The 130,623-nt window shown below is 39.8% G+C and overlaps 7 protein-coding genes across 7 annotated transcripts; 6 read left to right on the top strand and 1 right to left on the bottom strand.

The window, feature by feature from the left end:
• The first annotated feature begins 13,163 nt into the window (after nt 1-13,163).
• cntn3a.2 (contactin 3a, tandem duplicate 2) lies at nt 13,164-35,993 on the top strand. The gene is made up of 22 exons (XM_028409778.1): nt 13,164-13,218; nt 13,807-13,942; nt 16,715-16,890; nt 18,085-18,180; nt 18,362-18,565; nt 19,416-19,518; nt 19,871-20,055; nt 21,055-21,191; nt 22,472-22,601; nt 23,020-23,170; nt 23,329-23,456; nt 24,671-24,840; nt 26,061-26,178; nt 29,841-29,999; nt 31,080-31,229; nt 31,327-31,397; nt 31,947-32,181; nt 32,674-32,783; nt 33,802-33,988; nt 34,220-34,332; nt 34,472-34,640; nt 35,896-35,993. Exons 1-22 carry the CDS (start codon nt 13,164-13,166, stop codon nt 35,991-35,993), a joined length of 3,081 nt encoding a protein of 1,026 aa, XP_028265579.1.
• A 5,126-nt stretch (nt 35,994-41,119) lies between these two features.
• On the top strand, nt 41,120-49,739 carry exosc10 (exosome component 10). Its single transcript, XM_028410980.1, has 25 exons — nt 41,120-41,305; nt 41,756-41,892; nt 42,072-42,195; nt 42,278-42,382; nt 42,522-42,681; nt 42,780-42,888; nt 42,963-43,038; nt 43,127-43,237; nt 43,315-43,458; nt 44,080-44,270; nt 44,579-44,735; nt 44,867-45,015; nt 45,146-45,196; nt 45,324-45,435; nt 45,976-46,023; nt 46,108-46,183; nt 46,263-46,372; nt 46,675-46,767; nt 46,851-46,919; nt 47,020-47,125; nt 47,209-47,282; nt 48,919-49,090; nt 49,198-49,262; nt 49,344-49,416; nt 49,502-49,739. The coding sequence occupies exons 1-25, from the start codon at nt 41,183-41,185 to the stop codon at nt 49,555-49,557; spliced, it is 2,691 nt and encodes an 896-aa protein (XP_028266781.1). The 5' UTR covers nt 41,120-41,182; the 3' UTR covers nt 49,558-49,739.
• A 602-nt stretch (nt 49,740-50,341) lies between these two features.
• Nucleotides 50,342-53,795, top strand: srm (spermidine synthase). The gene is made up of 8 exons (XM_028410147.1): nt 50,342-50,543; nt 50,875-50,995; nt 51,100-51,192; nt 51,302-51,455; nt 51,547-51,630; nt 52,343-52,488; nt 52,607-52,729; nt 52,820-53,795. Exons 1-8 carry the CDS (start codon nt 50,413-50,415, stop codon nt 52,835-52,837), a joined length of 870 nt encoding a protein of 289 aa, XP_028265948.1. The 5' UTR covers nt 50,342-50,412; the 3' UTR covers nt 52,838-53,795.
• Nucleotides 53,796-56,336: 2,541 nt separating this feature from the next.
• sst6.1 (somatostatin family member 6.1) lies at nt 56,337-57,064 on the top strand. The gene is made up of 2 exons (XM_028410456.1): nt 56,337-56,581; nt 56,804-57,064. Exons 1-2 carry the CDS (start codon nt 56,477-56,479, stop codon nt 57,029-57,031), a joined length of 333 nt encoding a protein of 110 aa, XP_028266257.1. The 5' UTR covers nt 56,337-56,476; the 3' UTR covers nt 57,032-57,064.
• Nucleotides 57,065-68,492: 11,428 nt separating this feature from the next.
• Nucleotides 68,493-71,374, top strand: masp2 (MBL associated serine protease 2). The gene is made up of 6 exons (XM_028410651.1): nt 68,493-68,629; nt 68,700-68,922; nt 69,010-69,187; nt 69,434-69,565; nt 70,628-70,824; nt 71,023-71,374. Exons 1-6 carry the CDS (start codon nt 68,622-68,624, stop codon nt 71,200-71,202), a joined length of 918 nt encoding a protein of 305 aa, XP_028266452.1. The 5' UTR covers nt 68,493-68,621; the 3' UTR covers nt 71,203-71,374.
• Nucleotides 71,375-73,312: 1,938 nt separating this feature from the next.
• dffa (DNA fragmentation factor, alpha polypeptide) lies at nt 73,313-78,410 on the bottom strand. Its single transcript, XM_028410650.1, has 6 exons — nt 78,209-78,410; nt 77,073-77,231; nt 76,816-76,970; nt 76,421-76,625; nt 75,116-75,243; nt 73,313-74,560 (listed from the first exon to the last, which is right to left on the bottom strand). Exons 1-6 carry the CDS (start codon nt 78,300-78,302, stop codon nt 74,336-74,338), a joined length of 966 nt encoding a protein of 321 aa, XP_028266451.1. The 5' UTR covers nt 78,303-78,410; the 3' UTR covers nt 73,313-74,335.
• Nucleotides 78,411-78,460: 50 nt separating this feature from the next.
• pex14 (peroxisomal biogenesis factor 14) lies at nt 78,461-118,778 on the top strand. The gene is made up of 10 exons (XM_028410645.1): nt 78,461-78,514; nt 78,605-78,705; nt 79,773-79,823; nt 95,851-95,935; nt 101,808-101,933; nt 104,031-104,116; nt 105,825-105,927; nt 109,448-109,545; nt 114,480-114,571; nt 115,864-118,778. The coding sequence occupies exons 2-10, from the start codon at nt 78,670-78,672 to the stop codon at nt 116,342-116,344; spliced, it is 1,158 nt and encodes a 385-aa protein (XP_028266446.1). The 5' UTR covers nt 78,461-78,514; nt 78,605-78,669; the 3' UTR covers nt 116,345-118,778.
• Nucleotides 118,779-130,623: the final 11,845 nt, after the last annotated feature.

Below are 130,623 nucleotides of genomic sequence, written 5' to 3'. Positions count from 1 at the left end.
CTATGGTGTAACAATGCCCCCTAGTGATATCTCTGATGGTTGTGAACACCAGGGAAACAGCAATACAATCCAGAAATAGATATCACAGCATCACCAGTAAGATCAGAAAGCTTTGATATAATATAACCTCTTAGACTTCAGCTTCATCACTTTTTTGAAATCAGTACCTTTTTTTGCATTTTGTTGTATCCTTTGTTAAACATAAAATCTTCTGTTGTCTCTATTGAGCTCTTGTGTGAATATTTTATTTATTAGAGGCAAGCAGTGCATAGCCAGTCCTAAATATCTTTCCCTTTATTATTCCCCTGTACAAAATATTGCCAGTCTGTAAAAAAAAAAACTGTGTTGGCCTGCAGTTTAATTTGTCTTTGACCTCATGATAATTGCTATAGAGCATGAAGGTGAATTAGCCTCAATGCAACAAAGACTGTATTTTTAAAAGATAACTGTGAATGAAGATGAGACTAAAATGATAAATTCAACCTGAGAGGTTGAATTATAGATCACACAGTTTGAGTGCTTCAGTGTAGCCACCAGCATTTGGCAGTCCTTCTATTACTGCAAGGCCATCATTCAGCAGTGCATCAAGGATCATCCACAGCACAAACTCCATTTCATAAGTAATAAAACCATCCAATTATGAATTTCCTTTTATTGTTATTGTACATTAAATCGACCTGAAGATGTCAGGGATTATTCTGTGTTGTACCTCTCCATGCCTGCCTGAAAGAACCCACATATTTGTGGGTCCTCAGTTATGATTCAGCCAACATATTCAGGTGTCAGATTGATAAAAGAGTTCCACAATGGAAGACAAGGATGTGTAAAGAAAGGAGATGATGCTGTGCAGAGCAATGCTGTTTTTGATTAAGAATGCTTCAGAGAATACTACGTATCATGTAGGAGAAGAATGCTTATGCTCTGCGCGTGTATATTTTAATGACTTGTCCTATTATGTGGACGACACTGAGAACATCAAGCCTCATGTAAAAATCTCTGTTGTGCTGGCAGTGGATTATCTCATATTTGCTGCCCAACAAGATAAGAGCATAGCGTATGCCGCTAAATGGAGACGGACTGGGAATAAGTGTTGACTGATAAGTGCAATCAAAGCCAGCTGCCTTCATTTATTGACTCAAGACCCAGGGGTGTGAATGTGTCTGAGAATGTGTGTAATAGCAGAGTTGCAGTGGAATACGAGGAGTTACATCATCACCACTTAACAGTATTACAGACAGCTTGCTAGACTATTGGTACCCAGGGGAGACATTGAAAATGAAATGTTAAATGACTTTAATACAAGCACACATTGGAAATATTTGACTATGGGTTACATTTGTGCTTTGTTATGTGGATGTGTGAGGTCATATGTCATTTTGCAGTCTGTCCAACTAGGACATCATCATGCCATTCTTCTCTGTCAATAAATCAATATGATGTAATTGATCTCCGTAATAACAGCCATGCTAAGAATTGGTATTACCAATACATTTTAATCCACAATCCATATAATAGGAGCCAAATTAAAAAGCATTAAGATTAATTTACTTCAGTGAACTACGGTACATGTATACGTGTCTGTTTACTGTGATAAGTTTTATTCGCACGCACATGTAATATAGATTTTCTGTTTTATGTTTATTCATTGGTCAACATGCTGACCATTAAGGGATTCTTAATGGTAATCAAGATGTTTGATTAATTCATGAGTTTGACATCCTGATGCAAAAGGCTTTGGGGAACAGATGTGTTCATCCTTAACCAGCTAATGATCACCCATAAAAATCTGAGAGCAAAGCAGATCTGCTGCCGTTCATGGTGACCATGGTGACAACACAGCCTGCCTTTTTCACTCTGTTTCTGCATCATTTGTCACCTAAAAATGTGCAAGTTAACACTTGAGAACTGCAGAGTGGTCGCTTGCTGGCAGCTGTTTGAGGTTAATTGTATTTTCTTAAACTTGCTGAGGAGACCGTTTTACACGTTGTGTTGATGTTGGTGTCTAAACTAAAAATCAACTCAGGTCATTTTTGTTTTTATACTCTAGCTAATATGTTTGCAGATTTTATTGTATGCTAAGTGCCACAGATCGTTGTATCATTGACAAGTGGAGAGTGAAAACATTCATTAGGAAGAAACTATAGAAAATCCATAAAGCAGTCTGCACCTTGGACCAATACATATCTGAATCCCAATCACCTCAGATGGATCTTTTTTCATTGAACACGAGAGGAATGCGTCAAAGCAAATGCCAGTAGCATTGGGGGTGCTATGCTATCCGAACAATCCATGATGTGTGTGTTTATGTGCAGAAACCCTCTTTAGAGAGAGGAAAAAAAATGGAAGATAACCTACTTGGATGGCATCTCCAGTGTTTGTTCTATTATGCTGCAGGGTTCACACACACACATATAAGCTTCTAATACTCTGAAAATGAAAGCAAACACAACTCCCGACTGCCTCGTTTTCTCATGAAGGAAGCAAACATTTCATTTAACGAGGCGCTCTGCAGGGCCAGGCAACACTTGTTGAGTTAAGCAAGTTTGGTATAGCTACATTATTTTTTATACTTATTTCTGCTAATACTATTTGTGGATAGATTACTTCATACAAATAAACAATACTAAGTCCCTGTCATTATAATGCACTGTTATAATTACACAGATTTATGTTTACTGATTGTAAGCTGACATTGCTGTAGCTTTATGTCTTTAATATTATCTCTCTGCCCTGTTTTTAACTACAGAATCATGGAGAAGAGAATATGCAGCCTTTTATGAAAGAAAAAATGGCAATTTAATGTGAAGTAGGATGACCTTGTAGGTTCAATAGTTTCATTGATTGCAGATGCTTAGACTGCCTAATACTGAAGCAAAACTGAACACCGAAAACACCATACTCCAACACACACACACACACACACAAGATGACTTCATGGAAAGCCGGTGAAATGAAAGCTAAAATATTTATATGTAATGAATATTCAGCTGAGAGTACTCGTATCATCCCATCCCAACAGTTTTACACTGTTAAATATTTATAGTTGTTTAAATAAATGGAACAGAAACACAATCTAAACACTGGGCATGTATACATACTCATGTATACATTTGTATCATGTTCATGATGTCAAAGTATCTCATAACATGATGGGCGTACAGACTTCTGGTTACAACACATAACATGGCCTCCCTCCCCTCCCCTCCCCTCCACTCTCCCTCTTCTGACTGAAAAAAAACCATTAAAGTAATTTTGATTCTGCTATCGCTTTACCTGTCGCCACTGACAGAATTTATATCCAAATCAGCAGCACTGGAAATTAGGATGTGAGCAGTAATGTCGATTGCCACCTGCTCCTCTCACAATGTTTTCTGGTCAGCAGTGCATAGTGCTACAGGCATAAAGTCTAATTCTGTCTGCACTGCGAGTTTAGGGTTTAGGACCTTTCACCAAAGGCCGTAAAGGCATCAAGAGATGATGATGTCAGTGCAATTTAATCTTGTCAAAACTTCAAGGTTGGCCCAGAAGGTAAAGATGCAGACTGTCAACAAACTCTGCAGGGTGGAATCCTGGCGCTGGGTGAGGAGTTTACTGTAGGTCATTAAATTTGCACACTATCAAATGCAAGGTGTCTGTTGTTACAGACCACAAACACTGCTAAAGGGCCCTTGAGTAGGGCAGTAAACCCTCACTCCCAGTTACTGCAAGGGCAATGTACTGCTTAAGAGACTTTCTGGCCTCTTTAAACTGCCTTTGCTTAAAAACTCATTGTAAAAACTGTGATTTTCAGATTTGTGTCAGAGTACAGCTCACGCTGCTGGTTGCTATTCAACAAGTAATGACTCACTTGTGTGAAGCTGGCTTTTTTTGTTTCAACATTTGCCACTGTTGAAATCTCTGATGCATCAGTCATGCTGTGAAATTATATAATGCAGTAAAAGGAACCTTCTCAATAAACATATTCCACACACTAACACAGAAATGCTGCTTTAGTGAAGCACACCAGTGGTCACAAGTATACCCTCACCAACAAGACACTTGACAGAACATTTGCTTAATGACACTACAAACAATGGCCATCATGCTGAAACAATACCTCTGACAGTCTCTGGTGTCAGAGATATAATGTGAATGTGTATTTACTTTGTTAAGTTGTGTGTAAATGAAAAGGAAATTTCACTTAGAGTGCCTATTAATGAATGGTGTTCTAAATATAATTCAATATGTATAATTATTACACTGAATTAATGACTTTGATGCAAGCCAAGCAGCAACCTCCGAGGCAAAGAAACAAAGCCAATGCACAAGTGCCAAAACTGTACTTCTGTGTGGCCTCCTAAGGCTGGCTCCCAACAAGTCAATCACCATCACCTTGCCCATACTTGGATTAACCAAAAGTTAGGCAGGATTAGGTGGAGCCAAATGGCAACTGGCCTCCACACTAAGCTTCAAAACTGCTCTAAAGAATTTCTTTCGGAGGACATAGACGATGGTCCTTAGGCACTGTACATCCAGATATAAACAGAGACTGACAGACATACGGCATTTACTCCTCTTACCTGAGGCTGGACCTCACACGTTGGTTTAATTCCAGGCCTCTCTGTTGCCAAGAGAATTTCTTATTGACCTAAAAGGTGGATTTATCTCCAAAGTGAATCTTCCCCTTCAGTAGCCACCAGCTATTGGCCTCCTAATCAGCAGCAGAAGAGAGTAAATTCAAGATCCTCCACAGCCATGGAACTGGGGTTTGTAGTAAAAAGTATGCTGGCCCATTAGTCTTCTTTGCAAGGCTGTTCAAAGAAGCCTAGTTAATGAACTAAAGCTACCAGAAAGGTTCAGCACAAAACAAAAGGAAATTCACCGAGTTGCATATAAGAGAAGGAATAAAGAGAGAACCACCAAGCGTGAGTATAAGAGTGCAAAAAAAGGTGTTTTTAGATTGACAACTACATGAATGTGTTTTTATGTTCAAAAGTGTTTTACCCAGAACAAAAGGGTGTGAAAAAAAGGAAGAGGATTTATGGTTTTGGGAAAAATGATTAGAAGAAATGTGAAGTTGAGGTAGGTTTACATATTTGCAGCAATAGCTTTTAAATTTTTCATGAAATAATAAAGTAGGCTATATAGTGTTTCCTCCAGTCCTGACACAGTGACAAATTGTCAAATTACTTTCCATTTACAAGAGATAAATTGCCTTCCATTTCCACCTGTGTGTGTGTTTGTGGGTGTGTGTGTGTGTGTGTCCTTTCATACAAGAGCTTTTCCATGCACTTTTTCCCCCTCACTCAACCTGAAGATTTTTTATCAGGTGTGCAGTCAGGATTTGAACAATGTTCTGTGATCAAGAAACATCATAATTAACATCTTAAATCCCATTTGATGCATGTGCATTGGAGATTTCCTCCTCTACTTTGTGGGGGGAAATTGCTGTGTTTCGCTGTCTGTTAACCAACCTGCAGAGCGAGCAAATTAAGCAGTGATGTTTTCCTCTGCAAAACTGGGTTAAACATGGGGGTTGCTGCATTGTGTGATAAGCTCACATCTTGCAACCGTTTGCTCTTTTCTTTATGGTCTCCCAAAAATTAGGCAAGACAGAAGCAATGCAGGAGAATTTACAGAGTTCTCTGAATGGTTGAAAAGTAAGACCCTAATGACTTTCTGCAGCATAGCACGTGCATTAAGGACACAATGCTCATTTCCATTATGCACACACAGACACACACATACACTGAAGGAAGTAATACCTTTAGGGGTTTGCTATTAAGATTGCTAATCCGTGAGCCCTGAGAGGAGCAGGATAAAATATTCCTTCAGGAAGCTTTCCACAACAAGCGCCTAGGATCAAGTGCATGAATAAATTACAGGCATAATTAAAGGAAATGTCAAATGGCTCCTGCATGGAGCGTTATTAATGATGTTCATGGCCAAGTTAAGGAAACCTGGCCTAGAATGTGGATGATCAATGCCTGTTTAATGGGGTTCCTATTAGACTGAGGGACTAGTATGGCCTAACATAATACAGTTAAGTGTCGCAGAGGCCCAGCACAGATATTGAACCGTTAGGAGGGGGGGCGGGGGGTCCAAAGGGGAAAACATGATTGTGTACCTGAGCGACAGAGACCAACAGAAAGACAATTAAATGGCGAGAGAGAGACAGGGTAATGAAGGGCAGACTTTTAGTGTGACTTAGAAAGAAGTGGAAGAGAACTGGTAGAGAGAGCAGTTTCTTTTCAGTCTCGTCATGGGAAATACATCTTTTCACAATGAACCAAAGCTGTCAGCGGATGCTTATCAAAAACAGGAAACGTCAGCCTTCTGCAACTCACTACCTACAGCAACCCAATTTCTTTCAGATGGCAAGTGCAGTCTTGAATTATAGACAAGAAAGTTTTTCTTACACAGTCCAAAATCACAATTGTGTCTCAGAGGGTTTTATAATCTTTAGGATCACAATGACCTCCTTTTATCCTTCATTTTTTTGGTATTAGAAAAAATGTTTTGTTTTCTTTTTATGTACACACAGCATCAATGATCTACAAACATGTATCCCAGAGAGGATACTATGTAACACACTGTGAGGCTTCAGTTATAACAGTGTGGAGTGGAGTGTACGTTTAGGAAAAGATAATGCTTTGCATTGAATATTACCTTTCTACTGCACTATCTTCTTCACTTCTTCAAAAAGTAAAATAAATGCTGCGGATCAATGATTTCGGCTCCTGGGAAGTTTAGCCTCCAGTTTTGTCTTTTTCTCTCCCTTGCGATGTCCTTGATGCTCTCTATTGTGTGTTTGTCCAGTATGTGTGTACTGCTTTGCCTCCAGTGTGTTTGTGGAGTCTGTTTTCCCTCCAGGCCTTTAAAAAAGAGGAGGTTGTCTGTCTCAGGTCGTATTAGTCTGGCAGTACCTGTAAGCAATCTAGTGTTCTCAGCCATCATTGTTGATGTTGTGATGTTGACATAAGTTTACATTAGTGTTAGTAGCTTCTAACTGTAGGTTACCTGCTCCGTTAGATTTCCATGACAACCAGGTGCTTTTTCTGTGCTGAGAGTGGTAAAGTGTACCCACACCACTTCATCCAATCAGAGAAGTTTGAGAGATGTCACTCATGCATGCCCCAACTGCACACAAAGAAGAAGCCACATTCACATAGTTTGAGCAATTTTAACACCCCACTCTGCAGCTCCATGTTTTCACCCACTTGCAGCTCATTATATTGGTTTTCTGGTACATGTATACTTGAGTCCTAATGGCTCTCACCAACCCCACATATTACACCTGGCAGCCACTCCTACCTCTTAGGCCTGTGCATTTTTATGCTGCCTGTACTGTGTGAAATGAAGTAAACAAGTGAAGAAAGTTGAACCAAATGACTCCTGATTTGGTCTTATCTAATTTTCCCAGCTTTGTTTTACTAACTTTATGCCCCTTGTGGAAAGAAATCTCCTAATGCTGCTTTAAAATTGGCACAAAATAAATAAGTAGTTTACACAACTGATGACGAAATAGCCTAGGTATTATTTAGGTTTATGAATATTGCCTATCCTTAGACTCTCAAATTGGATCTGAACTCGAGTAAACAAAAAAATAACAAAACAAAACAAAAGAAAGATCTAGGCAGTGTTTATACACCAAAAAGGAAAATGACAGTTCAGCCAGAGTGTTTGTCACATATTCTCTGAGGTGTGATACTGTATGTTTATGAGATGGATTAATCAGTACTTTTTATATTAACACTTTAAATCAAATGGCAGGACAGGCACAGGTGGAACTAATAACATTAAGGGGTGTTAATGCAATAAATCACTCCAGTGAGCCATCATGCAAGGAACTCCCCCTGCACTTATTCTAACATAACATGGAAAAGGTTTTCATATACTCCTAGTGAGGACAAACACTTTGGTCCTTGTTAAAGAAATATTTCTCTCTTTTTTAGACCTCTTATCAGCCTCCTTGCTGAGAGTCAGATGAGGAGACCGATAGCTCTCTCATGTTCATTATATGAATATGAAGCTGGCGGCCTTTCAGCTTAGTTTAGCACAAAAACTCAACCGGCTTCTTTAAAACCTACTAATTAACACTTTGTTATCTCCTTGGCTAATCGCACACAAATGTGTAAAAATGACAGTTTCTGCCTGGCTTACAATAACAACACACCAATGATTTTAATAGGCTTCGGAAAAACTGGTGGAATTAGTTAGTTGTGAACAGAGACAGTGTCTTGTGGTTATAGCTTAATATTAATTGGGCAGATGCAGGATGTGATAGGTTATTGACCTACTAATCCCTATAGCTGGAAACCACATACTAAAAATGTCATTCTTTTCTTTTAACTGTTCTTTTCAGCTCACATACAATCATGGCCAATCAATTCCAGGAAAAAAATCAGGACTTACACCAAACCACAGACAGATTAATAAGACCATACTGTTTATTTTTACCCCTAGAGGTATATGTTTAGTATGCTGAGTGCCTCTGTATTGCCGCTGCAATAGCGAAATTTCCCAGCTTGGGATAAAGTAGTTCTATTCTATTCTAAGACATATTTATTGACTGAAATACAATCTATACATTTTATTATAGTGCACTTTCTTTTTCTGGCTTTAAATAAGGGAGAATAGCACAGATTAAAGAGCACAGAAAGAAGGAGTCACGGTTAGATTAAGACTGATAACTAAAAGTTAGCATTACACTTTTTCAACTTTGTAATGTGTTTTTTCTACCACTTCTAAAATATACAATACACAAGGGACTCAAAGGCACTGACAATTAAACGGATTTACCGTTTGTAAATTCTATTACCTTCTGCACTTTTTAAACACTTTGCAATTACACCTGGGAGTGAATTTGGTCTGTACAATTTATTTATTTTTTAATAAAAAGATGTATTTTTTTCTGACAATGCTGGCCAATTATTTTGTGCAGAAAAGTCAAGAGACATGAGGGTTTAGATGAAAATGCATTTTTAAATTCACTAATTTGATTTTCAGAGCAGAATGGAAACTAAAGTGGACAAAAAAGCAAAAAGTGTGTGAAGACACGCAACTTCAAATGTTGCTTTCTGTGGGATCTATAATGTCTTCACACTAATTATATAATAAATACATCAATATAAGTGATCAATGTAGTATCAAAGATTTACAGACTTCACCTGTATTTCGCTGCAGGAACTGATGGTTCTATTTTGACATTAAATATTAATACGAAATGCTGAAATGCTGCAAGGAAAAAAAATACACAATAGAGAAAATATGTCACATAACCATGGCAGTGGACCCTACAACATTCACAGCAAAGACCAGAAAAATCACTAAAGTACGGCTGTACGTCTCTTTAATAAAAGAGAGTAAATAAATAGTACGAAATTCAGAATGATTATTCCAGCTTGCCCTGCACACCAAGTGACTTCTCGCGAGATTTGAGAGATCACGAAAGACCAGGTGAAAAAAAAACAAGTTCGCCTTTTAGGCAAATATTATCTTTACACAGATAGTTCAATGGTGTTAACAGTTATAAAACTTTAACGACTTCTTACAACTTGTTTCACCTTTGGAAACTTACCGGTCTGACTCACCCTGTCGCTGGCACCGATTAGCTGGTAGGCTAATCTTCTGACACTGCTTCCGTCCGTTTACCCCGCATATTGTATTTATCAGTAATAATATTGGTAAAGACTCACTGTCAGTTAGAGCAGTGTTATTGCAGTAACAGCACATTATGTCGCACTGCCTTTGTTTTCGACCCGGCGGCCCGGCCTCTGAACTTTTAGCTCAAAATGCTAAGTAAAGTTAGCACCCTCTACCTGCACTGCTGCTGTTGTAGACATGCAGAGCAGCAGCGTACTCGTTTTAGAGTTTATTATTTTATATGTGAAGACATGTTTCTAGGGTTTTGACAATGAAATTGGTGTTATTATTATTATGTTCTCTAAATATTCATACCCCCCCCCCCCATTGATTGTAAGATAATGGCCTATTATTTAAATGCACAAAAGGACCCATGCTCCACTTCTTACAGTTCCGTGACCATGTTTTCGTCTGACGCAAGGGGGCGCAGTTCTCCGCCAGGTGCGTCCTCCTCCCTCCCCGCACGTTCCCATCCCAGCGCTGCTGGTTCTGGCTGCTCCGTCGCCTCCTCGCCGCCGTACAGCCCACTCCTTCCTCGCAGGGAGAGCTGACTTGATGCGCATAATAAATCACCGCTGCAAGATTCCCCCTGTTTTTTTTTCTTCTTCTTCTTTTTCCACCAAACCCCATTTCAGATCAACGCGTGTTGGATTTGGAAGCATAAAAACAGGGGCGAGAGTCTGGCTTCCTAAACTGAGGATGTTGCAAATGTGATTCAGCACAGCAAACAACGTGGGTGTTGTGTGTGTGTGTTTGTGTGTGTGTGTGTGTTGGGAGTGGAGGAGAAGAGGGAGAGCAGCGATATGAAACGCGCGTGTTTATACCTCCTATCTGTGACTGACCACAGGCTCAATTTCACCTGTATGAACGACCTTGCAATTGTGACCGAAATTTTTCCTAACGAGGTTTCCATGGAGGATCAGTCTGTCGTTTTTTCCGTGAGGTCTGAATTCTGTTGCTGCTGCTGCTCTCAAGATATTACAGGATAAGAGGTAAGACAACACATATGATCATAAATACCTTTGCATTTGTAAAAAAGATGCATTTACTGTGACAGGTATCACCTGAAATATTTGTTCACTCTAACAGGCTCACATGTCGGCCTGTCTGTTTCGAATTAGCCCATCACTTCCCAATGGCACATCTTTGATCATAATTGTTTGTTGTAAAAAAGGAGCACCGTGATCTGCCCTCCCAACTGCAGCCGGTTCCTCCACACTGAGCAGTCTGAGTATTGTGGGGAGGCTTGCATTGAGACATAGACACTACTTTTTTGTGTTTTTTTTTAAATAAGGAGTTGCCATTCTTTTCTTTGTTAAAGTGATGCAGTTAGTCACATACTGGTATTTTAGCCTCTGACTGCTTCCTGTATGTTTTTTTTTTTACCTGGTGTGATAGCACACTGCAGCCTGGCTTCACATCACACATCAGCGCTGACATTTGTAGCTTTGCCTACAGGCCAAGAAGACCAATTCATTTTATGGCTAAATCAGCTTTGAGTGTTTTTTTCATGCGTATTACTTGTATACACTCTCTGATGAAATGTAAATCGAACATGTATTCATGTGTCATCAAGGACTTTCCTCCAAAGATATTTGAATGCAAAAAAAAAAACTTAAGCAAACCTTGAAATGTAAGAGGGGGGCTTTATGTTTCCTGAGATAGATGCAGACGCACACACACACATGCACCACTTTATTCACCTGGTAATTGCATACTTGTATGCTACAATGTTATTTGTGATGAATGCAGCTCAGGCCTTCAAACTCAGTACACTCCCACTTTTCCAGCTGGGCTGTTTGTTCAACCAGCGTGTAATCTTCATTCAGGCAGAGTGGGAAGGAGATGGTAGATATTGTGTTTATGCTTTTTCTATTAACCCAGTAGTGTGTCAGTTCAGGTTGGCCCCCTCCTTGAGAGTGACAGTGATTCCCTGTCAACCTTCCTTCATCAGTCGTTATCCATGAGTGCAAGATGAGAATGTGTTTGAACACCTTTCTGTGTGTGTGTGGGCACTTGTGTGTCTGTGTAGAAAAAAATCCCTCACACATGTAACTCTTCAGTAATGATTTATTATAAATAACAGGAACACACAGTGTAAGCTGTTACAGTGTGCAACCCCGGACAAAACCCTATTAAAATGAAAACCATAACATGCAAAGTCGACAGTAGTGTAATACCCACTGTACCTTTCACACACCAATCCTCAGTGCTGAGGTGCCAGCAGTTTATAGCTATGCTGTGGGCCTATCACTGAGGTATGGCATGCAGGACTCTTCTTGAAAGGAAGCGTACCAATCCAATTTTGCCGACTTTGGGGGAAGAAAAAGGACCCAAGCAAACATGAAAGGTAGAGAAGAAAATCCTGGCTGAGACCCCACGTGTTTGATTTGACATCCAGGCAGCTGACAAACAATTAGACCCTCCATAAGTAGTGCTCTGAACCTGGCTCGCCTCGGGATTAGGCCACAAATGAGACGCACGTCACGGCTTATGTCTACTAAATGGAAAGTGAGTGTATACGTATGAGTTTGTGGAGGCTGGCTGGCTGTTATATGTGTTGTACATGGTGAGAAAGCAAGTGTGTTGTTGTGTAGGTGTGTGACATTCAGCGGATTCGTGTTATTATCTGTCCCTGCCCTTAAAATATCTTGAGCACCTCTTAGTGAAATTTGTGTTTTGTGTTTTATGTGCGTGAAGACCAGCTTATTCATATGTAGCTTACATGCTGCAGGTGCAAAATAAAGTACACAAATCTGCATATGCTCTGCACATGTGTGCGTGTGTGTGTGTATGAAAGTCTTCTTGCTTAACTGCCATGTCCGCCATTGTGTGTATGTTTGACATTTCATAATTGCATCATTACTCGCTCAGTCTCCTCCTGCAAGAAGCGGGTGCATCGCAATTTGCAACACATGCTACAAGCAGACAGACTCTTGCCCTTGATTATGGACCTGGGTGGAATGGCTTCCTCATCAGGCTGTCTTGATTCACCCCAGCATGTGGGAAGACACATACTGCTGTGGGTGAATCTAATTGATTGGATGGCACCCAATTCCCAGGTCCAAGTCTCCTCAGGCAGCCAGAGAGTGAATCCGTCCAAGTGAAGGATGAACTTAGGCGTTGGTCGCTCCCCTAATAGATTGGCATGGACTTCCTCCCATATGCCTCTGGTATCACCCTCAGACATCTCTGGGTACAAGTTGGCCACACCACAGGGCACACAGTGACATTGCCTGGATCTTCATGGATTAGAAATGTGAGAATGGTCAGAAGAAATAAGACACAATAATCTGCACTTTCACATTTATTTTTAATTATATTCCCACTACTTGTTCTGTCTTCTCCTGATACATTATTAAAAAGCACGAGGTTGAAAGTGGGATAAAAATGTCAAGATTTGCAGAGTTTGGTATTTTACAACAAATTTCTCATTTCAACAGGTCAAGCTCCCCTCTCTCTCTCTCCCTTTTCGGTGAACACAAGTGCCATTTCAAAGCTTATTGGATGAAAGTCTCATTTACCCTTGGCTGCCAAAGATGACGTTGCCATGGAAACAGCTTCTACTGTTATCAATCATAGACTGTCTGACAGGTAAACCACCTTTTTATGTGAGTAATGATTTTTTTTCACATTTGGACATTTACAGTTGCCAGATGATAGGTGACATGCCAAAAAAATCATGTCAGAGATGATAGGTTGGCCCAGGTTTAAAGGAACACTCCTCAGTATTGACTACCATTCACGAAACGGACACAATGCTCTCAATCTTCTTCTTCTTTCCACTGTGATTGTAACCTGATGGAGAGACATTTTCTTTTATACTCTTTTCTCTGCCGCTTTTAAGTAATTTCAGCTGCTTTCCATTCTGTTAAAATTGACCAAGAAGAAACATAAAAAAGCTCTCTTCTACAGTCACAGCAAATAGAAAAATACAAATTAAATTCGTGAGTAATTTGTAAGTGATGAAAAAAATTGTTGGGATCATGTTTACGTATAGTTGCGTTTTTTTTAATCCCTGGAACAATTTCAGCTTACAATGCCGTTGAAATGGCTGTTTATTTCCACTTTCCACCATCACCATGTGATTTGCCAAAGTACAACAGAGGATAATGGAAGTTTGACTCTTTGAAAATGGTCCTTTTTTCCTTTTCTACATGCTGTTATCTTTTTTGCAAACAGATTGTCTTGACAGTGGCTCATACCATGGTCCTCGATGGAGAATGGAGCCAGGTGACTTGTTTATTCCTGTTGACTCTATAGAAGAAGAAGCTACTTTGACCTGTGATGCTAAAGGAACACCTCCTCCTCAGTACAGGTAAGAACACTTTTACTTTAAGGAGTATGAAGAAAAATACAGTTCATTAATCCTGGTTTTCATAATGTTAAAGTTTGACTATGCAGCATCATAATTAGCAGTTAACTTGCACTTTCTCCCAGCTCCTCTCGCTGTCATCCCTGAAATTATTTTCAGAACTGTCATTGTCAAAGGAAGACCTTGTGTAATGTAAAATACTCTGATCAGTGGGTGAAACATAATAGCTGGGTGCATGGAGACATAATCAGCTACAGTTTATGAAAATAAGTTTGAAACGATGAGCAGTACTTTTATAAAAAACAGCATATTTTCATTGCAGTTTAAAAAAAAATAAAATGGACAAAACCAGGTATAGTATAAAAGCCAGTATAGTCTTCATGTGGGAAAGGAAGGGGGTTTTTCTTCTGTTCATTTTCGCCACATTAGACCAAAATGCATACAGACACTCTGAGCAGTGGTGTCATTATTCGCTAATTCCTATTGACTACTGCCAATCTGCCTCTTGTCTCACCAGATAGTATCCTAGTGACACACGTGTAGCATCTTAATGATCGTCTCTTTAAAAAAAATAACACCAGGAGACCAATGCAGGTTGCTAGACACCAGTTGGCGTCAACAGGCATTGATTACAAGTGTCTTTGCTGTTCAGCGTCGGAATTACTGCAGCACAGCGAGCACAGATGAGCCCAATGATAGTGGTGTGGAGTACGTTCGCTCATTATTTCAGGCGTTTCACAGTCCCCACCTCAGACCAGGTATTTCCATGTACTGATTAAAGGTGAGATGAGCATGTTTAACACTGTGTCTTGTCAGGCTAGCTGTGCGAGGCTCTGCATGCCCTCAGCACCTCTCTGGATCCTCTCTTGAAGTGTAAATGGGCTCACACGGCTCCCTCCCCCCTTCTTCTTTTTCCCTTTCCTCTGCCACTCCTGTCACTCACAGGGATATGAGACTTCCATAGTAAGCACACAGCAACCCACAGAAGAGACCCTGATCTTATATAGAAATGCATCTGCTTAATGGCAGGTGATAAAAGCGATGCTATATTAAACAGAAGGTGACTTGTCTAACCTTTACATGACCTGAGGTTTTAAATCCTGTGGTTCTGGAGTGCAGGACCTTACGGAAAACCAGAGTTTCTCTGTGGTCATATGTCCATACAGCATGTGTTCATAAAATGAGTTTCAAGCTGAGTAATTCAGTTTTTTTCAGTCGCTATTCAATCACCTGCGCTATGTTCATGGCACCCCTGAACAGCAGAGGCACTTCAGAACAGGTCAGAAAGAGGTGAAAACAGTGAACCAGGATAAAGAGCACGTGTCACTACTCTATCCAATTGTTGTATGTATTCATTGTGGAGCCGTAAGACATAGCAGGGTTAATCTCAATATACACTGTCACAAAGCTGTCAAGTGTAAGTATCTAGAATGTGGCAACAAACACTCATCAACATTCAGCGATGTGAATACATTCTTTAAGAAATTATTTTGAAGGTTAGACTTGAAAGCTTTTGGAAAGGTGGCTATTATTGCCCCTGCGTCTTTCATTTCCACTTAAGGAAAGCAAAACAGAAGAATAGGGCTGACTGAAAGAAATAGTTATTTTCTGTGCTCAGAGAAAAATGATGGAACATTCTTGAAAAGTGCTCTGTCCTTGAACCCATCCGTGCTCAGTTTTGAATAGCATGTAAAAAGAGATGGAGTGTTTCAGTGGCAGAGAATGAAACAGAAATATTTTCTTATATTAACAATTAATAGGACTTGTATGAATCAATAAATTAACCTTGTGTTGTTAAGAGTTCTTTGAGGTGCCTCATTTATTTGATGGTACAATCTGAACCTGCTGCGTAAAGTATTATTTTTTTTGAATTCCCATGCCTGTTAACTGTGGGAAGATGTAAGTGAGAACGAGTTTAAAAGGCATCCATTGTTACATCAGCTCAGTGTTACCTCTTGCCAAACGCTAATGTTTTGTGAAGTCTAATGAGAAGTCAAAGGTGGAGTAATGTCACATTATGTAAATATAATGTGACAGAGAAGAGGTGATTATGGTTAGACTGATGATAATATCTAGGATGGCTTCTAAAACCTTTATCTTCCGCTCGCCTTAAATAGCAGAGGACAGCTTTGTGTATGATACTCTAAGATTAAAATTTAATGATCCCTGTGGGGAAAAATGGGATAGCTGCAGCAGCAAGAAGTGCTGGAGCTAAATAAAGAAGAGAAGAATAAAAACAGAAAGAAAACATAAGTAAGAAATTTGCATACACATAACCAACATCTGTTAGCTAAACAATGGACTGCTGTATGGACATTGCAGTATTATGAATGTAAAAAAAAATGTAAGAAAAAAAAAAAATTTAAAGTGACAGTTCACCAGAAAATTGAATATATATTGAATATATTGAATATATTGAATATATATATATATATATATATATATATATATATATATATATATATATATATATATATATATATATATATATATATATATTCAATATATTCAATATATATTCAATTTTCTGGTGAACTGTCACTTTAAATTTGGCATGCACATGACTATATTCTGGTATTTACATGGCAGGACCAGAAAGCTGCTTATTTAGCCTGGAAAAAAAAATCACACTTTACACATTATATTTTTTACTCCGAGTGAGTTACCACAGTGAGCTGTGTTCTCCGCTCACCTCCTGTCAGACCACCTTGGTTTGTTAGAAAGAAATGGACAGCGCATTTTTGCCAGCGTCTGATGGTGTCTTTGCCCTCACAGATGGTCATTGAATGGGAGTCTCATAAATCTGGGCCTGGATCGTCGGCGGCGTCTGTCTGGGGGCAACCTCATTATAAGCAGTCTGGACCGCTACCAGGATGTAGGGATGTACCAGTGTATGGCCTACAACACTGTAGGAGCCATCCTCAGCAGGAGAGCGAGTCTGCTGTTTGCCTGTAAGTTGTACTTTTTACTAAGAAAAAGGCGTGGAATCGTAACCGCACTTTACTGCAAATATTGCTGATGCACACCAAGTGTGAGCATGGGGGTATTTGCAGTATTTATTAATGTGCTACAACTTTTTTTGTGAGGCTTCATTAAATGTTAATGGAACATAGGAATGGTGTGAGTGTGATGAGCGCGCATTTACATGCAAACACAGGTCTACTTCACTTCTGTGTGTTGTTTTCCTCTGTTGAAAAATGATTATATGTACTGTGGTAGTCAACCAAAGTGGTGTTTGAGGAATGTCTTAATAAGCACTGAAGCCTGAAGATAACACTATGTGTACAGCGTTAGTACTGTTACAACAAGAAAGCAGGAGTAATGCGAGCAAATAAAAGCTACAGTGCAGGCATAGCCCTGTATTTCACAGGCACTACCATAAGAACAAGCTTGCACATATGCACATACATATGAATTTCTTTCACATCACATATTTGTTTGTGGAAAAATTTCAAATAAATGTATTTATATACCGTTCATTAAGGTTTGCTATCGTGCAGCTCTCGAAAGAATATCTTTTCACACCTTCACTTGTGATTTCTGGCCATGGTTTTTTTAGACAAGCTTTATAGAAGTTCACTGCTGAAAGTTGTGGTGCCGAAAAAAACTCAGTAATGACATTAAAAAAAAGAATATTTTCACAACGAGTCAGAAATATTGCCTTGCTTACACCAGATAAGATAGAAGCCTGTTTGCACCTTCAAATGAAAATAGTCCCCCAGTGAAAACATGTTCAAGATAACTGCATGGCAAATAAGTGGGAAAGCATTATTATTATGTCTCAGAAATATTTGGATGGGGTGCTGCAGAATAATAATAAGTAGTGTCTACTTGTGTACCCACTTTTTCAACTATTTCCTGTGTTTTAAGTCCTTGCAGCTGCTCCCATCATGTCATTACAGTTTTCTTAAACAGCCTCATTCCCACATTAGAAAATTAATATCTAACATCTTATTTCTGTGTGAACTCTCTTTTCTCTCACCCAGTCCTCTTTCTTTCCCTCTCTTGGGCATTTGCCGTGCAATTCCCATTACAGTTTTCTTCAGGGGTTGTGTCAGTGTCTTGCTGAAAGCTTTTACTCAGCTCAGCTCCCTTGACATGTGAGTTCCTGTGGTGATCTTTTTTGTTTTATTTTTCCCCCTCAGACTTAGATCATTTCAAAGTTCACACCAGAAGCGCAGTGTCAGTCCGAGAGGGACAAGGAGTGGTGTTGCTTTGTGGAACGCCCACTTCCTCAGGAGGTAAACCCTCAGTCTTCTTCATCTTAACCCCAGACACTGTAGTGTAGAGTTTTGTTTTGACAAAGTATAAAACATTATCTCAGTGCTTAGCCGTCATATAATCACATCTAATTCTCTTAATCACGTTAATTATCATGCTGTGTCAGTGATCGGCTTACCTGCATCTTTGTTTGTCTTATAGACCTCACTTATGCATGGGTCTTCAATGAGTACCCGTACTTTGTTCAGCAAGACAATCGGCGTTTCGTCTCCCAGCAGACAGGAAACCTTTATATTGCCAAGGTGGAGCCCTCTGATGTCGGTAACTACACTTGTGTGGTGATGAACAGCATCACAAAGGGCAAGGTCCATAGCTCACCAACGTCTCTGATCCTCAGGACAGACGGTAAGACCCAGCTTATGGCTGACAAGTACGTCTGTCAGCCTTGTATTCGAGACCTCTCATTTTAAGGTAGCTTTAATCATCGTGCCAGCATGAGTGCTCTTTGTCCTGTTGTGCCTCACTGTGGTTGAGTCACCGAGTGCTAATGCTTGTAAGTAAATAGTTGTTCCTCAATGTAGGCCAGCAAACAAAGCACCCAAATCTCCTCTTTGCTGACTTTGCTGTCTTATAATTCGCATTCCCTTTAAAAGCTTTCCCTATGCTTTTACATGAATTCTTAGGCCTGTTCTCAGTGGCCCGTTGTTCTATTCTCTTTTATACTTTCATAGAAAGAGTGAATAAAGATTGCCTTCAGAATGAATTAAACATAAGTCATACGTCACTGGACCATTACATTGAGTGTTCTGGTGGCTCAACCAGTTAGTTTCCACTCAGTGTACTGTACATGTAGCTGCATAAATTTAAATCCCATTGCATCATGTTCTGAGCCTGATCTTGACTGTCTTCCCTGAATACTGATATAAACAATGAAACACCCTAGGTTGGGAAACTACCCACTCAAGCTTTGAAATAATAGATAAAAAAATCACTGGCTGAAAAAAGATTTCACATATTCTCCACCAAGAAGACTTTTAAATTATTCTTAGCTGCTATTTCACTACACTCCAGTGGCCGTACACTTAAGTGATGTACTACTTTGAGTTTACCCATGAGAGAATGTTTGCTCATGTGTCTTGTATTTCTCCTCTGTTGGTTTTACGGTGCTATTGTTTGGTCCATAATGCCAGCCATATTGCTTGTAAGTCATGAATAATGGAAGAACTGAGCAAGTTCTTTTGCTTGCTCTTCATAGGAGTGATGGGTGAATACGAGCCGAAAATAGAAGTTAATTTCCCAGACAATGTACCCGCCGCAAAAGGATCAACAGTTACGCTGGAGTGTTTCGCCCTTGGGAAGTAAGCTAGATTTCTTGAAGCCTGTTTTCAATCTTCTGCAGTCTTTCATTCCAAACAAGAAACCTCCGGGTTTCAGTATAGTAAAGTTAGTGTGGCAATTATATTTCTTAGAGTGTGGCATCACGCTGTGATTGGTCTGAAAGCCATGTGAGACTGTTTTTTGTGTTGTTGGATTAGGTTAGGGTTAGGGTTAAGTCTAAAATTGTTCATCTGCCACACACACACACAAAGTATGCTTTAACACCCCATCAAGCACCTTATTGCCTGATTGTTGTCTGCAACCTGGGTGACAACAAATATTTAAGTTTAAAGGAATCGCAATGAAGAGGTTGACTTCTTATATCTCTTCCAGTCCTGTCCCAGAAATCACCTGGAGGAGGGCTAATGGTGTCCCATTCCCTAGCAAAGTCAAAATGAAGTACTCCAATGCTGTGCTGGAGATCCCGAGTTTTCAACAGGATGACACAGGAGGATACGAGTGTGTGGCTGAGAACAAGATGGGAAAGAACACAGCTACTGGTCGGCTGGCTTTTTATGGTACTGTGGGCTCTTTTACTTCTTTAGACTTGTCATAATAGTTAATATTCAAGTCACAGAAAAGGTCAAGAGTCAAAAGAAGTATTTAAATTATTTACTATTGAATGCTCTTAATCAGATCAGAATCAGAATTCCCCATGTTTATCCCTGAGGGGAGGAATTCTTTTTTGTTACAGACATTTTTCCAACCAAGGGGTGAAAGATGGCATAGAAAAGCTAATAGCCATTGAAAGGTGTCTGTAAATTTGTCTGTGTGTTCATTTACGATACACAACTTGGGGTTGTTTTCATATAATTACAATTAAGGTAGATGTAAACATAAGGTCATTTAAGAAGTATTATATTTATCTACCCTGGGACAACTGATTAAAGAACAATGTCAATTTTTTTGTGTTTTTTTTTAAATGCTCTGATTTTAACAGGTCTTATAAACACAGTCTCTGCCTTCTTCCTGTTAATAAACACTGTTGGTTTTAATTTTGCTGTAGTTATTACATCTCGGATTCTCAGCTTGCTTCAGTTGCTGTGTTTCACTGTGAATTTGTGAAAGATGACACTTGTGAAATTGGAATTGACAGTATGTACAGTGCCTGCGAAGTGAGCTGTGCTTATTATGAGCATAGCACTCTAGCCATGAAATTTCCTGAAAAGCTGTAAATAAGGATGAGGTGCAGGGAGAGGTGTGCTGGAGAGGACACAGGCAGAGGTTAAATTTATTATATACAGAATTAAGGTGACAGGTTTGGTGGTGGGTGTTGAGGTCCACCACTCTTCACCAGTCATGACAGCTTCCAGCTTTGTTGTCTTGTTTGTTAATGTTAATCTTAGGTTGCCACAGGCTGCTGACATGTTTTTGTAATGAAACGATGTTTATTTGCTTAATTTCCACTGATTTGACCTGCCAACCAATGCATGCATTCCTTTGAACTATTTTGGGATGAGACACCACTTCTTTCTCAGAAACTGTCCTTTTCACTGAAGGATGTTTCTGTGTCCTAGCCAAGCCCCAGTGGATCCAGACCATGAAGGACACAGCCCTGGCCATAGAGGAGAGACTTTACTGGGAGTGTAGAGCAAATGGCAAGCCCAAACCCACTTACACGTGGCTGAAGAACGGCCAACAGCTCCTCTCAGAGGTAAATGACTGCCTGTCTTCTGCCACCTACAAAGGTTTTATTTTAAAGACTTAATCTTCAGCTTCAGTTCATCTGTTCATTCTAGAAAGCCCCAGCGTAAAAACACATTTTTTTTTCAAAATGCAATTTAGAGTGAGATGAGAAGAGAATGCAAACAAGGTGTGTCTGTGATGAGACATAGATGTAACTGTCTCTCATTCTACTTTACCTTAGCAGATTACACAGTCTTAGTGAGTGGATCAGTGTAGTGCCCATGAGACTGGTGGTTTTTCATTATTTATGTTGCACATTTAAGCCCCTTGAGATTTAGGGACTTGAAATGTATTGAATATATATATAGCAGCATACCTTAACCCAGATGATCCGAGAAGTACATACACATGGCCTGTGATTTAAAGCTAGCTGACTTCAACAATTTTTACTGCTTAGGGTGAGGCGTACTTCTTCTGAATTAAACTGCCTGTATTAAAATACATTTTTATTTTTAATAAGGAAACTGTTGCGATTTTATACTTGGTTTAGTTCTTTAACTTTTTACCATGAAAGATGAAATAATACGTTTTTAGCTTCATATGTACAATAAATGGCTATTGATGAAAAGTACTTCCCTGAACCCAAAGCATTTTCAGGGCATTTGTTTTGCTCCTGTCACATTTATAGTCACTGTGGGCTCATTTTTCACTGCAATATGAAGTCCTGCACAATCATGGCTAGAAGAAGAGAGAACTCAGGCTTGACACATTTTAACTTGTCACAGTTAAAATGCTGAATTTCTTTAATTATTAATCTTTAGAAGACTGTATGTAAGTGGAGATGCAGACACCAATAGTGTTAATTATGTACAGATATTTAGTTGTCATTTTGTCCTGCAGAGGCAACAGTCCTGAATGTAAAGTTTATCATGACAGCTGGTTACAAGTGCTGAGAAGTGCAGTGTTGTGTGTATTTTATGGAATGTTGTAGTTTACTGTTGGGAAATTTGTAATTGCAACATGTAAAGATGATGTTTCATGTTTCATCTAAAATGTTTGAGCCACATGATGCATTCAGGGACCACTGGAAAGAGGTAAGTCTGGTGGCTGTGACATATTTACTGGTATTTGGACACAGCTGACAGTGGGGAAAAAACAACTGCTAGCAGCGACAAGATAGTAAGAAAATAAACAGGGTCAGATTGGGAAAACAAAAACCTGATTTGATCACATCGACAGTGGCTCACAGTTTACTGGACACAACTTACCTCCCTCAATGATGGCTTTGTTTTATCCTGTTCCTCACAGGACAGAATCCATGTGGAGGATGGAGTCCTGTCAGTGTCAGTGTTGACATTATCTGATGCTGGCATGTACCAGTGTGTGGCTGAGAATAAACATGGCGTCATATATTTTGCTGCTGAACTAATGGTTTTAGGTAAGATGGCATTTATCATGTTCTTAAATCCTCAAATCATTGTTGCCAAAGAATCTTAAAGGTCATCTTACTGTCATTTTTAAAGGTTGTCTGGATTAGTGGATAATGGGGTCACAAAAGATGGTTTTGTGTGGTCAAACACATTTAAATATTTTTCTCCTTCATGATACCTTTAACTTTGTTGTTGTTGTGTGGGGGACACTATGATAGATAAGGAATGTTTTACTGCAAAACAAGCTTAAAACTATTATTTAATCCTCAGAAAACCTTTTTACACTAACATAATGGATTGAAGATCGCCATCTATTTGATTCTTTTACAAACATTTAAAACGTCTCTCTTCATCAAATGATTCTGTCAAACTGAAGCTGTGAGATTTGCTGCAGTCCTGCACTAAAGTTTATTGTTTCCCCACCAGCCTCTCCTCCAGACTTCACAGGGAACGTCCTCAGAGCTTTGCTCAAAGCCAAGGCAGGAACTACAGTGACTCTGGAATGTAAACCCCAGGCCTATCCCATCGCCAGCATTTTATGGAAGAAAGGAAACCTGCCCATCCACACCAATGACAGGTTGGAACTGCCAGTCACTGTGCAAATTTTCAAAGGATTGGCTCTGTCTAAACCTAATTTAGTCTAATCAACGTTGTGCTCACTCATGTCCATGGTTATGGTTCAAATCAAGAAACAGGTGATTACATGCTACCCTTTGTGTTTGTACACCCCTATAGGATCACACTTTCCCCAGATGGAACACTGAGGCTTGCCAACGTGAGCAAGTCTGATGCAGGCAGCTATACATGCTTCGCTAGGAATAGATTTGGCATGTCAAGTACAACTGGAAGGCTCCTTGTTACTGGTAAGCTGTGCTGTTAAATTGCAGACTGTTGTGCACTCCACTTAGTAAGCAGAATTTATTGCTCAGTATGGATTAACACAAGAGAGAGAGAGCTACTGTACCGCAAGCACTCGGGTCAATAACTGGTGGGTAGAAAACATAAACACACTTTAAGTTTTGCTCTGCGGTTTGTCAGAACTTCGTGAAGTTTCTATTCAGGAGGGACTGAGCACAGAATTGTTTGTAGGGTGGTAACGTTTACTCAGTTCAGTGGAACTTCAGCTTTCAGTTTAGTTTGATTGAGCTGTTTTATCTGGCTGCTTTCTGCAACAACTGCAATAATGCACTGAGAAGGTGTTTGACAAAATGCTTAATCATTTCCCTCAAAGCAGTTGAAACAACAAATTTACTGCAGCAAATGAAAGTACTCTGCATGTTGGCTATGACACCCTTAGTGAGGTGGTATTATAGATGAGTTGTGTTTACGATGGAGTGATAGTTGAGTGTTCTCTGAGTTTCTTATTGGTTTTATTAATGTGCTGAATGATATTGTCTGCCACTGTAACTGCCCAAGGCCAGTGATTTTTTTTTTATATTACTAGATTATTTTTCACAGCCATAATGCAGTCAGCGACAAAGCCCTGACCCAGACATTGATTAGCACTAGCTTAGGAAGTGTGGCCACACTTTTTTTTACGTGTGATGTTTTATCCCTCTATGTAAGGTAAGATGTAAGAGTGAAAATCCTCTTCCTTTGTGTTCTTTATTGTATTCCTGAAGATTCATTATCTTGACTTTTGAAGCACAGAAGGCTTAGCCGAATGATTGCTATAGTAGACTTTAAAGCAGCGCCCCTTGTTTTTTTCTACTTGATGCAAAGACCGGCCCATTACATAAAGTTACCCTGATCCCCAGCGTATTGTAATTGCTATCAGGATTTCAGAAGATTATGCAAGCAGTGTCACGCTGAAGTATTACGCCACTTTAGTGATGGCAGGCTTCATGTTATCGCAGATTATTTGACTTTCATGACTTCCTATAATATCAGAAACACTGCTGTCTAGGTGTGACTCAGTGTATTACGGTGCGTGTTGTTGTGCACAAGTATTGCATCCAGTGTGTGCTTCTGTTTCAGAACAGCAACAAAGGACGGCTCATCTCCTTGCAATAAAATACCTCATGCTCCATGTCAGATTGACAACCTCTCCTTTGCACAATGCTTTTTTCTTGGGCAGATCCAACCAGAATCATCCAGGGGCCAGTGGACATGGAGATCATTGTGGGCGAGAGCATTGTGTTACCCTGCCAGGTCACCAGTGACCCCGTCCTTGATGTTTCCTTCTCCTGGGCCTTCAATGGACAGCTCATCGCCAAGGGAGACGGTCACTTTGAGCTAGTGGGCGGGGTGAGTGACCCTCAGTCGTACGTTTTTAGAATGTGCGAATGGGCAGTTGGCACCTCTTCCTATCTTGCTTCCCTCCATCCCTGCCATTAGTTAAAAGGGACAGCTTGTGGTCAGACTCCATGTTTTTTCTTGGAGAGATTTACTGTGGCTAGTTTTGCTGCAGTTGGTGTGAGACCATCCCTTTTTGCAAGTCTCCTTGGAGCCAGAATAAGCTGTGGGAATGTAAAAAAAAAGTCCTATTAGATCATCCAGAACCCCGAAGATTGCAATTGTGTTTTTTGTGAATGGAAACATGACAGTCACTGTGTCAAAATAGACATCCTACATTAAAATCCTCTTGTAGGTAATGCACAGGTTTCTCAGATGTTTTGACAGGTTGTCATCGTTTTGAGTACACTGCCTTTACTGTAGCTCAGCCTTCTGATGTAATCTATTTTTTAATACTCTGGTTGGCCTAGAATTCTCCTCAAATTCTTGCTTTGACATGGCCTGCCGCTCAGCCTCTTGTAACAGGAAGGGAATACACATTATTAGAGGCGTCTTTTTGAGTAATCAAAGCATGGCACAGACCCAAATAACAAAACACTTCCTTCACACCCTTCAAGATTAACCATTCTTCTTGTGTGTGTGTGTGTGTGTGTGTGTGTGTGTGTGTGTGTGTGTGTTTGACTGACAATATTCTTATCTGCAAAGAGACTCCTCTCCCAGAAATGCTAGGATGTCCCCAGTCCAAAGAGATTATCAACTTAACTTTGCTGCTTCAGGGAATTTAATTTCCATAATTAAACCACATTGGCTCTGCTGCCACGTTTTCCTGCCAATGCCAAGAGAATGATTTCAACACTAATTTACTATTTGCTGCTTACGGGTGTCCTCTCAGATGAGGGCCTTTTTCTTTCTCTCCAATCAAACAAAAAAAAATTCCTGCCGAACTCAGTAGTAATAGCCTAGTCTTTGAAGGTCAGAGTGATGACCTCTGAAAAAAAACATGTGTAAGAGCCAAGACCTTGTCGGACACAAAAAACTGCTTACAATTTCATACACATTTTATGAATCCACACATTCTTCTCAGCTGATTTTCCCCCTGTAAAGTCCCAGCTAAATAAATACAGGATCTGCTATTTACTGCACCTTATATATGCTTCGCTTCATTCTTTAATAAGCCATCACAAGGTCTGTTATCTTTCATGCTACATAAAGCTTTCTTTCCTCTTTGGTAGAGAACAGCAGGCGATCTGATGATCAGGAACATTCAGCTTTACCACGCGGGCAAATATATCTGTGTGGTGGACACGGATGTGGAGAGCCTGTCAGCCGTGGCTGTATTGATTGTGAAAGGTAAGAAAACCTCCTCTCTGCTCTGCAGTCACTAATTAAACCAAAGCTTACAGCCATGGTTGTTTAATGAGTTGGTTTTGTAAAAAAAACACCAGGATAAATTAGAAATTAACTGTAAAGGGGGAGTAAAATACAAATCAAGCTGTGCTGAAGTCATTACATAGAAAATGCAGACCTTTAGGTTGTGTAATATTTACTTACATTTTCTTTAATTCTTTTTTTGCTATTTTTTTCTATCAAATGTATACTATATGTTGACTTTCTGGATGTTTGTGGAAGCAAAAAATGTCACAAAAATGAATACATTTTAATGACTGACCAATTTTCAATATTGTAGCTTGACAGTGCAGTGTTTAGATGTCTGTCTGTGCTCAGTTGTCGAGATCTACATTTGGGGAGAACAGAGCAACTTGCGTTGCATTGCATGTGGTGTGAGGAGGGCTGTTTCTGGTTCAGATCGATACGCCAAATAACCCAGCAAATTGACGCTACACGAATATGTTAAATGTCAGATGTGGTGAGGGATGATTTTGGTGTCAAGATTTGAAAAGGTTGGATCCATATCTTTATCTTGTAAGGGATACCCACCAATGATTCAGCTTGGCACGTTGAAAATCTGGAGCACTCCTTTCCAAATGGCTGAGGACTAAGTGGAAACAAGCCGAAGCAGCATGAAGGCCAGGGAAATGGATGAGGCCGATACTGACTGCAGTCAAACTTACAGACTGTGCATTATTTACACTTCCTGCTCATGGCAGCTGTCATGGATGTCTCATTGTTTGGATCAAATGGCTTCGATGTTGTGCTGTAAAGAATGAGGCTGGATGAAAAAAAACAGTAAGGGAGGATAACAATTCTTTATCACTATAAACATGTCAATTGGAGTATTATGATCTAAGTAGGGCAGGCATTGTGCTGTATGGATACCCCTTTGCTCTCTTTATACCTGCAGCACCAAAAACAGAATATGAATCACCAAAAAATGATTGTGCTTCAAAATTAATGTTTACGTAGTGAGATGGAGTGGGGTTTTTTTTTCCTCCGGTTGTTCATGGGCCTCCTCAAATATTGTCAGTAAAATGTAGACTTGCAGAAAATTGGCATTGTAGCTGATATTGAAGACATTACTACAAAGCCAGTTCAGCTGCATCAGTGTGGCAGCTTTGCTGTAGCTGGTGAAGATGCAACTGTTTTACCAGCTTTACCCCATAGTTTGCACCTCAAAGTTATCAGTTGTAACATATTCAGTTGATTTCAATTTGTTATGATTAATCAACGAAACAACAACAATACTACTAACATTTAAAAGAAGTGTAATCATTTTACATTTTCGTGTAGGTGGCTCATACATGCTGCTCTGCTGTTTGTGGCTTATGCAGAAATTGTGAAGTCAATACATTTTGTACTGTATCTGTTGTGGGTAATTAAAAATTTCAAAGTCAGCACTGTCTGTGGAAAAAGGACAGAATGTTTAGCAGTCTTTTCTTTGCCTCCTTGGGGCCCAGGTTATGGATGATCACACTAAAGGCATTTTGTCAGACCTTGCTGACTTGCAATATTTAATTACCCGAAACGCAGATACCAGAAAAATTATTGAACGTTTAAAGAGTTGAACTGCATGTAATAAGAGCTGTATAACTTGTATACTCCTCGCTTTGGACACAAACTTATCAATCATCAATTTCATCTGCTATTATGTTAGCAGTTAGCTATTCATTTTTTTCCTTCTCCATTAAAGGTTTCAGTATTTGCCCATTTACAGGAAGCATACATTTTTACATTTTTTAATCTACAAGAAATAGAAATTTTCAGTTTTTCTTGAATTATATTATTTCCTGGACATGTAGGTTAAGATATTTACCAGTTTTTCTAAAGGCTTTTATTTTTGTAGTTGCATGTAACCTGTAAGAGACTCAGAATCTAGTTTCCCTCAGTGACTACATATACATGTTAAAAAGTATTATTTTATTGTCAAGACAATGGGATTAATGCCGTCAACACCATGAGATTATGTCATTGCGAGTGCAGGAGCACAATTATGATCATACTCTGCTGCTCTGATTGTTGTTTTTATGTGCAATAGACATGCTATTGCAATCATGTATATTAGCCTGCTCAATAGTTTTGCAGGCAATCCTGTTGTGCTCTTTTCCTCTCGCAGCCCTGAAGGTCAATGATAATCACTCCTGACACAAAGACTCTTGAGTGATGATCCTGGTTCTTGTTTCTTTTTACAATGGCAGTGAAAAAAATGTTGCAGATGCCACTTCATGATGCCTCACAAACACTCCACTGGGTGGTGATGGTGGTTATGGAGAAGGTCATTGTATAGGGATAACATCATGGTCATTAACATTCAAACCACTTGGTGCGCACTCATGGTTGTTTGACAGTTGTGCCATCATCATTATCCTGGGAGGTGTAGAGATCCACCTTGCCACAGACAGTACAACACGGCACAGGTATAATCACTATGGTTTCATCACGGTTGGTTAGTTTCACTTCTAACATGTGTCACGGCACATTTTACAAATGTGGCTAGTATTTCATTCAGATCAAAATAACATTAATGTGCCTGTAAATACAGACAGATATTAATTTTCTCTGTGCCAAGTTCATAATAAAAGCTCAGATAGACTGTCCATATTAATAACAGATTCTTTGAACACCCTGGAGATGCTGACAGCACCCTCCTTCCTCAAGCCAGTGAAATATAATTAAGAGGATAAGGAATTGATCCTTGATCGTGTGTCCCATTAATATGTATTAATGAGACCAGTGTATTAAATTTTTTTTTTAATCAAGACTTGCTAATGGGTTTTACACAGATCAATATCTCTTAAGCCAGGGTTTTAATGCCATGGCCAAATGTATGAGTTCAGAGCTTTTGTAAACAAATAGTCCAGTGGTTCATTAGTGTATATTCCTATACATATACCACAGACATACTACACAAACAATACTCACAAAACCATTTGTTTTTGTTTCCAGAACATTGATTGATCACTGAAATAATAATTTAATGTTTAAATAATTAGAATATTTTACCTCAGATTAGAAAACACTTCAGAACTGTGAGTAGTGTGAGCAGAGCTAGAGGCGTTATTATTCTGTTCTCTGTCTCACAGCTCTCTAGTGGTCTATTATTTCTGATGAGCCGACACGTTCATTAGAACAGGAAACAGTAGATGAGGCCAAACTAAAACATCACACCGCTTAATTGGTGGGATAATGAAAATAAATGATAAAACTTTAGTTCTTGGGGGCAGCAAGTCCTTTTTCATCTTTTACCTTTTAATTTGACTCTTTGCATCTACTTATGTCTGCTGTTTCATCGATCAATTACCAGGAGGACTATGAAAGGGAAGGATTACAAGTTGGGTGAACATTGGAGGATAAATCTTGAATTAACTTTTAATTCCTTTTGAAGGGCATTACTCCCTCCCAACTGAAAGCTTTTCTCTGGAATTTAAGATCGAATAAAGGCAATATAGCGATATCCTTTCAGTGGATGTGTGTCTTTTATGCAAATATATGTGCCGCTCATGATTTCCTTGCAGAATGTGTGAGCATACACATTCCCATCCGTGTTCTGTTGCATCGTCTGTGCCTCTGCATGTGTGAATGCCTCACAGTGTCCTATGTTCCTGTGATTGAGCCAGGCCCCCCCAGCCCTCCAGACTCTGTGACGGTGGAGGAGGTGACAGACAGTACAGCGCAACTGGCATGGAGCCCCGGCAGGGACAACGGCAGCCCCATCACCAATTACCTCATTCAGACCAGAACTCCCTTCACTGTGGGCTGGCAGAGGGTTAACACAGGTACACAGCACTTGAAGAAGTTTTCCCCTTATTGCACATGTGATGATATTTTAAATAAGTCACTGATCCCCACAAGGAAGTTCTGATATTTCTCCTCCCCGCTGGGCAGAGAGGTCAGAGTGTAGGGTCAGCTGCAGAATGAGGACTCTGAAGATAGAAGAGACTCAGGGGGTAACTCAAGAGGCCTAGAGGTCATTGCTGCTGCCTTTATGTTGTTTCATTTAAACCACTTTCTGACCTTCTAAAAAAACAGTGTCTTTTTCATCTGCTTCTGGTTCTAAAGGTTGAATATATACATACATACAGTATATTTCTTTGGCAAAATCACTCTGCAAAGAGGAAGTCAATTTTCTTTGACACTTAACCATAGTTAGCTCATTAAGGCTCATTTTTTTAGTTCACTCTGCTGTAGTGCACATTTTACACAATGATCCAAAATACATTTAGCTTCCAAAGACAGATGTGGATATTTTACTTAGAAATTAGCAGAGAATAAAACCAAAGTCTCATCTGAGAGAAAACAATGAACACCACCAGAGGGTAACACAATTTTAAATGATTTCCAAGGCAATACAAGACTGTATATAAATATAAATTAATTCTTCTGGTATCACCTATATGTGCTGTATTGAAGCTCAGAGTGTTGGTCATGGCCATTAGCATCTAGGTAGTTCCTGACTGTAACTAATAATAATCTCTCTATTAATTTTGCTTTCAGTTACACCCTTAATACGCATAATTTAAGACCTGTAACTGAGTTTTTGTAGCATGCTTTAAGCATGTTTATTTCTGCTGTAAAGTTGAGGTCTAGGAAGATTGACTCATCCCTCACTCTCAGTCTCAAGTGGCCTAACAAGGATCTTTTGGCCATATTTCTCAGCCCTGGAGATTATGGCTTGCTTCAAACATGTGCTGCTGCTGCCCCAAAGTCTCAATAAAATGTTGATCATATTTTAAGCTAACGTTGTACACAGCAGTGCAATAACAGTCATGCCTTACCTCACAATCAAAGCTCACCTAATATTAGTATCATTTATTTAACTTTATAACCTTTGTGTGTATAATGTTTTCTGTTTCCAGTCCCTGAAGTCATCGATGGGAGCACACTGACAGCCACTGTTGTAGACCTCAATGCCTGGGTCGAGTATGAGTTTCGCGTACTGGCTAAAAACAGTGTTGGGGTGGGAGAACCCAGCCCTGTGTCTGTCAAGACCAGGACAGAGGATGCAGGTACAGTGGATTTATTACAGTTTTTTCTGCAGTTTCTTTTTGCTCCGTTTAATAAGTGGTTTTATGTGGAGGTGTAAACTGGGTCTGTGTTTTGTAGTCCCGGATGCAGCACCAGGTGATGTGGGTGGAGGCGGTGGAAGCAGATCTGAACTGGTCATCACGTGGGAGGTAAGTCATCGGTCTTATGTTCCCGTCTGCTTTTCACAGTATAGTCTAGGCTGTTTTTTTCCTTGATTTGAGGTGCTTAATATTACTTACCGAATCAAAGCACCTGTGCTGTTGGGCTTGTGGGTGCCATAAATTTGGGGTCAATTGAAGTCTGGCACCCCTGTCACTCTTAATTCATCGTAAAGAGCCTGCTTGTAAGTAGCAGTATCGATGTAAACAACACAACACAGATTTTGTTATTATTTCTTTTGAGGCTTGGATCTGTGATAAATTGTTGTTAAGCCAGAAAAGTGAAGAATAATGTCATTAGGTGCTGAGCTATTGACTTTTTCATTTCATTAAATGCAGAAAAACTTTTCGTTTCAAAAGCTGCACAGATGTCCTATAATGAGTGTAGATATTTTAATGGCATTTTACTGCTCGTTTCTTTCTGCCAGGTGGGTAAAAGCAATGTGCTTCTTTTGGCACTGTGATGAGCCCGGCGGTGGCGTGAACGAGAGTGGTTTGTATATGTTTTAATATCACTATAGTTTTGTGTTTCACTCTCAGCCTGTTCCTGAAGAACTACAGAATGGTGAGAGCTTTGGTTACATCATTGCTTTCCGCGCCTTTGGAGAAGTTAGCTGGACTCATGTGGCCACCTCTGCCCCTGGTGCATCGCGCTATGTATACCGCAACGACAGCATCGCGCCCTTTTCTCCATTTCATGTTAAGGTTGGCACTTACAACAGCAAAGGACAGGGTCCCTTCAGCCCCGTGGTCACCATCTACTCTGCAGAGATAGGTAAGGGATTGAATGCGAGTGGGGTCTTTGCAAAGCTGCAAAGCTTTTTCTGCTTTTGAAAAGGACAGAGATCAGGAAAGTGGTTTCTTTGCATCCTGTAAGTGCCTGATATATTGAGGAAATTTAAGGAAACACACAAGAAATTTTCCCCCCAAAAAAAGTACAGAAAAGGTAGGAAAAGGGTCACTATGCAACACATTTATGTAAGAATTGTCAGTTTGCCTAATGTCACTACTCTTTTCAATAGCTGTGCCAAAGAAAAAACCTGTTGGCATTTAGATCCATGCTGCCTCTTAGCATGCTGAGAGGGGGTCACTGTGGTGTAGTGTTAGTCTATTTACCAGCAGCACCTGTGTGTGATGATTAATCTGAGTCGAGATCACCGAGAATGCTGTGCAGTTATAAATGTAAAAATTGAAGAGATTTGCCGTGCTCCTCTCTGTGCTGTTGGAAGATGGCAGCAGTGCTCAGTCTCCTATTGTCTGTTTTCAGAGCCAAGTGGGATGCCAGTGGGAGTTTGGGCCAGAAGTGTCTCAGCCTCTGAGATTGAGGTGAATTGGCAGGCTCTTTCCTTCACCCCTGAAAGGGTTCTGGGCTATGAGGTACATTTTACTCTTGTAAATGGAAATAGAAATCACACACAACACAATTCAAATGCTTGTCATCACCCGTGTTGTTCCTCAGAGCCATCACTTCCAAACTCTGCGTCACCATGGAAATGGCTGTTTCAGTTGGGCGACTGGTATCGCCAAAATTATACAGTTCTTTGTACCAACACGACAGGAAAACATGTCATAGCTTTCTCAAGTGAACAAAAGAAAATTGCCTGTCCACATGCCTTTTCATGTAGCTGTTATTTACGGGATATCATAATACAGACTTCCATGATAGCAATACTAAATCAGACCTCATGTCAAAACCCCAAGAAAAGCCTCACTAGAAATGAAAAGCTTGTAGCAGTATCATTAGGGTTCAAGTAGTTGTAGTTTCTTTTTATTCTCTAAATAAAAAAGAAAATATTGCATTAAATTTATAAAAACCCCAAAACAGTTAATTATGTTCCATCTTACCTTCAAAAACTAGGACAGCATGATTGCTTTGTCTGTTTGTGCCTGGCTGAATGATCAGGGTGATCAAAGCACTTTAATCTGAGATGTTGTTGTTATTCTTTTATGCAATAAAACCAAACTTGTTTCAGTATTTCCCTCTGGGAAAGTATCTTTTGTGCCACTTCATATCTGAATTATCTCAGTAATGTCAACATCAGACACAGGAAGGAAGAATGACACAGAAGTGAAGAAGTGCAAGATGGATTCTATTTGGCTGATGGTTAGGAAGATTAGCGACATGTTTATCACCTTCATAACATTGACTTATTTCCACCCTAATTTTTTTGCCATTCTTTCACAGTCCGAGGATTTGTTTTGCCAGATCAGCTATCTAGGAAGAAAACTATGCTCTCTCTTCAGAGTATGCATCCCGAGGCCATTATTTAAAAAACACTTTTCTCACGAGACATGAGAAACAACACATGCTTATACTGTGCCATGTGTGTTAAAAAATATATCAACCACAGCCATATTTCACAAAGAACTTAATAATGCTGCCTGTCCCATATAGGTGGTGTACTGGGAAGACGACACTAAACCAGAGACCATGGGGAAGGTGCGAGTGCCTTGGAACCAAACCTCAGTCACAGTGAGTGGTTTGGCAGGAAATACACAGTATTTCCTAACAGTCAGCGCCTTCAACACAGCAGGCACCGGCCCATTCCTCCCTGCAATCAATGTCACCACAAAAAAGCCTCGTAAGTGTCAGCACACAATACTGCAGCACAGGCGTTTGATTCTGTAACCTCACTGATTATAAAAGGTGTAAACTGAAGGGTTTCAATTAAGGTTATTCTTAGCTGCAATGTCGAAGAATGTTAATATGTGTCAGGAACACACTCAAGAATTGAAAGTGTGATAATTCTATTGATGTAATAGTATTAATAAATGTACGGTATATAAAAATAAATTGTCTTTATATCATGCAGCGCCAGCCCAACCACCGCTGAATGTTGAATGGACCCTAATTGGTTCTCACCTGTCTCTTTACTGGGAACCTGTGGTGGCGATGGAGTCAGAGTCAGAAGTTACAGGCTATCAAGTGAGTTCTACTTTCTCAGTGTGCCTCGCAGTAACGTGTTTGTTCCTGAGTGAAAATGTGGACCTTTCTTTTCAGCTGTCAGGCTGTATGAATGCATATTTACAACATGTCACCCAACTTGTGTCTGTCCTCTGCCCAGCTGTCATACAGACGACAAAGACACAAAGAGGTAAACACAATCACAACTACAAACTCCACAGCGGAGCTGATCCTCCCCGAGGACGACGATGACTACATTATCCGCGTTCAGACGCTAAGTGAAGGAGGACTGGGCCCGGCATCAGACCCCATACGAATCCACCAACTAAGTAAGCTCGGCATTTTAAAGTGATAGTGGTTAAAAATAGAAAGCACCAGAAATAAATCTGGCTTGCTGCTCTGCTGTTGAAATATGCTGATGCTCCTGTTTTCTGGAGACACTCGGGAAAATGTCAAAATTTGACAACTGAATTCAGAGAGACCCCAACCTCTCAGATCTTCTATTTTTTTATTATTTACCTCTTTCTGCAAATAAAGTCACTTAACACTTTTTAAATTTGACAGGGACATTTTGTCCTCTGTTGACTCACCATTACTCATGTCCCCAGCCACCCCCATCGAGCTCTTCTGGGCTTATAGTTTGCTGAAATATGCAGCGCCATCCATCTCTGTCGCAGACTCGCTCTTTTACTAGATGCTATTACTTGTCCTGTGGGACTCCAGGGGGGCTCCTTTACTGCTATAAATGCTGCTTTGCATTGTTAAAGTTCTTTGTTGAATCCCTGAAAACAGCAGTTAAGAGAGATAGAATTCAACGCTGGCTTTTTCTTTTACATTTCAAAAATTGAAAATAGGCTACCCCCCCCCCAGAGAGCTTATGGATAACTGAAATTAAAGACATTAGCAGGGAAAACAGAACACTTTGTTTATACCACCTGTTATATTTGATATTTTCCTCCTGGAGATTATGAGAAGAGCTAATCTACTCACTTATCAGAATCTGGTGAGAACATTATTATGTTTTAAGTATCCCTCATATTTCATTTTATTATTAACCCCTTTTATTCTGAACAGGAATCCCATCTAGACACACTCAGATCTGACAGTTGTCTTCAGTGGATAGGGATATAATCTGTATTCACTCCTGGGTCAAATGACTCCACTGGTTGCAGCTCCAGTCAGCTGCAGTGCCAACATGACACATGTGTAAACGTCATTATCTTAGCCACAAATATCTCAGCACACACATGTCATTCACAAGTAAAAGAGATCACTAGTTAACATTGTCACTGGTCTCCATGTTACCTTGTTTACTTTCTGGCACCACAATCTTAACCCCCCAATAACAGGAAGACAGTTGTCTCCTACCATTGTAGAAGGAGTCACTTTTTTTACCCACTTCTGAAAAAACACATCTTCAATCTAATTGTAATATAAAAATGGGTTTCCAGCTAGAATGTCTAGAACTCGCCTTATTTTGACTGCCTATGTTACAAAGAATATGTGAGAGCTAAAACTTCAGCTGAAGTGTTGGTGCTGCAGCAAATTTTTTTATAATTATTTTTTTTAAATTTTGTGTTCCAGGTATGAGTGCCCGCGGCTCCAGAGCCTGGAGTGTGGACATCTCCCCCCTCTCCCTGCTCCTCACCATCGCAATATCTACATTCAGGTCAACATTGTGACACAATGACAGACTCGGATCTGTTTTTTAACATTAAGTATTGGTATCTCTTTTTTTTTCTTTAATTTGTGAAGTGGCCAAGTTTTTTGTCTATTTTCTGGAACATGTTATTTTGCAAGTATAAAGCAGCGCGAGAGCGGAGCGTGCTGTCAGACACTCAACAGTAAAAGCTTGCTTATTTTCTACATAGGTCTGTTTTGACATTTTTGCCGGTTGGTAACAATGCTTCATATCAGCTTTTTTTTTAACTCAGTGATACTCAATGATACAGATGCCTTACTTCCATTCATGTGCCAAAGTAGTTTACGCCTTCTTGTTTTCTTGCTAAAATAACTACATGCTTTCCTCAACATTTTACTCCTCTTATTATTAAGGTCTTGATGCAGATGGTCCTGATGAAACATTTTTTTTTTGTATTTCTGAATTTTCCTCTTCACAAGTAAATCAGAGTAGGATCACGTTCATTCACCTGTGCCCGTGCCTTTGGAGATTCTAGTAACAGCGTCACTCACAGACACTGCTCCGTAGTGCTTCTGAACATACACAGCCATTTTGATCTTTACTTGCGCTGGTTGTCTCCCACGTGAAACTCATAAAGCAACTCATAGTGTTAGTGTTCTAAACTGAATGTACCAGAAGAGCTCCTTACAGTTTTAATGCCTCACGCCTTGTTATAGGCTACTGAATGATGGATTGGATTTTACTCTGCATTTGCTTGTATACAGCGGAGGAGCACAACTTTCAGAGTATTTCCTTTTCCCAATGCAGCCAACATGTCTCATTCAACAAGGCTGGTCACACCTGCACATGATGCAGACCCTGAACTGAGACAAGGCTGAAATAAATATATGCTACATGAGACAAAATTGTATACAGTAAGTTCACATCCCTACTAATTGGAAATTTATGACAATTCTATTGACAATTTTTGTAATGTTAATTAATTGATTAATTGCATTACTTTCATGTCAGCATGTTAGGCGTTAATTTGAGTTCCAAAATTTATAAATGCGTGAGGCTCACTCTGTATATCCTTTCTTTACTTGCGGAGTTCTTGTCAGATACTTATGCAGTGTTTGGAAAACCCTTTAGGAAAAAGGGAGATGCTCACATCAGTTTCTCCAACTACCCAAAACTGAGCCCAACATTGACTTCACACCTACTTCACACACTTGTTTTGCGGGCATGTGGAGGTGAGACCCAGCTTGGGTTTTGTTACACATTACCACTGAAGGAAACAAATGAAAGACTTATCCCAGTGTTCAAACAGTTTTTGCGTCTCCCTCACACTTCGTTGACTAGCTGACGAGAGCACTTCAAACATTTTTGCCTTCCAGCATGTTGTACAAAATTGTTCTTTTCTCACATAAGCTGGAATGTGATCTGTCGTTAATGCCCCAACAAGGGTGGTATTCATTCACTGATTAGTAGCCTAAGAAAGCTAGTAAGTAGATTTCTCAATCCCAAAAGTCCCTTAAAGCAATTATTTCACAGACTCTGAAAATGTAAAATACCATAGTTGAAAGGAAATAACTGAAGATCAGTTTAAGAACTTTCAGTCTTCACTCTTTTGTATCAATGAGGACAGTGATTTGCATTTGAAAGCTAGAGTAGGTCGACCTTGAGTCTTTATTTATTTCATTATTTTGTCAAACCAGTTTCATACTTGTGTGCTAATTTATAAAAGGAAATGGGAATGCATCTGGTTATGCTGCCTGTGCGGTTACCAGACACAAAGGGACACCTGCTAGCCTATCAGAAACTCTTGTCTCTGTGGTATACGGTTAAATGGCAAATTCAATATGTTCGGGGTGTAGGTTGTCAATCAGACAAAGAAAGCAATCTGAAAACATCACCTTTAGCTTTATGCATTTTTCATTGTGCATTGACATTTTAGAGATTAAAAGGAAATACGACCGATTCATCAATAGTGAAAATAATCATTAGTTGCTGCCCTAGTCTACATCCATCTGGGCAGCATGCAGCCAGTGCCAGTCAATGCGCATCATCAGCCATTGCAGTCAGGACAAGAGGTTTAAAGTGCTGCCAATTGTGCCAGTCTGATAATTGAAACCTAGCCACACCAGCTTAGACATTGTTTGGCTAAATGTATGATCAGCTGTGTTTTAATACTATGTGAATCTGTCCTTTGTTGTCAGTTGTATTGGCTTTTTTAAATGTGGTACGTGTTGTCACTGTTTATTTGTGTATTTCAGCAAACCCCCCTGCTGCTCAGGTATTCAGACCTGCTTCCCTCTATCTTTCAACAGTTCTCAAATGACAGGAGATCAGAAATCAGTGTCGGCACTGAACACAAGGTTCTGTTTAACAGTGCGACGTGATGAATGGAAAGCTTGATATGTGCCATGATTTAGCAGACATTAAAACATCTTAATAAATTAGAGCGGGCCTGAGGGGTCTCATAGGGAAAGGGCATAGGAGTAATGGTACTAATGACACCCACACAAGGCTAATAAATCAGGATTTAGGGAAGACTAAATCAGGACAATCCCATCAAGATGACACCAGGAGCGGTGTGTGTGTGTATGAGAAGGATTCTGTATTGTTATTATTACAGCCTGTGGTGTCATGTCTGCTATTTGGAGAAAACATTGTTTAGATCTACTTCTTGTGGGCTTCAAATACAAGGTCAATATAGAAAGTAGGTAAAAAAATTTTGATCCAAAGCAGTGAAAATGTCTGTTTTTCTATCAAATTATCATCGGCTGCCAGAACAAGTGAGAATAAGCTCTAAAATCCAAGGTTACGTCAGGTGCATCCTGCTGGATAAAGTTTGTATCTGATGTGAAGATGAAAGGTTTTCTTTTTTCCTATGAGTGTGGATAAGTGAAGGCTGTCTTTGAGTCCTATTCTGTTGTTTCCGTGGCTTTACATGTGGTTACTGTATACATACTTTCTACACAGAATGTCATTGTTAAGCTAACAGATGTTTACACAGGAAATGCATCTCTCTGGCTGATTTATTGATTTACATGAACTGAAAATAGACAGCATCACACAGTTCATGGACTCGTGTCTTGGGTACATAGAAGCATTGCCAACCTCTTTAGTTTTTGTAACGTATCAGTACTGTGGAGATGAATTTTGATTTTCTCTTTTTTAATGTTTGATATGGTTCCTGATCGTTTCTGTTTTCTCTTCCAAACATTCTGCACAAAGGTCAAGTGTTGTTTTCAACTAGCAACTAGAGCCGATGTTTGCTATTCAAACCTCCGTACAGTATACTGTACATACTGTATGTATTTTGTTGTGATTTGAAGCAACCCTCCCACCCCCAACCCCCCACCCCCCTGCTGGGAGACTAAACTATGGTGTCCTACTTCCAATTGTAATTCTCAGTCAAGCCCAGCATACCTGAAAAATACATGAGCAGAGAGTAACATTTCATAGCAGCTGCTATCACACTCAGCCTTTTGGTGCAGTGACATAAACACTACCTGTTACAAGGTAGTCAGTAGGCCAATGCACATCAAGTAATACAAGCACTACTAGTACTTTTGCCTTTTTATACCAATACAGCTTTTCAATTGTAAGAAAAATTGATCAGAAAAAAAAATCCTTAAATTTTTAATTCCATAACGATTTGACAATTGGAGCTCTGGGTGACAACGCTTGGCCTTTCTGTTGTGACTCCTCAGTATTTGAATGTCCAGGTGATCTCTGTGAGATCGTGGCAGTAATGTTTTCACATTGAAAAGTCATCAGCTGATCTTGATATGCGGAAGCTGTGCATGTATGATATTGTTTGGTGCATTTGTGTTTTCTAAATGAGGGAATTAATAAAAACAATTCACTGATGATGAGGATTTTTTTGTCTTTTTTTTTGAATTACATGTGGGGTGGTGTCATTTTCAGCATCAGCAGTTTTAGTGCCTTTTACTGCAGGAGGAATTTGAGTGGTGCCTTGGGGCTCCATCAAAGCTATAAAATGCATAATATTATGAGAAAGCAGATAAATGGGAGTAAATGGCAGCAGTATTAGTCTATTCAGTGGCTACAGAGCAGACTCACAAAGGTTTTTGGTGCATAGTGTAATTGTATTTCTTATGCAATAACAAGGACAATCATAACAGATAATAAAATGCTTTTGAACGTCTAACACGTCAAGCAGCTGGTTTTCTGATGTAGTTTCTGCAAAGAATAGAATGTCATTTCTTTGGATTACTGGAGCATGCATCTGCTGAAGTTCAGATACCTTCCACTGGAAACAACAGAGTGACATGGAGAGATACTGTGAAATATTGATTGAGCCAGTGTTGCAGGGATGCTTTTAAGATAATAAGGAGGAGAGGACCCTGTGAAGAGATCAATATGAAGGGGAAGTGAAGAAAAGAGAGGTTTCTCCCTGCACACCACAGATCATCCATAATGAGGTGGTGTGTCAATACTCTGGCCATGGCTCTTCACATGTTATTGACCACTGAATCACCACGCTGGGATATAGGATATAGGAACTTATCTTTGCAATGGATGCCAAGGAGGAAATATATATTTATTTTGATCAGCACACCCACAGATATCACATCTTCAGCTCTTGTGCTTTGGATTCAGATACGGTTCAGATGGCTATAAAAGATATTGGCCAAGACATGATTGGTGTGTATTACTTTTCTCAATGCAGCAGAAGCTGTAGCGTAGTTGCTGCAGATTGAAAATGTCAATACTGCCCCCTCATGGTATCAGCACCCTGGTGCATCACCCTGGTCTGACTGCATGGGTGAGGCGTTTTATGGGAAATAAGGCTGTTTGTCTGCAGTGTCTCTGCATTGAATGGGCATGTGACGACCAGAGCCTCATTATGCAGTGTAAAATGACAGGGGTTTACGGACAGTGTTAACTGGGATCTTCATCTGAGTGTAGAGCAATAGCCAAAACATTAAGACATAGACAAACAACAACAAAAATATTACAGGTATTTTAAATAAAATATATAAATTTCAGGAACAAACTATGTAAAATTTGATCTAATTCGTCGCATGAGCATTTAGTAAAATGGCCAATAAATGAACCGTAACTCAATAAAAAAACAGCTTGTCCATTTGTGGCTTCGCTACTCCGCAGAGTTAGGGGGCGCTGTTTCCCCTTCAGTTTTCCTGTCAGCAGCGGAGAAGAAGAAGTGTCGCAGGCTGTTTCCTGTGGCACACATGTACACAGCACCGAAATAACATCATGAAATCTTTCAAGAGTAACGACACAAAGAGCAGTGGCCTTCAAGACAGCAATACAGACACTAACGACGAAGAAAAACATGAGCTGTGTCCCGGTTTTAAAGACGCGGACGCCTTCGTTAAGGTAAGTAAACAAACCAAACTAGACACAACAGTTTAGGAATTCAAGCTAGCATTCAGGTAGACAACGTGGATGGGCTTGCTGGCTACAGTTGCCACATTTAACATTAGGTGTTACTAAAACATATACTCAGCAAACTTACAAACTCTGGCTCACAGTGTGTTTGTCTAGTTAGAAAAGAAATGGTGTGTAAGCTTCTTTGCTAATTAGGCTAATTGCTATTTGACTTATTCAAAACAATGCGTCAGTAGAAGCAAATTAAGTACATTTCTCATGAAGTAGAGGTTAATAAAAGGGAAAAAAATCAAGCTAATATTTAAACTTCATGGGCAAATAACTGCGTATTCATATTATAGTTTTTAAAAGACACACAACCACTAAATATTAGCTGACCATTAAAATAGTACATTCACACTCAACAAACACAGCAATAATTAACTCTTTCCTTTGCAGTATGGATTGGGAGCTGTATTATCTGCCACCAAAGCATCTGCTGGCTTACCTCAATCTGGAGATGATTATGACTTCTATCGCAGTTTCCCAGGTTTCCAGGAGTTCTGTGAAAGTCAGGGAGATAAGCTCCTGCACTGGTGAGTAAACATAGTAAACATAATCAGTTAAAGCATTCCTCATTACTCCAATATTTACAGCAGCATGCTACAGACTGCACACTGATGTTTCTTTTCACTCTGATTGTAAAGCCAAGGCAAACAGAGTTAATTTGCTCACTTACTTTGTCTCAATTAGACACTGTGTCACTGTGTTTTAGCATGAGTCAGATAATGCAGCACCATGGCTGTCGATCCCACATGAGGGACCGGAACAAACTGACAGGGCTGGAAGAGAGGTTCGACTTGGTTGTTGACTCAAATGATGTCATCCTGGAAAGAGCGGTATGATCTGTAGCTTTAATGTTAAACTAGTCCCTTCATTAAAATCTGTTTTTCAAATTGAAATCTTGTAACTAAATTCCAGGGGATTCTTCTTGATGAAGCTGATGGAGTGAACAGGAGCCAGCAGCCCATCATGCCTGCAGGGTTTCAAACTCCAAAAATTGTCATTTCAAGCTGGAATCGCAAGGTTAGCTTTCTTTCTCTGCGCATGCCAGTTTCTGTATGGAGTGCATTTAACACTGTAAATTTAATTTAAATTAATTCTGATATTGAGTTATACAAAACACTACAAAAAAAAACAATAAAAACATGCTTTTGTTCATTAGGGTCCCAGTTCTGGTGGTCGTTCTCAGACATTTCACCTGCTCCAAGCCAAGAATGTTGCAAGGCCTCAGCTGAAATTCAAGGAGAAAGTTGACAACAGCAACACACCTTTTATTCCCAAAATATTTATCAAGCCCAATGCAATAAAGCCGCTTTCATCTTGTAAGACTGAATGTATATTCATTTATTAATTTGCTAACTTGCAGTCTAGGTGCTTTCAGCATGCCCAATGTATCTTCTCTCTTCTTGTTCACTTGTAGATTTTACAGACAAACAAGTACGTAAAGAGAGGCCTGAGGATCTTGATGTCCCTGCTGCTCTGGCAGACTTCATTCATCAACAAAGAACTCAAGAACATGTTGAAGACATGTAAGGCTTGTGGCTTCAATAATGCTGAATCTTTTTGTGTATATGTTGTTCATCTAAACTTTTGATCCATTTAGGTTTGCACACCCATACCAATATGAACTGGATCATCTTTCAGTATCAGAAAGCCTTCTGTCTAAGCCAGAGCCTCAGGTATTATATATAATCATATGTATTGATTCTGTGATATGACTTCTGTCACTGTTCTTTATGTGAGCTGTCCTCTCTGGATTCTCTGTAGATGTACAAACCAATGGCTGAGACAACTTTATCCTACATTGACACACTGGAGGATTTGGTGGCTCTGAATGAGAAGCTGTGCAAACTGAGTGAATTCGCAGTGGACCTTGAGGTACGATCATATATTATGTAAATTGATTCAATTTGAAACGGGTGTTGTTTTGGTAACACTTTTTTCCTTCGTTGCAGCATCATTCCTATCGGAGTTTCCTCGGCCTCACCTGTCTGATGCAGATCTCCACCAGAGAGGAGGATTTCATCATCGACACCTTGGAGCTACGCAGCGAGATGTACATCCTGAATGAGGCATTCACTGACCCCTCTATTGTAAAGGCATGTAACACATTGTAACAGCAACCAAGCCACGTAAAGACTGTATTTAAGATTCAAGTGCGTGATTTTACACATGGAGAGTGTTTGATCAGGTCCATTCATTTTGTATGTTGCTTTGATGTAAGTGGCGTAGTACTGTATAAACTGAATGTGTCTGGTTATCCGACCACCTGTGTAGGAAAGCCAGGTCCAGCTGTACTACCCCATTTCAAAGTCTCAGTAATGAAAAGGGAGTTGGAATAGCCTGAAGCATCTCTGTGTGTGTTTAATTATTCATCTAAATGTCTCATAGTGAAGGAAAATCTCACCTAATGTAGAAAATTGCAAGTTTACAAAGATTCCAACCTCTGTGCCTGACTTTGTCTCAGAGTATTTCGCTCAAGTTGGCAGGTGGTGTGTGGGAGCCACAGTGACTCACACCTGTGAAAAAATGTGTTGTGTGGGCTTGAACAATCAAAAGATTTTTTAATATTATCCAAATGTGAAGATGTCACATATAGTGTGTCCCCAACTTTTAATATTGAGGTCAAAAGAAGCAAACGTGACTCTTTTTTTGACTTTGTCTCTTTATTGTCTCTGAACAGAGCGTACAGCTGAATGTGCTGTGTTTCTTTATCTCAGGTGTTTCATGGGGCTGATTCTGACATCGAGTGGCTCCAGAGGGACCTCGGCTTGTACGTTGTCAACCTTTTTGACACGCATCAGGCAAGCCGAGCTCTCAACCTGGCCAGACATTCCCTCGACCACCTACTCAAACACTTCTGCAATGTAGACTCAGATAAACGTTACCAGCTGGCTGACTGGAGGATTCGGTATGTTAATTACTTTTTTGAGGTTGTTTGGATTGTTATTGACTGTGAGGAACTGAAACATGTGGAGTGATTGATAAGTCGCACCTCATATTTCAGCCCCCCCGAGTCTGTTTACACCGCTATGTTTACACCCTCTCTACAGAGTTTGTTGAGAAATACCACATTACTTTCTACACATAGCCGTTTTCTCAATCTGGACTTGCAACTTAAAATTACCCAAGTATCAAAAAAGTTAGTCATTTTGAGTGAGTGGAACTCCCTGTCAACAAGAGATAAAATGAAAATTGTCCCATTGTGTGACTTTGCAGTCCGTTGCCTGATGTGATGGTGCAGTACGCTCGCACAGACACCCACTACCTCCTGTATATCTATGACTGTGTGAGGGCGCAGCTGTTGGACTTTAACCATGGGCAGCCTGGCCTACTGCAGAGTGTCTGGAACAAGAGTAAAGAGGTTTCCCTGAAGGTGAAGATTATAATGACATTCATCCAATGCTATGGCTTCCACTGATTCTTTATAGCGTTCCTATTTTTGAGTTTTACTCCATTACGCCCTAACATTTGTCACGATTCACTGTGTGCCTCCCTCCCAAACAGAAATATGTGAAGCCTATACACACAGAGGAGTCGTATTTGGAGCTGCTGAGGAAGCAGAAAAAGTCTTTTAACACCCAGCAGCTTACTGCCTTCAGAATGCTGTTTGCCTGGAGGGACAAGCTGGCCAGGCAGGAAGATGAAAGCACTGGGTAGGCTGCTTAAAACTGAACTGAATTGCTGTTCTGGAAAACAGCTATAGACATTTTCACATTTTGTGCCTCATGATTTAGTGACAGTCTTCAATGTACATGTTTTAAGTGAATGTTTTTTTTTTTTTAGATATGTCATGCCCACTCACATGATGAACAAAATATCAGAGGAGCTGCCCAAGTAAGTTAATTTGATTCTCCACTTATCTTTTCATTCATTTTCTTAGTAGCTGTACTCATGGGTGCGAATACATTTATTGTTTTATTCATTAACCTCAATCAAACTTCTTTCTCTTCAACCCTGTCAGAGAGACTCAGGGCATCATCGCCTGCTGTAACCCTGTGCCCCCGCTGGTGAGACAGCAGGTCAATGAGCTTCATTTGTTAGTGCAAGAAGCCAGAGAAATGCCCCTCCTTAAGGTGAGTTTTTTCCTTTAGTCATCTTTTATATTATTATTAATATATTCTTCTTCTTCTTCTTCTTTTGTTATTCTTCCGTATGTTTTTTTGGCACAGCGTATCTTCAGCATACATTGACCGATTTCAGCCATTCAACTATCAAAATGTTCATCTCACAGAGGACAAGTTTTTTTTCCAAAAATTATAATTTTTCAAATATTAAGCAATTTCTGTGTCATTTTTAACATGGGTGTCTATGAGCTAGCTAGTCTATGAACTAGAATTTTCTAATTCCGAATCGTTTCCATGCGCCAGGCTCCCAAAGTTGGAGTGGTTTTTGAGATCTCCTCTGGTGACAGGCTGACACACAGAGGCAGACACAGAGGCATACAAAGCTCTGAATTGCTCTGATTCTCCAGCAATTCAGAGCAATACTTCACATCAGCATTCAAAGCAATGCTTCAGCTGCAGCAATCAAACTTGCATTTTCTTCAGGAAATGCCCTTTTCTAGTTGTTTGTGTTGTCATGTGTCAAATTCTGTTTTTTACACTTTGACACAGGCTGAGATTGCAGCACAACAGAAAAAAGGACTCACACCTATAAAAAAGGTTTGTCAAAATGTGATTTAAAAAATGCATTTTCAGTTGTATATTTTGGTAAAATAATGAATGTGATTGTGTATATTTTTCCAGCCAGGGGTCATGATTTTCGGACCTCACGATACCTCCCGGAGCTCTGAGAGTGATCTCCCTCTGTTTTCTCCTAATGGTGAGTTTGATACTATGTGTGTATTCTATGTTGTGCACATAAGACTTTAGGCGCCATGTAATGATGTATTTGTCTTCAGAACTGCCAGTTAAACAAGGAGTGCTCTTCTCAGAAGATGAACACAAAATGGACGTTGATGTGCAGAGAACAAGTGGCCTTGTGGCATCAGCAAAAATCACACTGTTTCAGGTAAAAATCCACTTTAAGTGGCATAAAGCCACATGTGACCTTATGCGTCTGTGAGCAGTTGTGCTCCTGTTTTGGGTCCATATTCTGTAATTACACCCACAAAATGGAGTTGCTGTTTATATATGTCAAACTGAGCAGATGGTTGTTACAATTGTTTTACTTTGCATAGTGACAACATGTACAGCAGACATTCTAGACAGGTACAGGTCAGGCTACACTTTGGGGAACCCAGATTTGACTTGGAAGCATGAATAAAGATCAACAGCATATAAATACAGTGAGAACTCTGCTTCCTTTTAAAGGAAGTAGAAACAAAGGAGGACCCAACAGCATCCTCTGTGGCTCAGATGAAGGCCAGGCGTATCATGGAGTCCTTTGAAAACCCTTTCAGAATGGTAAGAGATGTCCTGTGAATAAGCCTGCATGTTGTTGTGTTTATCAATGGACAGTATTCATTTATCTTTCTTTGGGATTACAGTATTTACCCTCTACTGATGTGCACATCAACGAGAACGCCAAGTTTGACCCGTCTTCAAAAATATATGAGGTGATTGTGATTGGGCACCGTTTAATTGATCAATATATCTCTTTGTGTTAGCCTCCTTTTCAGTTTCAACATCTATGCCTATGCCATTTTACCTTGACAGATTAGTAAAAGATGGAAACTGCAGAGTATTGAACAGCAACAGAAGGAGCTGGAGGCCAAGAAGAAAGAAAAGCAGGAAGCAAAGGAACAGGCCAAAAAAGTGTCAGGTAATGGAGTTCACATTCATCTGCTCTAAATGGATGCTTTTAAGGTTATGTCCCTCATTGCATTTTAATGTTTTTTTGCACAGAGGAAAGAATCAAGGCTAAACAGACATATCAGGAGTCTCTTCAGAACGTTGCCACTGTGCGCCAGCAAGCAGCGGTGAGTCATTTGATACCATGTCCTTCCATCTCCTTTTCATCCCCCCCCACTTCACATGCGCTTTTTTTCACTGTCAGCGTTGCTACAGATGTCCCTTGTTGGATTTTTGTGGAAAAACATGAGTAATATTCACCCAAGAGCCTGGCAGAGCCTATTAAAGATGGTACATTAATAGCTAGTTTAACCCTCTACAGTGCCCCCCATTTTCTTAAGTTGCAGCTAGTTTTTCTGAGCATAAATAGGGTGACTCACAAGTGTGTGAACCCCTGCTGCCAGTCTGGAGCACCCGCATTGTAGAAGCCTTTTAATATTTATATCTGTCACATGATGTGCCTGGGGAAGAAGAATGCACAGTGTGGGTCTGGAGCATAAGAGACACGTCCTCCACTCATCTAACGCTTCTCTTTCCTCCTGGGGAGCAGCAATTGCTCCAGTTGCCCAAAAGCCCTCTTCCTGTTGGATCAATTCTCTCAGGAGATGGCACCCGCTTACTTATCTAAGCCCTTGTATGATGGTACCTCGCTGCTTTAGTACCCATACAAAACTCACAGTATGGTGCAGGAGAACAGAAAGAGTGGTCACCACACTTTCTCGCTTTTGATCCTCTAAGTGGCACCACTTCCTCTTCAATGCCTCAGGCTCAAGCCATCATAATGGCGTGCACCACAGTAATCCATTGTGTGATGATTTTTGGGAAAACCTGATTTAAAACAATCCAAACTGAAAAGACGCATTTAAATACGCATGTTGGCATCATCTAGTGGCATGCATCACAGTTACAATTGTTGGCAGTAGCGCTTGCCAGCTTGCCAATTGCAGACAGTATTGCCTGTGCTGTCAGTTTCAGCCGACTCTTTGGCAGCGAAGTTTTCTTCTAATTACAGTTTGAAAGAAAGCTTTGTGGGTTTCCAGGCTCCTGCTGCACAGATTGTATGATTGGGTGTGTCATTGGTTTTATCTGAACTTGATTTGTTTATTTAGTTGAATAAAAAAAAAATTCCCATCAGGTTAAAATATCCTAGACACTGTGGGGTGTTAGCATAAAGCTGTCATAGCCACTAACCTGTTGACTAATTAATGAACACTAACTACAAAGCAAAGATGTAGCAGACTCTGATGTGGCAGGCTGCAGTGCTATTCGCTGTATCCATGGCAACATTATGTATCCTGTTTCTTGTCATTTACATTGGTTCACACATGTTAAGACTTTTTACACACAAGCTCTATTCATTACATCAAATCCAATAATGCCATTGTCCCTCTCCTCTCAATTACAGCATCACAATACAGGGATGTTTAAATGAGATGCATATCTTCTAATCATGAAAAATATTTCCTCCCAATCAGTTAGATAGTAAGTCGTAATTATTATTTTCGTAATTATTAGTCTCCTTATTGTCCATTAAATACAGGTCTCTGTATGTTTCATTACACCAAACCGTAAGGAGTGTTGAATTCAGGCAAAGTTCCGGTTCTGCAGTGATAAAATTCCAATCTTGTTTTTTGTTATTTCAAATTAATGGGATAAAAAATAATTTGACTTCTAGATCTTTAAAGATATATACTGCAGTTTGTTCATTAAACTGGTAGTGCTTTCTGCCATACTGAATATAATGTCACTGATCAATGTTATTAGGAATCTGCAAAGGGTGGGGGCAAGAAAAGAGAGAGAGAACCCAGTGAGGCTGGAGAGTCAACTCCCAAACCAAGTAAGAAGACGATGAAATCTGCAGAGAAGCCCCAAACGGCCCCCAAAGAGACCTTCACACCCTTCGACTACAGCCAGTCAGACCTCAAAGTGTTTGCTGGTATGCATATATTTTATTACATTGGACAAGTCATCTTTTATTTTACCTCAGCAATAGAGAGTAAATTAATCAATTATCCTAAATCTCTGCACTTTTTTCTGTTACAGGTAACAAAGCGCAGGACAACACACAGTTTGATCCTAACCGGCAAACCCATGATTTTAAGAAAAGGGTACGGGTTAAACTGATTAATGTTTCCTAAATAGTTTGTGTGTAATATTTTTTGAAAGACTTCTAATATTTTGCTCAACAGAAAAATCCCAAGGGACAAAAGAATGACTGTGGAGCAGGGAATCGGAGTATGTCGTACCTGGCTAATCAGATAGGTGAATATTTTCGGTACAAGTGTCTTTGCTGGTGAGAATTAAAATCTCACAGTATGGTAACCATTGTGTCTTTTATTTCTTACAGAGGATTCCGGCATAACTGGCCCAAAAGATAGACTCTTCATTGATGCTTTGTATTAAAGCTTGTCTTTGTATTAAAGCGTTGTCATCCTGCAAAAAACAATATTCCTTTATTTTTTTTTGCAACTTGCAGGAAAGATCTATTTTTCTTCAGAACTGTTTTTTTTTTTAAATCTGTGTAACAGTTTACCCTGTTATTATATGAGAGCACAGACCTCTTTATTAAAGATGTTTTAACAACACCAAAAGGTTTCATGCAGTACATTGGCACTATCTTCACAGAGATGGATGAATATATGTTCCTGTATTTCAGATTGATCTTCCTGCACTGTCTTTATAAGATTGTCCCACATTGAATAATTAATTGTATATTTGTTTTTTTCTCAAATGATCAAAACATGTTTTAGTTTTGTTTTAGTAAGTAAGCTGTGTCCTCTGCTAAAGACTGACCACAGTCAAATTTAAGTTTTATTATATTCATTCCCTACTGAGTCGTTCTAAATTAATGCAGTGGTGCAATCTTGTAAATATGCTTTATACTTATTTATGTTTATGTGTAATTCAAGTGAACGAATACATAAAAATATTTATCGCCTCCAAAAAGAAACATAAATAGGCACTTTGGACCGCGCATGCGCAGTGTTGACCAGCGTGGTCTTCACGTGGGCTTCTCTGCTGTATCAGGGCGGTGCCAGTGTGGCTGTACTGCTGTCGGGTCAAACAAACTATACAGGAGCTTGCCTCTCCTGCCACGCCATTGGCTCGCTTGCAGCAAAATCGCCTACGTCACTAGCATCCCGTTCGCTCTAATAGGAGGTAGCAAGTTTAGCTGTCGGCGCACCGCTTTGTCGTAACTTACTCACATTGCCACACTTACAAACACGTTAGTGTTGCTTGTGGCTGTAGGCAGCTGTCATGGACCACATAAAGGATGGATGGTTTACGGAATCATGCGCGCTATGGCCGGGTCAAGCAATGAGCCTCCAGGTGGAAGAGGTCCTCTACCATCAGAAATCCAAATTTCAAGATGTTATGGTATTCAAGAGGTGAGTGCTCTCACCTCATTCAGTTGGCTGCTGTGCTAGCTACAGTCTACTAGCACTGAATGAGCGACCACTGCTCGTTTCCTCAGCTGGTAAGGTACATGTGAGTCTTCACATGACGCATGTAGGTTCTAATGTTAATGTTAGTAAGGATAATTCAGACTAACGTGCCCTAAATTATAACAAGAGGTAGTCCTTTATTAATAATATTTCAATAAAAGTAGAAAACATCTGCTAAATTTCTGCATCCTAATCGTGTTATGTAAACATAATTCAGCTTTAGGGTTTAAGATTTTAAATGTACGTCATAGTTTGCTGTAACATTACTTTTCAGTAAAACCTACGGGAATGTTTTGATCCTGGATGGAGTGATCCAGTGCACAGAGAGGGATGAGTTTGCCTATCAAGAAATGATTGCCAACCTTCCTCTGTGCAGCCATCCCTCTCCAAAAAAGGTAACACTCACACGTTTTTGGAAATTCAGGAATGCTGTATGCTTGTGTGACAACATTCCAGGTGTTTCTGTGTCATTGCAGTCAACATGTTTCCTGTTTTGTAGGTTCTGATTATTGGAGGTGGAGATGGTGGTGTGTTAAGGGAAGTGGTGAAGCATCCTCTGGTGGAATCTGTGATTCTTTGTGAGATAGATGAGGTGTGAACAACAACAAAATCATTGAGAATGTCCTCTGTCTAAGATGCTTAAGATGTCTATGCTTAAATATTGTTTGCTGCTCATATTAATGTTGTTGTCTTCCCATTAGGATGTCATTAATGTATCAAAGAAGTTCCTCCCGGGGATGGCCAAAGGGTTCTTTAGTCCTAAGCTCACCCTCCATATTGGAGATGGCTTTGAGTTTATGAAGCAGAATCAAGATGCCTTTGACATCATTATCACCGATTCCTCAGACCCAGTTGGTAGGTAGCATGTTCAAGATGTTGTGGCATCTTTTTGTACCAACAAGTAACAAGTGTCCCCACTATGAGTTCTGTTGTTGTTTTGTTTCAGGACCTGCTGAGAGTTTGTTTAAGGAGTCCTACTATCAGCTGATGAAGGCAGCATTGACAAGTGGCGGAATTCTTTGTTCCCAGGGTAAGATAAGATTTCGCTAGTTTTCTGAAAGTTGACGAGTTCTTTTCTTATAGTACAGACCAATGCACAATTTTATAAGAGAGTAGTGTGTGTAGCCTTTCATGTTAAATGTCCCACAACAGTATTAAAGGTAGGGTAGGGGATTTTGAAAACTCAGTGAGAGTCAGCCAGATTTTGAAAGTAAACACACGCCCCTTTCTCTCGGAGCTCACCCCGAAGCCACGCCTCCCAACCAGTCTGTGACTTCGGCCATCATGCAGGTACCTCTTTTTGTGCGTGCAGAGCAGGAAGAGAGTGACAACCAGCCAACTATATGCGCAGGTGTGCCTCATAGGATTGGCTGATGTTTTTAGCGTTTTATAGCTTCCACAGATGATTAATATTCTTCATATTAATGCGAAACTGCCAAACTAATCGGTTGCTATCGAATTGTAAAGAGAAGTTACACTTATTTAACAAAAAGTGCATCAGAATAAAATCTCCTACCCTACCTTTAAATAAAAAACAATAACATATTGTCTCTTTCATAATGTGCCACTAGTAGCTCCTGCCTCCTTAAACCCCTTTTGCTTTGTGGATGTTTTACTGTAGTTACATACAATATAAACATAAGCTGTATTCCTATTCATATGGTCAATTTTCCAGCAGCTTCGAGAAAGAACAATGCTGAAAAAAGTAAAGGTAAAAATCAATCTGTCTTTTCTTGTGACAGGAGAGTGCCAGTGGCTCCATTTAGAGCTGATAAAGGAGATGCAAACCTTCTGTAAGACCCTATTCCCTGTGGTGGACTATGCCTACAGCACCATCCCAACTTATCCAAGTGGCCAAATTGGATTCATGCTGTGCAGTAAAAATCCTGTAAGTGTTCTCACATTCTCAGTTTGTCCTCCACCACAGTACCACTACAGTATCTGTATTACTTATTGAAGACGCTAGGTTATCGTTAAAAACAATTACAATACGTTTTCTGTTTAAGGAAACAAATTTCAAGGAACCGGTGAAAGCACTGTCAAAAGAAGAAATGGAAAACTTGAACCTTAAATATTACAACCCTGAAATTCACAAAGCGTCATTCGTCCTGCCTGAGTTTGCAAGAAAGGTAAGTTGTTCAAATTGCAGTGTGTAGGTTTAAACTGCTGACACATAGTTGCTTCATTTTTTTTTTTTTTTGCTCTTCTTTACAATACAGGTACTCAGCGAAGCATGACCAACAACAACACACCTTCCTCCTTAAACCAGAGACAACCTGTCTTGTTCTTCAGCTTCTCCACCTGGTCAGCATAGTTCAATATTACCTGAAGGAATCATCAGTAGATGCTAAGTTATTCAGAGAAAATGTTTCCTTCTGTCAGTCCTGCACACTCTTGATGTTGATTTTTCCATCACTACTGTAGTTGTCTTATCAGCATTACGTCACATTATGGGCTGAGTGAGAATAGCATTGTCAGCACTGTCATCCAACCATGACTTTCTCTGATATAGTGTCCACACATCATACAATATGTTGCATAATGTTTTGGGTATATTATTGCTGTGTAAATGTGATGTATTGTAGTGCATTTATTCATAATGTCTCATAGGAGTTCATAATCATCAACTTATGCAGTTGCCATTTGTCATGATTGCACATTGTCACTGCTACACATGAACCCTATAGTGCCTGAACTTGTTCTGTGTCACAGTGTACCAGGCTGGTAGAGACCTCAGTGGAGCTGAGAGCACAGTACTTTTAAAATATTAACAACGAATAATGATGAAATTGATTTAATTTGCTTTGATAAATATTATGTGGTTAAATGCAAATTCAGTAAAGATGTGTGGTAGGTGAAGTGTGGTATTGAAGTTTTTTGTAATGCAGTAATTGACTTAATGTAAGTTCATTATGCAATCATAACTGTCAGCGTTGTGTATTGGTAGTAATGTGGTACTGTAGTCACACTTACTTTCTGAGTCTTACTGCAGGATGCTGTAAATGTTTCTCCCAATGGAATTCTAATGTCTCAGTGATTTTTACTTTATCGACCTAATATCAAACGTTTGAAGTTTCTGTTTGTTAGCTGCATTGGATTTTTGTTGAGACAGAGCGTCACACCCAAGCAATGGATTTGTGTTTTTATAAATAAAATAAAAATAAAAAATGAACTGTAATAAATTGGTACTGCAAAATGGAACTGTGGGTAGTCTGTGCAGCAGAAAAGCTCAAAATGATAACACAAATAGGTATTTAACACAATTTGGAGGCCAGAAAATCATCTCCTGCTTGTTTTTCTTTTCTAGTTAGGTCTCACCTCACTGTAAGTTCAAACCAGTCTTGTGCAAATCTTTAACTTTTGTTGCATCACTTTCTAATCGAATCCAGATTAATATAGGATATGTTTTAGTTTCTGTCCACTGCGAATGAATTAGCACAAACATGCAAGTTGTGTGATGCTTTACAAAAGTGTTTGAAAAATAAAAACAAAGACAAGGCAAACATTATTATAAATACGCCTGCACAACTGAAAATGAAACAGAAGTCTCCTCTGTGTCCAGCGTATAGCCACAAGGTGGCATCCTTGAATCTGTAATGTTTTAGTCTCTCAGCAGCTGTGTTTTATTTTTAACGGACCGTGTTGAAATAATGCAGTCCAGACTCTTCAGATTTCAGTGAAAAGCCCCTTGGCAACATTAAATTGTTTTGCAGCGTGAGACTGTAATGATGTTGCTGTTCAGTTGCATCAACCCTGGTTATTATTGTGTAAGAACTCGGCTCTCACTGTTTACTTATTATTATTATTATTAATAATAATATATATATATAATATAATATGACCAACCTGCACCTTTTTGTTGTCATATTTATCTTCATGCTGTGGTACAGTGGCTGCACTTTTTTTATATTCACATGTTGTAATGTAACAATGAAACTTATTTTTTACCAGCTTTCTTTAGGAACTTTTAACCCATGAATATTTTATATGATTTAATGATATCTTTATACAGTAACAAGACGGAACATGACAGAAAATATATTTATAATCTCATGTGAGTCATAAGTAAATATTTGCAGTTTCATAAAACAGACCGATCCACCTGTAAAAATCCTTAATGATCTGTGAGCCGGTGATCTCTTGTTGAAGTGGTGCTGAACCATGCTGAAGTAAATGGAGGCTTCCACGCACTTTAATACAATTCCCAGTCATCATGCTGACGTTTTTTTTTCACTGTTTGAAGTCTCTTGCGGGCTTGACTGCAGATGCCTTTAAGGCCGTCAGTTGTTGTACATTCTTCAGTGAATTGCCAATATAGCCTTTTCAGCAGTCAGCTAATCTGCGGATTTGCTTCAGGTCTTTTTTCAGATCAGAAGAAAACACACCAGAACGTATGACAAATCCATTTGAACATATCAAACAAGGCAAGTTGGAATAAAAGTACTCTCCTGCTGCAACAACCCCAGTAAACTCTGGTAATTGTGCAGTTTGGGGCAGATGTCTTAAAGGGTGCCAGCAGCTTCACAAAACACTTTCAAAAATCTAAGTCTCAGACCTCAGAATGTAGTTTATTTGTAAAGCCCTAAGGCTGTTATTCAGCTACACATATCTCTATATAAGAAATCTCTGTAGTTTTTTTTATTAATAGTGCCAGTTGCTGTAATAAGTTTAGTGTGTTATATAACTCTCTATAAATGTGTTATATAAATCATATAACACTGTTCACAGCAAGCCTCCATAGGGAAAGAAAGTAATTTAATCATTTCAAATGTGCACTGGTACAGTAGCTGGAAATGGTTTCTCACTCTCTGAGTCCAAACAGCTTACTTTATATGTTGAGGCATCTACAGCCTGCAGTGTGTGTAAGAGGACTGTTATTATTATACAGGCTGGTCAGAAAACAGTCCTATTTTGAAATGGATGAATGGATGAAATGAAATTTAATCTGTCAAATAGCAAATCTGTCAAAATGTTAATGTAAGACAAAGTTATCTCTCCTTTTCATCTCGCAACAAGTGTTGAACTGGTGAAGAATAACTGCTTCTTATTTTTTTTACTTCACAAGATTGGTGATGTGCATTTCCTGGAAGACACTTCCTCCAGTCAACAGGAGTGTCAGACTGTTCAATTGTAATCTGCAGGTGTCAAAGAACCACATAGGAGCTCTGTGACAGGAATCAGATATTACAGCGCCAAACTCTGACCTGTGCAGAGGCAGCAAAAAAAAGATAAGCCTGTTCCGTTTTTTCTTTTTGATGCTGCAGGTAAATGTGCTCATTTTACTTTAAGTGTAAGGGATGGGTAGGGTACATCTGGCTATATCACACACTTGATGAGTTGTGGAATTGTCAATACACCTGGCTGGAAGGTGGTGTTTGAGGTAGCCCATCACGCAACCATCACAACCTGGTTATATACCCCGATGACGTGGTTGTTCTCTCCTGGTGAATCACATGAAAGCAACCATCTCACAATCTGCCAAAAAGGTTAACTTTTAAATGGTTTCATTTGTTGTACCCTGGCCCATTCATCTCCCCTCCCATTCTGTGCTCACGTACACACACGTACACACATGCACACACCTCTGACAACATGCACACATACACCCTCCACCCTCCGTCATACACCCACCACCCCCTACGTCAGTGGCAGGCAGGGGGAGAGGGCTATAAATGAGTGAGGGGCTTTAGAGGTAGAGCAGAAGAAACATCTGCCACCAACAGCTGCCACCATCTGCACTGCACTTTCTTCAGCACTCTCCTCTGGATCTCTGAGCTGCTCAGACTCTCCTCCTCTCGCTCAGACCCACACACACACACACCATCAGACTGAGTGTGACTGTAGCTCTGGTCGGTCACCTGCACTCTTATCACAGCATGCAGCTTCTGTTGGTGTTAGCAGCTATCATGGGGGTTCTGTTCAGCGTTAGAGCAGCTGCCGTGCTTCCTGTGGAGGACAGAAGCCCCATCCATGTGAACAGGGTGAGGAAATTATTATTGTTCATCTGTAGATCTTTTTTTTCATGTATAAAAAGATTGTTAAAAATGTAAAAGGAGTGACCAGAAATAGTTTGTGTGATTGATAAGTGCAATAATATTGATAGTTTATTTAATCAAAAAAAGTGTTTTTTTTTGTTGTTGTTTTTTTAGTTTTGTCATGATGCAGCCTCTTTAATAACATGTTTCTACTTCATTTTTGGTCAGGAGCTGAGTAAAGAGCGTAAGGAGCTGATTCTGAAGCTGGTGTCAGGCTTGCTGGATGGAGCTCTGGACACCAACATGTTGCCGGCGGAAGCGGCGCCTGTGGATCTGGAGGAGCCGTTAGAATCCCGTCTGGAGGAGAGGGCTGTGTATAACAGGCTATCACTGCCTCAGCGCGACCGCAAAGCCCCCTGTAAAAACTTCTTTTGGAAAACTTTCACCTCCTGCTAACAGTGCCCGAAAAAAGCGTGAGCCCTAGTTCTGCCTGCCCTCCTTTCTCTCCCTGCTCTACATGAACTGTGGTAGACCTCAGCTGTACATATCATCCACACCTGTCAGACATGCAGCATCGATGGACTTCACTGAGACAGTGTGTCTGTTTGAATATTAATTGTATTTATTTATTTATGTATACTAATGTATGTATTTATGTATGTAACCGTTTCTTTCAGGGTCAACAATAAAGCATGGATATAATGTTTCATGATGGTAATAACAGTTAATTGTTTTTTGCACATTGTTAAATTATTTTCCACCTGCTTCTATAATATAAAGGCAAAGTAAGATTTCTTGTATATTTTTTTTGTGACTGAGTACATTTACTTCACAGAAATTGTGAAAATATATTTCTGTCCAGCCAAAAACAGAGTTAGAGTGAATGAATGGCACACAGCAGACATGCAGATTTTCCCTCAAATGTTATATTTAATAACTTATGTTCACAAATGGAGACAAAATATTTTAAAACCGACAGTTTTATTCCCACATTAAGAGCTTATTACTGAATATATAGTATTTTAACTCAGTCAATTTATCACAATAATAGCCTTATGCCTACTTTACAAGCATTTACTTCAACCAGATTGATGGTGAAATGGTCCAATGTGATGTTACTACTGGCCAGACTCTCTTCCTGATTAATTCCTAGTCACAAGTTAAGGAAGATGCTTTAGTGACTTATCACAGGTCGTTAAACCTGTCAGTGAGACGGGGAAGTAAATACATCAGAAGCTCAGTTCACTCAGATGGACGGCAACACACGAGTAGCCTGGGTTAATGAACAAAACACACACACACATATATATATATATATATATATATATATATATATATATATGTTAATATTAATCTGATGTCACTGTTTGAAAGCAGAGACCAGGCATCTATTGAGATGAAGAAATGTTTTTTTGTGTGTGACCCCATCAAACGACTTCATGATTCTTGCATCAAACCAGACTCCTCAGTTCTCAATCAGTCACACTACAATTACCACACACTCTCACAGCCCTTGTGGCATGTTTAACCATTGTTGATATGTATATTTTTTTTAACCACTTTCTGAGGGGGAGAACGCTGAGTGGGTGCTGGTCACAATCAAATATTGACTTCCAACCTGAGCCCAGACTCCTTAGAGGGCTGATAGATTTCCTGTGTTAAATTACATGCAGGTGAAATGTCCTGCTGTTTGTACCAGTTCAGATAAATGGTGTTTTTATAGCGGGGAATAAATGACCAATCATAGAAATAAGGAAAAGAAAGAAAGAAGAAGAAAAAAAGAACACAATTTGCATCTGACATAAAGTGGCTGAACAATAGCAGTGAATGTCTATATGTGAGAGCACATTTTTAAAGTCTGTGCGTCAAAAAGAATTAAACTGCACACTGTATTAAAATACAAAGGTTTTTTTTTTTGCTGTTTATCCAGATATATTTTGAACAATTTAACGCATGTTAGTGCTCTTGTCAGCACTGGGTTACGGTCTCATCCTCTTCCTGCACAGGAAGAATAGAGGCTAATGATTCATAGTGGAACTCGTTTCACGAGACACAAGTTAACATTGACGGCTCAGATTCAGTCACAGGTGTAACATTAAAGGCCACGCTGATGACATTTTTTTACCTCTTATTATCATTGTGGGGGAAAAAAAGCAATTTAATTCTCATATCCTGATTGTTATTGAACAAGACAATATAAAATCCCCTGAAAACAGCATGGTGAGTTATAGTACCGTGAATTTCAAAGCCATGTAATTACATGGTTCTGACAACCTCTGGGAACTCTGCTCTGTCGCTCCCTTTCACGATACTGAGCAGACAAAGGCTCCTGTGGGCTCACTTGATTACAGTACAGATTCATCACGCAGCATCTCTCGTTCTTACGCACACTCAAAACAGAAAAGAAAATGATGCATTTAGAGGTTTATATGGAATGAGAAAACAACTACACCGTGATATCCTGAAAAAAAAGTAATTCCAAAAAGCATCTGACACTAATCAGTATCTCTGGAGTTATAAACACAATACAATTCGATGTCAGTCGAGGCGCTGTCCACTCCTGACTTTATGCCCCTGGGCTTAAATGAGCATGCAGAGGAGCAACATCAAAGCTGATGCCTGCAAGCAAAGCATTTTATTGGCTTTCCTTTTGATCTGAAGGAGGAGGGAAAAGAGTGCTCAGGCCTAACTGTGTAATTCAAATTTAAATGTGACTTTATATGTTTAAAAATAACAAAGACTTAGGTATTGTTGGTGCACCTCATAAGAAGAAAAACAACTTCAAAGCAGTAGCAGTCAATAGTTAGAAACTTTACAGGACGTGACTATAGAAAGATTTAGGCCGGTGGTGCATCATGATATATAGTTATGGCTATTTCATGATAGATAATGTTTTTTTTTTCATTTCTCATTGCAGAAATAGTGACCATTGGTTATGTTTGATGAATAAAATGTGTGAATACATATGCTTACATTTCATTATAGCATCATCTATCATCACAGAATGCAACATTTATGCATATAATGTATCATTCAGCCTTTTTTATCAGCTTAAAGAGCAATATTTTATTTTACACTTTGTTTTATTTTAAAAAGAATCTTCAATTTAAGTGAACTAAATGATGTCATCTTTGTAATGTCACTTTTTTTTCAGCCTCACTGATAGCTGATCAGTATTTGCGTCTGTATTTCATAGATGTGTCAGAGCTAGTTTTGATCTTGCACTTGTGAAAATCTAGAAACGGTTAACATCAAACGGTTCTCTAACCTGGCCTCCATCAGTCAAGACAGGCCAAATTAACACCCACTGCTCGGCCGAATGCTGCTGAGAAAAGGTGTGAACAGGCAGGTTGTGGCAATTCCCCATTAACAGGAAGGCTGTGACCTCTCCTGTGTACAATACAATACAGCCACAGACAATATCATGCTGAAAAAAATGATTAACATAAAAAGAGAGTGGAATAACAAGAGATTCATATTACTACAATAATAATAAATAGAGTGTTGTTTATTCAAAGCCTTTATGGATTCAGCGTGTACCAGAGGAAATTGGAAATTAAAAGAAAAAACAGGAAACCATATTAATGTTACATCAAACAGTGGGCGTGCATGTTTTGTTAAATAGTAAAAAAAAAAAGTCATACATGTGTGACTTGTACTTTATTAACCCCGCAACTCTGAGCTCTGTCCCTGCAGCAGCCTTATTCATCTCCGTCAGGCAGGCTCCATTTGTTTAGTTGTGACATTTTAGATATAGGTTGTATCCAGAGCACTGAACATATGCAGTATGGTTGACTAGCTGAGACATTCTGAAGTAAATATATAAAAACCCATTTAAAAAAACCTTGTCTGGGGAACAGGATATACCCAATAATGGAGCTGTCTCTCTGTGCATGTGGCAGGTTTGCATCAGTCTGTTGAGAGATCATTAGTGCCTTTTTGTGAGGGACTGCTCTCCTTTCAGCTCGTCTTACTACCGTTATTCAGTCACAGCTTCATTTTTTTTGTTGTCAAGAATTTATCATAGTAAAGATCTGTAGGCGTTAAAAGTAGATCCATGGATTTTTTGTTGATTTTGCTTTTCAAAAGCATCATAGCTACATCTTTAGAAATATATATAAAGTCTCTGACTTCAGAGCGATATTATTACGAGTGAGGAAACCATTCTGGCACACACGACACACGCACTAAAGTGTCTCTGATGTATTTCTCCCAAAGAGTTCCCCTGTTTGGGAGCACCAATGGGAATGAAGAGATTGTTTTCCCCAGCAGGGCCTAATGATGCCTGATGGCTTATTCAGCCGCCCAGTGCCAGCACTAAAAGCTGATCATTACAGGGCCCTCTGCTCTTTCAGTGCTAAAGCCATGGCTCAGAAAATGAGCTGTCACCAGCTAGAGGAAGGAATGCAACACGCATTTTCACTATAGTGACCTTGTTAATTCTGGATGTCAGTGCTTTGGAAAGCTGGGCATGCCTTTGGTTGGAAAGTTTAACACAGGGTTTCATCTGACGAGATGTTTAAATGTTGTGTTTAAAGAAGTCATAAATAAAAAATAAAAGATGAAAACGTTTTGACTGGATTTTTTCAAATGACTATGCTGAAACAGAACAAGGCGCTGATGGCCCAAGGTAATTTTTTTTCATCTTCATCACATATGGATTAGGAGCCCTATAGCATCATATAATCACTACTGACAGTAGCAGTCATCAGTCTTTACCACAAGTGGTAGCCCCAAAATGAATGAAAGGGCTTTGGCATCAGGAAATAATAATAATAATAATAATGCCACTGAAAAATTATACAACCAAACTCAGTGGCAATTCTTAGAGTCTGCACTGGCCTCTGGCAACGATTCAGACGGGGGCCCCTCCAACCACTGTCCATCTATAATAAAAACATATAACACAAAATATATAACAAACCTAACTTAGAATACGGAGATTCCTGTCATTGCAATCTTTTTCACTGCTAAAGTTTAAAGTTGGTCAGTCCTCAGGGGCCTCCAACTGATTTTGGGGCCCCAAGCAGGTGCCTGCATTTTCTGCAAATGGTGAAACAAAGCCCTGGACAAAGTCAACAGTGAGTGAAGACACAACACGGCCCTGCTGGGGTTGAGTCCATATGTGGTAAACTGAAGGTGGACACCAATCAGCCACAATCAGACATTAAAGTGGATAATATTGATTATCTATATCTTTTACTGGCTTTTACCTGTCAATAGTTTGGATACATTCCATAGCATGTGTACAGTCTCTTCCTGGAAGGTTTGTGTTGGAAGCAGAAGAAAAGGGCCAGCCATGGTTCTCGGTTACATAATTACTTCTCTCCATCTTCAGAATCAGAATTACTTTATTTATCCCCGAGGGGAAATTCTTGAAATCCAAGCACGATGTTCAAACTGTCACACGGCACTGCTGATTATCTGCCTCTTCCCATCCCTACAGTGACGCATGGCGGTAGTATCATCATGGCACGGGGCCATCAACGACAGGGGCAGGAAGATTGGTCAGAAATGAAGGAAGGACGAGCACTGCCAATTACAATGAGGTATAAGCACAATGACCTAAAACCAAGACAAGTCTGTCTGTGTAGTCAAAGCTAAGTTTGAAACCCACTGAACATCTGTGAAGAGAGCCGAAGATCGCAGATGCTTCCTTTTAATGTCCTCATAAGAGTGTCTAAGTAGGACCAAAGCTTCTATGTTTACCGAGAAGACTCTAACAGTCTAATGTATGTGTTCACTTGTTATCCACATCATAAATATCATTTTTCTGACTCTTTCTTCAAAAAATGTTATACTAAAACTAACTCTCATTTCAGCAGCAAAGCAGAGGGACTTCTGTAGAAGCAGCGTAGCTGAGGCGTTGAGGTGCGGAGGTGGGGTTGTGATTGGGTGACAGTGCAAAACATGTAAAGATTAATTGTTTTGTGCTTCATTGACCAACTCAACCATCCCCACACTGACAAGTAATCTCATCATTTTAGCTGATCAGACTCCTTCCGTAGGAAAAGCAAATCATTGTTGTCCATGCTTTTCTAGCACTCTAGAATAAATGTGATCCAACATGATTGCATCACAGTCAATTAGTTTGGCTTCAATACAGTTGAATGACCACCAGCCAATCACGATGATGGTGTCATTAGAGGAATCAGAGGAAAGAACATATCACAAGATGATACAGAAATGTTTAAGCACTGAAATTTCTACAAAATAGCTCTGTAATCACAGGGGTGACACTCCTGTGATTAGCTGCTAGAACCGTCCTGGTTCGGCTTAGCTTTTGCACCTGTAATACATTTGTTGCCACAGCAGCGGCTGAGTGTCTCAAGTAATGTTATTTTCTCCCAGTGTGTAGTGCTGCTTTTGACTATTTTCAGGACAATTGGGCCCTTACAGGATGGCAATACACCTGATTGCAGTCGCTCTAAGAACATGAAATCCCCTTATGTCAAATGGTCAGGCCACGATACAGAGGGGTGTGGGGTGACGTGACATGAGCCATTGAGAACCTAAATGTCACCACAGCATTATGGTTGACAGTGATGGTTTTTGGTTATTAATGTATGCGAAGTCCTCACTGCTGCTTATGGGAGAGTCATGCCCATTACTCTTATTGGAAATCCATGTTTAATGTTCAGGCTGACCGTCATTTTTCTCAAGCCTAACAGAGCTGAAAATGTTTAATCAATTATACAAGAAATAACCCCTCATTAATATCACTACTCGAGTTTTTGAATCATGGCCTGTCAGCACTGTTTTATAATTTCATACCACCGGTATACTTCATCATGACTCTATTATGTCATTTAGATGCCTATTTTTTGACGTTTCAGAACTGTGAAAGTGAGATTTAACATCTTCTCTTCATCTTCAGGTGCAGTTTTGTAAAAAATAAATAAATAAATGCAAATAAAAGCCTGTTTGAAACATAATGAAAGAAAGAGCATGCTGGCGGTGAGACTTCATAATGAAGGAAAAGATTCAGGGCTGAGAGCAGCACCTGTGTGCCATTTCTCATCATTGCTTTCTCAAACCAACGTCACTGACTGCTTTAGCGCCTTATGGCAGTCGGCTGCATCGCTGAAGCTGGAGCCTGTTTGAATTAGCAAGGAAATGACCATATTTGTTATCTGTGAAAAAGAGCCACGCCAGGCCAAATTGAAAGGATAATGAGCCTGATGTCAGGAATGAAATCCAGCACAAAAGGATCAGCATCAATTCATCAAGAGACATTCTTGGTGATTCACATCTGGGGATGCTGGGAATTAAGTTGAACGATAAATTGCACACTGAACACATGGGTTTAGCATTTGTGGCACTTAGCAGTAAACACGCCAAGGCACAGACACACACATACGCCTTTGAAGAAGTTTGAAGAAGCAGCCTCATAGGAGCTTTTACCACAGTTATACTGCATTGCTCTGATACTGCTTTTAACTCTATTTTGTCAAGTGAATTCACGATATTCTAATTAAAGAAAATGTATTGAAATTTACAAGTCACACTATCCATCTTGTCACACACACACCAAGACAAACTTAAGCATATTAGGCCAAGGACACTATAGTACAATAAACCCATTCTTTCCCTTAAACTCCTGTAACTGTAAACTTGAAAACGAGAATAAATATTATTTTTCTTCGCTTCACAGGAAACGGGCAGAGTTAGATCTGTACAAGATTTATATTTGTAGAATTTTTATACTTTTCAAAGAGTTATCATTTTTGTCAGATGACTGAGCCCTTTATTTCCTTCATGTCCTGATTTGACTTAGTAACAGTGTCAGGAAAGTGTAAGGACTTGTACCACTTCCCATCAATTTACCCCAAAAGAAAAAGACATACAGAAAAAAAAATCAAGTGAGTCCTTAACAGCTGTGACAGGTCTATTTTAGTTGTATACCTTTTACTGTATTCTCTGCACCCACACACAATGAACCAGAACAATAGCATCACTAATGGAAACATTAAAGTGAACCTGCAGCTCTCCTCAGAACAAAGAAAAATGTTAATAAGTAATGACAACATTAATTCAGTTCTGTCTTTTTACTTTGTGAACATCTGGCCTGGAGGTTGAAGTCAAGGTGGTTGTTTGGGATATGAACACAGAGAGAGTCAGATGTCTGGATGTGCCTGCAGACATTTGGAACCCCCCCCCTCTTTTCTCTGAATTGAATGAGCAACATTTTACATCTCTGCACTGAAAGTGATTAACTTTTCTCAAAATGCAGCTCTGACGCATGGATGAATGAGTATTTGACACTCAGAGGCATCTTAGACACGTGTTATTTGCATCAGGTAGTGTGCTGGCAGCCTAAGCTCTATCGTTTCTGCATAACTACAGTGGACGAGCAAATTACAGTGGATTAACTCTACATTGTTCCTCAGTGTTCAGCTCAACTGACACATCCCCACTTATTCAAGTCTCTAATTACGGTTTGCAGCCTGTGGGTGGCTGGGGCTGCTGTGATTGCAGCTGCTGAAGAAGAGGAAAAAAAAAGATGAGGCTGAAGATGGCATAAAAAGGGTAAATACGTTCACATCTAGCATGTCTGCTTTAGTGGAGGGATACTGTAGCAGGAATAATGTGCTGGCAGGGTCACGGAAGGACCAAAGAGAGAGAGAGCGATAGTGAGACTGTAGTATACAAAATCTCTCTCTCTATCTCCAACATCTAATGCACCGACTGAAGCCCTTACCCCACATCTCCATCCCTACCTTTTGTTGACTCTCAAACAGTCACTATCCCTTTGTCGTTTCAGTTGATCTCAAGTAGCCTATTCTTTATTTTATTACTGACTGACTTCCTATGAGGAAGCACTTCATTACAGCATGGCACAGCAGGCAGGTACAGCAGCACAGTGAGGTCTGTCTTGCGCACATGGACATTGAAGATTTGATCATGCTGAAATCATCCTGGACCTCATGTCCCTGCACGTTTTGAGTGCATGCTCAGCTTTCTGTGTGTGTGTGAGCTAATTAGCTATGGTACATGCACAAACAAGAGCACCGAATTCAGTCAGTGTTGGGCAAATGTTGTGACGCACATGCACAATACTTACCCCAGTATTGACATGATGTTTTTATAATGAATGCTTTTAGAATGGGAGTGTTCATCAGACAAGCTACATGTAAGACTTTTAACAGAAAAATGCTCATTTTGAAAACAAAAGACCACAAACAGAACATTTACATTCCCTTGAATTTGGAAGTTTTAATTTTAAAACTGAGAGCGTCATCATTTGATGATGAGGTTAAGTCTATTACATCTGGCCCCGTGAGTTTCCTTTGAATGACAGGCTTCCAGCTGCGAATCACAAAATGACATAGATGGCTGCTGTCACTGTGTGAGCTGCTCTATTATTCACAGCAATGCTCCGGTTTTTGTCCTATGGTGACATCATCACTTCAGTCAGACTGTCTCATTGTTCCTTGACCTAAGTTTGGTACAATTGTTCAGCCACTACCGAGAATTACTTGAATTTTTTTATTCTTGATTAAATGTCTGTTTGTCACTTTTTTTTCATTATAGCAAAAAAATAAAATGTATAGAGCTTTAATCACCTCCAACATTTTACTGTCAAGTATTCACAATTCAGTTTGAAGTTTAAATGTGTTCTCTTCTTTTATTTCATGTGTATTAAATGTATTGTGCTGTCCCCCAGTTCAAAGTCGGACACAACAATTTTTTTTTCACACTTTAAGGTGTGGCCTGATAATGTGAAAGGCACGACCTCAGGGTGTGAGAAAGTTATAAATCTGAGAAGCTACAAATAGCATGCAATGGGTGTCAGTTGCTGCAGGCATATTGTACAGTTTATGTTACATTTTATATTTTAACATATTGCACATAAGCACTGTGTACCTGCTAAGTACACACACACACACACACACACACACACACACACACACACACACACACACATATATATATATATATATATATATATATATATATATATATATATATATATATATATATATATATATATATATATATATAAAATTAAACAACAACAACAACAAAAAAAGACAAACATCATGAACAATTGTGTGTTTTGTAACTTCTAATTATCACAGCTCTGGCCTTTCAATGTCAATCACTACAGTGACATTTAAAACCAGACTTCAGCCATGGACCTCAGGAAGGACAAAAAAAAAGAATGCTTCAAGCAATAAATAAATGAATAAACCCAACAACATTTAATAGAGTAGATACATATTTATAACCATTTTTCACATTGTCTCCACACAAAAATCAATGTCTTAACAAACAGTATTTTAGTAGTGTTTGTAACTAAAGGTTTAAAAGTAGAACGATTAAATAGTTACAAATAAAAAAGTGTGTATGTGTTATTAGAGTTTTGTGATATGTACATTTTAATAACAACTGGATAGAAGTGGTACCGATATTTATTATGTGGTCCAATTGTGATTATTCTTAAGTAAATTAATAATTTTGTGCTTTTGTAAGTGTGAATCGTGTGTAGTGTTTAATTAGAATGATTTAAAAATAATAATAAAAAAAGAAATTGTCTATGCAAATAAGTACAGAGCAAGTGTTTCAAATGGAAAGCTATAGTTCTCATTAAAACCAAAAGAAAAGATCTGAGAGTCTAAAGATCCACCAGCAGCCCCTAGAGGCTGCAGTGTTAACCCCACAGTACTGTCCTTCTCCTCATGTGTGTTTGAAATTTCAAAGGGTCATCTGAGCAAAAAGTTTAGTTCTGTTTTAAAACGGCACATATTCTTTCATGAGGGCGTCTGAAGAAGCTCCCTCTGTACCAAAAAATAAAATATCTTTAAACCTACAGTGTAAGATGCACCTGGGACCAAGAATAAGAATGTTGCCAGGATGTTTACAGACAGGTGATGTAGCTCCTCGAAAGCTAAGTGTAAAAAAAAGGCACAGGATCTTTTTTCACCTCTACAGAAGAAAAGCAGGAAATAATTAAAAAAAAAACACCCACTAAGATCAAGACTGAGGGTCTGGAGGACACAGTGGGCATAAACGCCACAATAATTTCCTTATATTTAAGGTACATTCTGATGGATGTTGGGGATTCATTCTCAATCACGAAAACCTATGTGGCAGCTGGATAATATCCAAAAGGAGAACATCTGCTATCAGAACAGACTCCCCCATGGTTTAACATCCCACCAGCTCGCAGTCGAGAAAACAAAAAGGTCACGATTGAAAAAGAGCACCATCACACAAAGGTCATTTGTAAAACCACATTGCTGATAATTATTGTAATTCACTTCAAATATGTGGCATTAGCACTGGGAAAACAGGGGTTTGCTTATTATAAGCTACTTAAGTTGCCACTCTGCTGTTTAAAAGGCTCCAGTCAGCTCTGAATAACATCAAAATGTGTATTCTATCAAAACAGACAGCATGAATAGTCTAAAAGTATAATAGGTTTACAATGAAGTCTAAAGCATTTGGCACAGTGCAGATGCAGGCATGTGAAAAAAAAGACTCAATCTGGTTTCATTCACTGGGTAACTGTTGATGATACCACTGATTGTTTTCATCCCTCCCAATACAGTAATTAGGTGCAGACAAAAGAGATGGGCCGGTCAATGTTGTGGGTATAGTGTATGTATTGTTTTCAGAGGCTCTTATTTAACAGCCTCGCCGCTCGGCCATCGCCGGATCAGGGTCTGAAATAATTAACGGCCTGAGTCTGGTTTGATCAGCATCACTGTCTAAACAAGATTCACAGGGCAGTGATGTGTGATGCAGGTGAGGGGTGCTTTCCCCTTTTAGAAATATATTTGCATTTTATATGTGGAAGAATGTTCCATTTCAAACAAGAAATCAATCATTTCCTCAAGGGACTGTAAATGATGAGTGAGTGAGATAATACTGTAATAGTCATCAAAGCTAGGATTCTTCTGAAGAAAGAAGGTGGAGATTAATGACAAACTGATCATGTGATTGTCTCTTTTTGTTTACCTAAGTGTCAGCCAGTGAGGGCAGCTGAGTTCATTCACCTTCGGACCAAACACAGAAAATATCCAGGCACTGCACAGCCAGCATGACCGGGTGAGTGTCAGTTATTCACATGTGCTAAATAATCCTTGAAACTGCTGCCATCACACCTAATCTTTCCCAGTGGCTTTTGTGTATTTGTCCTATTTTCTCTCCTCCACGTCTCACTGAGTGTGGAACTGACAGGGTTATATGGCAGCTTCACCTCCCCCGACTTCCCCCAGCCATACCCCGACAACCAGCGCATAGTGTGGAACATCACCGTCCCAGACGGCCACAGGGTCAAACTCTACTTCACCCACTTCAGCATGGAACCCTCCGACCAGTGTGAATATGATTACATCCAGGTACACAAAACAAAACAAACAAAAAAAACACTATTGTCTTGTCACAAGCCTGCTCACAAAAAAGTCGTCTGACCTTGTCATAACCAGGTTTTGGCAGAGGGGAATGAAACATTGCGGTTCTGTGGTGAGGAAGAGAAAAACTCTGAAAGCACCCCCAGGAACACCATCATCCTGTCAGCCGGCAACATCATGTCAGTGGTCTTTAGGAGTGACTACTCTAATGAGGGCAGATTCACCGGCTTTCAAGCGTTTTACACCTCAGAAGGTGATGCAAAATAGTGACATTCATTACCGGAGGGTGGATATACTTTTGTAATTAAACTGAACAAAGTGGAGTTTCTACTGAAATAGCTAGTATTATGTCACAGGTACATACAGTAAAGCTTTAAAATATGATTTAGAAGTAATATATAGAACTTGTGTGGTAGTTATTTTGTATGTTTTATATAATATACTAATATGCCTCCACTGTGTGTTGTTTCACTCTCCTGTGTCTGTCTGTCTGTCGCAGACATCAATGAGTGTCTGTCCAAGGTAGATGGGGAGAGAGTGTGTGATCATTTTTGCCACAATTACATCGGGGGCTATTATTGCACGTGCAGACAAGGATACTTTCTCCATGACAACAAAAGGTCCTGCACAGGTAAGAGTGATGCAGACTGAGGCTTGAGAGGCAGGATCATTTGAGCTCTATCAAAGTGAGTCAAAAGCTACATAGTGAGGGTCAGTGTTAAGAGCTTGGCATACAGCGTTTGACTGTGTATTGATCTCACTAAATAGGGTTATTTCTCAAGATAAATACACTGCTGCTCGCCGCCTCGCTCCCAGGCTTCCCGAGGTATTGATGGCAGTTTTCATTAGTGTGCATTAACCCGTTTGCAGAGAACACACTTAATTCTGCAGCTTTTGTTGACAACATATATCTAACCAGCTGGCACAATTTGTAGATGTGGCATTGATATGTTTGTAGACAAATAAATGTTCATTTCAACATATTTGAGAAACATAGAAGAAAATGACCTTACCCTGCTGTGATGTAAACTGGCCACCATACACAATAATTTTAAGAAAAGCCATTTGTCTTTTGTGTCACAGTGCCATGGAACAACTCTGCACACTGTTAATATTGTTATATATTGGATTTCAGTCTGGCCTGTGCTAACTAATTTCAGTCTTAAAAGGCATACTGATGCATAAAGTAGTTGATCTCTGCCAGTCAGTGCAAGGCGAGGTTAATTACTGTCGATTCCTAAGGGAAAAGCAACTTCAAAATGGCATTAAAAATTGATACCTGTGTGCAGCGCTAATAGTGTACCGACACTTGGTAATTAATCATAATTACCAGCTGATGTGCATTAAATTATTATTCTTTGCCACAGGAAAAAAAGGGTGACAAAACAAATCATGCAATGAATAGGCAAAAATGATTATCTGCCTACAGATTGTACTAATTATATGAATTACCACAACTCTGCCTCTTTGCCATGCTCATTTGTTTTTGTCTGTAACAACATCTGCACACTTACCGGGGCAATAATGCAAAACCTAAATGAATCCCATCATTTATGAAGCCAGCAAATGTTCCAATTCATATGAAACAATTATTTGCTTCCAATCCAAAAACTTTTTGAAGTCATTTTTTTCATCACTTTCAGTTACTCTCCAAAAGTGACCACAGTTTGAGTCAGACTTTGCGTCTCTGCAGTGCCATGTCTGAGCCAGGTGTTGACAAAACCATCAGGTGTTCTGACCAGTCCAGGCTACCCGAGCCCCTACCCACCCATGAGTCAGTGTGACCACACCATCAGTCTGCCTGAGGGGTCCAGAATAATCCTGGACTTCCTGGAACCCTTTGACATAGAGAAGCACCTAAACTCCCCGTGTCCGTACGACATGCTCAAGGTCAGTGATGTGACTTTATTCCAACACACAATAAGCAATTAATAAGCAATGTATTCGTCCTCATGCTTGTGGAGGTCGTTTTTCACTCACTTGTCTTTCTTTGGTGATATACTATAGCCATACGGTTTCCTGCATATTTATCTTTGACTCTGAATCAATCAATCAGCAAGTAATAGATAAACATTTCCCCCCTGCAAGATTTCAACAGCTGGACAAGAGTATGGGCCTTTTTGCGGTTCAACACCTCCAGGCCGCATTGACACAGGAAGTTACCAAGTGCATGTTGCATTCAGATCTGATGCTAGTGGGAAAAACCAGGGATGGAAGATCATGTACACTAGTAGCAAGGCTGAATCCACCACTTTAACTGAAGACTAATGTTAGCATGTTTTCAACTGTCTTATTTCTTTTTGTGACATGTTGCTGTAATCTCACCAACATAATCCCCCCTCTCATCACTTCTGCACTGTGCTTTATTCTTACTTGTGCAAATAAAGACATGTATTAATTTACATAGGAATTGCCTGTTGATTAAATTTACTATAATTAATATGTGGTGAGTAAAGTGTTTGGATATTTCTCAGATCAAACTATTGCTCTGATTTATTTTAGATGAAGGCTCCTTTTAATGTAGAAATAATGAATTATTTCAGTCTGTCTGAATGTCACCATTCAGTCTGGTTTAAAAAGCAATAAATGCCAACCATTTAACCTTCATACATTATGCAGCTTGTTTTCTGCAATCCCACCTATGTCCCTAATCATAACAGTTATTAGAGGGTTCTTCAGTCCAGTGAAATTGCCTCTCATTTTGACACTTTTGCCTTCATTCACTAACATTTTTCCATCTGACCACCCCACAAGTGGCGCCAGAGTGGATGGCAAGTGTAAATGTATGGAGGAAAAAAACAACATTAATCATACTGTTTGAGATTAGTGTTTGATTTGTTCTCTTGTCATGTGGATTGATGCCTGTGAACCTCTAAGTATAGACCATGGTATCTTAACTTCGACTGAACTGATGCATAGTCTGTAGTGTGGAGGCCACCACAGCTTAGCACTGACCCATATATCACCTTGGCATTTGCAACCCAGCAGAATCATAAGGTCTTAGGTGGATCCGGGCCCTCTAGTAGTCATCTGACCAGATGGAATAAGGTTTGTTTCCAGCATGAAATGCCCACACAGTCCTCGGGGCACCTGGGTGCTTACAGAGCAAACCTCCAATTCTTACCTGAGTGCTGTTAGGTCATGATATAATCCACATAGACAGTGTGACACATGATAGCACAACTGGCTGCTCCTGCGCTGCATCTCACTCACTCCAAACTGTTCAGCCTAGCTGGAGCCAATTCCACAGGAATTACGCACACCATGAAACTCATTAACCAGCTGTTGGAAAATATCTAGGAGCAGCACGCTGCCAATAGGCTAATAGCTAATATGCCCATCTCGATTTCATTAGGAAAAACAAACATAAAGAAAATTTACAATGATAAATTTGTTTGTTATGTTAATAAATGTTCTATTGGAGTTAGTATTCTATTGATTTAGATGTCGGGTTCAAGTGTTGGCATCCCATTATGGCCATTATGAGGCATTACTCTTATATAATGCCTTACTCTACCTAACATTCCATTAAATAGCCTTTATCACTTCCCTCTATCAGACTATTAAATGTCAGCACTTCTCTACCTAGCAGTGGTAGGCAGGTGCGTCATCACACATTCACACATACATAATGGAAGGAAGAGCTTTGTATGGCTGATAGCAGATATTTCTAGCTTGTTGGAGGTAGGGAGGATGAATAGTTTTAAAACTTCAACACAGGACACTGAGGATGGACTCCCAAAGTGGGACCACTGTCATTCTTTTGCTGGACAGCTAGGTTAGGTTAAAGCACCAAAAAATACTCAACTGGTCAAAAATGTTTATATTCATTATAAATATATGGGACAAGATACAATTAAGATTTATTTATTTATTTTAAAAACCCTCTTTCACCATTTAAAATGTAAAAAAAAGGTAGCTTGAGTCACTGTACGGTTACATACAACATCCCTTAGTAACATTTTCAATCTGTGTTTATATTAAATACAAACTGTGAAACGTTCACCCCTTATTTCCTGTGAGGTTCAGTAGAAAACCGACTGGCTTTGGTGAACATGATCGATGTGCTGATTCTCAACTATTTTGACTAAGACACAATACTAAGTAATTAAGACATCCTGATGAACATATCTAATATTAAAGTACAAGCTTTCAGTGACATCTTAATCTCAGCACAACACAAAAAGAAGATCTTCCTGCAAATCCAAACCCATCATTTGTGATCATTGTTCAAGAGACAGATAAGACGACAGGGACTAAAAAAGCTTGTATCTTGTACATGAGTCACACAGACCTCCACTCATTGTCCGCACCGTCTTACATCACACAGCCACCAGCATGACACATAACTGTCATAATACTCTCAAAATATATCTGGAATTATGAATGCATCTATATACAGCTTTATGCATTTACTTAGAAGAGCAATAAATTTGTTCCTTAATTCTTCCATGTTAGTATTGCCTAACTGGTTGTGACATTTTCACTTTTTATTTACAAAAACAAATCAAGAGGAAGAAGTAACACTTTTGAATATGTCCACAATAGGGTAAACTCTGTTTTTCCAAGAATTTTAACATTATAACTGGCTGTAAATCTGCTAAATAGCAGCATTTCAGGGTGTATTTCTGACTTATATTTAACTATAAAACAAAACAGCAACACTGGTAAGGCTGATTAAAAAGCAACTAGTTTATACACATCATAGGTTTTACATTTAAAAAAAAAATGCTGAGCGTAAGATAAGAGGATTGATGTCACTTATGTAGGTGTGATAAATATAAAGCTTGGGCACAGACTGCCATCTTGTCTTTTTAAAAGGGGTAAAGTAAACATTAGAGTCTGCAGTTATGAGGTATGTGCCTTTTTCTTTGGGGTGCAGACTATTTAAGAAAAAAAATCATTTATTAAATTATCAGCCTGTAAGTTATGGTAGGCAGCTTTCATTACTTGTAGACACAGCGGGTCAGCAGTTTTAGTTAACAAGCTAAGCTACTGCTGCTGCTTTCAGCTTTAGATTCCAGGATAAATTAAATAACGAGTGGTCTCCATCTTTGACTAAACTGTGGCTTTAAGTTTCACATGGATATGTTTATCTGCAGTTATTTTCACAGCGTGACACACATCAAAAGGAGGAGCCGTTAGAAAGTAGACGAGAGCGCCTAATGTCATCATGCCTTTGGTAAACATGACATGTTAATCAACCTGTTTCCTCTTGAGGCGAAAGCATTCAAGAGGTTTGCAAGTTTTACAAAAATAATGCAAATGTCAACATCCTTAAAATTCATGTATTCCAACAGTATATTGTCAGGGTAAATACACACAGGGTAAATCCCATTGCACAGACCCTGAGGCAGGTAGTGCAAACTCTTATCAGTCTCTGCTCAGGTAAAACCTCAGTCTAGTTGCTGCCTTGGGCTGGTGTTTCTACACCCTCCCCTGTGCTCTTTTTACTGGACTGCCGGTTGCTGTCCAGCTGTGAGTTGCTCTTGATGGACTGCATGGCCTGAATCTGTTGGAGACGTGTGTTTAACTCTGCCTCGCAGGCCTGCAGCAGCTCCGACGTCCTTGCTGTGTCCCAGCCCAGCACTTTTCCCATAGCTTCCACCCCTCTGGCCACTACCAGCTGAAGACACATAGAAGAGAGCTTCATTTCATATACTGGAAATCTTAACAGTGACTATTTTTGACACACTTGTACACAGTCTGTGTGAAACCTATGTTAGAGCAAGGTGGATGCGTAGTTAAATATCTTATGATTACTTTTATTTTGGTATATCACAGGTAGTGTTGCTGTTAGTTGCTGTTGTCAAGTTTTTGGTTCATCGTAATTATAGTTTCTGTGCTTTAATCATTTCAAGTATCACTCCCTCTAAATGGTTCTGCATCCAACCAGAAAAGATGACACTGACCATGAAGCCACTCTCTAGGCTGCAATTTAGCTCTAATGCAAACCAGTGTGTAACGTCATCGCTTGCTTTCTAATGTAACTGCAGCAACAGCCTTGCGTCAACAGGAATGATGTAAGGACATAAGTGTGGGGTAGTTGACAGGGCATTAGAGTCACCCCACATTGTTGTATAAACAAAAAAACAACCAGTCCTTTAAGACATTTTCAGTTAAATCCTGTGTATAAAAATCCACTTTCCATTTGATAGAAAAAATGATGTGAGCGGGCTACCTGTAGGTCCTCAGTGGAAAGCCGAGTTTCTGGGGACGTTTTGCCTTTCAGGACCATTAGTGTCCTGGACATGAATCCAGATGTGGAGTCCACTTCTCCTCCATCTACCATGTCTACATCTCTAGCACCTGACAAATTGAAACAGGTTTTCTATCAGTATCATACGGTTTGATGGTTGGTAGTCACTGCAAAGGTGTGCTCATTAGGCAACAACAATGGTTCCACCTAGTGACAAAAAGATGCAAGTGCAGCTATATCCCACAAAAAGAGAGATTAATAACATGTTAAGATATACATAGTTTCACTTTGAATGGATGTGTAAACACACTGAGCTTCAAATGTTGGTAAAAAATAAACACATCAACACCTGCATGGCATCATGTTCTAAAACACATGAATACTCAGTCAGTGCTTATACTGAACAACTTTTTAACTATGTTAAGTGTTGTAACTCTATCCTGCATGCTTGTGATGCCATTAAAAACCTGTCTGCAGACAAACAGAGAACTCAAAACAACCTCTGTGGCAGTTCCAAGTGTTTCCAGGAGCAGATTTTTACATGATGACGCACACATACACTACTGATCAAAGGTTTTAGAACACGCCAGTGTTTCGAGTTTTTTTTAATTGAAATTCAAGCAGGTCAAGTCCAATATATAGCTTGAACTGTTACAAAGGTGAATGGTTTCCCTCGTGAGAATTATTTGAACAGTATTGTACTGGAGAAAGTAGTGTGTTGCTATAAAAATGGTGGAAAAAAGGCAATTAACAATGGAGGAGAGACAGACCATCATAACATGTAGGTCTTTCCTAAAGAGAAATTGTGAAGAAAGTCAAGGTGTCAGTGAGTACGGTTTCCTTCACAATCAGAAGGCTCTCTGAAGCTGGGGGAAACTCTGACAGGAAGAGGTCTGGCAGGCCCAAAGCTGCAACAGAATCTGAAGACAAGTTTCTGAGACAACAGCTTGCGTGATAGGCAGCTCAGGACAACAGCTTCCAGCAAAGCTCAGTAGTGGTCGTAGTAAGTTAGTCTTAGTTTCAACTGTGGAGAGAAGACTTCGAGCTGCATGTTTGACTGATGGAGCTGAAGCTAGATAGTCATTGCTAAGATATCACATTAGGTAACCAGACGCTTGCCTGGACCATGAAACACCACCAGTGGACTACTGAACACTGGAAGAAGGTGTTATGGAGGATAAATCAAAATTGAAATTTAAGACATAATGAACTGCTCCATATCTTCTTTTTAGAGTAATTATCTTTAAATGGTAGAAAAAACACCACTTAATAACATGTGACATGTACCTTCCTGGCCAGGCTGGCTTGGTTGGTCCTGCTGTCTGTTCTCTTTCTCCACAGCTTTGAGATAGAGCTGCAGCAGTTCCTTGGACTGCCTCTCCTCCTCTCTTCGATCCAAAACCCTCTGTAGAGTCTCCTGGAGGTCCTCGGCTTTCTTTTCTCGGAAGCCGAGGGCAGAGGCTAGCTCGGCACATGGGGCATCCACTAATGTCTGGAAGAGAAGAAGGCATGACTTATGCTGAAATAATGACATACCATACACTTTTAAGTCAGAAACACCCTTTATCAAAGGATTTCAAAAGTCGGTGACACATGATACATCTGTGCTTTTCATCATATGTATTGTTTTGTATGTAAGTACAGTATATACACATTTTTATGTATATGTATGCTCTTGGTACCTGCAGATCTGCTTCAGACATGAGAACGATGCTGGTCAGGTCCTGCTTCAGTTGCTGAGCCAGGTCCCTCCAGGGTGCCACGGTACAGGAGCTGTCAACAGCATCTGTCTCCAACATCACAGAGTCCCTGGCCATCCAAGCGGTGCCACCATCCACTACACAGTAAGGTAAACAAGTATCAAAACATTGTTAAAATGACTGAAATCAGTGCAGGCTACAGACCAACCTCAAACTGAAAGAATAGGCTACATGCTTACTTCTGCGAACTGGAGACCATGTTTCCTTTTCATGCAGCAGCATGAACTTTGTGTTTACGGGTAAACACAAAAAGTAAGATTGATCCTCTACAATCGTCCCATCGTTCTCTAGGACCACCGTGACAGGGTCACTGGGGCTGAACCCAAAGAACTCAGACCCTAGAGGAAAGAAGAAATTATTTATACATTGCTATCATTTGTTTGTTTATTTCTCAAAAAGTGACATTGTCTTTGTAAAAAAAAGGCCATCTGAATCCGTGCACCAAGTTAACTTGTAAGTTAAGCCAATTAATATAAGTAAATGATATCAAAGAGAGATAACTGATGATTATTATTATTAGTTCATGCAAAGCAAGCCAAATATCCCTACATTATCAACCTAGATCCATCCATTCATACAGCCTGTTAACCCACTTTATTCTGTACAGGCTTGTCTGGAGCCATGTGTCAATGGGTGAGAGGCAGGATGCACCCTGGACAGATCGCCAGTCTAACGCTTATCATCAATCAATCATCAATCATCAGGCTCTGTCATTACAGCTGCTCCGTACTGTACACTGCTGCTGAATGGTCACACTGCAACAGCCTGTGTCATCCAACCTTTGAGTAGACATGACTTTTATATGTATGCCGTTAAATATCTGTGATAAATCATCATTTTAGCTTGCTGGTGATGAATTTATCTGTATTAGTGATTTGACTGAAATGTCTAAAACACTTGCTGTATGTACACTTTTGATTGTCTTAGATCAGTGACCTGGGCAACGCCTGGTGACTAGCATGCTAGGAATGAGCAGATAAGGACCGTGTTTAGCTCTTGCAAGTTTGAACACGATGAAAATGGAGATGTTGCCACACACAACTCAAAATTAGGCCTCGGAAACTATCGTCAAGGTTGTAATATTGCTCCAGTGCTGTTAGCTGACAACAAGATCATTGTTTACTAGTAAATGTTTGGATTTATTCAGACCCTTCAGTGTAGTACCAAATGTAACACGAGATGACAACTAGCCATCGTGAAGTGGGTTTTACGTTAATTATAAAAAAAATCCTAAATTCGACATATTTCAAATTGATCAAAACATCGTTACATTTCGCCTAAGATATGTTTAGAAGTTGAAGCTATGACAACTCACCTTTCTTCTTCAGCTCATCTAGAGAGGCGGGTACCACCCCGTATGATTTTTGTCGGGTGAAGTTGCACACTTTACACGGTTTCCTATCCGCCATTCTCTAGACTTTACCAAGAGAAGCTTATGTTTCTTTTTTATTTACTCCAAAAAATGACATACACTGACAACAGCACAACGCTACCTATGCGAACGCGGAACCGCCGATGTAGCGCTATGAACTCTGGGATATGTAGTTACATAATTGCAAAACTGAAACGAAAATAAGAAAGAAGTCTGAGTGCCACCTCACAACGTTATTGAAAGACAATAGTAAATATATATATATATTTTCTAATGAAAGTGTGGTTATAGAAAAAACAAATGAACAAAAAATTAACCTTTTAACTGTGTATTTAAAAGTGCTCAGGAAAAAGCAATCGAACGCCGTTCACTCGAGCAGCCTTTAGAAAATAGGGGATAGAAGGATGGCATCCGCCGACCAACCAGATCCACCAACACAGGTCTCTTCATGCAAAGAAATCATTTACACCTTGATTCCCTGATACAAGAACGAACTGTTCTATTGTACTACTATGTAGTCGCTTCTAAATGCCACTACTTTTGTTAGGTGCTTTAATGACCGCTCTGCTATCGAGGTTAGCACGCCAGTTAGCATGCTAGCTAGGTTACTGTAGATAGCAAAAGTTCTCTTTCAGACATGCTTGGGTTGAAAAGTGGAAACATTTGGTTCTTCGGCCGAACTATATGTTGACAAAAATATTGCGGCTTGCCTATGTATTCGACTAGCTGTTTACTATGGTCAGTGTAGCGGCGTATTTTCATGTGACCACGTAGCCTTGTGTCTGATTATATGCAGTTAATGATAATTGCAGTGGAAAGGTCACTGTTAGCCAAACATGTGTGTTGGTTGGGAACCTTTGCTAACACATCGCTGGTTTAATGTTCTAACAATTTCTGGTCACTGCAAGAAAACAGCTGTCACAGGAAATGGTAGCTCGTTAAAATTCACAACTGACTGATCCACGAGTTTATACTTTGCTCATACCATTACATTTGTCCAAATTTCAGTAGGAATAATCACATATGATCCCGAATAATTATGTGTAGTTGTGAAGTGAAACACCATAATATAGAGTGTATACGCTAATCCCACAGACTCATACAACTGTGATCGTCTTTTGTTGCATTAATAATATTTACGAACTATTACGTGTAAACTTGGAACTGTAACATCTATAAGTATCTGTGGACGAGCATCCAGGTTCTGTCCCCACAGCTCATTGTTATATATGGCTGAGGAAAGCTAGACAAATGTAACTCCAATAGTTAATCTTATTGTATTTATTAAATACTGCTTGATCAATGACTTGTTAATGGAACTCATGTGACAGGAATTATACTGTCTATTACTGTCCTGCTAGACATTTGGAAAGTTAGAGGGTGATTGAAGCTTTCAGATGTATTATAGTAAAAGTTTTTGTGCTTTTATGTTTAAGTAACCTTCAAGTCAACATCACTTTTCTCCAGTAGATGGCACTCTCATACCAGTGTTTGTTTATCTTTTCAGTCTGGCCTTCCACCTGGAGATGATGCAGCAGCTCGCCCCAGAGAAGCATTGGTAAGGATTCAGTATTTAAGATGGATTATTGATTCTTAATGCAGTAATGACTAGAATTACAAGCACATTTCAAATCCTGTGGGAAAAAATGGAACAATTTCACTTTATACAATTCGTTTTTATGTAGACAAAAGGAAAACTTTAAATACATTAATTTGAAAGGTTAAAATACATTGAACATGCTTTGGTTATACTAATGTTTTAGAGGGTGCAGGTTCATTAACACTGCTAATGTTCCTTCCCTGTGATCAATGTTAGGTCATTGGCTGTTATATTTCTAAAGAACAAATGCCTGCAAATTCTTGCAGGAACATTGAGATTGCTTTTACTGAAGATTTAAAGACTTTTATTTGGCTAATCAGGGAATATTACATGTTCCCCTGGGAAATCCAGTGTTAAAGGCTTCCAATTAGCAGACAGTCACTTTAGTTTCACACTGGTGTCCCCAAGCCATAATGAAAGTGTACTTTATGTTCCCTGCCTTTTGGAGAGGAAAAAGAATTGAAAAACATCCATAGTAACTGTGGCAGTTACTTTAATCTTGTATAGAATGAAACTTTGACAACATACCTTTTGTTGTCCTTTGTTTAGTGTACTGTTATTAATGTGTGTAAGGGCTCTCACTTGGGAACAGGGAGATTTTGAACTGGCCAATTAGTGTGAATAATGTTTTTGTCCTTAGAGAAGAGTGTTAAAAAATGGCTATGATGAAGTTGATTAAAAACTGTGGTATCTTACTAAAATAGCTTCCAATGCAATCAAAATAAGCACTTCAAGTTGATAATGCAAACAAAGGGTAACATTTAATTAGACTTCAGATCAGTTGTTTTTAAATAATGTGTAAAAGAGAGTGTTTATGAGACATAGCTGGCACAAGTGATGATTATAACCAGGAATGTTGTTATTGCTAAGTGAGATGGAATGCGTCCCAGGTACATTCACTGTCCTTGTATGGGCACAGCAGCCAGGTTAGAGAAGTGCTATATTGTTCAGCCTACATGTCTCAATGTCATTCACCACCATTCACTCTTCATCTTCCCCCCATCATCCCTTCATGCCAAGGCTAATTTAATCCTGGGGTTATTGATTGTGGGAGCATTCTCCCAGGCTTTCTTTCAATTTACTTCAATTTCATCATCCCAGTGCGCTTCAAGACTGCCTCCTCAAAAAGGGAAGAAATTCTTGTTATGAGGGTCCTGATTCGAGACTGGTTGACAAGTCCCACCACCACCACCACCCTTACTTCCAGCCCCTTTTCTCCTTTCTCTTTTTGATGAGCTGCTCTTTCCCAGTTAAGTGGATTATTACAGTAGGGATAATTCTTGTCACATGGCATTATTTGGATGAGGTGAATAATTGAAATTTGTGTCTGAAAGGATTTTATCTGGATGAGAGGAAAGGGAGTGCTGGCAGGGTTGGGAGGGCAGAGGGAGAGAGAGAGAGAAAGAAAGAGCACACACGTTTGTATAACATTTATGTGCACATGTGCATGTCAGACAAGCCAGTGTGTCAGACTGGGGACACCAGTCATGTTAACAGGTTCTGACTCACCTCGCCCAGATCAGCAGGCCCTGGCACACTGCACGGGTTGGGCTCTCCTTCGTGGCAGGAGGGCCCAGCTCAGGGGCCAGTGCCACAGCCTCTGCCACCATACAGGCCAGAGGGGCAGATGTAGACCTGCAGTTACAGAGAGAGAGAGAGAGAGAGAGAAGAAAGGGTGGGAGAGCCTATGTAAGCGTGCACTCCATGGTTGACTGGTATACCAGTCCCTGCCAGCCACTGCTGTTGCCTCTGGCGCTGCTGTTTGTTCGCTCTCATCCTGTCTCTTGCCGTCTATAATCTCCGCCCCCCCCTCCCACCTTCCACTCATCCCTGCAATGGCCATTACCCCTGCCAGTCTCTTGCTGGTATTTTCCTAGTCTTTGTGCTCTCTCACTATGGTGACACCCTGTGCTCACATCTCATCTCAATCAGTCATTTTGCGCAGACTGATATTAGATCCCCCCAAAAACATAGAACACAATATTTATGTGAAAATGTTTTCCCTTCAGAATGGCAGATATATTGACATATATTCACACATATAGTCCTGATATGAGGCTACATCAGAATAGATAGGTATATGTATTTTTTTAACCTTTATTTCATTTTTAATGTTTTTTATTAATTAGTTTAATATCATGAAAAACACATGAAAAATAATTGTTAATCAACTGATGCAGCTCAAAATATAAGTGAAAGTGTTTCTTATCAAGCACTCTAATGCAGGTGTACTGACATTCTATGTCCTGAACATCCAGGACAATGCAGAGTAAACGCTGTCACTGCAGAGAAAGTTATTGCTGTGACATGCACAAAGAAGCTATTTGTTACTGTGTGCATGTGTGTGAAGGATCATGTGTGTGGAGGTGATCCAGGGGACCCCTCACCAGAATGAATCCTTAATGCTAGTTGCATTAGGCCAGTTTCTTTCTTATACTACATTAATAATTGTGTGCAAACATGTGGTTTATATGTGCAGGAGATCCATCTGTATCATTTGCACAACTCAATGTGTGTTTGCGCATGTAGCCATCAACAGTGTGTGAACTGGGTGTGTGTTATGTGTTTAGGTTTGGGGATTTTAGTACAGCAAAGGGAGGGGAAAAAGAATTGTATAAAGAACATCCCCGGTCTCACAGCAACTTCAAAAGCTCTCCTTCCCCAGGATATTAAGCGACTGTGATGAAAAATTTAGCAAGCGTTAAATAAGCTTCTTTGAAGTGATCTGTTTTGGCTCAGCAGTCTCCAAATTTCCGTAGCCCCACTGCAATAGCCGTCTTCATATAGAGGAGGAATAAAGGAACAGCAGTTAAGTGCAGGAGTTGTGGGACACCTGGCTGCTTGGCAGAGGACTTGCCAGTTGGTATAGCCAAAGACACTGTATCTTCAGTGCCCTTTTGTTGTTCTCTGATTCTTTTTCTCCTCATTTCACCTCTCCCTCACTGACAGCTCTTTTGCTGAGCCTGGTGATTTGTAAGCAAGACAGATGTTGCTCATATGTTAGCACTGCAAAGACTTTTTTTTCTTTTCTTATGTGTGGGTGTAACACAAATCTAAAACAGTGGTGATACCAGGAAGTCAGAGGTTACTCTCGGGTCTTGACTCAGATATTTTTGTGTTCTTTAATGACATTCCCCATGGAACATGAATTTAAGGAGAGCTATATCCTTTTTCACACCAGTCTATTGTGTGCGAGTGTGTGTTTTCCGAGTCAAGATCCTACATTTGCCAAAACCCTAAACATTACATACATACATTTTTAGCGAGTGCACCATCACATTTTAGCCCCCATAAAGCAAAAATAACAAGAAGTTAAACTCTTATTTGATAATTCATATTTCAATTCATTTCACATTCATCACTTTTAAAACCATTACTTTAATTTTTCAGAACTCCAAGTTTCAACACACTCCAAATTAATTATTGGGGCAGAATAAGAAATGGGAGCCTGTAATGAGTCTGGTATGGTAACTCCATTCTGTCAAGAAACTAGGCTACCATTTAGTTAGTCAAGGGAACCTTCTCTGAGATTTTCCTTTTTTCCTCTTTGCTCATTACTTTAATTGTAATTGTAATCCTTTATTGGAGCTGTCTGCAGTAAAGGAGAATTATGGTCCGAGTGGGGGCGCGAGCCATAGAGATATTTCATGATTATTAGGGAAGACGGTCACTAGGTGGCAGCCACTAGTTCGGCCTCGCTGTAATTACTGAGTGGGAAGTGATGTCGAGTAACTCTCTCTGCGTGTGTAAGTGTACATGTAAGGGTGTAAGAACAGAGATCTCTGAAATTCTTAGTTGCTGAAGAAAAAGTGTTGAATAAAACTGACGACTGCTCATCGTCAAAAGATTCTGTATGATGCTGACTGTGAACATGCCGTGCAGAAACAGAACGCATATGTTGAAAGCAGCTGTCTTCACATTTTTTGTTATTTAATTCTAAGTAATTACATTTGGAATGTTACGTAATAACAGTGTGGTGTAATGCTGAGAATGGATCATACCGTTACCTATTGACTGACAAAAGGAGCTTCTATACACCACAGTTCGTTTCAGTGGTTGTGGTGACGTTTTTTTTTTTTCTTTGAAAAGCATAAATGCTCAATTCTCTGTTTCACAGCACTCATTGTGCATCATGCGCTGTTTGTTTCAGTGGTTAATGATACAGGAAGGGCCCTCCATTTTATTGTTGCTGTGTTGCACTTTTTTCCCCTCCTCGCTCAACACCAGCAGCCAGCCTCCTTAGAGGACTCAGTATGAATTCTCACTGTCATGTCCAAGGACGAGTGGCGCAGGGTCAGCTAATTGCTTTTATGATTATGATTTCACGTCAGATTTATCGTGCATGCTCGGAGCACATCTTCCAGGTCCTGCCGACGCTGCTGGCTTGGATGGGGAAAATGAGTTTACAGCTTCTGGCTGTGACTTCTTGTTTAAGTGCAGGTCACACTTTTTGACTCATTAGAGTTGAACACAGAGGGTGAATCATAAAGGCTTTTCCTGTAAAAGCCTCTGTTTTCTATGTCAGTAACTGTACTTGTTTTTCTCGTATTTGCCCACAAAAGAGCAATTTTTGACTTTGTCTACAACATGTGCTAAAGTTTGGAGGTCATGAGTGAGGAATGACACAGACAAGGATTTTGGTTTTTCTCTCGTTTGAACTTTTTTACGAGCAATAAATCTCTCATCTTCATTTCTGTTCACAGATGAAATCATTACGCTTATTCCCCTCATAGTATGCCAGAATTATCAGTTGACTTCTTTTTGATGTTGGTGACTTTTTTTTCTCCCCCTATGGTTCCACCCACGTCTTTGAAAATGATGAGCACAGATGAGTCCAACCCTTTTTATAAATTACTTTTATTTTGTGGTTTCTGCCTTGTGCGATGAGCCGGACTAGATCTGCATTTGCCAACCCAGACAATAGCATTTTTATTGTTTTTCTAGTGAAAGCCATGGAAGGCTTTTAATTCACCATAAAGTTCATAGTAAATAAAGAAGAAACCGTTGTCACTGTGCGTCAATAATACACATATTTTATGTAGATAGAGTTTCATGTCATAACCCGCAGCTCTAGATTTGTTGCAGTAATTTGACCTCGCTCTGACCTTCCTTGCTGAGCCGCAGTGTGACTGGTGACAGATGCAGCCTGGGAATATGGTTTGGATAGTTTTCCAGTGCTCAGAGGAATGCTGAAGCTAGTTCTACGCAAAGTTCATTTTGGAGACATATGTAAAGTCTATGATTAAGCTGAATTCAATAAACTTTAATGAATACTTAGGGCTTTATTTGTAGGGTTTTTGTCTCAGCAAGTATATTAATGTAAACGGCATGGTAACAGAGCTGTAATTTCCTATTCTCCCACAATTTAGTGAACTGTCACAATATGTTTACTTAAGAAATGATAGAAATACGACACCAGTTTAATTACAGCGTAGTCATTTTGCCTCAATATACTTGGGAAAGTGGCCTTATTGAGCTGAGCTTCCTTTATACTCTCTATTCTGCTTTGTAATTACTTCATCTTGATTTATCGTCTTTTCTTTGTGTTTATGGTTGTAAACTGCTTGAGTGAGTAACTTGGTCCGAGAGTGGCTTGTCTCCTTGCAGCGAGGCTGGAAATCTCCTGATGAATCTGAGATGTCTCTGCTGTCAAGACTGCTCACATCGCTCTCAGCCTCCAATGTCACTTTCAAGGCATAATTACACAAGTTGTGTTGATTAGTATGAGAAGCAATTACGGTGGCTTTCCGCCGCAAATGGAGAATGTGTTGGCTTTTGATTGACAGGAAGCATCCTGGCTTTAATAAGTAAATGACTATGGTAATTCAGGTACTGAGACCCTTTGATTTGTCAGCATCTTTCTAATTTTTGTGATTCCTCTGATTTTAATGAACATGAATTTGATTGAATCCCCTTCATTTCCCCTGTCTCCTGCACCTGTCTGTCTGTCTCCTCTCAGACCAGCTAGCACAAGGGAGCTGTATACTTAATTCTTTCAGAGCTATCCAAAACAGTCATGCAGCTCAGGCTGAATTATTTCTCTCTGAATGAATCCAGTGTGCAAAAAAAAAAAAAAAGAGAGACAGCGAGAAAGAAATGAACATCATGCAATTTTCGCACACTATTCAATGTGCCTTTTAGCATATCATGTTTTCACAAGTGTAGAAATCAGAGGAAAAATTGTTTGTAATTGACACTTTGGGGAACATTTTTTTCTCTTTTATCTGGCTTCCCAGTAAGTTATTAGCTGTTAATTTGTCGGCAAGCTCCCCTACAGCGCCAGATATTTGTTCAAATGCTGGGATCCCCTCAGCGCATTTGTAACTACACTTCTGAAAACGCTGCCCTGTCTAATTATGTAATATAATACTGCCTTTTAGGCAAGTTTCTTTTAATTGAATAATATTAGTGCTAGTTAGGGGTAAGCTATTTGAAGAGAAATGCATTGTTGAGATGTACTGCAGTAATACAGCAGTGTAAAGATCGGTGTATTTTAGATATTTGAATAGGGGCCAAACATTTTGATTGGCCTATCGCTGAGTCTCATATTTCTTTCTTTGTTAACCACAGTTGGCCTAATCAAATAATTCCCTGTTTGTCTTAGTAACCCCCTATAGAGTCATACATGCATACATATAATAAAATAATTTGCTCTTGCACTCCCTAGCCCAGCTGTAATTTATATGGATTGAATGAGTGCTGCATTGTGAAAAAAGCATGAGTGGACCAAACGCTCGTTTGTCACCTCTAATAAATGTTGGAATGTAAATTATGAACTTATGCTTCAGATGTAAATGCACTTTATTCCAGTCCTTTAATGTAAACAGCCCACTCCAATACATTAAGGGGTAGGGGGGAAGGGGGGGCAGAGGGGTACTAGACTTGGAATTTTGACTGTTTTCACAATCAATAATAAACACAAAAGAGCCTAGATGGGGAACGTTACATATCTGATGTCGCCTTCATAAATTATTGCATGAAAGCAGGCTTGTACACCAAAAATGTAAATACATTAATGTTATTAATAATGTAGTGACTAATAGTTCTATCAAGACTGTAATAGCAGTTTAATGGAATATGACAGCCAGAATGTATTACACTTCTTACATTTAGACGGGACCTCACATGACATTTATCAGGGATTTCTGTAACAATTTTTTTTGATTATTTTGTTAAGTTAATTGCTTCTTTTCCCCCCCGAACGTCTTCTCACAGAGAGGGGCTAAAAAAAAAGAAGAAAAACTGGTAATGGGTATTAATTAATATGTGTCGGTTTTCTGGGTTTGATTAAAAATAATGAAAGCAAAATGCTAATGGGATTTCAGAGTTTCTCAGTGTGTGGCGCCCTGAGATTGTGGCTTTATCTGGGGAATCTGAAAAAAAGAGATAGTGTGCCACACTCCAAGCTAGAATGAAAGTGACAGAATACACAAACTGTGATTAAAACCCACTAAAATAGAACACTTAAAATATTAGGATAACTTTATGTGTCTATAAATGGTACCGTTGTCCGTAGTGAATACTTCAGCCTGACAGTCATCAATGGTTTCAAATGGTCAAAATCATCACCTGCAAGTAAAGGTCAATGCCCAAGGCACCAGGAACGGCTTCTAAAAAGTTTCTGTTGTTTTTCCAGCTATGACAATGTTTCCAGTGTAGCTGGTTCAAACATCGTCATAGTGTTTCAGAATAGGGTTTTTCTGGGCTTTTGATTTAAATGACACCCACCTCATGCTTCTTTAAAGCTGACCTGCGCTTCACTTCTCAGCAAAGAGAACCTTCTCAAAACTACGAGTGAAGACAAACAGCACAGTAAAGACGCAACAGTAGTCACTAGCACAGCTAACAATTATCCAACACCTGAACTGGCTCCCTTCCCTGGTGTGTGTGTCAAGACTGTCGACTTCTTGTTAATGCAGTGATTAACAGGAAGATTGCATTTGTTTTCCTGTGCAGCTCTCCTGGCAGCCGTACTTTGCTTTCTCTTTGATTAAAATACTGGATAGATGGATGCATTGTAGGTCTGTCATGAACTTCGAAAGAAAGGGTGAGAATGAGATGACAGAATAAATAGATGAGAGGCTGAGGCCACTCTGTCTTCTCCACACTGTGTTTACTGGGGATTTTGGGATTTTAAGGGAGGTACTGGTGGCCTGCAATCCTGTGGAAAAACTCAGCCAGCACTTAAAGCAGCCAATTCTCTGGTCTTTGGTTGTCCCCCATCATGACTTTTCTTTATAGCTCCCCAAATCTTTATTTTTTATTTAATCCCACTATGACTTCTGTCTGTCCCTCTTTACATCTACAGGGCTATGTTCAAAAAGTATGTGGAAAGTGGTTTTAGGTATCATGGGGATGAGAAAAGGGGAACTGAAGGGGCTTGGTCAAACAGCCTGTACTTTTGAAATGCAGAGAGTGGCATTGTCATGTGTTTTCTGTGTCAAGGTCGACAGAAAATGTCAGAACAGGTGTGCGTCTGCTGCTGAGTTGCTTGCCAGCTCAGCCCCTTTACTGTAACACGCCACCCTGTGTGACATTATAGTGGTTCACTGTGGGTTGTTTCCTCTGCTCATTCTTTTGCAGAAGCCTGGTAAAGCATGCATTTTCCACTGTCATGTGTGGTTCTATGTGAAACTAGTTGTTCAATTTTGACCACTGCTACTGATTGACACGTATTCAAAAAACTTGCAGTAGTGATGTGCAACACTGTTTTCAGAGTAATCCTTTTTTTTGTTTCTAATCATTAATCCTTGCCATTTGTTTTCATGCATGGCTTTGTTTTCAATTTACTGTGCAATAAATGGAAATACTGTTTTTATGTCTAAAAACAGGAACATAAGGATATGAACCTTATGTTAAGCTGTGTCTATAGACTTTGTTAGACTGCTACCTTATGTTATTTACAGTTTGTAAGTAACAATATATAGTTGCAGGAAAGCCATGTTGAAAAACCTTGAAAATTCAACCTGAATTTAGAGGCCATTTATACAAAGAGTCATTTTTTACATTTTTTATAACCACCGTTGTGTTTAACCTACTGGTTTAAGAAAGTTGAAACTATTTATTCAATGTGACGTGCTGTCTTGTTTGGGTTAAAGAAAAAGAAAGACAAGTGCTGCTTCTCTGACCCTGATGATTGTTGTTTTTAATGCTGTCAGCAGCACGCTCTTTTTATGCTTATCACTCGAGGTTAGATTCTTGGTGGTAGTTGGACGCCTCCAGAAACGGAGAATTGGCCAACATTTTTCTTTGTCACTTAGTGTGATCAGGAACAGACTCAGCTTTCTCTCTTTCTCAGAAACCAAACAAAGGCTTACTGCCTCAAGTTTCCTCCCTCATTTGATGGTGATTTCAGACTGACTTGTCTGCCACTGTAGATGTGTGGCCCATTGTCTTGGCAAGTGTGTCTAAATGTTTCTGACAGGTCTCAGTGAACGACAGGCCGCAAGGGTAAACTGCCAGACTTTCCTCCCCCCCTTTGACTCCACCTATTTCACTCCTGACCAGTAGATGGCGATGTTCATCTTCTCTGGCTCTTCTCCCTGCTTGATGCATGTCCCTTTACTCCCCTTTCTCTGTGGCACTCGCTAAGGAAAGAGGGGTCTCACCCTTAGTGGAGGGTCATGCCACCAATTCCTGGCCCCCTTTGAAGACCATGAAATTGCTGATCCACGACACATGATTAGTGCATTCAGCCTATTGACTGGAGAAGGGTTGACACACGATTACAATGTCACTGGAATGTCACAATCTGCCTAGTTGTCTTTGTGAGCATACTCTCATCTGGTGGCAGAGTGTACCCAAGAAGGAATAATTTGATCAATAAAAGGACACCTCTCTCTATTGTCACTGGCCTTTCTATTGTAGTTTTATTAGCCAATTTGGCAGGCTGGCAAGGCTGCACAGAAGACTGATGCCAGCTCCTTGCATCTTCAGCTCTTTGGTTTATTTGGCTATTGAGCTGGTTCAGTTAAACTGGCTTTGCTGTGTGTGTGTGTGTGTGTGTGTGTGTGTTTCAGGATGTGTGTCTGTGGGTGGGTGCTTCCTCACGGAGAGGAATCGTTTGGATCAACAGAGAAGGATAGGCTTGTCACTGTGAGTTGCTTGTAAAGGAGGAGGTTCTTCTCCTGACACCACAACACAACTTCTGTGGTGTGTCGCTCGGACACAAGCTTCACGTTGTTTGCTGCTGGTGCCGCTTGCATTTTGCCTCAATCAACTAATTGAATGTGAAAGGCCAGCAGGCCTTGATGATATGAAGGACAACACAGAGCAGTAGCAGTTTTAAGAAAAGCTGTGTGGTTTGTGTTTTTTGTATTCACAAAGGCTAAAGTGGTTGTTTTAACCAGTTTCAGTTTATGTCACTGTTTTCATATTCAACACATGGTCTAAAAGCTATTTCTGTTGCAAGAAAAGTCTCTTCTTTTTAAAAAGAAAGAATAAAAGAAACCATTTAGGATATGATATATCTTAAATATGTGAACTTTTTGATAAGCCTCACAACATTGACCTGAATTTTCCTAAAAGCAGTTTTTGGTTCATATACCATTTTTGGATTATGAAAATTAAAACTAGTGAACAGTTTTTCAATACTCAATACTTTTGTATTTTTATTAGAATGTTTGAACAAAACTTTTTTTTCTTTTTTGAAACCACATTATGGCCACATTTTCAGCTACATTCCTTTGATATGGTGTCGCATCGGGAGTGGTCTCATTCTTGTCACAGAATGTCATCACTGACTGCAAAAGGGAGGAAAAAAAAGAAAAGCTTCGAATTACAGGAAAGAGGCACTGCATTAAAGAACAAAGGAGATCGATGGCAGTACATTAAATTTTATGCGAATGAAAAAAAATCAACTAATTAAAATTGATTACTCCTGCTTTGTAAATGTGTTTCTGAATTAAATTATTGTATGAAAACATTTTGACCAATCGAGGAGCTTAGGAAGTATCCATTACTGGATTGCAGCTGAGAAGGGGCTGCAGTGTTTTGTGGTAGCTAAGTAGTTTGTTGTGCTTCACTGCGACTCCCCTCTTTGCACCCCCCACTGGTAAAGTGCCATGGGTTAATCTCTGATGACCCTCATCTCTCAGAGCAACCCCAGACTCATGGTTTGGGCCTTTTACCTGAATTAAAAGGAAAGTGTGGTCTTTTTATGTGTTTTTGTCTAAAGTGGGGGAAAGTGAGGTGTCACTGACAGAGTCACTCGTCTTTAGTCATCGTGACTCTCGAGGCTCTCTGTGCCCCATTGGGGATGTCCTTATCTAAACAGTCATCTGTCTCACTAGTTTAGCAACGGCAACCCCAGGCAGTGCCACTGACAGTTGCACATTAAGAAATGTCAGAGTCTGCTTTATACCGTATCTTTCAAGCTAGTTTTAAATTGGCTTGCTGCCACATGTTTGTCTTCGGTTTTAGATCTCACATGAATAAAAGAATGCATCTCTTTGTTGTTGGTCCGTGTTATTTTAAAAACACTTGTTGGCATGAACTGCTGTTTTTTTCATGCTGCACTGAAATGCTTTCATATTTAGGCCATGTATCCAGTTCAGTGTTACCAGTTTTACCAGTTGAATGTACAGTATAAAGGACATTAAAAAGTCACGGCATAATTGCATTAATCTAGAAAAGTAAATAAATAAATAATAAAATATGTGATTTAGAAATAAATAATAATGTTTCCCTATATATTTATGTGTAATTTAACTCTGCACAGCTTTTGTATTTGGTGTCCTTGCTCGTTCATATGTGCTTTAGCCGTCTGTGTGTCTCACCACTTAAACAACTCAACTTTTCCATGTTTGTGATGACAGATCTCTGATAGAGAAATGCGGCTGAATGGAAAGTTTCGTCTGTACGTGCAGTGGTCTTGAAAAAAAAAGCTTTATTTCCGCTGCCCCACCCCCCCTTTTTTACAAAAATTGCATAATGTGCTTTTGATGTCATGATTGTAGCCTTGCCCATGGCTCTAACAGTGACACTGATACAGCACTGTATGTTATTTTTAAACCTTTGCATAGCAAATGTCAATGAAGTTTTCCATGACCCCCTTTCATCTGCTGAAATGTTGACTCTGACCTTTAAATTTCAAAAGTTTGGACTACTCAATAAAGATTGACCACATTCTGAGACTGTAATAGACAGAACACCAGCCCTTTGTATTTACTCTCACAGTACCATTCAAGTGTATAAATAAGCCCCTTTTTTACCACTACACCTTTATTAGATTTTAATTGATGCTAAAGTTGAGTTCCGGTAAAAGCTACTCATGTGCTTTCCTCAAATTGTCTCTTTTCTGTAGAGACACAGCAAAAAATAGAAGACCAGAAACTGTGAAGCAAGAAACAAAAGGTTCTTTTTGGTTCACCTCCATCAGGCCCCTTAAAGCTCCTGCAGTGCATGGTAGCTAAATGGTCAGGTCTCCACCTCACTTCCTGATGTCTCTCAGGGTCAGTAATTCTCTATAGCTGCTCCCATGAGGTTTTGCTTCCTTCACTAAAGGTCACATTAAGGTGGGAAAGATGTCACAATTAGAAGGGCGTTTAAAGCTGCTCTTTTAAAAAGATTAAAAAGCACTGTTGGCCACATCAAGCAGTCATGTGAGTAAAGGAAATATAATAATTGCATTAAAACTTAATTCCTTTCTGGTAGGGCTCTGATATCAGAAAAGGTATTGGGTTAAGTCATTTAAGACACCAAGCCCTGATAGCAAATCATCCATGAAAGCACCAAATTAATATAGAGCTTCATTTTTCGTCGTCTCTCACTTTCTTTCGCTTTTGGTCTTCCAAATGTGTGTTTAGGGGAGAAATTTGAAACTAGGCTAACACAATTTTTGTTCATGTCTATCAGTCTGTTATTATATCAGGGGCACTTCTCCGCAAATGTACAGGCCAGGGCAATTTGGAATGAATTGATTCACACTGAGACCGAATCCTATACTTGCTAATGATTTCCTTTTAGCCCCTCCATTGCATCCCCCCACCTAACTTCTAGTTCAATCACATCCTCCAAACCTCTTCATTGTTGCAGATGAAATGTATACATAGATGAGTGGAGTAGAGATGACATTGAGTAAGGAGTTGGTAAATGCATGACAATGATGTTTAGTAAAAATGGTAGATGTGACACTCTAGTATCTTTATCAAAATCTATCTATCTTTAAACAAAAGAGCGTCTGAGATAGAACGTGTGGTAAACCCTAAAGGAAGGAAGGCTGCAGTTGCAAACTGCTTTTTTACATTTTATGACTTGAGTTATTGCTTCACAAGTGGTGAGATGGCCTAAATATTTGTGTAAACAAGACTCTTGAATGCATTCTTTTGATGCATCTTCTTCCAGACACTTTGAATGCAAAAAACTAACCAAATGTATCATATCAAATGATTAACTGTTTCACTATACAGTGTCTGAATTTCCCAGCTGCTCACACTTACTGCTACTCAGTCCCCACTGTGCACACCTACAGATACCTATAGGTTTTGTGGTATATTATTGTTAAGTGCTATTACTAGTTAAAGTAAAAATATACAACTGGTAACATGGATTCCCTCAGGCATCCATTCTTGTGGTTCGAACATAATTGGATTTCACTCTCATTTCTTACAATTTGAGGTATCACAATTGTAATTTTCAGACAAGTGGAGTGCAAAGTCTTGTCCAATTCAAACTCAATAACAGTTCTGTAATCTTTTTTTTCATCAAGTTCACTCTCCTTAAGTGTGTTGGTTAATGTCATCTCTTTCTATGATTGAGTTTTCACCTCTTTTTCAGCTTTACCTGACACTTTATTGGTTATCTGGTTTGAAAAGATTATTGCTTTTAACATGGAGCACTCTGGAGCAATAGCAGCCAAAGCTTTAAAAAAGTGCATAATTATTGTTGAAAATGCAAATGATTGCAGTTTTCTGCATAGAAAAGAAATTTACCAGATTTTAATTTTTTTATATATTTTGCTGTCACCCAAATTGTGCCTCATAGTGTTATTCATCTTACCTCCCTAAAAGCCCAGTTGTGTGCTACCCAACACTATAACTAGGATGATCCATAAGTCAATAACAAGACTGAAATCTGTGCAATGTGGTTATAATTGATTGAGATGTCTAGATAGAACTTGTGCAAAGCGTCTATGTCATCTGCTAAGAACTGCACTTTTCCTCTCCCTGAAGATCTACCACTACAGTTTTAACCAAATGGACATTTACCTCATTAGTTTGGCGCTGAGCTAAGATGTCATACATATGTCTGTTAACATTGATACAATTTTCTTGTCAATATTGTGCTACTGAAATTTTAAAGGAATGTAAACAAGGGTTGCTCATTCAGCATATTCTTGCTCTGTTAGGTCAATATCTCGCACAGGGCCTGCATCAATCTGTTAGTTACCGGAATAAATATTAGAATATTAGATTTTAGTGTGTTTATTATCTCTGGTTTCTGCTGGTACCACAAGTAGTGTCTTTGGCTTTCTTACTTAAGCGATGGAAGCTTTGCTAAGAGCAGAATGATGTTGTCTTGTTATCAAAGGGATATTTTCTCATTGTTTTGACTGTATCTTTTGGCCCAGAACACCAGTTGGGGGTTTACCTCGCTAATGGTTTAATCTGGTTGTCACAATGAAGGTTCCGGGTGACTGCCTTTAATAAGCCCTCTGCATATAGAGATCCAGGAAATTCTATACCTCTTGAGCAACCCTTGTGTACATCAAGGTCACGGTAGTGTCCCTGTGAAATGGTAAATTTGTGTCTAAATAAATAGTCATATCTCATGGGATAAATCTGGTACATTGTGATACAATTCACTATTGTGACAAGTATTATATAGTTACTGCATGCGTATAAGGTTTACAATAAAGTATACTTCTGCAGGATGTCCCTGGATGCACTGCAAAAGCTTAATAAATTCATAAGTTTAAAAAAGAAAAAGATGCTCCACTGTGCTGTGTTTGTCATAGAATCTAGCTTTTTAAACAACCTCTCTGCCACCCCAAGCCCTCAAACAAGTTGAAACTGCAATTCTTTTGGATTGAGACAGGTTCATAGTATATGCAATGCATTACCCAAAATGAATTACCACTGGCAGAGCGCTCAATCACTTTGTATCTTTCAACACTAAGAGAAAAGAAGAGTAATCAAAACCTTTCAACCTATTAGAGGGATGACTTTTACAATTGAATCATGGGGACCACAGGTGCGATAATAAGTCATCGAAACCTCCCCTCTAGTGTGTTTCCCCTTTCTCTGTGTTCTTACATATTTATCTATTTTAGGAGGCGCCACTTCATGGCGCCCACTTCAAATTTATGTTTTAATGCCATTTGTGAAAGATTTTTTTCCTCTCCCTCCAATTCTTGGAAATGCATACTGGGTTGGAAAATTAAGGTGCATCTCGAAGGAAAACATAATAGAATCGATGAACGCAGTGCACTTAAAACTACTGATGTTCTGATGCTATTTAACGTTCTAGTGCATTAACGTTTCAAGTCATTACAACATTCAGGCTGGGTGATTTGATCATGGCAGGTTTTTAACTGGAAGAATTACAGAAGTTTTCAGCCAAGGATTCTCAAGTTATTAGATACAAATGATCACCTCTGCATTAAGTATAGATTTTCTTCTTGCGCACTTAAGAATGGAAGTTTGTCTTTAAGAGGGTAATAGCAAATTAAGCTCCATAGTCCATTTGTCCAGCACTCTTGATGGGCTAATTTTATAACTGCTGATTTGGTCATTCACCACATTTAGCTGGAAAGTGGTCAGGTGGTCTTTTTCCTCACTGCTGGGTGTGGGGGGTGTAAAAGCAACTATCAAATGGAATCCATTTAAGTTTTTTTCTTGTTGTTGGATTTATAATGAACCTTTTTCATAAGGAAGGTCTAGACTGTTGTTTGTACTGTTAAAAGCATCAGTTTCCTGCAGACCTTATCTTCTTCCTCTCACATGATGTCATTATAAAGAATTAAATCGCATTTGTCTCTTCCCAGATTGCAACTGCTGTGAAATTTCTACAGAACCCTAAAGTACGGCAGAGTCCTTTGGAAACAAGAAAAGCCTTCTTGAAGAAAAAAGGTGAGAAACTTGCAGCTGAATGAAGTAGTTGAAGCTTTTGAACAATATAGAGAAAAGTATAGGCTGGTAAATTGCATTAAGACTGTAATTCATATGTGTGTCTATAAAATGTGGTTGGCCAGCGATAGAAGCGCTAATTTTTTTGGTAAGATTAGCCTGTTGGGGTCAAAGGTTGTGGCGATAGCTCTTTGCCCTGGGGGGTCTAATAGGGGTCGATTTAGCTTCAGAGAACATGATTCAGGCCCTGTGAATAAATGACACACCAGTTGGGATGCTCCTTTGGGTTCAGGAAAATTAATATTGACATACTCTCCCTGCGTTTTCAATGGAATTATCAATATTGCCTTCCAGCATTTTAACCCTTTTACTTAATTTAACTGTTATCGTAAATTTAAGGCACGACACAGAGAGGCTTTCTAAGCCAGGGAAGGTAGAATTGTTTGCTGGCTCTTCACTTTTTTTTAAATTCACTGTGATATTTCCAACACATGGTAGAATATAGTTGGTGCAATAAAAACTTGCAAAAAATATTTATTACTCTGAACTCATTTAAGTCAGTTCAATATGATGCATCAGTGGATTTGTGCAGTATTATGCTGTGCATTTCTTAGTCAGCCTATAGCTGAGCAGGGAATGTACAGTCAGTGTGTGGCTTTACCTCAGATAAACTCTTTGTGGTGAGTATTTTTATTTCAGCTTGTTGTGAGACTGTTCACTACTTACTTAGGGGACTGTACATCTACAGCATTCTGTTGAGGGGCTTTTGCCTCTAGCATTAGAGTAGCCAAACAATGAAAAGTGAGCCTAAAAGCTCGGTGACTGGGAAAGGTAACCTGAAACCAAATCCATGGTTGCCTGCTGCTACTACACACGTCTCATATGGCTCGAATGATTCTTGATATCTTGTGTTTGTCTTTTTGTCTAAGTATTGACAAAGAAGGCTATTGTGCCTTAAAATGAAATAAGGCTTCATCCTTACCAAATGATGTCATGCTGCACCTGACTCCCTCCTTACTTGTTGCAAACTCCATTGAGCTCCTCTAACCAAAATGGCTCGCTCTTACACTTGCACTTTAAGTCTATGAAATATGTATGATGCTTTAATGCAGACTTATTTTGGAAAATCAGTTCCAGTCTAGATCTAAACAAGAACTCACGATTTGCATGAGGGCATTGATATCGGGGAGAGGGAGAGGGAGAGGGAGAGAGGGCAGAATAAACTGTGCAAAGTATATTTGAGGAGCACTCTGTTACAGGATAACGCTTCACATGCACATTCATACAGCACTGAATTCTTTAGCGTCTTTGAGTCATTAAAGAAAAGTGCTCTATCATAATAAAGCATTGTATCTGTTGTGTTCTTTTATTTCTTTTCCATTATAAACACTCACACCCAGAGCAATATTTCTAAATGTTTATGTTCCAGGAAGGTGTTACAGGTAAATGTTAATTTGATCTTGACCTTGAACACATAAATTATATCACTGACATTTTGTAAGACAGTGAATCTCAAAAATCTAATTCTTGAATTAATAAAATGATGGGTAAAATGTATGTAATATATAAATGTGGTAATTTAATAATAACGTTTTGAATGATGATGTTTTTTTTTTGTTAATTTATTGAATATGATTAGGATTTGTAGACTATATCCGTCCTTTCATTTTTCACATTTCCACAGCTTTTAAACAGAAAGCAACAGGGCAACACTCTAGTACCCAGCATGTATTGTCCTCTCAGCCCTTTGACACAGAAACTCAATCATCCTCCTCCTCCCACAGTCACTGCAGCAAATGTGTCAGTCTTAATTTCTAATACAGTTTAATGTCATATTTATGTAAATACTTCTGGATTTTACTCTATATTAACAGCCAGAAATGTCAAAGCACACATAAAATGAAACAATACCATCTCCCGGTAGAGTGGAATTTAAATTGGATTCCTCTTGCTGCCATACTTACGCTGGACAGCTGATGAAGGGGAAAATAGGGCCCACTTTGATTGCATGTTGCAGAATCTTTACACAATAATCTCAGTCGTGCATATTATTTCCCTGCGCATTTGTGCCCTAATCTGCACTGAAGGATGCCTCTCTGGTTACATGTCCTTTTTTCCAAAGAGAACCTAATAGTGTGGTTTATTTCAATATTCATTGAAAAATATAATTTTCTGTTTTCCTTCAACTGTCAATTTCAGGGTATGAATTGGCAATTATGCAGTCCAATATTTCACACTGCCCTTCTTGAGTCCTTGAAGTTAAATAAACTGGCTGAATTATTGAAACTTTGTCAGTTTGATGTAATATAAATCAAGATTTGAACCCAGAGTAGTTTTTTTTTTTCGTTCTTTCTTTCACAGAGGAGTGAGGAAATGAATTGCATTTTAAACTGTCACACAGCAATCTTGAAGCAATTTGGCCTTACTTGTCCCTTGCCAAGATCAAGTAAATTTTATTGTGTTTGAGTGAAATATAATCTACTACAGTCTCATCTAGTGAATTGTTCTGTCTACGTCCTCTACAATTAACAGATGTAACAAGTGAAGAGCATTGGGTCCCGTTTTTGGCACCGCCATTTAGCCCAGACAATTAGTAGTTACACACATAATTACCAAAAAATCAAATTCTCAGGACAAAGTCAACAACATTTTCCAGCTTTCAACATGTCACTTTGACCGTAGCTCCTGAGCTGACATTACTTGAGCAATGAATGCAGTTTGGTCGGGAAAGTGAAGTACTCATTGTTGTAATACAGGTACATTCAACGTCAGTACATTGTCTGTCATTGAGTTGTAAATGATGGCTTTACTTATTTATTTTTTTATACCGTCCCAGTTGTTATTGAGTTGAATAAATAATGCTAATAGATTTCACCCTGAGTAGAGGGCTAGTGGTCGAGGGTCATGGGGAACACAGGTAGGCTTTTGGTCTATTACCATACCTGGTATGAAGGTAAGGGTAAGGTTCATCATCTCGGATATTAATAGGATGCTGTATGTAAGTGGGGTTATGTGACTCACCTCTCGGACAAAAATGACAATGACCAAGGCCTGCATAGAAGGTAAAGGGATTGATGTGGTTATAAATTACTCTACGGCGCCACCTAGCCCAGGCCTTGCCTACTTTGTCATCGGTGCAAGGCGATAAAGCAGGAAAATGAGAGCAGAGTCCTCTTTTTTTAATACATAAATGAATACTCTATGAGAGTGGTCATTATTTAGGGCATGCCATTTTCACGCAGTTGAACAGAATCAAATGACATGTAGAATCTCCCCCACAGTACAGCTTGAGAAACAGGTTGAACTTCTTAATAACCCATTGACCTCCATCTGTTTATGACCCCTGCCATGCATTTCTTTTTCTAAATACGATATTCAAAATGTAAGTAATTTTCACTCAAGGGCAACTTCATAATTCAGGCCTTGAAGGACAGCGAAAAAGGCATTCACCTTTTACCACCAAAAATATTTTAGTAAGCAATTTTTATAATTGGCTGTCCAGGCTGGGTCTTGACCCATAAAGTCCAGAAGTGCCAGAATTGGAGAAACGGATTTAATGTAAGAGCCTTGCTGCCTCTTTGCCCTTAAAAAATGCCCAGAGAATATGAGCCACTGAAAATAGAGCTGTAAATAACCTGACGAGCAATGGGTTTTCCTTTAAATAAATACCGATCAGGTTTATGTTGAAAGACAATAGAAAACGTAGCCCAGATATGCAGTTTACAGTATTTATAGCTGTAATATCGAGGTGCCAGCACCGTAATTTCATGCCCCAATGAGAATGGCAAGGTCAAAGCAAATGCTTTGGCAGAGCATCTGCTAATACGGTGACTCATAAACAGGCACTGCGTGTATCAGGTGCACCAAATAATACAGTATAATGAAATACAGAATAGCTTTCCATTATTGTTCTTTTTTATGGTGTCGTCATTAGGTGTAATTTATGTCTTAAAAAAATTCATCTTCCCACAGGTCGATCTGAAATGGGGGTCCAGGGGTCATTCCACAGGTTTTGGAAGCTGTAATAAATTTCACAGTCCCTTTTGTCTTTTTTTCCTTTTATATGTAAAACTCACTTTCACCTTGTTCATTTTTCTTTTGGATCTAAGGTGTCTTTCATTTGTTGTCTTCGCCTCAATAATAAACAGATCAGAGCATACAACACAACTTAGACAGCTGTAATTTGACTAGAGAACAGATTTAGTGTATTTTCATGTTTTTATTTTAACGCAAGGGGACAAAACCTTTGCTTCATAAACAACATCAAAGATATGAACAGCCATTAAGATGTACATATATTAATCTTAATAGCAGCCTAAATGTGGATGGTTCTGAAGCTTTACATTTCAAGGTGAAAGGAGTTTTTTTTATATAATTTCTTCTCTTATTTGGTGAAACTGAGATTGCTGCATGTCTCACTCAATAGTCTGTCACCATGCAGTCTGCTGTGGTCAGATGACTCAGGAGTCCAGGGACACATTATTGCTTATTTGACAGTGCAGTCTGACTGCACAAACTCAGCACATGGCGCTCACCACTTCCTGGCACTCAGGACCTGCTCTAGACTACAGGCTGGCCAATATTTGCCTTCAATTATTCAACAATTTTCATGGCCATTCCTCTGAGGTTTTAAATAGGTGACTGGAGGGACCGCCTTTTGGTGCAAGCCTGGTGGTAGATCATCAAAAGATTTGTTTATGTTCTTAGTGTGCTGATACACAGATGGGTTAAAGTTTGATTTCTGATTACATTTCAGATATCTGATAAAAGATTTGCTTTCTGTTTAACAGGTTAACATAGCTCATAATCCATGTATGTGTTACTGTAGTTTCTTTTGGAAGGTCAAACGGGAATGAGTGATGCAACTCTAGTTTTTATAACTGAAAACTTGCTCATCTCTCGTGCACCTGAACCCTTTCTAATTGTTTAGTGTCTCTCTCAGAGGATGGTGGAAGCTTAAGTATGTGTTCTCTTTTAATCCCGAGGAAACTGTTGTAGTGTAAGATTGGCTATTAGTGGATTTTCTGTTGTTAAACAAAGAAAATGACCACAGGAAGTAATGGGTAAATGTTAAAACACTGTTTATGAACACCTACATTATGATCCAGGTTTGGTTCGTTGTCCTCATCTTTCTCATTCTGTATTTTACTATAAATGGGTTGATGTTGTTTTTAAATGTAGTTCACTAGAAGTTGTAATTGTTATTTCCTTTGTTTAGAATAAGATGCTCATTAAAAGATGAAACCCACAGCAATGGCAGCATATGGCGCCTGAAATAAAATCCTTTCTTGCCACAAAAGGAGATGTTCATATTAGATTTTTTTTCTCCTCCCCTCTGATTCTCCATCAGGGAGCCTTTTGCAATTTAATCATCACTAAAATCATTAAAAAGATCTGAAGATTAAATTATATTGGCATTTGCAAAATTATGTAATACATTTACATTACAATGAAGAAATTAAAATAATGCATTTTCGCTGTCTGGGGTGTATGAAATCTCCACATGGGAAATATAACCGGAGAAGTGGACAGACTCTTATTTTCTTTGCCTTTGGTGGCAGTTAATAGGCTAGCAGAGTTTCAGATTTCATTGTGTGAACCTTTCCGCATTATCTTTCTTTGATAGATGTCCCTGAATCTCTCAATGGGATCACAGAAATATGAAATTAAAATACATTTTTTTAGAAGTGTGTTGGTAAAATTGAATGAGATGTGCCGTTCTTTCTCTAAATTGCACCTAAAAGATTTTTTGGGAACTTGTGAAGTATTTAGGCATACATTATGACAACCAATGGGCAATTTGGGTTTTCCCTATTAGGGTGCAGTCACTTCACATCCCCTGTGTATACCTTATCGATGTGTGTCTTGCTTCCAGGACTGACGGAGGAGGAAGTAGAGTTAGCAATCCAGCGCTCTGGCAGCACAGAAGAAGTCCTGCCTCTGAGTCCTGTGGGGCCCCCATATCCACTTCATGCAACTCACCTAGCTCCTGCACCACTGAGTGAGTACATGCACCTTTTCTCCCCTTTGGTACATGAGCATATACATGATATTCATGTCTCACCTCAAACAGAGTTTGCTGTTCAAAACATAGGTGCTTCTTGATTGCAAGCATTGGTTTTAAAGATGTTCTTTATTCTTTGGGCATTTTAAACCACTAACTCACCAAATGCATGCAACTGCTATAATTATGTAAACTGTACAACATGTGCCTTGACTGTAAATATAGACACAACATTGCACAGCTTATGGAGTCTCTTGCCATTCTGTTTCAAAGGGGTTCCACCCTGGCAAGACCTCACACCGCAACCTGTATCTTTATTACCTCAGGAGGTTATGAGTGCTGTCCACTGATTTACCAATGCAGAATGAAGTCCGCGTAATGCTTAACCCATATGACAATGATTCCAGATGTATTCCACCCTCATTTATTACCACACTGTCCTTGACTCCCTGGCATCTCATGTTTTGTAATGAAAGTGATGTTGATGGGATGGCCATGTAGTTAGGGAGACTCACAGCTCTCTGTCCATAGTGGGGGGTTTTATATCAAAATGGCTATAAGGGAGCTGCATAATGAGGTGAGAGCGGGGAGTCTTGTGTGGGGGGTCATGCCGAAAAGAGGGGGCTACCTCCCTTTGATGTCCTTCTTATGGGGACGGTGCACAGGGACCCGCATCCATCTCTGTCGAAGTAATGGATACTCTGATCTCTATTTCCACACGGTAGAAGGACAGGAAGGCCTCCACTGAACCCAATAAATTTGAGAGGAGATTGGAAAAACGGGGGATGGAGACCACAGTTCCACAGCTTAAGTGACCAAATAAAAAAAGGAAGATGGCAGAGTGGAAGTGGTATAGAAAAAAGGGGAGACAGAGGAAGAATGGAAGGTCCTAAAGGAGGGGGAAAAGAGCTTGTGAAGACCCCTGGTGATGCAGTGAGGCTTGTTCAGGGTCAACCACCTATCCCAAGGACTCCCAGGCCTTTCAGATGCGTGGCATTCTGGGATAGGTGACAGTCTATCGCAGCTATAATGTTGATGAAGACCCAAATTTATGTGGTTACCATATGGATGTTGGAGAATCATTCAAAATTTTCGATAGGAAAGGTTACGGGTTCATCGCACAATGCTGCAGCAGAAATGAAACGTGCCCTTGAGTAAGGAGAATAAAATGGCACTCACCTTGATAATATGCCATACAGTCCAGTCTGACAGTGGGGTCTGTCATTTTATTTGCATGTAAAATCACACAAGTGCTATGTCGCAAGATCAATCTGGTTTACTTACTTCAAGCCAGTAAACATGTACCACATAACCCATTACGTGAAATCAGACCTGTAATAGAATATCAGTGGTGTGCTTTAGTGGCCTAGCCTCTAATAATTTCCTATTCATTTTGGCCCCACCAGAGTAAATAAAAGAAAAACTCATATGTTTCCTCCAGACCTGTTTGTTGTTTAGTGACATTTTCAGTTGAATGCCTCTCTTAAGTGGGGAATTTCCACCTTGACAGACAGTTGGCCTACCCAGATGACAGCTTGCACAATGACACACTTTCATATTATCTGTCACTCAGCAAGGCAGTCAACTTCCAAATGCATAAATACACACACACTCTTAGCTTTCTGTATATTTCTGTTGTTTAAAGGTTTATATGCAAATGCTTTACCCCACCCCACAAAATAAGTGAAAGACAATGGTGTCATTTTTAGAGAAGCAGGATAGGCAGTGCTTGTTTGCTTTGTGGGCTTAACCCTTGTGGTTCAGATATTGTGCATCAGTACAGCCCTTTAGCATTTTACAGTAAACCTATTTTAACAGGTTCTCTATTATTAATTCCACATTGTGTGATCATTGTCTATCCAAAAAAATCATTGTGCAAATTGTTTTGCTATGCTTTGAATGTGTTTTCCTGTCTTTCATGGTTTCACCTGTTTCTATAAACAGTGTAATTTTTACAATTAGTGGACAATTGCTTGTCAGGCTTGCTTATGTTTTTCAATGGCATTTAGTGCATAGGTACTTACATCATCACAATCTGATGTTCTGTATGTGTTCTTAGTTTAAATAAATCCCCTTTCTTCTGTTTTTCCTCAGGCCCAGCAGGCTACAGATGGAGAGACTATGGTGCCCTCACCATCATTTTGGTGGGCATTGCGTTTGGCTTTCATCAGCTTTACAAGGCAAGTTACACTATGCCCTTTTAACTACTCTCTGTTTTTGTTTTTCACAGTGAATGTTTGTTATGCATATTATACACTACATCCTACGGTCTGTCAGTAGTACTGCCTCTCCCTTCCATTACATTGAAATTGGTAAGCATCAGTTTATGATGAATTATGGTGCTAGAATAGAAGGCGCCCCTGCAGTATGTAACATCACTCTGGTCTTGTTATTAAAGTCTACCCTGCTTTACGTCAAAGCATGATCTCATTTGAACCCCCTTCTTTTTAACTCCCCCTTCTCTCCCCCACTAAAATACATATTTTTTTCCTTTTAAAAAAACAAATTTGCTAACACAGCACACCATTTTTTTTAAAACATCGAACAGACTAAAAATAATCACCCTGTTTTTTTTTGTGTGTTTTTTTTTTATCGGGCTTAGCAGCCCTTGAGCATGAGCTCATGAGGCCCCTTGTCCCCGGTGACATTAATCCCATAGTGGTTGTTAGTACTAGTCTGAGTGGCATGTGGAAGCCATTACTCTCGTTTTAGAGGAGGACAGGCGCTCTAGCAGTAGCTCTTGGCCTAGATGACAAGCCGTTCGCCTTCGTTCATGTAAAAGAGAGAAAGGGAGCATGTACCATGTATGTACATATGCCTTCCTGACCCTGTCAGATGTACTTGCTTCTTTTTAGAATCCCGTTACGTCTTATTGTCTTATACCTCTTTAAGGAGCCTTTCATAAGGCTCTGCTGTCTCTCATTACCTTGTCTCTACAGACAAAAACACACACTGTACTACTACACTGTTTTCTACATACAGCAGTGTTTGCCAGCCACCGGTCACCTGGGAGGTGGGATTCCCTGGTGGGACGGCACAGGTTGCTGTCATGTCACTAGAGCGTAGCGCCAGTCGCACCATATGTCCAGGCTTCTGCCCATACTTTATTTATGTTATGGCGCACCTTGTAAACACCACACTCCCAGCAACCCTCTTATTAATTACCACGTGTTGACACCCATTTAATCTTTTTTCTCTAAAAAGTGTTTATTACTTGCGCTGGTGTGGCTGCTTGCCACCTGAGCTGGAGAGAAAACCCGGCAGAGAGCTGGAAACTGGCAGTAAGGGATTACATTAAACCAAACCGAAAATACAGACATTTATGTATCTGAAAATAGTTCAGTGGGTCTCTTCAGGGATAGCTACACAGACATTGATTTTATTTGGTGAACTTGGCTCTGCACACACATGTAAAGTATTTAGTGAAATGCTCACAAGATACTCATCTGGGTAACACTCATAACAAACATCCTCATTTGGCTGTCATACACACATTTTCGGTAGAGAGTTGAGAGATGATGCACAACATAACATTGTTTTTGGTTCAGGAAGACTATATTCAATGTGTAACACCCATTTTCTCATACAAGCTCTGTACTTTGATGGGTTTCTTTTATATATATTTATATTGTTGGAGCTTTTTTTGTTTTACAAATAACTTGAATTTTTTCATGTTGTATTCAGGTTGTGTGGGTTAATTTTCTGCCTTACTACACTAGTGTACATAAATGCATGTACCTGATCCTGCAGTTTAGACAATGATTCACAAATCTAATGAAACAATGCTTTGACCTACACTGACATGTCTAGGTGGCATTGGTTTTTCCTAATCTTTCTGCCCCTTTCCACCCGAGACAGTCTAATATTGTTGCATGCTTTTAATTGCAGAAATACATCCTTCCCCTCATTATTGGAAGCCGAGAGGACAAGAAGCATCTGCAGAGGATGGAAAGCAACATTGCGGCAATGAGTGGCACGCTGACACAGACAGGTGAAGATTAATATCTTCATCACTTTCTCCCTCCTTAACATTTTCCCTCATTTATCTGTCGCCAAAATCGGGGGGCCCCGCACGTTTTTAACAAATGACGCCGCTGTCATTTCGCTTTAATTTGAAATTGCTTGTTTACTGTCAGGCTCGGGCTCAATTAATTACGTTTCGCTGAAAAGCTCTTAACCTCAGAATATTAATGAGGAGTTGGGAAATGACAACTTTTCTCCCCCCCCACCAATCCGTCTCCCCCCCTGCACCAACCTCACCCCCCCATCCAAAGCTCCAATGCCATCATCATCCACCCTCTTCCCCGTAGGTGGGCAGAAAGTTCATTTTAATTTTGTGTGCATGTATTTGTGTGTGCCGAGTGTGTGTGTGTGCAACTTGGCGCTGTGTGGTGTCTGGGCTCAGCACTGGCCCTAGTGTGATTAAGTGCACGGTGACAGGTGCGGCTCCCATGTTGGACAGGTGAGGAATCTCAACCTGGCTGTCACATGTGGAGAGAGAGAGAGAAGCAGAGAGAGAGAGAGAGAGAGAGAGAAGATGCTTTCCTAGCTCTTCGTCAGTATAATTAAAAATCCAGGGAGGCGTAAATGAGAGGCACTCTGACAAACTTTGGTCTCGTTAGCAGTAGTGTTGAACCAGAGTGTATTTTCACCTGAAAGGTACCAATCCCATTTTGTGACAGGTGGCCTTGCAGGAAAAATGGGCTTAGGCAAACTACCTTCTTAATTTAGTTTTTTTTGTATTTTAATAAAACTCTTGTAAATTCTTGATGTTATGTTAAAAACACCATTTATACCACAAGGTTTAAATTGCAGTACATTCTAAGTAACTTTTCGTGTGTTATAATAGTAATATGTCAGTAGAGCCACTTGCTTCTGTAGAAAAAGAGACCTGTGTGTATTTTAAGCTGTAGAGACAAAGAGGAACTAAAGTTGAATCATAAATATGATCTTGCTGTTTTAAATATAAGAACCCTTTGTTCTATTTCCCCTCATCTCAAAATTAAAACCTATTAAGAATCTGAGTTTACAGCTCCTGTCACGGACCCATGTACTGTAGATGAAAATATGGCTGTTAACATTTTATCCAGTCACACCCATGCTATTGTTTTCTGGCTGGCAAAGGTAGGTGGAAGGCTGCAATTGTGTGAGATTGCGTGCGATGTGTGCCACTCTAAATCTGATTAACAAATATATGCTCTTTTATGGTCATTTTCTCCTAACTATGCAAACATGTTTCCTCTGGCTACTTCACTGCCCATTCTTGCTCTGCATACTTATCACTTTTTGGAGATTTGCCAACTTGCAAACCTAGTTGTGTTTGTCACTAAAGACAGGATTTTACTGTTAGTGTGTTTCTTCTTTAGAGTGTAGGTGAGACTCCAGTAAGGGGGAAAAACACAGGTCTTTTCTTCAGCCAATGTGGGGAACTAATTTGCTATGACTGCAGTAGCCAAGCTGCTATTGTAGTTAATGACTGTTGTAGTTAACAGTTGGGGAGAGGGGTTGCAATTACAGTGAGAGTTTCTCCCCCTGCTTTCCTTTTGTGTTCCTCTCCCTCTCACTCCCTCTCTTCTCGCTGCACTGAGTAATAGCGACCGACTGCCTCACTGCTGCCAATTGCTTGAACCCCCTTTTGTTAAAGTTCATGTATTTCTCTAGTGCCAGGCGCAATGAGGTGATGTATTCTTTTGAATGGGGACTACATTAGTCTCTCTCGCCAGCCCCAGCTCAAGAGTACGGGCCTTGACTCCCATTATGATTTGCCTACAACTTCACACAGACAATTAATGAATGGATCTTGGAACTACTTCAGCGAGCCCAGGCTGTAATGGAATTGTGCGGCTGTTTGGGCACTCTTTGTTGGTGGGAGCCATATTGGTGACCAGCTGGCCATTAAAGACAGAGACAGCCCCGGACATATGTAGTGTACATTATATGGAGGTATTTACTGAATAATTTACTGAATACACAATGTGTGCACCCTCCTCACAGCAGCTGCAAGCCTCACACATCATCTTGTCTGATTTTTCTTCTCTCTCTCTTTCTCACTCACGCACACACAACACTAGAGTCTTCTTCTGATTCATGCCTGGCCAAAGTCATTGACTTTATTAATATTCTTGGCTTCATATCTGTGATGACTGGGAATAAGAAGTTATGCATTTTTGTCAAGTGTATGAGCAGTACAAAGGAGTCAACTTTGTGGAGAGACATGAAAAGAGCTGTGTGCACTATTTGGCTGAAGTGGCTGAAAAAGTGTTGCCAATGGTAATTCAGGAGGCACAGCATTACAGGCTGGCAGAGTGACCCACACATCTGGATAAGCTGTTTTGTGGTGAGGTGGAATCAAAGACTAATAGGGCAGCTCTTGGTTTAGAGTGCACACCCTGTCATAGTAACACCTTTTTAAGCATGGATAGCCACTGTATTTTAGTTTTATTACCGTCTTCAGAAAGGCTGGTCATACTCTGGATCACAAACCGAGTAACTCTCAAATTGTTTGCACAATGGTCTTTGGCTCAACCACCGATCCTGCTCAAACTCGTATTTCTTAGGATTCTGCACACATGAAAAGATCAAACGTTTCAGCACCCCACCTATATTGATACAACTCCACCCATTTAAACACAGGTGTCACTACAAGATATTAGTGTCTTTGAAAGATCAAATATTTTGTCTGTGTTTTTTTTTTTTTTTTTTTTCAAAAGAAACACAGCTCCTTCTTTTCTGCTGGCCTGGGTTAATGTGAGAGGAGGAGTTCTTTACATCCCGTCCAGCCGGCTGCTGCTCAGGCTTTTAACCATTGGCCTGACAACCTCAGCAGTGGACCGCCACAATATCTGTTGATGTTAATCCTATTAGGCTTGATTTAACACTTTACACGCCCATGATTTATATGAATGTTTATTGGTTTTCTGTAATATAATCAGCTCGGGGAAACTTAATGCATTGTTTGGTAATACACGCGTGACTGGAAGCAGGGGGCAACAAACTGTGCCCAGTGTTATTTGAAATCATACACCTTCATCCAACACCAACACTTGAACTAATTCAATCTTCAAAGTCAATGGAAAAAGAACAATATTTATTAGGATTAGGGGGGACATTTTGTCTGGCAGCCTCCTCCCAAATGAGAGCCTTGTTTTTTCTTTGTTGATCGTTTGAGGATTTAAGATGCATTAGAAGGCAGTGTCTGGGTGGATAATGGAAGGTTAGAGACTGTTATTTGATTTAAGTTCAGACACTAGAGATTAATACCTCCATCCTATGTACCCCCCTCCCCCCAGAGCCTCGGACTAAAAAGCTGTGACTAAAGTTACTTGGTATTAGCTTTGATTGCGATTGTTAGAGGACGGCTTTGATCAGTGACACAAGTTCAGCCTCAGCAGTTCTGTCATTTAAAAAAAAGTCAAGTTATATATCCCTAAAATAACCTAATTGAAGAATCTTACATCCTATCTCTCTTTTCAATGAATTTACCATTTGTTTTTCTGCTTGCTGTTTTACAGTCAGCCAGCTGCAGCAGACCCTGGTCACTGTCCAAGATCATCTTGTCCAGCAGCAGCAGAAAATCCAGGAGCTCTCTCAGGAACTGGGTGCAGCAGAGGTAGCACACTGGCAACTTGGCTTTTTTCACTTAACACCAGCAATTTGTTGCTTATTTATATTAAGTTAAAATGTGATGTTCTGTTTTATTCTACCACCCCTCACTAATATGGTAAATATTTAGCTGTTTTTTAACGTGGTTCCAAAATGTCCTAAATATAAATCCATCCATCTAAAGTAGATCACTTCACTAAATGACATATTTGTGTGAGATAAAATGACTTCACAAAACTGTCATCAAGTGAGTCTTTGCTGTAGACAGTTACATATTGCACCTTCTTTTATGGAGGTATTTGAGGAAAGCTAGACAGGCAGTAACTATGAAATTACAGAAGAGCTCAGTAAATATAAACTTGCAAGTTGAAAACTGCAGATTGATGAGAAGAGGCTTCTCGAGGCCTCTGTGTACTAAAATCTTTACGCTACCATTCATAACTACCTAAAGTGACAGACAGTCTTATTATACAGTATATCATCACAACACAATCCACAAAAAAGTAAGGTGCATCTCATCATGGGACCATAATCTTTAACCATATCACACCTCTTTGCCTTGATTTTTATAGACATTGTCCATAATCTACTAAGAATTGTGTTTAGATGAATTGGACTGAGTGATTGTTCTAAAAACTTATGTGCAGGGATGAAATGTTGCTTGCTTTTTATAACACTGCTCATAAATCGCTTTATGATCTCCAGGCTCTAAAAATCGCCTTGGAAGAGACAATCTTAGACAATGTTTTATGTCCACAGCTTGTTAAGCACATGGGTGTGTAGCTGTAGCATCTGGATATCGCAGGAAAACATATGCGGTCACATCTGCTTCAGCACAAAGGAGGAAGAAAAATATGGATCTCTTCCCTGGACGAGGTTCATCAAAAACTGACGACTCATAGCTCATTTTGTGCTGTTTCAGATTCTGAGCCACACATTGTCTCTGTGTGGCTGGAAAAAAAGCCATGTTGTCCCATATCAGCATGTGTGAGTATGTGGGAGTGATGATCTGATTTGACTCCATGCTGATCAGAAACAGAGCAATCTAAGGTTTTTTCCTCAGCCAGACAGGAAGTCCAATTTAAACAATGAGCTGCCTCCAGCATAAAGGGATGAGGAATGTTTTCGTCATCTCTAAATCACAGATTGAATTAAAAAGTGTCGACTTCATTTGCTATGAGTGCCTTGTTGGACAGCAGTAGTGTATAAAAAGTATATTTCCCATCAAAACACCCATTAAACAAATCATAAACTCTGCTTTATAGTTATAGCGTTGATCTTAAATTTTCCCTCTGAGTCGGCACGAGGTCCTCTGTTGTCTCAGGCCATGGGGGAAATTGGGAAATTGTTTTCAGGTCCGGGATGTGTGATGAGAAACACATGTTGGAGCCGGAAAGCTACTTATCATTCACCGTTTGCGGCTTTCAGGGTTTGCTTCACCACGCTGCTCAAAGCGCGCCACGCTTAGCAATTATACCTCTCAACACGGAAATGTGCCTTTAACACAAAACACATGGAGACTTCTGTTTCCTCAGCTGCTAAGTAAACACTTCTCGTAGTTTGAAACCGCTCAATTGGGCGTGCGTCTGCTGTCCCTAAACTGGGGACCTCATTATGGAAGTGAGTTTAGACATACTGACTCATGTCCACACATACACACAGTGCAAGCTGATCCTACACATTTCCAGACCTCAGAGCCTGGGACAGTTTTTCCTCTTTCATTTGTAAATGCTGCTGTATTCTGTCACTACTGTTAAGAATAGAGCTGCCTCAGGATGATTCTTCCATGCTGTTAAACAGCCCGGCCTATTTCTGCTCCATTATCATTACAAATCTGCCTGTTAACAGTGTTTGCCCTGCTGTCTCAACTCACTGATCGTTCTCTTTATTAGTGGATACTACATAGAAGATTAGAAACCGCCCCTTTGCTTGCATGAGACAAACTGCCAGTGGGAAAGTGCATAAATAGAGTGAAATCAATTGCACTGTACCAGTGTTTCCACTCAAAAACACTCCTCTGGGGACTTTCTTTTGAAACTAATTCCATCATAAATATACATGTGTTACACGAAAACACACTGTCTGCCGGCGGAATAACTGTGAATTAATTTGCCTTCAGACACTCTTAAACAAGGCTTGTTAAAGATCTTATCTTGTTGCTAATGGTCCACAGGCATTTATCTTCATTTAGCCAGATGCGCTGCCATCCTTGGGTGCTGCTAGACTAGCTTTTTTTTTTCCTACTTAGTTAACCAGCAGAAAGAGGCCGACCCCATCACACCCAGGAACCCACCCGAGACATATTAGTTACAAGGCTTTTAAACCAGTTAGGGGGTATCTTTACTATAAACACTGTTTACACAGTGTAAAACACACACAGCAAGTACAGTAATGGGTGATTATAGTCAGCGTCTAGGTGGAGTTTATATTATTTTAGTGCTAGTTGGTTGTGTCACTTGTTTTCTGGTTATTTGTTCAAACATAATTAATGTTGCAATGTTCTGTGCTAAGTGGAGAATTATGTTCTCCACACTTTAGGCCACATAAAACCTTTAGAACCCTGCACCTGTACAGCTGAAATGTAGTAAGTGAGTACCCAAGGGCAGTCTTGCAAAATGCAAATTACATGTTGATTTGAAGTAGAAAGAAGTAAACATAATGTATACTTCCAAAAATAGTAACAAAATAGTAAGAATAATGGCATGAGAGTTGGACTCTGTATTGTAATAGCCACAGAGCAGAAAGCATCCTGTCAAGTGTTAGAATGCTTTGTTGTCAGAGCTGATAAATACTCACAGAGGTTAAATATTTTGATCAGCAGTTTGTTAAAACATCACGTCTCTCACACTTGTGCGGTCTATTGGATATGTATCGGCACTTCAGGTGGAGCTTTTAAAGTCTGCATATTCTCTGCAGTCACTGATACCCCTACCACTCAGCCTCCACCCAAGCACCTCCTGCACTTAACACACAATTCTTACAATGTGTGTGTATACACTCTGACATAATGTATCTCAGAGCTGAAATTCAGCCCTGGCCCAACATTTAATTAGGTTTCTTCAGACTTAATAAGACATATGTCAGAGTTAGTGTTGTGTGACAAGCCTTGATGTGAGATATTATATGGTGCTGCTCTGTAGATAATGCATATTATGTATGTAGCTGATGGTTAACAACGCTTCTTATTTTATTTGACATAAGTATATAGAAATGATCGCGATTCATTTATTTGAAGAAATTCTGCCTTTTTCTTAAGTTGATTATGTGCCTTGGAAATCTTTTAGCTCAGCCTATACAGCAATTAATTTTTTTTCAACATAAAATGAGAGAAGCAGAATCCAGCCTTATTATACGGGTGCCTTGGGGAGGCGAGGGATTAAGATGGTTCTAATGAGGTGACGGCTGTAATAAGAGTGTCTTCAGCAGGCCTCCAATGCACCACCACTAAAACACAGCTCCTTATCAGTGAGGTGTAGGAGCCGATAAGAGTCAAAAAAACCTCCTTCCCCCTTGCCTCCTTTTCTGTCTCCCTTCACTTCTCCTCCTCTGCCTCCCCTCCTTCCACTGTAAATGAGTCTGATCCCTTTCAGATGTGATTCAATTAATTTCTCTTATATTTAATTACAACCAAAAGAGTCCAAGTTATCCCTCTCCCCTCGATAGGGGGTCCACGCTTCCTAACAAGCTTCCTCTTGTGAGTCAGGAGAGTCTTAATTGCAGATTTTACTTTTCTTTTATCCCACTTTTTCCCTTGTCTGCTTCTTCTACTCCCTCTGTTCTCCTCAGCCTATCCTCCTGCTCTCGCACATGTTTAGGCTTTTTATTTGAGAGTAGCTCAGCAGTTATGTGGTTCACAGGGTTTCAAAATATTTTGTCATCATAGACAGACAATGCCAACTCATTACACCCCGTCAAATGTTCCCAGTCCAGTGGCCTGGATGCACAAGGCCATCATTAAAGAATTGGTGGTGAGGAGAGGCCAGCTGAGACTAGACTGTGCTAGGGATAGAATGTTATACCTAGGTTACACCTGCTTGAATAGGAAAAAACAGATGCACAGTGTTGCTGTCTGACTGACAAAATGATTGATCTTCGGATCCAGATGGTAATGTTGGTGTCAGATAAGAATCTTGTATGCTGTTACCTGTTCAGTACCACCGTGTAGGTCAGTGGCCCACTAATAAACATCTATTTCAGGTCTTTTAGTTCCCATAACTGACATTTGTTTCAGCAGCTACAGAAATGCATTATCACTGCATTTGAAGTATTTTTTTCCTCTCATAAAACCGTCATTTTACAGCTCCCTCTGTCAAAGTCCAGCTTACCCCTAAAAAGTGCTGCAGAGATGGATTTTCAGCAGCAATTTGCCATTCAAATACTTTGCTATTATCCCCTGTAGCATTTCATGCTGTACCAGTGTGTGTGTATGTGTGTGTGTGATAACACGCCTTTGATAAAAGACAAAAAGAACAAAACAAACTGCTAGCTTTGGTCTGCCTTCATGAATGTGGCCATTGTTCAAGATAGTCATTATCCAAAACACCACACACTGGCCTAATCTTTTCTAGATAGTATGGAAAATTATGTAAAAATAGCATGAATCACACTCACTGGACTTTTTGACTCCAGAAAGGTGTCTGTAGGTTGGTTGTTTGTCTTTTCTTTCATCACCAGCAGTAGGCAGTTGTAAAGTTGTTATGGTGACAGATGGCCTGAGTAAACAAAAACATGTGGCTTTTAGCATTTGCATTTTCCATATTTATTTACATAGCCTGTCCTTTTAAATACACATTTTTATGGCTTTTTTATATCACTAATACAAAGCACAGAAGAAATGTTGAAAGACCCACAGTTTGCTGACTTTGTGCTGCAACCCTGCATGTGACCTGAACATCGCTTATGTGTCTGTGACAGTTGTGTGTCTCACCTGTGTTCCTACAGGCCTCATCCTCATCCAATCGCATCCTGGACAACCAGACAGTTGGAGAACTGAAGGCTGAGATTGCCTCTTTGAAGGGCTTACTGCTCAGCAGGTAACAAAGTTATCTAGACCCCTGTCACATGAAACATCCCGTGTGTTTGTGTGTGTGTGCGTGTGTGTGTGTTAAAAGGCTTAGGTCCTTATGTCTGTGCAGTACACAGTGTTGCGAAACACCATCAGCTTGATGTTTACTTTGGTACCGGTACATGTAAAGCACACTGTACTGTCTGTTATTTTTACCCAGATACATAATGCTATATTACTCTGGTATATTCTATACGTGATTGGACCATTTCTTTTACTTCACAGTGTGCCTCAACAATTACCGTAATGCAGGCTTCAGCTTGTCTCGTGGGTTTTAATACTTGGTATTGGTAAGCAGAATAAACACATGTGCTTAATTGCACCAGAGAAATTACAAAAAAAGAGAAATTGAAAGAACTGGTAAATCCATTTGTTCCTAATTAAATATAAGTACTTGTAATATAAAGACAGAATTTACCGGTTTATTTAAAGCAAGGTGTTTTGTTTAACTGCTGTGTTACTGTGGCATTATAGCGTTCAGGCACTCGCTGTGATGAGCATACCGCTACACATCCCCTCATTCTTACCAGCTCTGTTCCTCAATCTAGTCAGGTACAGCCCAGCTCAGTCAGGCCCATTAGCATGCATGATTATGTATCAGTGTCTATAATGAAGCCTGAAGTAAGAGTGTACATCTGAAAACAGGCGAGGACAAAAATTGCCTCAGAACTGTCTAGTTGAGCATGTTCTCCCCCCCCCCCCATGCATTGTAATCAGTAACAATCCCTTTGTCATTTGCTTCCTTGACTTCATCCTGCCTCTCGCAATGAGTTTTCTGGCAAAGGCTTGAATCACAAAATAAAGGCTCTGTATCACCATCTGTCTCCAAACTTGTTCCCTTCCTGTTCAAATGATCTAAATCATCTCCAAACTGGAAGCACTGAACCCATTCAACATTGTCTTTTTGATCTTAAAAGCTGCAGTGGGTGTAATTAAAAAAAAATCTTAGAGCATCTTTCCCAGGTGTGATGAACATCTGGCTGTTTGGGGGAGAAAACCATCTTCCCTGCTGCAATTATGAGAATTACGTAGAATGCTTGGTGTGCGGCTGCATTTCAAAATATAAGTTGTGTTTGTGTTATTAGTCAACATCTATATATAGTTGAGTGTGGTCACACTATGCCCAGTTGTGGTTGGTTGCATCATGGGAAAGCTCTTTTCACACCTTTTGGTCACCGGTGAGGTTTTTGTTGAAGATCAAGCCTAATTTTGTCAACACTCTTGTGTGCCACCCAACCCTTTTCCCACTTCCCCCTACAGGAGACAGTTCCCCTCCACTCCCACAATTCCTAAGATCCCTTCTTGGCAGATTCCACTGAAACCACCATCCATACCAGGCTCACCGTCCGTTAACCACACCAACAGCAGCAGTGACATTTCACCTGTCAGCAACGAGTCCGCCAACTCCTCCCCCATCAAAGAAGGACATCACAGCCCCCAGGATGCACTGGGAGGGCCTGATGGAGCACATGGCATCAATGGCGACGTCTGCACTGTGGCCCTAGGCTCAACGGCGCTTCCCCTTGACCAGATCCGCATGGAGGTGCAAGGGGAGGAGGAGAGGAAGGAGGAAGAGGAGGATGATGTCAGCCATGTAGATGAGGAGGAGGAGGAGGAGGAGGAGGAGGAGGATCTAAGCATCCAGACAGAGGATCGGCGAGGTGGGGATGGACAGATTAACGAACAGGTGGACAAACTGAGGCGGCCCGAGGGTGCCAGCAATGAGAGTGAGGTTGATTAGACAACAGTAGAACACACAGACACACGTCTCATCTCTGCTGATGGCTTTGTTTCTTTCTGCTTCTCTCTGCTCACAAATATTCTCTTGGTTTTTGTTTTTTTTAACTTGTCTTCACTGTCCCTGTCCACTTCTTCCTGTAATGTTGAGCAGAATAAGGAGTAGGCGTGGGCTTAAAACCGACAAGTACTGGGTTTACTTTTGATCATGCAAACTAAATGACTGCATGCCGAGCCAAGTACCATATTTCTTTGAAAGGAGAAATGACAATAGTCAAATCAGAATGACGTTAAAAGCCGTTTGCAGTACTAACTGTGTGTGACTTACAGCTTTCAATTTTCATGATTCAATCAGATAATTCACAGCTTTTGCCTTGGTGTCCTTGTAATTGTACTGAGGCTCTTAATCAGACCAAAGAGGCAGCAGAGCACAGGACATCTCTTCTGTATAGAGCAGCTGTGGGTCAGGAATCATATTTTGGTACTTCAATCTCAAAGTTACCGTGAGCTTCCGTGAGCTGGAGCATTAGCAGAGTTTGTCTCCCTGTTGATGGCAATAGGAGAGGACAAGCTCTTCCAGGGCCGGAGCTTTTAGCCTCTTTTATGTGTCCTTTTGCATTGGTGTCAGTCTGTCAATAATTCACAAGGCCAGCAGGGTGGCATTTGGGTGAAATAAAAGCCCTGAAATTCGAGATTAGAATGTGATGACGGGCTTTGTTCCACGCCGGTGTCAGAGTGCTCATACGCTCAAAGGAGAGGAAGATAAATGTTTTTTTTCCCCTGCTTTCCTTTTTTCACTGAAGGGCTGAATTGTGCATCTTTTTGCAAGTGTGTTTGTGCGTAGCAGGCGAGAAAATCCAGACTGTCTGCTGTGCTGTGTCTGTGTCTCCAGCAGGGCAGCTGATTTGGTTTGTGAAGTATGTTAATAATCAAATGATCAACAAATAACAGATGTATTAGTTCATGCAGCTTGAAATGTCAAGGAGGCTAAAAGCGGAAATCTAATACAGAAAGCCCAGTTGCATTGTATTATATTCTGTGACAAACCCTCCGGTCCAAATTATGTAGGGCCTCCTACAGTGAGTAATCTTTACAGAAAACGGCGCCAATATTTTGTAATTAAGCTGCAGTAAGACAAGAAGCGCTGCCACAGATTGAAGTTGCAAAACTTGTATCACTTTTTTTCAGTGTGGAGGTGGATGGGGGAAGGTAAAAAAAAATTGCCCCATGATTGAAAAAGAAAGTAATAAATGAATACTTGACTTATTGAATTACTCACTCACTCGCTAGCTAACAAGAAGAGCTTGTGAGTGAGAAGAAGTGCACATTTCTGAGACACTGGTTCTGACATACAGATTCTTTTTTTTGGTTGCACTGACTGAGATTAAGTGCTAAATAATACAGATGACATTGCAGTATACTGTAAAATATATTTTTGATGTATTAGAAATCAATTTTTGTGAGATAATGCTGGTAGATTAAAAACATACCTAACCAGTTTGTTTCATAACCACTGTAGTTTCAGTGCTAGGTTCTCTGTAATGCTCTCTATCTCAGCCGCACCTGTAATAAATTTTGGTTAATCTGAAGAATGAGCTCATTTCATTCATTTTTAACCAAGTAGACACAAAGTACATTCTATGTGTTATTTTTAAAGGGGCAGTTCTTTAAAAATACTGGGATTTATGTTTTAATTAGGAAAAACTTTTTTTGTGGGTGTGCCGTTTCTTTTTTTTAATCTTCCTGAAATGTTTGTGTGAAATGTGATTGTGTATGGAGAGTGTTTTCAGGAACAGTATGTATTTTCTATTTGGCTAAAAAAAAACTTTGACAGCAGGAGTTTCATTTTTAACACATTTAAAGCTTATAAATATTTGTTGCTTTAGGGAACGAACAGCAGGCCTGAATCAAAATAGCCATCCTCAGACCTGTAAATACTAAAATACATGTTTAGCTGTAATCCTCAGGTTATGTTTTGTTTTGTTTTGTGGTCCTTGGAATTATTTGGTTTTGTTTTCTCCTAACCAGCTCTTATTTTGCCTGTAGTACCTGATTGACCTATTGAGAATACAACAGCACTTCCTGTAGGTGTGCACTGTACAACATCAATCACCCTTTACTGAGTTTTCAGAAAGCATGACAGAGCAGGGGCTGTTAGGTTCTTTTAGCTTTCACTTTGAAAATGACTAAGTGACATGATGATATATGATCATGTTTTGTTTATTTAGATGTCTTTCGGCTTCTGGTAGCTGGAATACTATAGGGTATTTTCCTTAACCCGGCATACAAACTACAAATGTTATAAGGTGACATGACATAGAAGAATAGTATTGTATGACTGTGTTTGGTGTTTTTGGACTAGTTCTGGTAAAGTAATACAAATGTTAATGTAACATGCATAAGTGCCTAAATTAAAAGATTACTTGCAGGCATTCTTATTGCTTGTCAAAACATAGTGCTTATATTACCCACAATGCATTTTGACTGCTGACATGTCAGTTGGAGAATTAAGAATGTTATGCAAGCTGTAGCATCAACATCACAGATCAAATCACTGCCAGTTTGTTTTCTTTTCTACGGCTGGGTGGAAAAAAAAACACTTTTTTTCCTCACACGGTGGATTCTGAATATTGCCATACATTATCAAGTGTATGAATTTAATTTATCAAGGTCTAAATGATCAATTGCATTTCACATATTGATGAGGTGTATAAACTTCTCTGAGGTTCGATACCACATCCCTTTGTAATCCATTAACCTCTCCCTGGAGTTCAGGCCAACCTTAGATTTATAAGGACCTACGGTAATAAATCCACTTGTACATCATTTAGTGTCTTGGGGGATTTGCAGTGCATTCCTGTCGTCTATCCTACCTTCATATTCTCATCTACACGTTAAGAGTCTCAACAACATCTTTCAAAACCCTTGTGCGTGTTAAATAACCAGTATATACCAATATATATTTTCTGGTTAGAGATGGCATGTTGGCCCATAACCAGATCCTTGTCATGTGGCAGTGCAGTATGGGATTGTTTGTCCAAAGTAACACCTTGGTTTTGACACCATTTGGCTCCCCGGTTGGGAGCCTTAACCTCATCAATCTTGCTGCTAAACGGAGAGCACTCAATAGGATAGTGTATCGACGCGCTCTGAACTCCATTGTTCACTGGAACTGAGCACTCAGCAGGTTAGAGGGCTGAGTGTCTCCTTGGATCAATGCAAGAGTTGTTAGCCCATAGCAGCAGCAGAGGGCTACCGTTGCCCTGTCTGCACCATGCAAACACCATCTCTGCTCAGTTTAAACTCCTCCTGGAGTCCCTCAATGTTCATCCAGGTTTTCATCACACTGATTTGTTATCATTTACAGCCTAGCAACACACAAGCAACAAGCTCCACCCATTTCCTAACCACTACCTCAAAGGGGAAGTGTGCTTAAATTTGCATAGGAAAGGTCACGGATGATGCAGGTAGAGGAGGCCTGAGGTGCTCATCCTTCCTCTTCCCTGTGAGATTAGATAAATGTATCTATGAGCAATCTGACTTCATATTTGATGTGTGACTAGAACTGTGGAAACACCACTGGTTGCATTACCCCTTCTGGAAAATAACCCTTTACTCCTCAGGAACCTGTGTTCCATGTAATCGCCATATGTTCAGCAGATCAAACTCATTAGGGATCAGTCTCTCCATTAGCTGCTTTGATATAGACGGACGTTTAAATTTCTCCACAGATATTTTATCTAGTGCTTCCTCAAAATAAGAATTTTCAGTTACCGAGCAAACTTTATCTTGACGGAGTGGCGCAAAACCAGATATGTATCTTGTTTTGATTCTTTTACTTGTCTTCTTCTAAAAATTCCAAGACCAGGTTTTTATCTATGTGTCTGTCGGATGGGTTGACCTGAAATTTAGTATCCTACAAACAATTATGTTCCCCCTGGAGAACATAAATGGTTGTTTGAACTGGCACATATGCTTATATCATAAACACTGCATTGTCAATTTTAGCACGATAGCATACTGATGTTGGTATTTAGCAGTTTGCTCAAAGAGCTGCTATAAGTTCAGCCTCACAGCCAGGCTTAAAATATTAATAAGTCTATCTTCTGTATAGACTTATGTTTTTATTCTCTGACTGATGCATTTCCTCCATAGTGTTTTAAGCAGTTAAAGTAAGGAAGCACAGGTCACCTCCAAAAGCTCTCTGCGGCTGTCTCTCTAAAAGCAGCTTACCAGCTCTGAGCGGCCACTGAACACTGGCTCCTTCCTGGTGAAAATGAGAACATTTGACAAGCCAAGGTCACCAGGGGGCTTTGCCTGTATAAGGCTTCAATCGCAAGGCCCAGCGAACACTGCAATGTCATAAAGCACTTTGTCATCACTCGCTATATAAACTCTCAACAATCAAGTGGGATCACATTCCCTCCCTCGCACCAACCTACTCTGTGTGGCCTGTGTCACTTGATTTTCTCCTGGCACTGTTTCAAATCCAAATGGAGAGTGTGGATACTGGAGGCTGTCATGTGAAAGGCTGTGGGGCCTTGTCTGAACCTGAGGGAGAGCTTAACTCACCTCACTGACAGGTAAAGGAAGGCGCTGCTAAGGAGCAATGAGGGAAAACAGGGAGGTGGGTCCTGGCTGTATTTATGAATGGTCCAATAATGAGCCATCAGGAGCGTGGTGGCCATGAAAACACAAGGGGAGACAAGAGCTAGAAAAAAAATCTAATGCCCTTGTCCTGCACTGGTGCAGAGATTGAATTATCTAAGGGAAGGCCTGTCAGCCTGCTGAGGGACCGCGGCTGCGGGCGGCAAAGGGGCAACAGGTGTGGCGCTTGCCAGCGTTTGTGCAAATTAGACTAATCACAGGGCCTGACTGTGGAACACCTGAAGCATGCTATTGGGCAGGGGGGAAGGAGAGGGGGGAGATGGGGGAAGACAATAAAGGGGAAGAGAGCAGCACCATATTTTTTTTTTTTTTTTTGCAGATTCTCGGGTTCACAGTGGACCCTGTGTTTTGTTAGCATGGCTATTTACCTTTATTACAATATTTCTAAAGTAAAGTAGTTTAGACACAAAGGTACTGACAGCGGTGCTAATGTTACGCATGTATAGAATATAGACCTCCATCTTAGTTAGTCTTTCCTGATAATTAGCAGGATTCATAAACATGGTAGCCAAGAAAATGTCAGAGAAGTTTGTTGCAGATGTGGTTTCAACCCGAATAACAACCTTTTTCTAGACCTAAGACATTTCACTGCAAGGGGAACTTAACGTAAAATGAAAATTGTCGTCTACATGTTGCTAACATAATCAACTTCAGTGAACTTCTGGTTTGTAGATGCTATTATTAAACCAGGGTATGAATGAATACTTTGTTTTTCACTAATCTCTTCTTGTCTTTTTTCTCTGATTTTTGCATTTTCTAAGTCTTTTTAGGTTTAAATCTTAGCTATGTATATATGTGTATATATATATACACATACATATATATGTTTTTTTCTTTAAATCTGTGCCCTGTGTGTGGGGACTTAAAGGTTATTCAAGTTTAAGACTCACGTGGTGAGCCCCCGCTGCTATCTAACGACAGGCTTCATTTTTAGTGTCCCAGCTGTCCAGAAGCCCAAACTTCCAGCCGCCATAAGACACGTGTGAGTATTGATGTAGTTGGATGGCTTGTGAAAAAGGGGGAAGGCTGTACATTCAGTGACCTTGTCCTCCAAAATTGGCACGGATTGTCACAGCGAAATACAACCCACACTTTCATGCCCTTAGAGGGGAGGAGAGCAAGTGAAAAAAATAATCCCAAAATCCCTCAGTGGACGCCCAATGTCTTGTTTTGGAGGGTCTGCGGTACTCCGAATTCTTCTGGTAACAGAAACCCAAAGTGAGTGATGGACGTTTTCTATAATTAGCATCAGCAGAATCTTCCCAACCTTTGCTTCTTCCATGCTACAAATATCACATTGCTGATGTATTCCATATTAAATTACTGAGTTTTAACCGAGTGGTGCTGTGCAGTGTCTGTTATCAACAACCATAATGTGGAAGATTAGCACACACATGATGCCCACCTGTTGCCCAGCTCTGTTTTATGAAGGTCACAGCTGTGATACTGAAACCGGTCTTTTTAAAGGCTGGCGTGGCTGTTTGTAATGGGGCTGTTGATACTCAAGAGTCATTCAGTGAAAATAAAGCAGATTGTAATGCTTTAATTTTAAACAGATCACAAGTTGGGCCAACCAGAAACAATGCAGGACTCTCGAAGTTTAACCTGCTGAAATATTTTTTTGTTAACGCTGTTTCAAGTTTAACTGAATTCCTGAGCAACAACATCAGCCACATGGGAGAAGTGTCACTATTGGCACCTTCTTGTTTGAAGAAGATACAAGTTTGAATGAGAGCCAGTCATCTACAGTATGTGTAGTTCTTGAATGCAGCTTGTCATACTGTGGATATTATGGTACTGTACATCTACTCTTGTGCTTGCAGAGCAGCTTTTGTCAGTTAGTGTTGTGCTGTCATGAGTCACAGGTTGCTGCTGCGTTGATCTGTTTTCCCACAAAACATTTTCTGTTTTGCTTCCACATCTGTAACCAAAACTTCATGTTTTTTCTTTCCAGCTTGTCCTGTGACTGCTTTTGTTAAAAGTGAGAAACAAGTGACACTTCCTACATCCTGTGACCATAAATGAGTTCATTTCTTCATGTAGTTGAGACTCCGGTTTAGAATAAAGCGGACGTTTTTCAGACAGATTTATGCAGGTGCACACTCACTAAACAACAACTTTTTTTTGTACGTACTAACAGACAGACCACTTTGTGCAGCTTCATCATCCTTTTCTTCCACAGAAATTACATTTGAAAGGCTTTCACATTATTAACATAGAAATGAGTCACTCAGCGCTGGTGCCAAAGTCAAACGGTTTTACAGCTCTGTTGAGCGCTGTCTGTTCTGTGTTCCAGCCATCATCGCAGAGCAGAAACACCATGTTGGACCATTCCGGCTTATTGTCAGCCAATATGCCAGGCTTTTTCCCTGAAAGAAAATGATCCCGTTCCCTTCGGACTCATGTCAAATTAAGCAAATTTACAGCTTAGCACTTAAGAACGTCTCCATTTGCCAAGAAAGCAGCAGCAGCGGTAGCAACAGCGGCGGAGGCAGCGGCAGGCCTCGGTTGCAGTCAGCGATGCTGTGCTGTGGCAGCTAAAGTGGAATGAGAATTATTCTGGCTTCAGTCAGAGAGCGCTGGCCCGGTTGACTTTTTGCTGTAAGCTCTCCCCTTTTGGATCAGACTTATAAAGTGCCGAAACACTCTCACTCAACTCTGCAGACCTCTGGTCCAACCACTCCAAGGGTAATGACCACGTGGCTCTGAGCCAGCCTGGCTCAGCCGCTTTCTGCACTTGTTTCTGGTTGCTGTCTGCTACTAGCTGTTTGTTCTGCTGGCAAAGTTATGTTTAACTGTAGGGATGACTTATCTATGGCGGTGGGCAAACTTGAAGGCAAAGTAAAACAAATAGAACACAATGTTTGGTATTTCTTAGTAAACATTTATGTAACAGGGTTGACAGGAGGCTCATTTTTCACAAGCTGTTTAAAGGGCCTCAACACTAATCTTTCCACTGGATTCTGTTTGTGTTTGTAGGATGACAACTGCATGTTTACCAAATAACATCTCCCATGTAACATTACACCCCCCACCCCCTTTGTAAAAATGTGTTCACTTCAAACACGGCTCGCAGAAATATGGGAACTGTGTTTGTTCCCAGCTCAGCACGTCTTTTATTCTGAGCATGACGGCCACATCTCAGCTCACAGACAGGAGCCCGCCTTTTTTTCAAAGTTAGACTCAAACATCCATCATGTTGTCGATGATGATGATGATGTAGTGTCTCATATCAAGGACTGTTGAAATCGTGATTTTTAATTTCAAGGAACTTCATCTAAAAGTCAGACTTGCAATTGCAAAAGTATTTCACTGTGACGTCACTGCAGTAGAGCAGGATACTGAGCTGGCACTCTCTGACGTGCCCTCATGTCACCGTGCAGATGAAAAATGAAAAAGCATAAAAAAAAAAACATGAAAGTTTATCTGACTCATTACCGTGATTATCTGATCAGCAGTTTCCGGAGCAGTTTTCTCAGCTTTCTGTGTGAACAGGCCACGGTTTAATCCAGTTTTTCTGGTTTTTGACGTTAATAACATGCCGCTGTTTGTTTGTCCTCACGAACTGAACGTTCCAGTAAAGCTGTGAGAAAAAGAATTCTCTGTTATCTTGTGTGTCTTTACAGAAAAAAAAAATGTGTTGAAAGATGAAGATTTCTAGATACACCACCCTCTAAAGAATGTGACGTGTTTATGGAAAAAAAAAAAAGAAGAGAGAGAGAGAGAAGAAAAAAAAAATGTTACCAGACCAGAAACAAAACACACAGGTGTTGCACAAGAAGAGAGTCTGTGATTCCCATCTGCTCAGTGTATAGAGACGTAAGTCTGTGCTTTATGCAGACTAGGATCTTTAAAAGATAATTATACATTTGTTAACGCATGAAATCATGGAGGAGGATGAAGTCAATCCTCGCCTGAGCAGCAGTTGCTATGTTGAAAAGCTTAACAACAACCTAAGTTCTCTTAGTGTGGTTGGATATAAATGTGGAAAATATAAAACGGATGGAAATCTCTCGTTTTCGCAGATCTTTGTAGACCAGCTTCACTCTTTGATGTTTGACTCTATCTCAGATTTTCCTATGGATGGCTTTACGGTGATTCTTCCCGGGACGTGGAAATTCTAGTGACTAGTGGCTGCACTTTAAATCTAATTCTGTATTTTTCATGTTGTAGAAAAAGCTATTTCAGTGGCTGCTTTTCTTTTAATATATATTTATATATACATATATATATATATATATATATCAAAGTTGGATTCCCAAACCAAGACACAGATGGCAACAGTATCAGTCACACACATACAAGATGAACAGCAGCATATCTTAACAGAGCCACATAAGGCAAAGCCACATGTTTCTTAGGCCCTGCTTCCAATAAGGTCTTGTTAATGGTAAATTGGATGAGTGTGTGTCCAATTCTCCATTTCCTCAGAGGTGTCTCAGCAGCAACAGCTGCTACCAATGGCAAAGCAGCTTTTTTCACACAGCCCCCTTTTCTGCAGTGTGACTATGAGGTCTTTCCAAAATAAGCTCATACACATGCAAAAATAGATAAATGAACATCTATTGCAAAGGGCACCGGATTTAAAGAGAGGTCTAACCGGGGCAGAGTGATGAAAGGGACGGGGTGGTGGTGGGGGAAACATCTCATCCAAAAAATGTGAACTATAAACGGGCCAATGAAACAGTAAAATGAGTGCTGCAGACTTGTCATATAAACACGATACATGATATATTGTGAGCCTGTGGGGCCTATCAACAACAGGCCACTCTTATGACAAAGATATGGCACAAGAGGTCATTCATTTTATGCAAAAGGTTTCTGAGCCTCGCTATGCAGTGCTGGTCTTAGCAGCTTCAGGGCTTAGTTATAAAAATGTTTCCAGCCACATTTAGGGCAAACAGAATGGCATTAGACTTAAACAGCACCTAAAAGGATCCCACTGGCTCGGTGCTTTTCACTTTGTATGGGAGCTTCACAAAAAGATGGCCAGGAATGTTCAAGTTCAATTCAGTTGTTTGTTTTTTTTTTTTTTTTATTATTACTTTGAACTTTTTTCTTTCTTTTTTACCTATAGATTTACACCTGCCACCTGCTATGACAAGTGTCAATGAATGTTGTGTGGATTGATAACCGGGGGTGAGCATCATCCAAATGTATTGTTGGAACTAAATAGGACTATATCTCACAATTCCTATGGATCTATATATACTGTATATATATATATATGTGTGTCTATTTCCTAACATCTAATAGAACCTTGGCATTTTCTTTATTAAACAAGAAGTGCATTTCAAAATTGACCCGTGTGGCCTTGTGTGACCTCTTACCTGTGCATCAGACAGACAGTACATAGAGTTTTCAAACTAGCAGCAGTCAGTGAGCCTGGGGGTGATTTTTGTAGAAAGTGAAGCTTATTGGATGAAAGGTGACATATCTGTGCTCCTTCATGTCCTTCATAGTGTTTAGCTCACTATGTGGTTTAACACCTTTACCCTGTGCTGTGCTCACAGTATAGTGATGGTGATAAAAAAACATGACACTCCTAATTCTGCTGGCTTCATGTTACACCTACCTTTATATATTATTAATCTCTTTTTAATAAAAAATGACATTTTAATGCAAAATTTTAACATGTTTTTTTCTTTTTATTCACATTTTTTTTACATTTTTAATTTTTGTCACTGCATACACATTAGCAAAGGTAGATGTTCTAGTTAAATCTTAGAGGATCACTGTCCCTTACTTCCACAGCTGGCACACTCTTCTCTCGCTTCTATTAGTGCAATATACGGCAACAGGCAAGCGGTGAGTCCAGGGCCGGCAAATCTCCATAAATCCTTCCACAGCGGCCACCCTCCTCAGACTCCACTGTACAATATCTGTCTTCATCTAAGAGTGCACAGGCCCAGCCACCTGCTTTTCCTCTGCTCACCCTCTCCCTCCATGCTTTGTGAACTTAATAAAAGCTGCCATTAAGCAGCGCTTCATCTGTTTGGGCCCTAATCTGCCTTATAGGCATCATGTGACCACATATGCAGTGCACACCTGTCGTGTATGTTCCCAGCCTCAACTGTTGCCTCTCCATGCTGCTCACACTCTCACTCAACCTGTTCCTGGCACATCAACCGACTGCATGTCAGCGTTGGCCAGCACACACACACGTACGCATGAAATGCCGTTGTTGTTCTTAATATGCAGAACTTGAAGGTGTACTGTGAGAAGGCAGGAGGTGCATTCCTTTTCGTTCTGTTCATAAACACATTGACACTGAAAGCAGGCCTAAAGTTGTTCAGTATGTTTTTATTTCACTGAGTGAAAAGCTCCATCTTTGCATAAGACATGCAGAAACAGAAAAAAAAACATAAATATAGCACAATGAAGATGAACAGCACTGTATCCAAGTGGAAATAAGCAATATGACTAGAATGAATAGTAGTGCTGAGGGCAACAAATTCAAGTAGAGACTTTTAAAAAATTGCTTCATTGTCTACTCTTCATATAAAATGTCTCATAAATCTCGCCAAATTGAACGCAAACGGGAGATGGCTTTTAGTCCAAAAGTGCAATATATATTACAAAGTCTAAAATGTTGCTGTGTTTATCCACTACTCTGCAGTAAGCAGGCAGCTCTTGTATTTTTTCCAGCAGTGGAAATACATCTTTGTTTATTTCCCCACCAGTTTTTCTTTTTTTTTTTTTATACCATCCTTTTTACTCTCTTAATTAAAACAGCAAAATGATCTGTCGTTTCGGCAGCAGCCTATGCAGGATTTGGAGGTCGTTTCCGTCTGGTTTTTGTGTAATATAATTTTCCTGTTTATTCTTTTTTTTTTTCCTGGTAGATTATATACAGGATACCAGCTGGCTGACAGATGGTGATGTCTTTACCCGAGTTTTTTTTTCTTTTTATTAAAAAAAAACATCACAAAGAAGAGAAGGCGGAAGGACAGGAACAGCTGTAGACGAGGGGACAGACAGTCAGCACACTGGCCACTGGGTGACATAAGGGAGTGGGAGGAGAACCCGGCGCATGGCTCAAAGCAAAAAAAATAAAATAATAATAATAATAAGGAGAAATGTGTCCTGTTAACACTGAGCAAGACACAGAGAGCCATCTTGTTAGCAGTAGCAGGCCTCTAAATCTCCCTAATGGTCCCCGGCTCTGATCTCAATCTCACACAAAACCGATGATCCCAACAACAAATATTGTTGATTCTTCTACCTGCATGGATGCAGATGGTTTTTGATTTCATCAAAATTGCAGGAAAAAAAAAAGACAAGGTCATGAGGTTATGGTCTGAATCAAAGCTCCGAGCAGCTGGGACAAAACCACTAGTATGTGTTGTTAGAGCCACAGCCTGTCTGTCTCCTGTGCACACACACACACACACACACACACGACATGCACACTTCAGTAGTATCACTGACTGATACCAGGAGAGACAGACAGTGATGCTGTGACCTTTTTTTGCCCTGCTGTTGTCCAGCAGCACGTCCACCCCCCCCACCCCTCGTCACCGTCCACAGGCTTAAGCACTACCAAGCACTACATGTGTATTGTCATAATAATAGTTATTTCTTTATTTCCAACTTTTTACAAATCCTGCTATATTACACCCTCACAGACACACACACTCACACACGTACACACATACGCGCACAAACTGAATTCAAGTGCACAGCATCTCCCAGCCCCTACAGTTATCTCAGCAAATGATGAGAAAACAAAACCAATGTAGCTGATGCCTCCGCTTTGCAGCAGAGTCCCAGGAGACAGTTCACTCTGTGAACGAAGCATGCCCACAGCAAAGTAAATACAAACCAAGAATTTCAGTTAATGAAGGAAATAAAATAAATCAAAGCACACACACACACACACACAAACGACAATGAAGTAAATGAGCCGATAAAAAAAATGAAACATCAATGAATTCATTCAAATCAGTGTATTTTAGTTTGAGCTTCTGACAGAGTTTGGAAAAAAAAGAAAAAAAATATACTCCAACTAACGGAATCTGCCACTGCTATAGTATGAACAACCTCTGAGTAATTAAAAAAAAAAGGTCACACACACAAGCAAACTATGATGAGGCTATTTGAATTTTTAACTTTTTATTATTCATTTCTCCTTTTTATGGTTTTCTTTTTAAAGGAAGCTGTTCATCAAAGAGCATTTTGTTCATATATAGTTATTTTTACAGAGCAAAATACTGTACAACCTTTTTTTTTCTTCTCAAAACAATATCTGGAGGAATATCATCTACACACATTATTATTATTCCCTATATTGTGATTTCCAATGCCAAGCTCGATCAGTGTGTCCACTCCTCAGTTGTACATATTCGCTCAATAAAAACCAGAGGGTGGTTTGAAAGATTTATAATTTAGTCCTACAGTAAGTGAGCGCTGTTATGAACTTCTTAAGAATTAATTTAAAGTCACAGTCCGTATTAGTGTTTCTTTCCGGTGCACTGGCTCTCCAGCACCCTGCGTTTCCTTTTTTTTTTCTTCTCTCTCTTTTTTTTTCTCAAACTGTCCAATCACAGAAGAAGCAAAGTAAAAACCAGTCTTTAAATAAATCACAGAACAACAGTTCTTTGTCACACTAACATCTATTTGTGCATTAAAGCAAAAGTGAACTAAAACAACATCTTTAAAGCAAAATTCCCTGTTAAAAGATATATTTATATATATATCATTCTTTTTTTTCAGACGGTAAAAATGAACCTAAAAAGTGCAATAACACCCTAAAAATTTTTCTCATTGGAAGGTCACATAAATATTAAATAAAAACTGTTACAACAGGAGCTCAACCACAGCCATAGTGAATGGAAAACAAAAACTGCCCGCTCAGGCATTTTTCGGTCTGTACATTTTCAACATAAAACACACTCCCTGACGCTTCCTCAGTCGCCACCAACCCCCCCCCCCACCCCACTCTGAGTGACTCATCCGTCGGTCAAACTGACCCCACCAACCCCCCCACCCGACTTTTCCGGCCGTTAAATCTCACCCTCACCTGCTTACAGATCGATATGCTTCTGTCTAACAACACAACAAAAAAAAAAAAGACATTTTAATGCAAAGATGCAAATGGTAACAAAAATATTTTTTAAATATACTCATGAGTCATCTATCATCATCATTGTAATCATCATGGTCAGCTAATATAAAAGTGCACTATCCACGCACAAACTTGATTCCTCCACAGCGAGGGGGTGTGTTAAATATTACACAGGGGTGAGCTTGGTTTTGGTGCTAGTTGAACATTTCTAGCAGAATGTCAGAGAGAACTGTTGAGGCTGGTGGCTTCCACTGCAGCTGAGACTGACCAGACCAGTTACTGATCACTTCCATGTGTCATTGAGAACAAAGCAAAGTCTACCAAAGAGATGGGAACAAGAAAACATGTGACCCCTTTTCTCCCAGTGTCTAATAATAATAATAATAATAATAATTAATAATAATAATACAGAAAAAAAGATCAAATGAAATCCTTTCTCCTTAGTGATTCAAGTCCCTTTTTTAACAGATCCAACGGCCCTGGAGTTCATGTCGCCTGTGCCAGCATTTTCCTTTTGTATAACGTCATTCACACACACACACTCACAC

Source organism: Parambassis ranga, chromosome 7 (assembly GCF_900634625.1).
Source record: "Parambassis ranga chromosome 7, fParRan2.1, whole genome shotgun sequence".
Classification (NCBI taxonomy): domain Eukaryota; kingdom Metazoa; phylum Chordata; class Actinopteri; family Ambassidae; genus Parambassis; species Parambassis ranga.
The sequence above is the reverse complement of the archived record's forward strand: the minus strand, read 5'-3'. Positions and strand labels throughout refer to the sequence as shown.

Coding starts and splice junctions, on each gene's coding strand:
- cntn3a.2 (XM_028409778.1), top strand. CDS start 13,164: ATGACGTTGCCATGGAAACAGCTTCTACTGTTATCAATCATAGACTGT. Junction 31,230..31,326: donor GACCAGGACAGAGGATGCAG/GTACAGTGGATT, acceptor TGTGTTTTGTAG/TCCCGGATGCAGCACCAGGT. Junction 31,398..31,946: donor AACTGGTCATCACGTGGGAG/GTAAGTCATCGG, acceptor TTTCACTCTCAG/CCTGTTCCTGAAGAACTACA.
- srm (XM_028410147.1), top strand. CDS start 50,413: ATGGACCACATAAAGGATGGATGGTTTACGGAATCATGCGCGCTATGG. Junction 50,544..50,874: donor GATGTTATGGTATTCAAGAG/GTGAGTGCTCTC, acceptor ATTACTTTTCAG/TAAAACCTACGGGAATGTTT. Junction 51,456..51,546: donor CGATTCCTCAGACCCAGTTG/GTAGGTAGCATG, acceptor GTTTTGTTTCAG/GACCTGCTGAGAGTTTGTTT.
- masp2 (XM_028410651.1), top strand. Junction 68,923..69,009: donor GTGAATATGATTACATCCAG/GTACACAAAACA, acceptor TGTCATAACCAG/GTTTTGGCAGAGGGGAATGA. Junction 69,566..70,627: donor CAACAAAAGGTCCTGCACAG/GTAAGAGTGATG, acceptor GCGTCTCTGCAG/TGCCATGTCTGAGCCAGGTG.
- sst6.1 (XM_028410456.1), top strand. CDS start 56,477: ATGCAGCTTCTGTTGGTGTTAGCAGCTATCATGGGGGTTCTGTTCAGC. Junction 56,582..56,803: donor GCCCCATCCATGTGAACAGG/GTGAGGAAATTA, acceptor ATTTTTGGTCAG/GAGCTGAGTAAAGAGCGTAA.
- exosc10 (XM_028410980.1), top strand. CDS start 41,183: ATGAAATCTTTCAAGAGTAACGACACAAAGAGCAGTGGCCTTCAAGAC. Junction 42,889..42,962: donor CAAGAACATGTTGAAGACAT/GTAAGGCTTGTG, acceptor TGATCCATTTAG/GTTTGCACACCCATACCAAT. Junction 45,197..45,323: donor ATATCAGAGGAGCTGCCCAA/GTAAGTTAATTT, acceptor CAACCCTGTCAG/AGAGACTCAGGGCATCATCG.
- pex14 (XM_028410645.1), top strand. CDS start 78,670: ATGGCATCCGCCGACCAACCAGATCCACCAACACAG. Junction 95,936..101,807: donor AGCCTTCTTGAAGAAAAAAG/GTGAGAAACTTG, acceptor TCTTGCTTCCAG/GACTGACGGAGGAGGAAGTA. Junction 104,117..105,824: donor GCTTTCATCAGCTTTACAAG/GCAAGTTACACT, acceptor TTTTAATTGCAG/AAATACATCCTTCCCCTCAT.
- dffa (XM_028410650.1), bottom strand. CDS start 78,302: ATGGCGGATAGGAAACCGTGTAAAGTGTGCAACTTCACCCGACAAAAA. Junction 77,232..78,208: donor AGATGAGCTGAAGAAGAAAG/GTGAGTTGTCAT, acceptor TCTTTCCTCTAG/GGTCTGAGTTCTTTGGGTTC. Junction 75,244..76,420: donor AAGCCAGCCTGGCCAGGAAG/GTACATGTCACA, acceptor TCAATTTGTCAG/GTGCTAGAGATGTAGACATG.